At 37.4% G+C, this 144,179-nt stretch overlaps 4 protein-coding genes and 1 non-coding gene across 6 annotated transcripts; 4 read left to right on the top strand and 1 right to left on the bottom strand.

Moving 5' to 3' along the window:
* The first annotated feature begins 16,841 nt into the window (after positions 1-16,841).
* On the top strand, positions 16,842-24,600 carry LOC149812395 (putative 1-phosphatidylinositol-3-phosphate 5-kinase FAB1C). Its single transcript, XM_089993042.1, has 12 exons — positions 16,842-17,492; positions 17,727-18,539; positions 18,630-18,783; positions 18,881-19,222; positions 20,106-20,954; positions 21,052-21,383; positions 21,496-21,622; positions 21,710-21,880; positions 22,126-22,399; positions 22,556-23,733; positions 23,822-24,079; positions 24,166-24,600. The coding sequence occupies exons 1-12, from the start codon at positions 16,879-16,881 to the stop codon at positions 24,418-24,420; spliced, it is 5,367 nt and encodes a 1,788-aa protein (XP_089849168.1). The 5' UTR covers positions 16,842-16,878; the 3' UTR covers positions 24,421-24,600.
* A 47,503-nt stretch (positions 24,601-72,103) lies between these two features.
* On the top strand, positions 72,104-77,414 carry LOC149812394 (uncharacterized). The gene is made up of 3 exons (XM_089993657.1): positions 72,104-72,245; positions 76,251-76,658; positions 76,736-77,414. Exons 2-3 carry the CDS (start codon positions 76,290-76,292, stop codon positions 77,309-77,311), a joined length of 945 nt encoding a protein of 314 aa, XP_089849783.1. The 5' UTR covers positions 72,104-72,245; positions 76,251-76,289; the 3' UTR covers positions 77,312-77,414.
* A 3,665-nt stretch (positions 77,415-81,079) lies between these two features.
* On the top strand, positions 81,080-122,629 carry LOC149812393 (alanine--glyoxylate aminotransferase 2 homolog 1, mitochondrial-like). Its single transcript, XM_089993320.1, has 9 exons — positions 81,080-81,337; positions 82,236-82,466; positions 84,052-84,222; positions 117,380-117,523; positions 117,623-117,802; positions 117,967-118,192; positions 121,676-121,789; positions 121,910-121,996; positions 122,275-122,629. The coding sequence occupies exons 1-9, from the start codon at positions 81,116-81,118 to the stop codon at positions 122,316-122,318; spliced, it is 1,419 nt and encodes a 472-aa protein (XP_089849446.1). The 5' UTR covers positions 81,080-81,115; the 3' UTR covers positions 122,319-122,629.
* Positions 122,630-124,076: 1,447 nt separating this feature from the next.
* TRNAV-AAC (transfer RNA valine (anticodon AAC)) lies at positions 124,077-124,150 on the top strand. The gene has a single exon. It is a non-coding gene; the product is annotated as a tRNA-Val (tRNA).
* Positions 124,151-125,469: 1,319 nt separating this feature from the next.
* LOC149812391 (transcription factor TGA2.2-like) lies at positions 125,470-138,321 on the bottom strand. 2 transcript variants are annotated; one of them, XM_089993118.1, is made up of 9 exons: positions 138,047-138,321; positions 136,253-136,466; positions 136,068-136,142; positions 133,616-133,675; positions 133,444-133,521; positions 133,292-133,355; positions 129,384-129,655; positions 127,158-127,394; positions 125,470-125,900 (listed from the first exon to the last, which is right to left on the bottom strand). In XM_089993118.1, the coding sequence occupies exons 2-9, from the start codon at positions 136,352-136,354 to the stop codon at positions 125,748-125,750; spliced, it is 1,041 nt and encodes a 346-aa protein (XP_089849244.1). In that variant the 5' UTR covers positions 136,355-136,466; positions 138,047-138,321; the 3' UTR covers positions 125,470-125,747. The 2 variants fall into 2 exon arrangements, with proteins under 2 accessions (XP_089849244.1, XP_089849245.1); XM_089993119.1 differs by lacking the exons at positions 136,253-136,466; positions 138,047-138,321 and having other exon boundaries at positions 135,996-136,134.
* Between the last annotated feature and the right edge of the window lie 5,858 nt (positions 138,322-144,179).

The raw sequence follows: 144,179 nt of genomic DNA, 5'->3' as shown, positions 1-144,179 counted from the left end.
TTGATTCATTCTTACTTATCATGAAGGCATTTTTTTTTGTGCCTTAGAGATATCGGTATTGTCTTCTGAGTTCATTACACGCCTCCGAGCTTCTTCTCTCATAATTAATGAGCAAATTGTGTTTAACGACGGTAACGCTTGAATCATCCAAATTTGGCTTCTCAAATTTTCATACTCGGGTCCCAAGCAAGCCAACATTTAGAAGATTTGTTCCCGTTCTCTCTACTTTCGAGCATCTAATGTTGCATAGAATTCACTAAATGCGGTTGGGCTGATTTTTTTAAGGCTGCATAATTCTTGGATTATTTAAAACATTCTAGCAATATTGTATTGTTCTTTGAACATTCCTTTAGCAACCTCCCATATTTCTTCAGCCGTATTTAAGAACAAAAAACCATTTGCGATCTTAGGCTCCATGGAATTAAGTATCCATGATATTACAGGATGGTTATTTGATTCCCATTCTTCATATGTTGGGTCACTTACATCGGGCCTCGTTTTCTTTCCAGTCACATAACCCAATTTCATTTTGCTGCTTAGGAATAAAGTAGCAGCTTTGGACCATTGTAAGTAATTGAAACCATTTAGAGGCACATTCATGATTTTGAGATTTAGACTGACATGTTTTTGAATCATGATTTTTTGAGGATCGGTCTGGCTTTTACTGTTGCTTGCGTCTGTCATAGCGTCTCCCGATCTGCACCCTTAGAAACCTAGCTCTGATACCATGTTATGAAACGAAACAGAAAATATGAAGAAGGCGCAAATTTAACGTGGTTCAGTCTATATAGACCTACATCCACAAAGACGGCTAAGCCACTCTTAGAATGTTTATTGATAATCTTTATAGCCAGAGATACACAGTTTTTATAGAGGTGCAGAGAGGAGAAGATAGGCACGCACATAATGGTAAGGAGAGGATAGGATGCACACAAAGGTAAGGTATCCAGCAAGATAAATATATCTTGCTGGATTTATAAGGTTTATCATAACAACCACCGTGAATCATTAGATATCAGGCTCAATCGTTATAGAGCCGTATTTTAACACTTATCACCCACCACACGTTGACAGAAATCCCTTGTATATGCATCCAACTTCCATATCATCAACTACCCTTTCAAAATATTTTTGAAACCAGTTTTTTCTTTTTGAGTTTATAACTAGAAGAAACCACACCCGACATGAAGACCTGGTCGAGCTGGCTCAGCCAGCCATACCTACGGTCATCATGTCAGTGGCATAAAACTTTGGGACTAAGATCCTCGTTGGGGCTTTTGTTGGGCATCAACGTGTGCAAATGGGTGACACCCATGAAAATTGAACCTTTACGGTCCATCTAGCAGCCAAGGCCCCACCACACTACACCAACCCCCTTTGGGGCAATTTCTTTTATTACAAAGAATGTTTGTCGAGCAAGAAAAACCCTGGGTAGAGCTCAATGATCACTCTGCTTAGGGGAATTTTTGAAACTAGATAACATCTATTAGTTATAAATGGAAGAAACTTCAAGAATTTATGGACCTTTTTTTCATGCTTTACACAGAAAAACCACAGTCAGGGGTACGGAGACTTAGTCGCCATCCTCGAGGTTGTGGCTAGGATTCTCACCCCTAAGGCCTATGATGGGCTCCGGCTTATGCAAGGGGTAGCGCCAGCAGGATTCGAACCCCAACTGGTGGTGTTCTAGACAAGGATGGTATCGACCTTTAAAAAGGTCAAACTAAAAAAGCATTCTAACCACAAAAAGCTAACTGCCCTTCCATCGACCTACAAGCTTTTGGTGAAAAGCTCTACCAAGTGAAAGTTCAGTTTATATATATATCATGGCTTGTTTGGAATCTGGTACTTGGGATGGGCATTTATGCATTTGGTGTTCAGTAAAATCTTGGTCAAACTACCTTGATGGTACTGTTCAAAATATGGTGGCTAGCACTACAAGGATGAGGGTCAATAGTAGCGATAACAAAACTCTCTGCTATTAATAAAGCAATAACGATAAGATTGTTATCCTCGCTAATTGATATGTAATAGCAGAGACATAAATATATCATTGTTATTACTGTACTACATCCATGAATGTCACTGGTATAGCTTAATCAATAATAGTGATATTTATGTCCTCACAAATGCCTTGCACCTATACACATCTTGCCATTAAAGACTTATTTATAACGATAAGATTTTCTGACCGTTAGATATTGCGTTAAAACACATTAATAGATATATTTAACAACAAGAATATCTCACTGTATAAATCAATAACGGTGAGATCTAGATCAGGTTGTTATAGGGTTTTACTCTATAACGGCGATCGATATGTTGTTGTTATAGAGTCGTATTTAAAAAGGGTCTGACAAACCCTCTCTCTCTCTCTCTCTCTCTGCGATTTGTCCCTCTCCCTCTCCTTTCCTATGTCGGACCATCGTTGAAGCTCTATCATCACCGGAGACTAGAGCATCGCTGATCTCTCCCTCAAATCATGTGCTCCCTTTTCCCTCTCTTTGCATCCCTATCTCTCTCTATAACCCTATCTCCTCCTCCCTCTCTCTCGAGCATCAGGCGAGTAGGGCCTCCCTTTTTTTTTAAGAATCTTGTGATTTGAGAAGTTGATAGTAGAGGGTTCTTTTGAATTTTGCTAGTAATACTCTCACACATGATGAGTGTGATTAATTCCTACAAGAATACCATGTTTTTTTATGGTTTCTATTAAAGGTAGAAGGAAACTCTCTTGGACTCCTTAAAGGTAATACATACACAGAAAACAACTACATCCACACACTATCTTAGAAAATACTACTTTGTATCATAAGTTGGCTTCCAGAATCCAAAAGCATATTTTGGGGGCCTCATGGTGCACTGTGTATTGGGGCCTATAAACTTGTGTAATGTGTACAAAATTTAGGTTAAATATTTGTTAGTCTCAAATATGTGTTTTATTGGCACTCTCCTGGTTCCATTTGAAACCTTGGTGCAAACTTCTGATCCAAAGTAAAAAAATAAGGAATCATTATGAATTTAGATCTTGATTTCCTTCAGCTAGACTAATCTTCATTTAGAAAGGAAAATGAAAGTAATTATTGAGCCTCGATGGTGTGATACACTAATTACTGAGTTAAATGAAATTGATTCAAGTTTAACGTATATTTAGAATTTTTGTAGTTGTCTATAAAAAAATTTATTGGTTGTCATATGGTGCTAGTCCTTTTCCATTTGCTTGTGAGTTAACGACAATGGAAATATAATGTTCTCTTTATCCCCTTTGGTTATTGTTGTCCAATATTGTTTGGCTCTTCATGTGGTATATGTCAATCTTTTTTGACAATTTTTTTTATAAATCAAAATTATAGCATAATTGTGATGCAATGACACAAGTATGATTTGAAAAACTCATAACCTTGATTAAGTAAAAAGAAAATAATGTAAAAAAATGAAAAAAATGGGTGAAAACACTAACAAAAATTAAATCAAACAAGAGCCATAAAGGAGAGATTCCCCTCAACCTAACCAAATTTGTAAAAAATAAAATAAAAAATAGAAAGTCCTATAATCTAACACTCACAAATTGATATGGAACTACAGATCTGTTTGTTTGCTTTCTTTCCTAGTTAATAACTTAAGATACAATTCTTCTCAAAATAACTTAAGATACACTCACAACTTTGTAACAAAGTTCCGATGTTGAATGGTCGAAATCATTGGGCTTCCTTTTGAGAATCTTTGTTTGTGTCAAGTGGGATAATTGGATGAATCTAGTCTGACTCATCCAATGAGCTTGATTAATGTCAATAGATGATTATTGATATCAATGCTCTCTTTTGGTATATTTTTTTATATGAATGCTTATGTGCCTATATGATTAGGTTATGAAATATATTTTTTAAAATGAATGTTTGTGTATCTATGTACTTATGTTTTGAATAGGGATTAAACTTAGTTTAGAATTTTTATGATTTATTTTTCTTGGATGAATTTGGTCGATTTTTTTATATGTGGGCCTTAGTAGATCACGTCTGTTGTTTTGAGATTCGTAAACATTGCAGCATGTCTTCATTACAAGTGGAGAAGAAATCATGGCTAGACTCAAAATTTGATATAAGTGAAATTCAACATCTACCTATTAAAGAATTGACAAAGCATCTAGGGTCACAAAAGAAGTGTAATGTAAGTGCATTTGTTATTACTTTGGTTTGTCTTTATGTTCTTTTTTTCTCTTGAAAACGAATTCAAAAATGTATATGGCCCTTGTTTATATTTCATAATTGTATGCTATTTTAACTCCATGATATTGTTGTTATTGTTCAGTTAATATATTTACAATTTGTGAATTGATTCTTCATAATATATATCAAATTTAATATTGTTATTGTATGATAGTGAATATTTTTGCGATTTAATTATGTATAATTTAGTCTGATATAATATTATTTGCTATAGACGTCAACATATTCACGACTAGGATGTGTGTATTCTTTATCCCTTAGGATCAGTTCACCACCTGCCAGCTAAGGTAAACACCTAGTCGGGATCAATTTTAGATCACAGATGAGTGATACTTCAAGGGAGGAATAGGTGCCCCCCACACACCATAGGCCACTGCAGCTTCAAAGTCGTCCATGGTGGACTCAAGTAAATATTAATGTAGTATTTTTTATTATAATTAAAACTTTATTCTTGTCATTCCTATTAATATTTATTTATTTTCTTGCTACAAATTATCAATTGCATACCACCTCTCTTAATGATACCCTTGGTATATTTCGGCAAGGGTATCATTAAGAGAGGTGGTGATGGTCTTATGCAAGATAGTTGACCTCACTTGCTCAAACTTGGATCTTAACCCGAATAAGAATACAAACCAGTGTTCCTTCTCAAGTTGCTTTTGCCTTAACTCAATGGCAGGGCCTTCCCACTTAGGCTCAAGCAAATCCAATTAATCCCAAAGAGGTGTGAGAGTGCCATAATAATCTCTTACACTCTAATCACCTTGTTTTGTGGTTTGAATCTTCTCTCGAAGAAAATATTGTCGTGCCAAGTCTTTTTGAATGAACATATTTTTGAGGAAAATCCATGCATCACATGACTTCTTAAACTTGACTATGTTTGTAGCTATTTTGAGTTCCATACTATTTAGGAACCAAGAAAGAATTTGTGCATTTTCAGCTTCTCAATCTTCAACTTTGATGTAGTATTCTTTGAGCACCTTCTTTCTTTCATCATCATCTAAGGCTTTAACTTGATCTCCATCTTTTTTGGTGAGTATGAGTTGTGGTTCACATGTAGTACCACTTACATACCCCCATAATTTATTTTCATTTAAATGGTTCTTCGTAGCGGCGACCCACATTAAATAGTTGAAGTCATTTAATTTGAATGTGACCACCATCATGGTTTCCTTTTCACCCATAAGAACAAGATTTAGAAGAGAGAGGAACAAGAGATTGAAGAAGATTTGAACAAGTCTTTGCCGCAACCATGATCTTTGAAGAAGCTTTACGATCCCAAGAGCCTATGGCTCTGATACCATGTAATCAAGTGAGCGGAATAATAATAATAAAAAAACTCGGGTTTACAATAACAATTAACAACAAATACAATCATAAGACCATAAAATGGACAACACAAACCAAGGTTATAAGTATCATACCGTTATCCGTATTGGTCGGGCTCAAATTAAGCCTGTATCGTATCGTAAAATATCATAATTTTTTAATAATATTTTTTTAAAAAATCTAAAAAATCAAGAAAATCAGAAAAAAATAGCAAACATTCTAAAAAAACATATCACATGAAACAATGATGAATTACATGAATTCCAACTATAAAATCACATATAAAGCATTTATGTCTCTATGAGTTGCATAAGACATCATCAAACATCAATTAATATAGAATCATATAGATATTTTTTTATATAGTGCATTGATAAATATGTTTAATCTAATAGATTCTTAATTTGTTATTTGCAAGCTAAAATAGATGAGCAGAAACTAATAGTGAGTGCATTTTACAAATAGACACACACCCATTCAGATCGCACGACATTCATCTGTATCGAAGTAAAAGACACCTTTGTAAGTAACTCACACTTTGTAGCACTACATTCATTCATTCTATTTTATACATTATCATTAGTTATTGATAACCAATTATTAACGACGTGCAGACAAAGCTACAATCTATGAAGATTGAAAATTCAATATCTTCTTCAAAAGAAACCTTGTTTATGACAGTGAGACATCTTTGCTAAAATTTTCAGGGAGTGGTATGGATATATGGGGGGATGTGTATTTTTTCTTCCATCCAAACTATCTTACTCTAGTCAGACCCGAATTTTGCAGCTATGTACTCAGTTGGAAGTGATGCAGATAAAATGTTCAACAATTAAGAGATGAAATAGAGCAAGAGAGAGAAGCAACTAGGAAGTTCAAAGAGAAAATGCAAGCCTTCATAGATGTGCAAAGACAGAACCCCCATCCTAGATCTAAAATTTTTCTTTGCTTATATGAGAAGTGTATATGTTTTGATGAATTAAATCTTTACTACAATTGCTATAATTAAATTTTGATTTATGTAAATATTAATTAGAAGTGTATATATTTGTTGCATATTTGGAGATAATGAAATGAAGTGTAAAGGGTTTGTATTTGAAGTATGTTTGTTATATGCTTGAAGATTATGTAGTGAGTTTGTATTTGAAGTGTATTTATTGCAAGCTTGGAGAAGATGTATGCATGTTTATAGTTTTGAAATATATGTTTGTTTTTTGAAGTGTATTTGAAGTTTTTGTTGAATGTATGTTTGAAGTGTATGTCAATATTTTGAAGTTTGTTGAATGTTTGAGGATATATGTTTGATGATGTATGTTTGAAGTTGAATGTTTAAAGTGTAATGTTGTTTTTGTTGAATGTATGTTTCAGTTGTTAATTTTAGTATATTTGAAGTTTTTGTTGAAGTATATGTATTTGAATGTAATTTTTTTTAAAACTAATTGGTAGTTTTGAATTTGCAGGTTTATAACGTACAATGGTGAGTTAATGCTCGCTGCTATAGGCTATAGCGGCAACACAAGAATGGTGTAACCTATAATGGTAATATAGGGATCTCGCCGTTAAAACAATCTCATCGTTATAGCTTACCTTGTTGCTATTAGTGTTTTCAGTACTGATGAGTAATCTCACTGGTGTTGGGTCACCTTTAACGGTGACCTATAAATGTTAGCGTTATTGGTCAACATAAGTAATTTCTTTAAAATGATTTATCAGTGAGAATTTTTGCCATTATAAGCCAATCGCTTAGCGCAATAGTGGCGAGAAGAATCGCTGCTATTGACCCTCATCCGTGTAGTGTGGGATGCATTTATGCATTTGGGATGGAAAGTGAGGCCCTTTTTCCTTTGTATTTACACTAAAGAATGGATTTGGCAGCCGACACTTTGTATGCATAAACACACATGATTCTATCCCAGCTACCAGATTCCAAACAGGGCCCAAGGTACTTTTTAGTCTAGTCTTTACATAATAAACCTGCTATATATACAACAAATTGGCAGAATGTTAGGTAAGGAACAACTCCTTTAATTCTCACCGACGACTAGGACCAGTAAAAGAGCCCAATAACTGGAGCATGAGCTGTTCAAGCTTGACTCACGATTGTGGCAAGCAGTGCGGAGCTCGAGTTTATCATGATTAGTCTGAGCAAAATGGGTCTGAGTTAGACTTGATTTGTTCATGAAAAAACACATTGTTTCAAAGCTGAAACTAATAGAATTTGAACTTTAAGTCTATTGAGCTAGTAGAGATCGAGCTGTCTTGTTTATGAAAAAAAAAACATTATTTTAAAGCTTAGTAATAATATGCTTAAGCTCTAAACTTATTGCTTGCAAGCCAAACACTTCTACCATTATTTTTGCACTAGCTCGAGTACGTCTAAAACATAATGAATACTACTTAGTGAGCCGAAACATCTGTTGTTCGTGTTCAGTTTGTGGAGCTTTTTTTTTTTTAATAGCTGTGCTGGCTTTACCTGCCGTACTTAAGGTCGCTGTCCTGGCTTTACTCCTTGCTCTCAGGAAGCCGCCACCCTTCAGCTTGTGGAGCATACGCAGCTCGTCTCATTTCCCAGCCTACCACCAACACCAGCCATGATTATTTACAACTTTGTAAATAGGTTTCATTTGCATCAGATAACTGGAGGCTTGCTTGTCTGTGGCTCTCTGTTCTTGTGCTTGGAAGTAAAAGATGATGGTTCATCATTAATTGCTATTATCCATATAAATTTTCAACTTGCTAGTAAAGACAGGAATTGAAGACAAAATAACACAGAAAAGGTGCTAATATTTCATCTAAGCACGTTTCCTTTGTCTCCCTTTTGAAGCAAGTCTCTTTTTGTGCTTTTTGTGCCACCAGAAGACAAAATCCAGGAGGTTGCATCTCTTGGAGATGGGACATCTCAACTTTTTCTTTTGCTAAGATTTTCAGTATCATATCTTTTTTTATTATTATGAGTTAAAAAATATCCGGTCACATCACAAACCTTTCTACTTGAATGTATTTTTTTTTTGGCAAACAAGTTAGCTCGAGGTAAGCTCATTTAGCTTGAGCTGATTATATGCTCAAACTCTGGTTGGCTCACCACAATGAGCCAAGATTGAATGCTTAAAGCTCTGTTTGTTGGGCTCATTTACCAGCCGTACTAGAAGGAGATGAACTCCTAGTGTTATAATTGCATAGAAATATATCAACTTTGTTGCTGTAAAATTAAAATATATCATCAGCCGGTGTTGAATCGACAGCAGAGCTAAAAGATGAGGCCTCATTATTTTATTCCATATAGAACTGCTAGAAAAACATACAAACTCAAGATAAATTCTCCTATCCCTCCCCATTCTAACAGAAATATCCAACAAGTAATAAGAATCGAAAGAGAGCACATACAGCAAAATTCATCCATGAGGGCCGTTTCTATGTGTAATACTTGTTCAATGAAATTATACAGATTAGTAACAGCAATGTTTGTCAATCTCTGGAGAATGGTGGTTGTATATATGGCAAAAGTGATCTTATTATATGTTGATCTCAGCCATCCAACTGATGCATTTAGTTGACTGTGATCATTCCACATCCAGCTGAGAATGTGAACTAATCCTAACTGTTGGTTGGACCGCTAGGATTGAACATAGGACGGATCCCATCATATGTCAAATGATGGGATCCATGATCTATATATGGAGGTGCCCTTCCCAAGCAAAAGTTATTTTTAACTTACAGAAATCAAATGGTATAAAAATGGGTTTCGGATTAGGAGGTCTACTACCATAATACATGCTTAACACATGATCAACATGATCACCTAAACAAACTTATTCAATTTAGAATCCTTTGTTCTATCCTCATGCTTCTGTTAGTATGAGCAGATGTAAGGAAAGAACAATTATAGAAAATAACAGATTAACACCTGGAAACAATTCTGTCAAAATGTTCGTTTTCGTTGGGTGAACCCCTCTCTCAATCTGTGTATATATATATATATATATATATATATATATATATATATATATATATATAGCTTCCGGACCATTGATCTCTTAGTCCATTTGAGACCCCTTCAAAAAATGTACTTGCATACTTTTTTTATTTGTTTAATCCATACCTATAGATGTGTTTATCATTAATTATTCACTAAAAATCATGCATTGTAGATCGGTTCATTTTAACAAAAAATCTTGATTTTTTGTTAATCAGGCTGAGCCATTGTTTTTTTTTTAGCTTAAAACAAATCTAAACATATATAAAAATGTTCAAACTAATACATGTTTTCTACTAAATAAAGCACAAAGATCACATCTATAAGTTTAGAGCAAGCAAAAAACAAATTCAAATATGTTTTTTAAAAGGGTCTGGGATAATGGACTGGAAGATAAATGGTCTAAAACTACTCATCAAATATTTTCCTTATATATATAGTTCATAGATCACATCTTCTATCGTGTCACGTTTAAAAAAGATGGCTTTTAATATTAAACCACACCCCTTGTCAAAGTTGCCCGTTGGTTTGCAGTTTCCTCACAGTTGCAGAAAAGACTCAGCTTGTGTCATATAAATAGCCAAAACCACGCTCAAATTTTGAAGTTGGTAATTATTCAGGGTGGTTTTTGCGGTTTGATGACAGGTACATAAACAAGAGAGGACTTTTGCACTTAAAATAAGCTGGTTTGCGTGAGGGTTTGACTTAATTTTGCATTTTTAAGTATTTCAAAAAAGAAAACTCTCTCTAGTTCTTCCTATTAATTACTTTATGATTATTATATGTTTGGAGCATCTGATTTACTTCTAAGATTGGGGAGCCATATTGTTTTCTCTTGACGTGGGTAGATAAGGCTGTCCTTGTAAAGTAGGAAACACACAACCAAATTGCACCGACTGCAGTTTCTTTATACATGAACTGGGCTAGCCATTATACTAATTTTAGGTGATGGTCAATTGTACTAGTTGATTATTTTATTTTATTAAGTTATTTTTTTGATACCCAAGCTGGGGGGAGCCCATGTTGGGGATTCAAAGGCTAGACCAAGTCCTATCTTTTTAAAATAGTGCCACTACCAATCCGTCGAGCACATTTGATCAACTTAATTCAAGGGTTGACATCAAGTATTTTACTAAACCATGCTCAAGGTCAGAAATGACTCGTACCAAGATTAACATTAACTAGAGGTTAGAAGGCTCTACCAACAATCATACCAATACATTCCATGGTTTGAAGTAATTAACCTTGACCCGTAGCTCACATTATGCATAAAGGTCAATGCCCTAAGATTGGCTTATAAGTTTGGTATCATGTGAAGGCCTACCAACCTTCATAGGTGGTGGTCAATGCCCTAAGATTGGCTTATAAGTTTGGTATCATGTGAGCCCACATTCAGGCCTACCAACCTTCATAGGTGGTGGTCAATGCACATCAATGGAAGCAATGGAATGCATGAACTTGGTCAACCTGAACGTTGTCAACGTACCGTTTCTATATTTTGATTTTTTTTTCAATGCCCAATTGGGTCAGATTGGACAAGCTCAGTCAGGACCAGGCTGGTAAATGAGCCCAATGAACCAAAATTGACATACTTTAAGCTCAGATCTTTTTTGTGGCGAGTAGTAGCGCAGAGCTCGAGCTAATAAGATTAGAACGAAAAAAAAAAGAAAAAAAAATATTGTTTTAAAGCTGAAAGAAATAAGAGTTTTTTCGATGAGTACAACAATTGAGCCCTATCTAGAACCAACGATTAAAAGGAAGAGAATGGAGGGAATTTCAGCATTAAAAAAAAGAAATACCCTTGACTATTTTGAACCCGTGCAAGATTTCATCATCCCTAATGTCATAGGGGGCATAATGGAGTGAGGATCATACCTCCCCCTTATCTGACCCAAAAGCAGGGGCGGTCCAACTTTTTACGTGGATAAGGACCCCAAAGTTTCACATACAAAAGGTCCATAATTGTCATTGCAACCAACCAAATGGCCATTCTATCCTCTAACAACCCTAAGTTAGTCCACAATGTACATTGGATATGGAGCCCCATATGAATCCCCAAAGATCCGATTTGGTGGTCCGGTTTAAAAGGATCCAACATTTTTGGCTTAGGTGGTTAGGTCATGACGTGAAACTAACACAAGAGTGAATATGATAATGACCCACTTTTTACACTTTGGGTATGTTTGGTTGTGTTTTTCAAAAATGAAAATAAATTAATCACATGAGATTTGGAATCTCATGAGATTCAAAATAATGTGATTTGAAATCTCATGTGATTCCAATTCTCATATTTGATTGGGGTGAGAAAAAAAGAAGAAGAGGTGGTTCATGCCGAAACAGGGGCTTACCAGCATGAGCCCTTATTTTGATTGATTTTTTCGGCACTGTAAAGCTCACCGGTGGTGGTACTCCGACGTGCTCCCCTCTTGGCTACCCTTCCTCTTGATTGAAAGCCCGAAAAAAAAAAACACGAACAAGAAGGGGATGACCGAAACAGGGGCTCACCAACAACAACCCTTGTTCGATCGTATATGGGGCAGTGGAGCTCCCTCGAATCGAGATTCTGGTGAGCTCCACCATGCATCCAAGAAAAAAATAGAAGAAGAGGTGGTCCATGTCGTTCTCAAGATGGTAAGGGAATGGCTGCCGGAGAGGACCCCGGCGGCAGGTGGAGAAGGGGACAATGATTGGTTGTCGATGGTGGTTTTCGGGCTCTCAAAATCGGTCTCGAGCAAGTAGACGATGTCAGGGTTGTGTGTGTGTGTGTGTGAGAGAGAGAGAGAGAGAGACGTTGGGGGCTTTGAGAGCTCCATCATTAACATTCCATTTTGATATTGAATCACATGAACACATTTATATGTGAGATTTCAAATCTCATGGGTGGAGAGAAACAAAATCATATTTGATTCAGTTTCTCACACCAATTAACTGCCTTTTTTTGTTTGGTTGGGCATGAGATTTGGGGCCATATGAGAATCACTCTCTCATTCAAATGAGAATGATTTTCATACGATTGAACCAAACGTCAAGGAAAATTATTACGGAAGGAGGGGATCCTTAGAATGATGAACAAGTATCTAATAGATTCACTTAAAAAAAATGGGACCAATCCCCCCATTGCGTATTGGTACTTATTGGGTATAAAATAAATCTGCTTCTCTTTGTTCCTGCGAACAGAACGGAATCGTTCCATTATTACTATCACCAGCGTCACGTTTGGTTAAATCGTATGAAAATCACTCTCATTTGAATGAGAGAGTGATTCTCATATGGCCCCAAATCTCATGCCCAACCAAACAAAAAAAGGTAGTTAATTGCTGTGAGAAACTGAATCAAATATGATTTTGTTTCTCTCCACCCATGAGATTTGAAATCTCACATATAAATGTGTTCATGAAAGGGCCAGATAGGTTTTCTGCGTGTTTGACTCCAAACGCACCTGTGCAAGACCTGTCTACAAACTTAAACTTATTGCTTGATTGAGGCATGAAAGGGGAGTTGGAGACTGGAATCCCAATTCCCCTTTTTCCCATTTTGCGACTAGGACATTGTTTGGTTGGCCAGGACTAAGGTTCTATGGGAAAGGGATTCTTAGGAATTGTAGGTGGTGGAAAACTTTTTCCCTAATTTGAAAAGATTATGACAGACGCCTATCTTGAAACCCATTTAACTTTATCAATTTAGCGGTAATGTTGGGTGGTAGGCAAGTTCCTTGGAATTTGTTTTCCACTGATCCAAACATAGCTTTAGCAGTCTGTCTATCCCTATTTCTCGGTTTCCCTTTCAGTTTTAGTGCTCATGTGACTGGGTTGTTTTCCAGTTCTAGTTTTTTTACATGTAGAAGGGATATCTCAGCATCAGTGTATCCACTTTTAGTGATTTTTCTTGTCTTAAAGTTGAGATAACCAACTACAACTTTTCTTTTTGGTGCTGTGCTAAAAAAAAACAAAAATAATAATTTAAACCCCGATATCAGCACCAGATTCTAGGATAGGATTTCTAAAGTGTTCAATTTATTTTCTATAGATTTCAGTGCAGACTCCATAGCTCTCTCATTGGGGATTAGTTTTCCAAGAAGTTTTTTTGTTTGAAAGCTAAAATCTGGATCCAGATTTTTGCTTTTTACTGTTTTTTTTATTCTGCATCTTTGGCCTTGGGATCTGAGCCTTAATCATAGGAACACACCCTAAAACACACGAAAGACCCTGCTTCAAACAAGGATAGTGGTCAAGAGGATCGCTCCTGAACCTTAGAGATCGATATCAACACTAGAGAAAAACTTCAATCTATCAAAAGAAGTCGAGCAAAATAATAAAGAAAGTAACCAGGGTTGAAGAAGTAGATGTCCCAGCCCTTGACAATGAAAAAGAGTTGCCAAATTTGTGGAGCGAGTGTGAGACCTAATATTATTATAGGCAGGTCCTAAATCCTCAGCTCACGTTGGAGATTGAGCTTGTCTTTCCACCCTTGGATTCTCCAACCATAAAGGAACTAACTAACTTGGACGAGGAACCCAACTTAGATCATAAGGATGAACTCATTTATTTTTTCGCTTTAATGTTTCCTCCACATTTCATTGCATATCAACTTGATTCTTCAATTGTTTCTATTTTGCTATAATTAAATTCATTATGAAGTTTGCTAATCATCTACCTATATTTGTATCTACCTATATTTGTTGGCTATCTATATTTGAAGAATAACTATACCAAAGGCTCAATAACTCTTTTAAATATCTGATTTTACGAGAGATCAAAGCCATAAATTTTTTAAAGCTATCATTTTTTAAGACCAATGCAGATCTCAAATTAGGATAATCAATGCTACGACAATGTACTTTAACTTTTTGAGAAGTCATTTGCTTACACTAATTACACAATATATCATTTATCTAATAAAAATATATGCAACAAAAAGTCCTTCATACATTCAATTAACAAAATTACCTATAATAATCATTCTGAAAACTAAGTACCTACAAAAACTCTAACCTATTCAATGTGTGTGTATGGTAAACTCCAACCTCTTCACACTAATTGAATTCTTGTACACAAATTCTAACCTTGTTAACCAAAGACAAAATCATCAAATATTAAATAAAAGATAAAAAATAAATATAAATTATCTACAACACCAACAACTATATATATCTATAAAAAACCTTAAAAATAGTAAACCTTAAAAAAAATCAATGTCAAATATTAAATAAAACACAAACAGACGTACATAAATCTTCTACACCAACAGCCAAACACAAATACTACAAGACCGTATTAAATATATATTTATAAAAAAACTTAAGAATGCAACAAAACATACACATATATTTATATATATGAAACTCACTTTTTGACCTAACCAAAAAATGAAAAAACGCAATCTTGTCAAAATGTTGCAAGACAATTTTACAAGAATCACCGCAAAGATAAGAAGAAAAAAGGTTATTGTTTTAGTGGAAAAAGAGTTAGGTTTTGAACGAAAAACAAACAAACAAAAATAACCGCAATGACATTGAGCTCGTCTGGCTTTTTTTTTTTAAATGGTTTTTTAATACTTTTAACATTATTTTGATATATTTTTTACACACACCTTACTAGTTAAAAATTGGTCGATTCAACTCGATTTCTCAGAATCGGCCGATTCCCAAATCAATTTGAAAATGAATTTAGTTGTGATACGATTATGACAGCATCGGTCTGGACTATGGGCAAGCATCCAAACATCCCAATTCCTTCCAACATGAAAAATCCAAACCCCAAAATTCAATCAAGATCCAAGAAAAATGAAAACTAACTACCCAACATTGCCTTACAATTGAGAAGCCCACAACCGACCATACCCAAAGATTCTATAGGCAAACCAGGTAAACCCCATACAAGAAAGAGACGGTATGGGGTTGGGGGTTGGGACTCCCCCCCCCTACTTTGGGCACATCGCTACGTGCTGGCGCTCTGTTTTAATGCCCCTTTCCCCCACACCAATACAAACTGAAAGAAAAACTCCCTCCCTTCCACCCCCACCACTCTGCTGCTTCTGCAACAGCCAACGACCACCATTTTCCTCATTCATTAAAAAAATCTGAAAACCCATTGAAGAAAAGTAGAAACCAATGACCAGAAAAGGGGAGGAGAAAAAAGCGTCGAGAATTGTATTTTTTATATATTTTTTCGCTTTTTATTTTCGTTTTCTTTATTGCTGTGTCTCTTGTTATAAGGGTGACGAGGGAGATGGTGATGGGATTCCTGCATTTGGGTGTCATCAAGAGATGTCATTTGCAAGGTAGAAAGAGGAGAGAGGAGGGTATTTCGGTTTCCTTTGTTGCTGTTCTTTCTCGTGCTGCTGCTCCTGATCCTCACCATCATTTGATTTCGTCGGTGGGATTGGTTCTCTCTCGCTCAGATAAGTCTTCCCCTTGTTCGTCGATCCCTTTCTTTGTTCCTATAATCGTTTCTGCGATTTGGGGTCTTGGTTTTCTTTCTTTCCCTTCTTTTCTGCTCCTTTTGGTGTAGAATTTGCCTGTATTCTTCGGAATTCTGCCTAGTTGAGACATGGGTGATTGGTTTTTTGGCTCGTGTTCGATTGCGAAGTTCATTGTTCTTGTCTTCGGATTGCGTGGGGTTGTTCTTTTGAATTAGGGAGTTGTAGGGGTTTCCAGATTGGCTGATGCTCGAGGAGTTGTTCGGGCGATTTCTTGATGAGTCGGGTATCGGTTAGCATGGGTTTCTTTTGAGATTTAAACTGCTAATTTTGTTGGATTTTTCTTTTTTCTTTTTCTTTTGATTTGTGGAAGCAAGTGTAAATAGTTTAAGCATAAGATACTGTTACTTTTGGTGTTGGGAGAGGCGTTGGTCTTCTCCATTGAGAGTTGTTTTGGGTTTCTCAAGGAGGTTTATCTTATGCTAACTGGTGTATTGGAATTTAGGTAGTAGAGGAATTTTTGGGAGTTGGGAAGTGTTGGTTGTATTTGATGGTATTGTTTACTGAATGGAGTGGGTTAGTGTGACCGCATTTTTTGACATGATTCAAGAGGTGTAGCGTTTGTTGTAGGCATGGAAATTCATTTATACCCTGCATCAAATTTGGTTTTGGATCCTGTGATCACCCTCTTGATTTGAATTGAGGGTTGACTTACTGTATCTGCAAATCTTTTTCTTTCTTCTTCTGTTGAAGACATCAGCTTCGTTAAAAATTCCGTGTTTCCCCTTTTTGGGATCTAATAACCTAAATCCCCATCATTTTTCTAGGGAAGGTTGGGTTTGTTTGTTGTTTCATATCTTTTCTTTTTCTTCAATTTTAATTCACGGGAGAAAGGAGGGGCTTGCAGTAGTATGATTAACAGCAGTACATTTGTATATGGACATCTTGGATAGCTCACTTCTCCATCTTGTACAGAAAGTGAGAGCTTGGATACGTTTGAGTTTTGATTCATTTGATGGTTTTGGGGATATTTGCAATCGCGATTACTGCAATACGTGCTATGAGTGCAAGTCATCTTTCGATCTCTACAACCAAGGATGTCGATGTGGTATCTGTGGTAGGATGTTTTGCGTGAGATGCATTCAGAGCAACACTGTTTCTGTGACATCAAATTGTGAAGTAGGAGGCCCTTTGGGCAAGGGACAGGTCACTGGGTTGTGTAGGCATTGTTTTATTCTGGCTAGGCACGAAATGCTTTTGAAGCAATCTGAGGAGTACCCCCTTATGGATGTTGAAGGGAACTGTATACAGCCTTCTTTATCTTTCAGTAGTGATAAGGTTGGTAGTACTACCATGGATGGTGATTCAAAAGTGAATCCAGTGTGTGGTGGTGGAGAGTGTGGCAATGGGCTGGTCTGTGAACCAGATCATGCTAATGGTCTTGGCAATTTTCTCCAGGGGCAAAGTTGTTCCTTGAATACATCCATTGATGACAGAATTCCTTCTCCTGTAAATCTGCTGCGGCCACTCTACCTTCGATGTTCTACCAGGTATATTTTTCCTCCATATGCGGATAATTGTTCACGAATAGAAAATGATGTTCAATAGAATGACTGACACAAAATCACAAGATTTTATTGATAATTATTTTCTTTTTGGTCTCCTATCCAAAAGTTATTGTTTTAATCATGTGAAACTCATGGTGCCCAGTGACTTGTTTTTTTTGTTTTACTTTTCTGTTTTTTGGTTACTCTGGATGATAATTGGTTGTCGCATGCTTGTAGGAGTGATGGTGCAGAATCATGGGATTTTACAGACACTGATGATACTGCAATGAACTACTCAATTCCAACATGTGACTATGGTAGAAATATTTTTGATATAGATTCCAGTAGTAATTACAGTAGAAGTGAACTGTACAGTTTTAAGTCAGCTACTTCAAGTCCCTTTGGTAGTCCTACTGTTGCAGACTCTAATCCTGACAGACTTGGTTCACCTGTGCCTGACAGCCAACTGGAATTTCCAACATTCCAGGATTGTACTCAGGTACCACGAGAAAAAGTGGAGACGTTAAGGAGGTCTAGCGAAGATGCCGAGAGAATAGAAAGTTCCAGTTGTGTCTATGATGAATTGTCTGTACATCAGAACCAATGCCAAGAGGCCAGACTAATTTTGGATTTCGAAAAGGGTGAGAAATTTTGGTTGCCTCCACCAGCAGAAGATGAGAAGGATGAAGCCGAAAACACTGCTTTTGAATCTGATGACGAAGATGACGTTGGTACTTCTAGCTTGAAGTTCTCTGCTAGTAGCTTTGAAGATGATAGCACAAGAAACAAAGACAAATTAACTGAGATGCATAAGGAATCTCTGAGACCTGTGATTAATGGCCATTTCAGGTTTCTTGTCCCACAGTTGTTGAAGGGAGAAGGCATTGATGTAGGGAGTGATAGAACAGAGGATAGTTGGCTGGTGATAGTTACTTCCTTGGCATGGCAAGCTGCAAATTTTGTGAAACCTGATGCAAGTGGTGGTGGAAGCATGGATCCTTGTGATTATGTAAAGGTTAAGCGCTTAGCATGTGGATACCCAAGGGAAAGGTAAGATTTGGATGTTATTTTTGTTGTATATGTGCTTGGTTCTTACCTTTTACTGTTTTGTACTGAATGAAAGGGCTTTGCTTTTGGCAGTTCTCTAATTAAGGGGGTTGTTTGCACGAAAAAAATAAAACACAAACGTATGGCTTCACAGTACAGAAATCCCAGGTTGCTTTTGCTGGGAGGAGCACTGGAGTATGAAAGACTTCCGAACCAGCTTGCTTCAATTGGTACTTTGCTTGATCAGGTTATGTTTTGATTTCTCATACCCATTTAGTTGTTGACTTCATGTCACAATGATGTCCCCAAGTTGTTTCTGAAGTATCATGTTTTTCTTTAATCAGGAGATAAATTATATTAAAATGGCAGTTTCAAAGATAGAGGCCCATCGCCCAAATGTTCTGCTGGTAGAAAAAAGTGTATCACCTTATGCCCAAGAATATCTTCTCGCCAAGGACATATCATTGGTGTTGAATGTTAAAAGATCAGTTTTAGAGCGCATTGCTAGGTCCACAGGTGCTCAAATTATTCCTTCTATTGATAATCTTATTTCACCAAGGTTGGGGCAATGTGAAATTTTCCGGCTAGAAAAAGTTGTTGAGTGTCGAGCTACTTTCAATCCTAACAAGAAATCAGTTAAGACCTTGATGTTTTTTGAAGGTTGCCCGAGGCGTTTAGGGTGCACGGTAAGGTTATGCTCACAGATTCTTTCATGTACAATTTGAATTCTTGCTGAAATGACACTATGTCTTATTATCTATTATGACATCTCAATGTAAGATTAGATTGCAAATTGTAGTGATAGCTTGAAAACTCAGTGCATTGTCCCAAAGCCTGCTTCAGTCAAACCAAACTGGAGTCACTGGATGAAAATTGGGGTTCACATCAAAGTGACCATGCATGGATACGTTTAAATTTGGTTAAATTGAGCCAATACTCACCCACACATGCACACAGGCATACTTTAATGACTTTATTTTTTATTTGAAAACAATGAATGAAACAACAGTGTGTCTGACATGGTAAATTGCCTTTGACCAGGTCGGATTCTGTCATTTAAGTAAATTCAAAAATTGTATTCCTGTGGTATACCTATGCTTGGTGGGTCTCCTGAAAACCACTAGTCTGACAGTAAGGTTTTGACGAAAAGCTCATAACTTGCATTCTCTATCTTGATTTTTCTGTAAAAAAAAAGTTCTTTAACTTGATTGGATTTTAGACAACAATCACTCAAATGGTCAAGTTTTTGCAAGGTGGGTTCCTGAAAATTGTATTAAGTTTATTATCTATATGCTCATTCTAAAATGTGTACCTTTATTCACAATACATTAGGATAACCATTGTATCAGAAGAAGTTAATTATCCTTCAGAGAATATACATGTTCAGTATGTTGTGATCACTAGAATATACCATGCAAAATTTGCAAAAGCTGATGTTGCATTATGTACCTGGTGCTATCTGCAATAATATGCCTAAAGGGGGCTTAAACTTTGTCCTCCTGTGCTCTGATTACTCCCACACAGCAAATATGTTCTATTTATTGACTAACTTTGATATGTATTTTAAAGGTTCTATTGAGAGGAGCATCTCATGAAGAGCTGAAGAAGGTTAAACATGTAGTCCAATATGCAGTCTTTGCAGCTTATCATTTATCTCTGGAGATGTCCTTCCTTGCTGATGAGGGTGCAACTCTGCCAAAACTTCCTGTGGAACCTCCCATCACTTCTCCAGAAAACCCATTGAATTTTGACAAAGCCATTTCACTAATTTCTCAGGCAGACAACATCGACAGCAACATGGTTACAGGTGAAAATCAAACTTTCAGCCCACGTGATAAGCTGACAACTTCTCTCCCCAAGCTGGAAGTGCGAGTACGAAATAAGTGGAGATCAAGTTTTGGTTCAGAAAATGAAGCCAGCCAGTCACCACAGGAGCATGCTGATCCGAGCTTTCTGTTTGCTTTATCTGCTACTGCTTTGGATTCTGCAACAACTAGAGATATGGCTATGATTGCATCTCCTAAGGACCCTAAAGCTTTTGTCTCATATGTGACACCAACCTCCTGTCTTGAATCTCAGTGTGAGAACTTGAAGGGTTTGTCAATGCATTCTTCTGGGGATACAATTATGACAGGGATATGCAAGGAAATTCTGACAGAGGAAGGAGGAGCTTTAGACCTCCAGAGTAAGACTGATGGTACTTGCGAACAAACTAAACTCAATGCAATTGAAGGAAAAGAACACTCCAAAGAATTTATGTCTACAGTTGACACACATCAAGGCATCTTGGTTTTGCTGTATAACAGGTGTGTAAACAAAGGATCAGTATGTGAAGGTTCCCAGCTCTTACAGATCAAATTTTATGGTAGTTCTGACAAGCCACTTGGAAGGTTCCTTCAGGATGATCTGTTTAATCAGGTTGGTCTAATACCTTTGACATCTTAGTTGTTCATTTCTGCATCTGCTGATCTTACTGCCATGTTCTCTTGACTGATTGCACCTACTCGCTTATCAGGCTTCTACCTGCAGGTCGTATGATGAGCCAGCAGAAGCTGATGTTCGATGTTATATCCATCAGCAAGGTAGCCTAACTATATGCGTAAAGCGTATTCCTTCAGTGAAGCTTTCTGGGGAACGGGAAGGGAAAATATGGATGTGGCATCGATGTCTTAAATGTGCAGTTAAAGATGGAGTTTCACAGGCAACAAAAAGAGTCATTATGTCTGATGCTGCATGGGGACTGTCTTTTGGAAAGTTCTTGGAGCTTAGTTTCTCAAATAATGCAACTGCAAATCGTATTGCAAGCTGTGGCCATTCTCTTCCGAGAGACTGCCTTCGTTACTATGGGTATGCTGTGTGAACTTCTTTTGGCTTCTGGTAGTATGACGTGGTCTGGAACCTCTTCTTTTTTTGGTTTATATATGCTGGATATAGAATGCTTGACTTTTGGCTCTAACAGGTGTGGAAACATGGTCGCATTTTTCCGCTATGCTCCCATTGACATTCTCACAGTGTTATTGCCACCTTCAGTGCTGGAATACAAAAGCCTGGTTCAACAGGAGTGGATCAGAAAGGAGGCAGCTGATGTATGCTACCAAGGCTAATTCCATATATTTTGGGCGACAAGCACACTGTGTAGGTTTCTAACATTGTTTCCCTTGTTTGTTCTCCAGGTTTCTGAAAAAATGGAATTTCTTTATGCCGAGGTGTTTGATTCACTTCAGAAAATGGAACAGAAATATACTGCTACTGGACCTGGTTCTGAGCCTTTTAGATTAAATGACTTCCACAGTTACATGGCAGAGCTTAAAGGTTTGCACAGAACTGAAAAAAACGAATATGATGTAAGTCAGCATGTTATTAAATTTGATTGTAAACCACTATTGATTTTCAATTATCCCATCATGATTGACATGTGATGCTTTTAAATAATGGGATGAAGTGATTCAATATTAAGGTGTTTGGATGAACTTACCCAGATAAATGGACTCAGCCAGGATACTGCGTTGTGCTCCACAAAGCAATTTTTCTGCTTATTCCATTTATCTGGTTAAGTGTGGTGATGTATTTAGCATGCAAATTCTGATAATACAATCGGTTGTTTGATAATACCTGCCAGAGTTTGCTGCAAAGTGCTGCCATTGACACTCACCAACAAGGAATGCCAGGGGGAGACATCTTTGAGCTTAGTTACCTCAGGCGTTGTCTCCTAGTTGACTCATATCTTTGGGATCGTCGTCTGTGTATATTGGGCTCATTGGTTAAAACAAACAAATCTCCAACCAAGTTTGATCTTGGTATTGACTGCAACAATATGTCTACGTTTAAGCAGTGGACTGAAAATGATGCATCTTTTAGAGAAGGTACAATTGCTCCTGTATTGAATGTGAATGCTTCAAAGTGCTGTAGTTCCTTACAGAAGTCCATAAATTGTTCCGAGTCAAATCTGCCAGAAGAGCTGAACCTTCTCCATCTTCATTCAGCTAAGCCAGTCATGTTGAATTCTTTTGCATGTGCAGGTGAAGGCTATCCATACATTGAAGATCCTCCAGTAGCTTCTGATCATTTCACTGATGCAACTGGATCCATATCCTTGCAGAGTTCCAGTCTCTCTGACAAGATAGATATGGCATGGACGGACACTGTGGAGTCTCTGAATGCTTCAAAAATCCAGGTTTCATCATCAAAAACTATGGATGTTAGCTCTGTTTCTGCAGCAAATAAAAATGATACTAATTCTCGCAGGAATGTCATAGCTCTTGCGAGAGTTTATTCTTTTGATTCTATACAGAGGTTTCGAGATAGGAGTCAGAACAGCCTTTTCCATTCTTCTCCACATTTATCTCCAGTCAAGTCTTTCCATGTTTCAGGGGATTATGGTAGCTTGGTTAGGGTTCCAGTTCCAAATATTCGAAGGTTCTACTTTAGGGATTTCCCTGCAACATCTCACAGATTTGACTGCATCTTGAATTATATACCAATTTTTGTCTCATCTTCATATCCCATGTTAAGTGAAGGACCCAGGTTGTTGTTGTCGTCGACAGGTCGCAACAATATAGTGGTAGCTGTTTATGACAATGAGCCTACAAGCATCATTACATATGCCCTTTGTTCCAAGGAGTATGAAGCCTTTGTGTCAGATAAATCAATTGATATTGAAGGATCTAAATCCATCAAGAAGTTTTTAATGGATGAGTATAATATTGCCCCTCACATTGCTCATGCAACACAAATTCATCAGATCAAGTGCCAGCTAGATTCTGATGATATCCAGCTTAGAAGATATGAATCTGATGGCACTGTTTTATCTCACAAGCAACTTCTAATTTCTGACTCATCAAAGTCGGCACATTTCAGAATGATGTTTGGTGATGATTCATCATCCACTGGTGGCAAGATCAAATTTACTGTGACGTGTTATTTTGCAAAACATTTTGATGCTTTAAGGAGGAAATGCTGTCCAAATGGAATAGATTTTTTGCGATCTCTAAGCCGTTGCTGTAGGTGGAGCCCCCAAGGTGGAAAAAGCAATGTATCCTTTGCAAAGACTCTGGATGAGAGATTCATTGTCAAGCAGGTCACAAAGACAGAGATGGAATCATTCGAGGAGTTTGCTCCAAATTACTTCAAGTACCTATCAGATTCACTTAGTTCAGGTAGCCCGACGTGCCTTGCAAAGGTCCTTGGAATATATCAGGTTGGTTTCACATGAATCATCTTTTTCAAACATAAAAACTGCTTCTTTTAGTTGCATGTTAGTTAAAGCTCTTGCTGTGTATATGTAGGTCACCATAAAACATCTGAATAGCGGAAAAGAAGATAAGATGGACTTGATGGTGATGGAGAATCTCTTTTTTGGGAGAACGATATCTCGAAAATATGATCTCAAGGGGTCTGTCCGATCTCGTTATAATCCAGAGACTTCTGAAGTTTTGTTAGACGAGAATTTGTTGGAAGTGACGCGTACTAACCCAATATTTCTTGAGAGTGAGGCTAAGCGCTGCTTAGAAAGGGCTGTGTGGAATGATACATCTTTCTTGGCGGTAATTCTAGTTATTTGTGTTCAAATTGAGTACAGTTGCATTGTCTGTTTCAGTTTATTCATTTTTTTTTCTATTTTATCATTCAGTCAGTATATGTTATGGATTATTCATTGCTGGTTGGAGTTGATGAAGAGAGGAAGGAGCTAGTTTTGGGGATAATTGATTTCATGAGACAATATACTTGGGACAAGCATCTAGAGACATGGGTGAAGGCCACAGGCATTCTTGGCGGTCTGAAGAACGTTCCACCCACTGTCATTTCACCCAAACAGTATAAGAAGAGGTTCAGGAAAGCCATGTCTTCCTATTTTCTCATGGTCCCTGAGCAATGGTCTTCATGAACCGCTCTTCATCCTTCTCTCCAGCTTCTTTGATTTGTGTACAGCACAACTTTCACCATGTAAGTGAAGAGATGTCATTCCATCGATGATGCCTTTGTGATTTGTATAATTGATTGAATTTTTCATGGCAGCTTTTGGGCTCCATCATTTAATCAAATTCTTCAAGCAGTGATTTGATTATGTTCCTTCCATTGCATAATTGTGTAATCTTCATCAATTAACAAGGGCCGTTCATGGTGATAGCCGCAACATTTTCTTTATGATCCAAAGGAATGGTTCTGCAAAGCTCTGGTAACGATGAATTGGCCTCTCTCTCTCTCTCTCTCTCTCTCTCTCTCTCTCTCTCTCTGTGACCAATGGGCAGGTGATGATGGGGATGGATCCCACCCCACCTTCAATTTTCAGCATAAGAATCGTACTGCTCTTAGTTAGTTACGAGCTTCTTCTACACACTTCACAAGTTATGATGGTATTCCATGAGCCTACACATAGTTCTCATCAAGGCCTTAATTTCCCACACGAGAAACCCCATTTTGTTGGGTATTGAGAGTGAAAATGAATGTGTTGAAGCTAACACGTTTATATAAGATCTACTGTTGCATGCGTTGTGCTGATCGCATGAAACAATGAGCCTTGTGCTATGCACAGTGGATTACCCTGCTCCTAGACACATCAATCTTTTTGCAAACAAACACTGTGGCCCTACATCCCATACAGAGCCATGTCCCACAAAAAAGGAGAGCAGACCCAATGATAACAAAATATTCTTCATGCACACATTGCACGCAGAGACTTGCTGTTTTCATGCAGCAGTTTTCTGTATTTTTTGTGGTCGGGCTATATCAGGGCTGTCAATGGTCGGGTACCCAACCAATGAGGGTATTACCCAAACCTGCCCATATAACAAATTGCCAGGTTGAGGTTTTGCCGGGTCACGAAAATATAATCTCAAACCCGGACTCACATAATTTCAGAAATTTACTTTTACTGAAAATACATATAACACTAGGGTCAGTTGGGTACCTGGCAAAAAAGCCCAGTCGGGTCAGGTACCCGGCAGAAATCATAACGCAAACCTAGCCTGCATATTGCTCGGGTAGAGTTTGGGTCGGCCCAAATATTATTTGAGTCGGCAGTTTTCGTGCCCATACTCTAGAATTCAGGTTTGATTTGGATAGGGTACCCGATACAAACCCAACCAATTGACAGCCCTAAGCCCAACCACTGGATCTGCTCTCCATAAAATGGGTGTGAATCGTCCAAGGAACCTTAGACAGCATCCAAAGTCCTTGATAAGCTACTTTATCCTTATTCAGAACCCGGCTCACTTACTAATCGGGTCAGGTTAGGACCAACACTGGGTTTCGGGCTTCTTTGACAGCCGAAAACTGATCCATTTTGAGTAGGGTATCCGACTTAACATCATGCATTTATCCGATGTCCACCCCTAATAAGAAGGGTCAGTTTTTGCAAAATGACGTGGAGATCAAGGAAATATTTTCCAAAGAATCGCAGTCATGAGCCTAACACTTTGATGCTCACATTCAACTTTCATAAGAAAAATAATAAAGAAACCTGCAACCAAATCCCTTGGGCCAAGTCACCGAACTAGTAAGAAACGTAGGCATTGTTTCTAGTTGAGTTTCACAAGTTTATCCGAAGCACCTAACTTGTCATAGAAAGCACACCTCTCATAAATTCTCATCCAAAATGAGGAATACACTTCATTACATGGCATATTATGGGAAGTTTGGGATACTAGTATGGGTATCAACGGGTCGGTTTTACCAAGACCTGACCCGAACCAAACCCTAAAGGGTATAGTTTGTGAAATTTTAAGACCAGACCCAGGTCCGGGTCTGATTAATAGATGGACCCTGGTATAGTTTGCGAAATTTTATACCAGACCCGGACCCAACCCGAGTTCTGATTAAGACCTGCAAATTTTCAATGTAAAAATGATGAAAAATATGGTTTTACCCGGTATGGTTCATGTAGTTCTTATTGGGTCTCGGAATGGTTTTTCTTATAGTGGACCCGATTAGACCCAGGTCCAGACCCAATACCATACATGAAAACCAGGTCCAAGTCTGGTTCCACCTGAGTCCAAACCAAACCCGACCCGTTGACACCCCTAGATACTAGGCTGAAAGACACATTTCTAACCAAGTTCTATTCATGGTGCACCAATCAAAATACTCATATCTAGCTGCACTTTTTCTGCTCTCTAGGGCTCCACATACCTGACTAGGTGGGTTGGATTAAGGCGTTCAAGTTGAAGGATATCACGGGTTCGATACCAGGGTGGAGGTCCCTTGCAGGAATAAGGTCATGACCAATGACAAACTATCCCTAGTGAGCCGAGAGATAAACAATGGAGTTTTACACCGCGGAAACTGAAACAGGGCTACGGTCAATGTGACACCTCTTAACCCTCATTGGGATGTTCAAACCATAACTGTGGTTTCTCTAACCATTGGTTTCTCTCCATTTTCACCAAAAAGAAAAAGAAAAAACTACAGGTATCCTCCAACGTCATAACTTCTAAGTTATGACAGCACTCACACTGCTGTCATAATAGGCTTCATGAATTGATAATTACCACAAGAAAGAACTGTTCAGATTTTTTTTTTTAAAAAACTATCAATACCTTCTTTAAAGTATTATTTCTTTTACAAATGGACCTTCTGCAACTTACACTAATGAATTTGATCAGACACCAATGACAACTTTTGTATCAAAAGAATACCAACAAATTGAAGGAATTAAATCTTACAGCCTTACAAACTGAAAATATATTGCAGGTGAGCTAGGGTGCAGGCACATCACAAATTACGTCTGCTGGTTTGGAAGATTGGCTCAGAGCATTAGGATTCACATAGGTATGAATGGGAGAAGGGCCTGAAGGAGCCTCTGGTCCCTTTGGGAGCATGTTGTCTAACAAACTGGTATCAAAATTTCTAGCATCCAATGAACGAGTGATCAGGATTTTCCTGCACCAACAACTAGAAGCCATTGAGAGGATGACCAACAAGAGATATACAAGGGCCTCACTCCTTCTGCAGCCTGATCTCACCTCCATCTTCTCTTCCTTTCCCTCCTTAGATGGTATGTGGTAAGCCAGTTTGCCAACTCCCCCGTTTGGTTAGAAGCATATATATAGACTTGTACAACACCCCAAGGTGTGGCTTTTTCCTAGGAAGCTACCCTTGTGTGTTCCACGTTTGAACAGATGTTTGGCCGCATCATATGGGAGAAGATGACCCACAGTGTAGGACAAAACCATGAAGGTTGGCTGACATAATGATCGTTTAATATGGTTTAGAGTATGAAACTGGGTTTCCTGATGAGACCCGATATTTGAAACAATATTGGAGGCTTTGACATCCTATGGTTTTTGACATTCAAGAAAGTACACAGGCGCTGTGTGGCGTCAGGCAGTTCACACGAGCCTTTCGTGACCACATTGAATCATAAAGTCCTTACCAATGTTGTCAGTATCGGAATCGGACCTGTATCGTTTGGTGGTTAGATGATTCAGGTGAATCCGCCTGATACTGATTCTCATGTGAATCGTTCTGAATCAGAGCTGTTACATGTCAATCAGAGCTTGACACGTGTTAAAGCTATTAAAATAATGTTAAAAATTTAAATTTTAAGCTATTTTTTATATCTATTAAAAAATAGCCGATTCAGGTCAGTATCATGTCGATTTTCTGGGATACGATACATATCAGCCGACTCAGGCCGATACGCGGATACTGACAACTAGGGATGGCAGTGGACCGGGGCACGACGGGCCCCCGCCCCGGAGATGAAGGGCCTGAAACAGGGATGGAGGCAGGGATGAAGGTTAAAATCTATCCACGTGCGGGGATGGACTTACGCTTTCCCCCGCCCCGCCCCCGTCTCAATCCCCGCCTTTCCCCGCCCTGCCCCGTCCCCAATCCTTTAAGGGATGACTATAGACCGAGGGAAAATGGGGCCCCGGCCGCCCCGCCTCACCCGGCCCGTTTGGACCGGGGATGGAGGACATGAAATGGGGATCGATGGAGGCGGGGTGGAGCTTAAAATCCATCCCTGTATGGGGATGAAGGTTCAGATTTTGAAACGGGGCGGGGGTGGAGACCTTGTCCCCCGCCCTCGCCCCGGTCCACTGCCATCCCTACTGACAACACTGGTCTTGACTCTTTTGCAATGGAAGAACCTTTTTTTTTCTGAAATTTATCGAGGAGAAATCAGGTGGTGGGGCTCAAGATGAGAGATCGATGCTCTGTCATATGACCAGCCTCAAGCAGTTAAAACCCCTCGGCCACTCCACTTGCCCACCAGGTTCCATTCACACCGTGGGTATCGAACTCTTGACATCCTTTAACTTGGACGCCTCAAGTTGGCCCACCCAGCCAAGTGTGTATAGCCCTTGGGGGCATAATGGAAGAACCATAATGACAGAAGATTAAAATTAGCAAAATAAAGGCAGTAAAATGCCCGCGAAAAAATAAAATTTCCTTATTATTCTTGTATTTTTATGGGCAAAATATTTCTTTTTACTGAAATTTTTATGGGCAAAATATGAAAACACCAAAAAGTTAAGAAGAAAAATATGTAGCCCTATTTTCCATCTACCACAAGACTTGAGCCTAGTTTAACGATGGCCAATTTCTTTGTCCACAAGGAAATTAAAGAGTTGAACTTTGGAAAGGCAACAATAGACATAAGGATTTTTTTGGTTTTATTTTTCAACCATGGTTGTTAGAACAATGGAGGAGGCACAATGTTGTTTTTCTGGTAATGGCAGAGAGAAAAAGTTGGTGGTGTTGTGGATTTCAAACCCAATAGCAGCCATTTTTGAAAAGACAGGAAAAGTCTCCTAAAACTAAAAGGTAGCAAAACGTGATCACCAGCACCACCGGCCTTTTGAAGGGTCTGTTTGGGAGACAGGAGTCGGAGAGAGGCGATAGCAGATCAAAAATAAATATTACGTGTTAATTATCAGTAAAGACATTACATAATATTAAAAAATTAATTCTAAGCTATTTTTTACATTTATTAAAAAAGTATCTGATTCAGGTCAGTATCGTATCGTTTTTTTCTGGCGATATGATGCGCACCACCGATACTGACAACACTGATGTAAATCACAAGTGACGACGTGTTCAAAACCACAGGGCGGCGGCTCCCGCACAAGCTTAAGCAAGTAGGGGCTTTGAGGATTGGGGGTTCTGGCCAGTGGCGTAGCTAGGATTCATGTGAATTGGGGGGGGGGGGGGGGGGGGGCGTGGCAAACAGGGGTGTAGCAAAAAAAAAAAATTGGTGTGATAGTCGGGGGTTCGGGGGCAGCAGCCCCGGATTTTTTTTTGAGATAAAATAAAAAATGGCTACAATTATTAATAAAAATTTATTTCATATGGACAAATCAAACTATTTGCTGCAGTCAGGGCTGGGCTAGGACTTGGCTTTAAAAGAAAAACAAAAAAAATTAACTGTTTCGGGAGGCAGGACTGGGCAGCCCAGTCCTGCCCCCCCCCCCCCCCCCCCCCCCCCAGCTCCGCCTCTGGTTCTGGCCACAGAGTTTTATGCACCTGAGCATGCGATCATAAGCTCAACCGGCTAACCAAGTAGGGCTAGGTCTAGGTCTAGGTCTGGTTTTGCCATGTAAAATATCAAAGAGAGGGAGATTATGGATTTGAAAAAATGAAGGCTGCAGATTTCTAAAATTTGTGGGTTTAAAACTCGTTTGACTTGTCCCTCAGCTCGTCTTTGAGTGACCCATGACTAGGCTGGGTCAACTTGGTGACTCCGCCAGGTCATATTAACTTTATATTTTAATATATGTATACTATATATTTTATAATATATTATATATAATAGGCATTATATGATATTTTTTATAATATATTTAATGTATAATGTTATTAATATATGTATAATCATATTTTTATATAATATATATATATATATATATATATATATATATATATATATATGCATGACTCGGCTGATTCGGAGTCAGCCCGGTCAACTCGGTGACTCAACCAAGTTTTGTACGAAACTATTTTGTACTTATTTTTGACCTAGTGACTGAGCGAACCAAAGCTGAACCGAGTCACTTGGTTGACAGGGCCAGTGGTTTTATCTAGCCCTCATTGAGGGTTCCTTGTCATAAAATAAAAAAAAATACTTAGCTTTAGTGGGTAGGCTTCGAGCCGCCACTAAAGCTAATAAAGAGAAGTGGTATACGGACCCCTTTCTCGCAATTTTTGTTTTTTTGTTTTTATTAAATGAGAGAGAGAGAGAGAGTGTGTGTGCCAACCTGATTTGAACATGCTAAAGAGATTCACTGAACTATCTCACTGAATTAATACAAAACATTTTCTAAAATAAATGGAAATGGCAATTATCCTAAAATCAATTTATATATAAGGGAAGACAACTCTTGCATGCACTCTAATCGCATTGGCGCTGGAAGGTCTGTCAAACAAGTGACGCCTACTCAGAGCCTTTACAACTTTCACTTAACTTAACAAGGCCTTATAAGGAGCTAGACTCCACGGCTATGCCTATGGATTTTTGGAAGACCATAGTGAAGCAATATACATATACAGAGAGAGAATGAAAATTGTGCTGCCCTTTTTTTGTTAATTAGGTCACATTAAGGCCTTTAAAAAACCAGTGCTAGATCTTAATCATTAGATGTGTTTATCATTGTTTATTCAATATAAAACATGTTTTTGAATAAGCATCTCAATGCTATGTACAATTTAAAGAGGTAAAAAAATAAATAAATGGTTGATATTGTATTAAAATTTGATGATATAATATTCACGTTTTTACATCAAATCAATTCAAAAAATAGCTTGTTTCTTAATAAATAACCCATGATAAACGCATCTAATGGTTCAATACAAAACACCTCAAACTATAATTTTTGGAGACTCCTAACGTGACCTAACGGAAAACGGGACAGGACAATCCCCCCCCCTCTCTCTCTCTCTCTCTCTCTCTCTCTCTCTCTCTCTATATATATATATATATATATATATATATATATATATATATATATAGGGGTGGCAACAGGTCAGGTTTGGTTCGGACCTAGTTGAAACCAAATTGGACCCAATTTTCAGCTATGGTATCGGGTCCAGACCTGTGTCTAATCAGGTCCAGTATAAGAGAAACCATACTCAGACCCGATAAAAACTACATGAATCAGACCTGGACCATACCTGGTAAAATTATAAATTTTTTTTTATTTTTACATTGAAAATTTGTAAGTCTTAATCGGAACTCCGGTCGGGTTCGGGTCTGGTATAAAATTTCATGAACTATACCTGGATCTGTGTATTAATCGGACCTTCGGGTCCGAACCCGAGTCTTAATCGGGTCTTCTTATTTATCACCATACCTGAACCCTATAGGGTTTGGTCCCGGTAAACCCGACCCGTTGACACCCCTATATATATATCTCGGTGTGTGTGTGGGTGCTCGTGCACGCATGTGTATAACTGAATCCAAATCTTGTGAAGAGAGAAGCATCATATTAATAACCTGATTCGGATTCAATTTGAGGTTTCTCATCCAAATCCAAATATATGCAGAAAATGTATACGGTTAGCTAGCTTATGCTGAGCAGATCAAGATCCAGTACTATCCTTTTTTCGTATGAACCTGAAACCTGAATGTGAATTCGAGTCTGATTATGTCAGATTCAATAAAGGCTACATCGGAACTGGATCTGTCCTATTTACATCCGTATGTGTGAGTATATATTTATAGGGTAGGCTTGCAAACGGTATAGGGTCTGGGATGATCTGGTGCTGTTACCAATTTTAAGTAAGTGGGTCTAATTTTGCATGTGGATCTTACTTCAAACACATGACAAAATTATGAACCCAGGTGTGATCCAACCCTCTCTGATACAGGATTTGCAAAAAACGGGTCAAAGTATATTGGTTTCTTCGTAGACTATTTAAAATGGGTTGGATCAGGCCAAGTTCTGAAGATAGATATTTCCCCATTTCTAACTCAGATATGAGTAAATCCAATACTACTCAATCTGAATCTGACCCATTTGATAAATGAGCCTCATTTTAATGCATATATCTGCCCAAGTTTCTTCATGAGGCCCTAGTGGGATCTGGATCGAGCCTGGGGGCACGTGTTTTGGGCCAGGGTGCGCCACCCTGGCCCAAAACCTCTTGTGGGGAATTTTTGGGTCAAGGTGGGCACGTGGCCACCCTCTACTTGGCTCTACCCCTGCTCCGAGGCCTACATAGTAGTTTGACTGCAAAATTTAGACCCGAATCCTCAACTCTCATCCCCAGTACCAGCTGCCAAACAAAACCGGTTTTGTAGAGAACCCAGTTTGTTTTATATTGGCATCCACAAGGTTTTGTAATGAACTCAAGGGTCAAATTCTTGAATATCTTCAGGTAGGGCAGGGAAAGAAGCCCAGTCGCTTGCGGCTTGACTCATGTTTGGCTCGTAAAGAGCTTGTTCAAACTTATAAAATAGGCTCAGCAAGCTGAATATGAACAATGAGTAATGAGTAGAACAGTAAGTACTTGACTAGGCTCCACTCGTATAAACTCATTAAGTAGTGAGAAATACATTTTACATTATGTAATATAATGCAAAATATATTATTGAACTACCTGATAAGCAAAAAAAAATAGGTTTAGCAGAAAAATCTAGGGCTTCTAGCTCTAAAACAATGTTGTTTTTTTCAATCCTATTTCTTTCTTCTAGCTCTAAAACAACAAGCCAACTCAAGCTCGGCTGATTTAAATCAAGCTCATTATGAGCTTGAGCTTGGCTTGGATAACTATAAGAATAAGCCAAGCTTGAACACTTCAAGGCCAGCTGATTTAATTTGAGCTCATTCTGAACTCGAACTTGGCTCTGATCACCATAGGAATGAACCAACCTTGAACACTTCAAGCTTGGCTTGTTTGGCTCATTTACCAACCCTGGCTCAGCTATTTGTGTTACATTGACCCACATGACCATGTATGGGTATAGAATCAATAGACACACACAGACATAGTGGGCCTACATGACCATGCTAAGTTTAATGGAGTCCAGATCGGGTGCAATCACATGGCACAAATTTTGTGCATTAAGAACCTGATCGCCTTCCATCAGCCTTTGGGCCCCACAACCTGTCCCCAAGATAGAGGGTGATTTATGCGAGCTAGTGTTGTGTACATTTTCAAAAAGAGTTGCCTCATTCAAGAAAGGTGTCTCTTCCTATCCCATCACAGTTTCTTCATTCGAGAATTTTGTATGGTCGTCCCCGCTCAGGATAAGGGTTAAACCTAAATTTTTCTACAAAAGGTCATCTGTTTTAAAAAACTATTTCAGTCTCAGCAATGAGACGCCCAAGAACATCTCTTTTCCAAGCTTTAGAGAACCCCATTTTTATCCTTTTGTAAAAAAAAAAAATTGTCCAATCATATTGCGCCTGATCTCTTCAGCTAAGTTTGTGCATGGAACCAACTGAAGCCCACGACACCCAGACATAGTGGGATGATCGAGACAGTGATCAATACGATCTCATCTGAACCCATCTCCTAGACAATCTAAATATTTCAAAAAAAGAAGAAGAAGTTGCATGTACTTTTGCTCAATTTAAACTTGTAAAAGTGTATTATCACTATTTATTTACTAAAAACATGCTTTGCTTCAAATCAATTTAAATGAATATATTAATTCTATTATTATCAAATTTTAGTATGGTATGAGCCCTTAACTTTTTAATCTCCCTAACAACACATCTAAACATGAAAAGTATCTCATCTAAAATGAAACACCTATTCATATGCCTGTGTAAGCCATTTAGGATAGTTTAGGAGATAACACTAATTAGGGTCTCTTCATTAATAGTGACAAAAATTAAAAATGGCAAAATCTCGGGAGTCAAAAAACTCGAGAGATTTTGAAAATTTTCATAAATCTCGCTTTTTTGGCAAAATCTCGGCAATAAAAATAATTTTTATAAGAAAATATAAATAAAACACATTTAAAAATGAAAATCTCGGTGGTTTTCATGATAAGCATCTGTTCAAACCATAAATATTGTGATATTTGTCACGGTTTGAAAATCTTGCGAGAAATTGCCATTTTAAACTTTCAGGCAATTTCTGGCAATATTATAGCAAGATTTTTATAAATCTCCGCGATATTTGTTACAGACATCCACACACACACACACACAGATTACTTGGTTCCTCCTAATATTCATACAGTGTGGATGATGCTAATTTTTAATATTTCATGACATATTTTCAAATCACACCCGATAGATGTATTCAGCATGGTCGATTTGCTAAGAGCCAGCTCTTATGTTTGTGCTTTTGATGGAAAAACATGATTTTTTCGAGTCTTGAAAATATAAAAGTTATGGTTAAAGCCATTCAAAAGCTTACTTATATGTATCATAATTGTACAATCCAAAAGTAGATTCCTACTAAATAAACCATCTAGATCACATCTTAAAGATTACTTTAAAAAAAGTGATGCAATTGAGAAGAACAGTGAGCATCGTCTGCATTGTAAGGATGAGGTAGGAAGAACCAATTACTCTCTCTCTCTCTCTCTCTCTCTCTCTCTCTCTCTCTCTCTCTCTATATATATATATATATATATATATATATATATATATATATATATATATATATATATATATAATGTGTTCTAAAGAGTTTTTATCTCGTAAATTATCTTAAACAGGCTTAAGAAAATACAGGCATAGATGTTTGCTTAATCTGAACTTGCAAATGTATTCTATATATATAAATTACTCGGTAAACAACATTATTTAGATGAGGTACTTTCTATTTCTAGATGTATGCTTTAAGTGATAAAAAAGCAATGGCTCACAGCACAGTAAAACTTGATATGATCAGATTAGTAGAACGCTGCTGATCGTCCATCGTGCAAGTGATGGATGCTCAGCATTTTTCCGGCAAAAAATGTTGTTTCAGCATCAGTTTTGCACAAAATCAGGCTTTAGCGGCGGTTCGTGGCCACCTCTAAGAAGGCTTTTTAATAATGCCGTTCGCGTCTCCTGGGGGCGTTAGCGATGGCTTTGACCGCCACTGAAGGTCCCAGCAGAACCAAGTCCTTTAAAGAACAGAAAATTCGCAAAAACACGTTTTTCAGTGTGTTTTTGAACGTATCCGCGTGCAGGCCGTCTATCACGTGCGATGATGGACGGCCAGCATTGGAACTCGAACACCCTGAACATATTCTCGGTGTATTGAGAGAAAAATCCCAAGAAATTAAGCATGAAAAAAGAAAAACAGCAAACAGAAGTTCTTTTCCCTTACCGCACTGTGTTTGATGCTTGGTTTTATGTTCCAACTCGTTTGTTCCAGTACCAGAGGGTGTCGACTTCCATGTCCAGCTTTGGCACGTACACAATCCATGCTTTCGCTTCAATTTCGTCTACTGTCCGACCTACTCATGTTACGTTGAATCTTGCTCTTTTATTATTCTTTCCTTTTTCTCTATATGTTAATTAGAAGTTATTATTTAGTTGCATTAATTGTTGTAGACGATAATAATTGGAAATTATACTATAAAGCAAATATTCCCCTTCTATGCATATATATATGTGGTTAATATTGAGTACTAATGAAGGTACAAAATTAATGAGTAGAAATCACTTTTTTCTTCAAAAAATTTTTATTTTTTGTAAATCAAATTATACAGATGTGATTTACATGGTTTGTTTAGTAGGAAACTTGTTTTGAATCATGTAATTATGACAAGTAATTAGTTTTTTAAAGGAGTTCAAAAATCAATGGCCCACAATGTGCCAAATTTTCATAACTCAAAAGATCACATTTTTACATTGTGAATGCACGATCCAAGGCTTGATCCTTATCAAACAAACCATGCTGAACACATCTATGTGGTTAGATTGAGTAGATACTGTTAGGAAAGTTTTAAATTATTAATGGTTACTATCAAAAGTGTTTTGAAAAGTTTAGTCCCATATCTAAGAGAGAAAAGTTTTTCAAGAGGTTTAAATAGAGAGTTTGTAATCTATTCTTTACTTTGGTAAGCCTTGAGTATTTAGTTGGATTGCGGATGTTGCTGCGCATCGTGCAGCAACGGACGCGCCATTCGCGCACACGCGCGCGCGTGCGCAAGGGCGCTTGAGGCGCAATGTGGCGTTTTGATGGCGCACTTTGCACTTTCGGTTTTGAGACATCTGGCCGTTTGAAAGGTTTTAATAGCATTTATATTGAGTTTAAGGCGCTTTGTGACTGTTGGACGGTTTTGGAGGCCTTTGATTGACAGTCAAAGGTGGGTGACCGTTCAGGTACCTTTCATCCTATTTTCAAACTGTCAGATTTATGGCCTTTAATCTCATTTATCGCAAAACGTTTTGGCCTCTCTAAAAGGTTATAAATATCTTCTATCTTCGTCTTTTGGATATCAGAATTTCTGACTCTCCAGTTTTCTCCTTTCTTTCTTCTCGGTTTGGCTTGCAGAGTTCATGTGTGGGAGAGGTCATCTGTTCTTGCGAAGCAGTGACTCTCTTGAGGTTCAAACCTAGTTGTATCCTGGGAACTCAGTCGTAACAAAACCCTTTTTCGCATCTTCGGAATTTCCAGAGTGGGGCGATTGAAGTTCTAAAGATAGCGATCTTAAGAACGTGCCTCTAGGCTTGAATTCTCTTTTCTGAAATCCTGTTTTCACTAGGTTGGTATAACAGATACAACTAGAACCTATGGTTTCTAACTCATTAGTTACGCACCTTCATTAGTAGCCAATATGTATATACACACACACGTTTTGAGCCAACCGACCAGTCTATCATCAGTAAGTAAGGGGTTTCTGGTTATTTTTTGCAAATCTGACCCTGTAGATGTATTTGACATGGTCGATTTGTTATAAAATGACACTTGAATCATGTTTTATGATAAAAAAATTGTTTTTTAAGCATTGAATATTTTTTAAAATTGTATATCGGTGATTTTTAAATCTTATAAACCTAACTGCGTGTCGGAATCGGACAATCTAAGAATCGATTCCTATAAAATCAAGCATGTAGATCACATTTTTATGATCAGATTTAAAATTAAAAAAAAAATCCAAAAGCCTGGTAGGCTGGGGGTAGGCTCAAAAAGTATTGTTCAACACCTAGAACGCGTGCACTTGGGATGTAGAAAAGGTGCATCCAGATTCCAATCAAAAGGTGACTATAAATCATCACGCGACCAAATCCACATGGTTCCTTTCCTGAAAGAATGATAATCATAATTTAGATTGTTAGGAGTTGGTGTTTCCTAAGTATAAAATGAACTTATGAAACCCTAACTCGTTAGATCTTAAGGTGTTGCACTACGCTAAACCAAAAAAGGCAGCATCTGAAGAGTCCAAATCTCCATATGGACAGCAATACATTTACCATATGGATCGGTGATTATAAAGTATTGATCAGAAGCTTTCTCTCTTAATTATTATTTACTTTCCAGTGCAATAATGCTTAGAAACTATTTTTCTGTTGAGAAATAATGATATCAAAGGCAGTAACCACATTATCTACATTTGACTTGGGTGGCTACGTACATTAGGTTCCATTTAATACATAGTGACTAACCATCCTACTTAATTATTTAATTGGTGAACTCTACCCTAAGATAGAATTTTATTTCATGGGTTAGAGAAATCTTTTTTAATTATTCTTTGCTTAAAATTGAAGTATTCTAGTTGAAAGACCTGTACGTGATCAGTTCCTATAAATATTAATAGAACTAGCACTATCATTAGATCTTCTTTTTGTCTCACCTAACATAAGCCCGTGAGATCATGCAGTTCAATCTACCTAACACATACTTGAGTCCATCAAGCTGATCGCATTTGAGCACCTACAGGTCTGGTGGTGAAGCAAAAGCTACCAACTAATCAATACCTTTTGTCAGTACATCACTGCAGTAATGTCCATTAATTTCGCCGTGATATGTGACATGTGATGCTTAAACTGCCTTGGGTTTTCTCACGATTCCTGGTTTTTTTTTTCCAACCATGTGCACAACTAGGCCTGTTATAATCACCAATGCCAAGTTGATCTTAATCTAATATTTTCCCTTCTGTTTTAGATTTTCAGTTAGACTGTTAGAGTATCCACACTTATTTCAACACTAACATGCTTCTTAAGATCAATATCACCAAGATCGTTTTAACTCTTTAAATTCTCCAAAACTTTGATCGAGAGGACGGATCCCATCATCTGAAATAGGATGGGAGCCATCATACATTCTCCAACCAATGGCTACGATTAGTGCACATTCTCACGATGTGGACTAATCTTATAGCTATCCGGATCATGCATCAGTTGGATGGGTAGGATCGATGTAGATCATGTGACATCATATGTTAGAGGACAGGATTCTTTTTGTTTTCTTTTGATCACCCTTTCAAAACATCGAACCTCTTCTTTTTAATGTTTTGAGTCCATTCGCATGGCAATCCATGCAAATTCTATCTTTAAAAAAACTACCCAAGTGCTTCTAGAAAATAACCACCACTCCCATTTTTTGCAGTAAAGCATCATTCATTAAATTAGATTCCTTATTCCTGGATCGCTTGAAAACTTTGGGACTTGTGATAACAGACAACTTACTCATTTTTTACCAAGTACCATTCCATACCATCTCTTTTCCAAAAGAATGATTTGAAAACACGAAAATCTTTGGATATATATAGGGTTAATATTGGCTACTAATGAAGGTACAAAACTAATGAGCTAGGAATCATAGGTGCAAGTTGTATCAACTCAATCTAACCACATAGATGTGTTCAGCATGGTTTGTTTGCTAAGGATCAAGCCTTGGATTGTGCTTTTCAGGTGTAAAAATGTGATCTTCTGTGTTATGAAAGTTTGGCACATTGTGGGCTACTGATTTTTGAACCCCTTTAAAAACCTAATTACTTGTCATAATTGCATGATTCAAACAAGTTTCTTACTCAACAAACTATGTAGATCACATTAGATCTACAAAAAAGTTAGAATTTTTTGAAGAAAAAAGTGATCTATACTGATTAGTTGCAAACCTTCATTAGTAGCCAATATTTTTACCCATATATATATATCAAATGATGGCCTTTGGATACATGCATGCATTCATGCATACGTTCGTACACAACTATACATAAATACATGCACATATGTAAGAGCATGCCTAAGGCTAAAATGAAGATTCGCGCACATAGACACACATGCACACACAAAATAGGTGACTCCTTAATTAAAGAGGAGGCTCCAGCTCCAGTGTACTGCCCTAAAAGGGCCGAACACTTATAGAGTACTCTGGCCCGAACACAGAACCACGCCTCATGTAATGGTGACCTACTCTCTCTCTCTCTCTCTCTCTCTCTCTCTCTCTCTCTCTCTCTCTCTCTCTGCACGCTTCTATTCACATTGTTACATAAAATAAAGTTGGTGGTTCTGAAAATTTATTGACTGTCTCAATATAAAATAAGATTTTTTTTGTTTTCTTCGGAAGAAAAGAGAAAATAAGATCAAGGAGCTTAATTTTGTCATCATTGTACAAAATCACCACCCGTATTATTCCACTTCTTCTCCCTTAAAACCTCAATATAACACGTAATAAAACCACCACAGATGACTGTAATTCCAGCCGTAAAACTTCGTGTCGAGTAATTTTCGAAGGTTTAAATCATAACCTCCTATTTACTACCCTAAGGCACCCACCCTCTTTCAGACCCTAAATTTCTTGAAAGGTCTCCCCTTTGCACAATCTAGTTATCTAGACATTAAGGTGGAAATCGTGACTCTCAAGAACCTATCTTCCATCTCAATACATTGTAATCTAAAGGACATAGTACATACCAAAACTATGTTGGTCTCTTAAAAAATAAATAAACAGACATGTACATATAGTCACTAGAGATGTTTATTGGAAATATGTTTACAGGAGTGTAAACTATGTATTTCTGACACTTTTTCACAAATCTGACCCTGCCGATGCATTCGGTATGGTCCATTTGATAGGAATCAGCTGTCGGATCATATATTTTCGATGAAAAAAATATGATTTATGGATGCTTGAATATTTAAGAGAATTCTGAACCATCGATTTTGAAACCTTAAAAAATCTTGATTATGCATCGTAATCTGCTGATCCGAGCCAGTCTCAGTAAAACCAAGCATGTAGATTGCATCCGTAATCGGTTTTTCCAATGTTTCTCTTCTTTTTTTTTGCAAATTCAATCATGTAGATGTGTTTGGTGAATTTGCTAAGAATCGACTGTTGGACCGTGTATTTTCTTTTACAAAAAAATACGAAAGCCAAATCTTCATCCGTAGGCCTTAATCACTCGATCAATTGTTAAAGATCCTAAACCAATACGTCAAATTTCTTCTTGAAGCGAAAATCAATTCTCAAATATTGTTCTTGTTTTTGCTCTTGTTTCTTTTTTCCTCCTTATTGGGTTTTTACCAATGGTAAAGATCCAAGTTCATATTCAAGGTCGAACAGACAACGAAAGCGAGGCCCAAAAGCATAGGAGTGTTCACGTGACAAGCATAACATGGAGATCACTCACCATAAAAAACCAATCTCTGAAACACCAAAACTTGAAAGATCGAGTCCTTTTAAGCTCACGCCTTCACTTCAACCCCTTGCATACCTACAAATTCATGGCACCAACAAGAATAAGAGGAAAGATAAACAAGCTAGAGCTTAGACCAACAAGTAATAACAAGGAATTTGCTTATGAATCTTATCAAAACCTTGCCTACGTAATTACCATGAAGGAACCGATAGACGAATCCTCAAACCCTAATTTCCTTGTTCTCTTTCTTTCTCACTTCAATCAATGTTTCTCAAAGCCTTGAGACTTACAGGCTTTTATACAGATCAGATCAGAGTAACCAAACACATCTCTCTCTCTCTCTCTCTCTCTCTCTCTCTCTCTCTCTCTCTCTCTCTCTCACGGATGTCACCATAACGTCATCACTTCATCAGCAGACACGTGCCAGTCAATCGAACCACTTTATCTCTTACAACTCTTTTTACTTTCTAACTAACAGTTTTGGAAGGGCCAACGGTTCGTTGATCGGCAGTTATGGAATTGTTGTAAAGTATTGGTACGGTAATAACTAATATCACAGACCTTAATGGGGTCAAACCGTGTGGTCCACTCGCCCTTAAATGCTTCTCCCTCCCTTCAAGCACCCTACCTTCAGTGGGCCCTTGATTCTATCATTTTTGACCTATATGCCCTTCAAAACAAATCTCTCTCTCTCTCTCTCTCTCTCTCTCTCTCTCTCTCTAGGGATGGCAGTGGACCGGGACACGACGGAGCCCCGCCCCGCCTTGTCCCGTTTGGACCGGAGATGAAGGGCATGAAACGGGGATGGAGGCAGGGATGAAGGTTAAAATCTATCCCCGTGTCGGGATGGAGGCGGGGATGGACTTACCCTTTCCCCTGCCCCAACCCGTCCCCGTCACTTTTCCCCGCAATATCCCCGTCTGGCCTCATTCCCGTTTGAACCGGGGATGGAGGACATGAAACGGGGATGAAGGCAGGGGTGGAGGTTAAAATCCATCCCCGCCGGGGATGGAGGTTCTAATCTTGAGGCAGGGAAGGGGTGGAGACCTTGTCCCCCGCCCCGCCCCACTGCCATCCCTAACAGAGATGGACCGGGGATGGAGGTCAATATTTTGAGACCGGGGTGGGGATGGAGGAGACCTTGCTCCCTGCACCCACCTCGGTCCACTGGTATCTCCTAGCCACCAGTAGAACCAGCCTTTCTGTGGGCCCCAAAGCTTTAGCCGTGGATGGAAGTCCTGAAGTAAATGGAGAGTACGTACATCATGTCAGGAGTACCCTTAACGGTAATTGACAGGAACAGGAGTCCCTTGATGCGGTTTCCATGGGAAGAGCAGCAGCCCAAAGGAGGTGGGACTCAGTGCAATGTGATTGCTTGCTGCACCTAATCGGCCACCATCTTTGGGATGGTGGGTGGTGATCCTTAAAGTGTGCAATCACATTGCACCTAATCTCAATTCATCCCAAACACCATGACTGTAGTCTGTATCATTTATCTCTTAAATGCGTCCAACGATTTTTTTAATGCTGTCGATTCTTTAAAATGAACAAGTTTCCTAAAATGTGCGCTTCACGTTTCCAATTCTTAAGAAACAAGTTTCCCACATGCAAGTTTCTAAAATGTGTGCTTCACGTTTCCAATTCTTAAGAAACAAGTTTCCCACATGCAAGTGGAGTTTTCAAAATTCCCTGAATTAATGCACTTGTGTACGGGATGCCATTCATCACAAGGACGAACGGCATCAGATGAACCACTGAATGTCACCTGTCAAAGGCACACCTGACCTGATCCGAGCTCAAAAGAATGGCACGGTGGAAATGTCACTAATTCGAAGAACAGATTAGGTGATCTGCTCAAGTCATCGCTTCTTTTCATTGCCATCCATGTCCTCCGGCCCAATGTTATCAGTATCTGTGCGAATAGCCACGCATCGTATCCGCAGAAAATAGATAAGCTGCAAGCGTGAATTGGCTATTTTTTAAATAGATATAAAAAAATATCTTTTAATATTATTTTTAAATTATTTTAATGGTTTTAGCACGTCACGTTATGATTGACACTATTATTTTTTAGCCTAAAGAAAACGATTAACTTGAGTGTCGTATCAGCACGGCCGATACCGATACTGACAACATTGCTCCGGCCAGTTTAGGCTGTGGGTCCACCATAAAGGCGCGTGCATCGTCATCAGCAGCAGCTCCAATGATTCCTTTTGAAGGATTGCTTAGCTTCTACTCAAACCATCACATGGCAACGTTCAGTAATTAGGCCGGATTTTTAATTTTGTTTTACCTTCACCAGTTATTATTCAACTTACCATTAGGTTTTGAACCAGCAACGCCCCCACCACAACGAGACGTGCACGTACAGCTCCTACCAACCAGGCATGCAGAGCCCCTGTTGGTACGTTCAAGAGAAGTATTTAAACAAGAAATCTTTATGGGTGGCCCTGAGTATCAACCTTTAAACAGTGTTGATTAAAGGCCAACACCCAACAGCACATTGTTTGTGATCAGCGGTGCAAAAATATTTGCATTAAAAATGATCTTTAATGGCAGTAACTACATCTAAAAGGGAACATGCAGGGCACAACTGTTTTCATCCATTAAGGACAAGAGAGAGATAGAGAGAGAGAGATATCATTCATGCATACAGCCATATTTCTTCATGCATTACAAAAGATCCAACGGCATAATAAAAGGGAGTAGGTACTCTCGAGGTACCTACTCCCACCTACTAGAAATCATAGTTGTAAGTTGCATATTACCAATCATACTTATAGATATAATTAGAAATCATGTTTTGGATAATGACTTTTGGACATAAAAAAATAAGACTTTTTAAGTCATGAAATTTTCGTACATTGTGAGCTGTTTGATTTTTTAATATCATAAAAAACCTGCTTGCCTATCATAATCACTTGTTTTTCACTAAATAATTATTGTAGATCATATTTGTACGGTCTGATCAACAAAAAAATACTCACAATTTTTAAAATTTTAAAGCTTTTATTAGGTGGGAGCAGGTGCTCCGGGAGCACTATATATATATATATATATATATATATATATATATATATATATATATATATATATATATATATATATATACACTTAAGTCGTTTGATTGCTTTTGTGCCACAAATCGTGTGTTCGATCATCGGTGCAAAAGTTATTGCGTGAAAAACGGTTTTAGTGGCGGTCTTGACTGGCGTTAAAGACCTGAGTGAAAAAGGGTCTTTAGCAGCGGTCAACAAATACCACTAAAAAGCCTTTTTCTAAATGTGCGGCCTACAACCACGTGTTCGAGTGTCGTTCGATGATACTGTGTTTTCAATATATAGATATCCTTTATTTTTTCTTTTTCTTTTTTGAGATGATTGAAATCTTTCTCTATCAGAAAAGAAAAAAAAAAGGAAGAACAAAACAAGAGAGGTTGTAAGATCTACGAAAGGATGATGAACCCAAATCAAAGGGTTATGCAGTTACGCAATAAATCGCTAATAGCACTGACTTTAAATCACAATATCTTCCTTAGATTGTGCATTTCTTTTTTATTTTCTTTTTTACAGAAAATTGGCCTTTGAAGTCATATTATATTCCTCAAAAGGTGCTGGATGGGGTGTGCTCAAAGGAAAAATATCCCTTCAACTCAAGAGTTGCATCTTTAACATAAAATTGTATTTGTTTGAGAGGGTGCCTTCTCAATGGTTGTATTTTGGTCACAAGCTTACATCTCCAACTTTGCCATAAGGATGATTCTACCATCAAGATTACTCTCACTTTTAGCTTTTATGTTGGTAAACTTTGTATGTTATACACTACAAGAAAAATGCTAATTAGCGACGGAAATTTGCGACGGATTTTTTTCGTCGCAAATTTGCGATGGATCAGCGAGCGAAAACTATTTATCGCTAACATTTGAAATATTTGCAAAATTAGCGACGAAAATATTTCTGTCGCTAAATCTGTCGCTAATTAGCGATAGATTAGCGATACATTTTTTTCGTCACCAAAACACTACAAAAAAATGCTAATTAGCGAGGGAATTAGCGAGGGAAATATTTTTGTCCCTAATCCGTCACTAATTAGCGACAGATTAGGGACGAAAAATTCCCTCACTAATTCTGTCACTAATTTTCGATTTAAACCGTCCCGCCTGAGGCACAAAATTTTCCCTCCCCCCCCCCCCCCCCGTTCGAAATTTTTCCTCCCTCTGTTTTTTCCTCCTCCCATTCAATTTAAACCATCACCACCTTCCTCTGACGACGCGCAATGACCTTTCTCACCACGGAGGTCGACCTTCTCAGGCACCTCTCGCACCACACGCAGCTTCTGCAGTCGCTCTGCAGCGATCCCTTCGTCCTCGTCTCGTCGTCCAACTCGACGACACCTCCATCCTTCATTCTCAGGCACCTCTCGGTGGAGACTGCTCGGGCACCAATGGCACCTCCATCCTCCGCGTCGACGTCCAGCCCGACGCCTCTTGTAAGTTCTCCCCCGTCAACCCTGGCTACGTCGCCTGCCTTGACCGCTCCTCCCAGTGGTGCCCCTCGGCAGTCTCTACCGCCTATCCCGCCTCTCCCTCGTCGGATCCCGTCTCCACTACGACCCCTTCTCCCGTCGTGACTGGCTCGCTGCGGAAGAGCGTCCCGACGCCGGAACGCGCCGGTTCTGTGCAAAAAATTGCTCCCTGCCGGAAAACGCGCCGGCAGCGAGCAAATTTTTTTAAATTTTTTTTAAATTTAACGACAGATTAGCGACGGATATTATCCATCGCTAATTTAAAATAGCGAAGGACTCGCGATGGATCATATTCGTCGCTAATCCGTCCTAAATTAGTGACAGAATTAGCGGTGGATAAGTTCTGGCACTACTTAGCGTCGAAAAAATCGCGATGAAAGTTATCCGTCGCTAATTCGACGTTAATCTATTGCTAAACTGTTTAGCGACTGATTAACATCGGATTAGCGACGAATTTAGGTTGTCGCTAATCCACAAGTTTCTTGTAGTGTTAGTTATGCATTCTGTGAATTTTTCATACATACCTCATAGGGCTTTTATTATTGCGTGTTAGTCACGCGTTATGTGGATCTTTCATATGTTCCTAGTAAGACTTTTATTTATAGATAATTGAGTCTTCTCTGACTCACCTGCCTTAAAGGTCATTTACTTTCAATCGTACTCAATCATCTTGCATATCACATGGAAGTAAACAATTCATGTGCTATCTATTTTTTATTTTCATATCATATACCAAACAAAAAAAGGTTAATTATCTAATTATGGGATATAACTCATATGTCATAGTATTATAATATTAGTTATACTAATCATCATCAATGTACCACTTATGAACATGTGGAATTTTATATTCATCTAAAACTTGGCATCTTATGCATAAAACAGATTTTTTTATAATATCTTGAGAATAACGATCTTCAAGATAAATGATTTTTTATGTTAGCATGTATAGTAAATATTAAAATTTATTCACATATACTATAAATTTTTCATGACATTATGAGGTCTTTTTGCTAGCATTTCACCATCATGATCTAAGTCATATCTATCTCACGTAGATATATAAAACTTTTCAATCATCCTTTTATTATAACTCTTATTGCAAATAATGCATCAAACTTATGCATTTTTAATAGAGCAAATACACATATATTAGAGTACCACCATAGTGAAGTTTTATCATGTTTTTGTTCATACATCACATATTAATAATGTTGTTTTATCTCATATAATAAATTTTTTATGAGCTCATATGTATAAATTGGTCAATTTATCTTATGACGTCCATGACCTTTAGACATCTTGTGCCAACATTGCACATAGTCTATACTAAGTCAGTATAACATACATGACTTACATATAGCAGTTACATGTACATTAGTAAAAAATATTCATCACTTGTATAGATTCATGACAAATACACATACCTTTTTTACTGGTAAACCAAACTCCTATTATCCATGTGCATCAACAAGAAATTAACATTGTGTGCATTTTCAAACCTCTCTAGGTACTTAGAATCAACCATCAAGTTAATATGCACATCTTATTTATCTCATATATACAAAATATATGATCTAATCAGGTCATTCACTTTTTTATTATTTTGGATTGTTATATATCTAGATCCAAATCATCATGAATAAAACTATCCAATTCATGTTGCACAACATTCATTAGCCTTATGATATTCAATTAGCTTTTCATATAATAAATCATTTAAGGAGTTTTAATCAATGATGATTATTTATCATTATTATTAACATGAAAAAACAAAACTTAATTGTGCTCTCACCTTTTTTCATGCATATTACTTTATCAATGCAAAGCATTACATGTCAAACATATGTATTATTTCTTAGGACAAAATACAAATCCTCTAAACAAAATTATATATAAATTATATCCAAATATTTTAAATCTTTAGTTGAGCACCATTACCAATTTTAATATGATCATGACTCTGGTATTTTGTCTACAACGACAAATTTTTGAGATCTGCAGTAACATGGTGAGTGACACCAGAGTCCGAAAACCATGCTCCATCATCAATGTGATTCATTGTTGTAGCATTACATTCTTCTAGAGAGACATTGTTTTTCTAGAACTTATAAACCTTGCACTATAAAGCACCATATCCTTGTTTTCTTCATGCTTGACATGTAGTTCAACATTGGAAACAATATGACCTCGATTTTCACATGAATAACAAATTATAGGGTTTCCTTGATTATTGAAGTTTTCTCTATTTGGGCCAGATCTGTTGGATTGTCATCCACCTCCTCTTCCTCTCAAGGAATTAAAAAGGTTTTGGAGAGCATAATTTTCCTGGCCCTCATTTTGTTGTCTTAGGTGCAAGTTGGCCATTGATATTTTTGGATTATCAATTTCATTCAACTGGGCTTCATGAACCAATAACATCCCCATTAAATCTTTTAGAAATATAGGATCATCTCTTGTATTTAACACAGTTCTCAAATAGCCATATTTGCTCATAGGAAGGCCAGAAAGAATATGCATAATTAGATTTTCACTAGATATTGGCTTTCCTGCCATACTCAATTCATGTGATATACTTTTAGCTTTATGAAAATATTTTGTGATATTGTCAGCTCTCTTTCTCAAATATTGTATTTAAGATTTGAGTTGTTGCACTATGGCCCTAGTGTGAGCAGCATAGATTCTTTTTAACATGTTCCACATGTTATATGAGGTTGTCAAACCCACAACTTGACAGTGTACCACAAGATCCAGCTTAATAACAATTGATCAATTCTTTTTCATTTCTCAAATACAGGGCTTTTCCTGGCCTCTTTATTTAGCTTCATAATAAACATATTGGGTCAGGGTTTTGTTTCATCCACAAACCTCATCAAATTATATGTTTTTAACATTAGGATAAATTGATATTCCCACAATAAGAAATTGCTTATAGAAAATTTTACAGACACAAAGTGTTGCAGGCTTGAAGGAGAATGTATAAATAGAAAAAGGTTGTTTGTTGATTTCAGCCATTTTGAATAATGTAGCAAAGAATGGAGATTATCAACTTACATAGCACCACCAACATTGAAGCATAAGGATCTCATGCCACTAGCAGATGGAGGGAGCTCCGATACCATAAAAGATCACACAATCACACACAAAATATATTTTTTAAAGTGGTCTGATCCAGAATAGTTCTATGTCCATGGTGAATAATATTTTCTCTCTATCTCACCTTCACACTAAGATTAAAGGTTCCATTGAATTTATAGATGTAGTACACAATTTTCTAGAGGAGTCCCAGACGTCTCCTTATACTTAACATCTTTAACTCAATACAACTTGATTACATGTTGGATTCTTCAGTTTATTTGAGTCTGGTTTATCTTCATGACTCTTATCTTCTGCAGAAGTCCCAAATGAAACGTTTTCCTCTTTGAGCTAGTGTAGGACTCTGAGCTGGACGTCCCTCCTGGTATTTAGTGTCAATAGGTCTCTTGAGATTCTCAACTGGTCTGACTACCCTTTCTTGATGTGGATATGGATCTTGATAGGGTTGATCCAACGGTTCCTTAATAGTGCGAAAGAACTTAATGGGGGTCATAGGAGTGGAAATTAGTAGGGATAGGGACTCACTTCCTTTTTTTTGGATTTATAACCCGAAGAAACCACTCCCAACACAGAGATCTGGTCACGTTGGCTCAGCTTGCCATACCTACGTACAGTCGTTGTGCCGACAACGTAAAACTCTAAGACTAAGACCCATGCCCTTAGGTCCTATGCTACGCATTGTCATGCAGAGAAGGGCGATGCCCATGGGAATCGAACCTTGACTGTCGGTCTAGCACACTACAAGAAAAAAGCTAATTAATGAAAGAAATTTGCGATGGATTTTTTTCGTCGCAAATTTGCGACGGATTAGCTAGAGAAAACTATCTGTCGCTAACATTCGAATGATTTATGGAATTAGCGACGAAAAAAATTTTGTCATGAATATGTCGCTAATTAGCGACGAATTCATAATGAAAAAACTTTCATCGCTAATCGGTTGCTACTTTGCGATGGATTCGCGACAGAAAAATTATGTTTCAACCTCTGTCGTAATTTAGCGACGGAATGGTATCTATCACGAATCTGTCGCTAATCAATGATGGATTAGCGATGATATTTTTTTGTCACTAATTCTCAATACAAGATAAACATTAATTAGCGATAAAAATTTATGACGAATAAATTTTGTCGTAAAGTAGCGACGGAATTAGTGAAGGAATTTTTTTCTTGCTAATTTGTCCCTAATTAGCGACAGATTAGTGATGAAAAAAATCTGTCACTACTTTTCAATTTAAACCGACCCATCTAGGGAGCAAAATTTTTCCTCTCTCCCTGTGCAAAATTTAAACTGATGTCTCTGTCGTTTGATTTAAATTGACTTCTTCGTGGAGGGCCTCCTTGACTTCTCGAATGAGGATGACTTCATGGTGGAGGAACGTGAGGAAGAAGAGGAATTAGAGTCACCAGTGCTGGAGGACCAGGCCGGCCTGACCTCTCCGGTCTCGAACGACTCTTCTTTTGTCGGTTTCGTCGATGTTCATAATAGCAGTGAGCTTTTCGTTCCGATAAGTGGGTTTTTTTTGGCATGGCTTTCCGTTTCGGGCCTAACGATTCTGTTGGGGGTTCTGGTTTCAGGTTGACGGACAAGCGAGGGAACCAGGTCAGAAGGGCGTCAGAGAGCGCGTCGATTCAGAGGTGCAGCCACTGCCTTGTGCATAAGACCTCGCAGTGGCGGGTTGGCCGCTCAGATGTAAGACCCTGTGCAATGCCTGTGGGGTGCGGTACAAGTCCGGCCTATTGCTGTCGGAATACCGATCGACAGGGAGCAAAAAAAAATTTAATTTGGCGACGGATAATATATGTCGCTAACTTAGCGAAGATACTATTAATCGTTAATCCATTGCTAAAATAGCGACGGACAATGTTCATCGCAAAACCAAATCTGTGCCAACGGACTCGCGACAGATCATGTCTGTCGCTACTTTTCGATTTAAACCAACCCATCTAGGGCACAAAATTTTCCCTCTTTCCCCGTGCAAAATTTAAATCGACCTCTCTGTCGTTCAATTTAAACTGACTTCTTCATGGAGGGCCTCCTTGACTTCTCGAACGAGGATGACTTCGTGGCAAAGGAACACGAGGAAGAAGAGGAGTCAGAGTCGCCAGTGCTGAAGAACCTGTCCGGCCCGACCTCTCCGGTCTCGAACGACTCTTCTTTCGTCGGTTTTGCCGACGCTCTTAACGATAGCGAGCTTTCCGTCTCGGTAAGTGGGTTTTTTTTCGAGCGTGGCTTTTTGTTCCTGGCCTAACGATTTTGTTGGGGGTTCTGGATTTAGGTCGACGGACAAGCGAGGGAAATAGGTCAGGAGGGCATCGGAGAGTGCGCCGGTTCAGAGGTGCAGCCACTGCCTATTGCAGAAGACCCCACAGTGGTGGGTTGGGCCGCTCAAGTCTAATACTCTGTGCAACGCCTGTGGGGTGCGGTACAAGTCTGGCCTAGTGCTGCCAGAATACCGCTCGACAGGGAGCAAAAAAAAATTTTATTTTTTTTAAAATTTAGCGACGGATAATGTCTGTCGTAAAACCAAATATGTGCTTATTTAGCAACGAACTCTCAATGAATCATGTTCGTCGCTAATCTATCACAAATTAGGGACAGATAAGTTATGTCGCTAATTAATGACCAAAAATTTGTGATGGATGCTATCCATCGCTAATCCATTATCAATCAGTCGCTAAACAATTTAGCGATGAATAGCATTCATCGCTAATCCACGGTTTTCTTGTAGTGGCAGCCAAGGCCCCACCGCACTAAGCCAACCCCCCTTGGGGCAGGACTCATTTCCTTTCTATTTGCTTTTCAAAAAGATAAAATCTGGAAGTTTTCATTTTCATTTCCATTTTATACCCCTAATGTCCTGAAATAGATAACAGCCCCCTTTGCCTCATTTACACCAACTCAAACAAGAGTGCTAGGGGTGCAAAGGGGTTAGATTCAGGACGGATATTGCCAGATCCGAATCTGATTTTTAAACAGTAGACTCCCTATCTGAATCTGGATCTGAGTCAGATCCTAAGAGGTAAGTTTAAATCTGAATCCAAAATACATGTGGTAATACTTGTTCCATAAAAAATAGAACAAAAACAAGTTATTTACATGTAAAAAATTAAACCCAGCCAGATTTTGATTTAGATCAACTCCAGATCTGAATTAAAATGCTGGTCCAAAATGCGACCCAAATCTGAAAGTAATCCAATTGAACATATCTGAATCCGATCCGAATGCACATTCAATGTTAAAATCAGTTGAGATGCCTTTAAAGTATATAATTTAATAGAATAAATACCCACATGGTGGATAAATCTAGAGACGAGAACAAAATCCAAGATATAACAGAATCAAAGAATTAAAAATCAAAATTGATGATATCTCAACTTATCCCATTTTTTCTGGATGAGTGGGTGCATCCATTCGACTATTAATGGTTAAACAAACTGTCATTAAGTTTGCAGCCACCAAAATTTGCACTAACAACCAATCCAATGAAATTTTAGATCAAAACCACAACGACAGACCTTTCAACAAAACAATTCTTGCTCGAACATCCATAGAAAAGACTGATACAATTCACATTAGAATCATAGTTGAATTTCTCAATTGCGTAATAGGTCCACCCAAACACACAAAAATTAGGATCTTTAGGGAATGTTTTGCAAAGCCTAGTGATTCTTGGATTTTCTTAAGATCTTCCCAACATTTTTTCAAGGTTAGGGAAACATGAAAAAGTACAAGTTGTGATTGTGATTACCAGCTATGATTTTCGCTTTAAATCTTGTGAAAGTTGACCAACAATCATAGCTTTTACTTTCTCAGCTGTGATTGTTTATCCCCACCTATGACCAAGACAAACATGCCCTTGGTGTAACACCAAAGGCCCCCAAAAATTTTCACTCTGAATGGCTGGATTCCTTGTTATATCAGAAAGGGATGGGAAAACCTTTACTGTTTTGAAAGCTCAGCTCTAAAGATGAAGCCTTTATATGAGGGCTATGTCACAAAGATTCGTGGACACGAGGACAGAAAACATGAGTTTGACTCGCAAGTTCGATTTTTTTTTGGAAAACCCAACACGCTGAAACCGATTTTTTTTTTTGTAATCAATAACAAACGAATTGTTTTGACATTTAATAGTAAAAATGCATTTTTATTGAAAATTATTAAAAGTATCAAAATATTATTAAAAATTTATGAAACAATAGCCATACATATAAGTGTCTGTGCCAAAGTGTCTGAACGTGTCTGCTCACGTCACTAAGGACACACACCCCAAATGTCGTGTCCTGTTACAAAGCATGAGGGGTTTTTAGGGTGCCCCTTTTCTTGCATTTCATTTTCCCAGGTTTTGAAAACTTTGGTGCGGACAAATTTAATCATGCGCTCGTAACAGGAGACGTATCTGACCCAGTGGGTCCTGATCCAGATCCGAACAAGTCAATCTTCTTGAGAGGAGGATTAGGCTGTCAACTGGCCGTGGTGCCCAGTCCTTTTGAGTGCGTTAGAATGTCACGGATCTCCGGGTCTATGAGGAAATCAGAGATCCACCGGACACGGAAATCAAGGTGTGTGGCTCATGATCTGAGTCCTGCTTCAACGAGGGATCTCAAGTCTAAGGTTCCTGAATTTTGTTTTTTGTGTGATGATAGTCAGGGTTGCTTTAGATGCCGTTCATCTATGAGATTAAAGGCAACATATATACCACCATTTTTCCTTGTTTTCCAGTCGTTCATTATTTGTGCTTAGGGATGGCAGTCGACGGGGGCGGGTACTCCGCCCCGTCTCAAAATCCTACCCTCCATCCCCGCATGGGTTTTGATTTTAACCTCCATCCTCGGTCCAAACGGGCGAGGTGGGGTGGGGCCCTATTTTCTTTCGGTCCATTGCCATCCCTAAATAAGGATTGGGGACGGGGTGGGGATCGGGATCGGGGCGGGGTGGGGATCGGGATCGGGATCGGGATGGGGATGGGGATGGGGCGGGCGGAGGAAGCGTAAGTCCATTCTCGCCTCCATCCCTGCACCGGTTTTGATTTTAACCTCCATCCCCGCCTTCATCCCCGTTTCATGTCCTCCCTACCTGGTCTAAACGGGGTGGGCCCCATTTCCCCCAGGTCTACAGTCATCCCTATTTGTGCTTTAGATATCGTTCGTCTACAAGCTGAATAGCTCTGAAATTTTTATGGGACCCATTTGAAAGGTAAACTATAATTAAAACCGGTGTCAACGGGTTGGGTTTACCGGAACCAAACTCTATAGGGTCCGGGTATGGTGACAAATAAGAAGACCCAATTAAGATCTGGGTCCGGACCCAAAGGTTTGATTAATACATGGATCTGGGTATAGTTTGTGAAAGTTTATACCAGACCTGGGCCCAACACGAGTTCTGATTAAGACCCACAATTTTTCATTGTAAAAATAATAAAAATTATTATTTTACCGGGTATGGTCTGGGTCTAGTTCATGTAGTTCTTATCGGGTCCAGGTATGGTTTCTTTTATAGTAAACCCGATTAAACTTGGGTCTGGACCAGATACCATACCCGGAAATCTGGTCCAAGTCTGGTTCCACCTGGAACCCAACCAAACCCGACTGGTTGACACCCCTACAACCATGGTGTTTGGTTAGTAATTCGAAGCGGATCAAGCTGAATTGGTCTTTTTTAATTTTTTTAATTCAAAAAATTGTTAAAAAATAAATATTATAAAATTGAAAAAACAGCTGCTTCAACCCCGATTCTGCCCGATTCGAGGTGAATCGGGTTTGAAACGTATAATTCTATAAGAGGGCTGAATCGGCCCCCTTATACAATGGATTTGGGGCCAATTTGATGCGAATTGAATGATTCAAGCCGGGTTGAGACGTGTCTTCCAACATTGATCCAACAAACAAATATCACTAGCCGATTGACAAAGTTGGTTCTTTTCTTTCCCTTCGGTTGTGTTTTATGGCCCCGACAAATAGTCATTTACTATTTTTTCTTGGAGGAAAAAGGCGGGGGAATATAGTCTCCACGCTTACGAGAAAAGACGGGCGGAAAAACTTTTACCCTTTTTTTGTTGGCAGTATGGCTGGGCCCACAAAAATGAGACAAATAGTCCGGCGAGACTATTTTTCATTTTCGGATATTATATTATTACCTGATCCGTTCTCTGACCAATAATATCGCAAACTTGGAGTTGACTCAGACACCTATTGGCAACTAACTATTAAGACTGGGCTACAAGTGACTGTCTTTGGTCATGGGTAAGACCAGTTTGTCAGTATCGGTTCGTTTCGGTCTGAGGCATGAATCGTCCGATACATATAATAACGCCAGAAAATCGATATGATACTGACCTGAATCAGCTATTTTTTAATAAATATAAAAAATAACTTTAAATTACTTTTTAAATATTATTTTAATGGCATTAACATGTGTCACGTTATGATTGACGTGTAATCTTTTTAAGTATTTTTTGGCAGATTTAGAACGATTCACTTGAGAATCGGTGCCATTCACCTGAATCTTTGGTGGCCAAACGATACAGGTCCGATTCTGATACTTTGTCTGGATCATGGCTTGGAACGCGAAGAACAGATACGTACCTTAACAAAAAAGAGCGCTAACACGTATTCGGAAACCCTGGATATAGATATGATGAACTCGCTTAAACAAAGCTAAAAAAGAGAGCAGATCCAAGTGATCGGGCTCGAGTACTCATGCCACACAAAAATCACTGCATGTGTAGCGATCCTCTGTGTTTTGTTTCCGCCGGCCCGGGTACTTTGCAAAGTGCTCGGACAGATCACTTAACTACGTCTTGCGAAGAAGGGCCTTACTTTAGACCCTTGCCAAACGATTCGAGTAGAATCACAGATTTTGCAAGAAAGGAGGAAAGGAGAAACTTCCAAAACTCAATTGAAAGGACAAACAAGCACCCCATTTTTATATTTTAGAAAACACGTGTGAAGGCCAAATCTCACACTCGCCAATTTCTTCTTGTCGACATTATTAACACGAAAAAGCTATCATTATTCCTTTTTTACTAGTAATTCAAACCATATTTTTTTCTAAAAAAAAAACATATTCTTTCTTATCCAAACGAAAACAAACTCTCATAGCAATATAGAACAAGCTTACTCAATGTAATATATATATATATATATATATATATATATATATATATATATATATATATATATATATATATATATATATAGGGTAACTAAAATATGCTTACCAACCAAAGATGCTTACTGGTATTAACCAAGATTGGGTCAGGTTAGGGTGTCAACAGGACTTCTACCAAAATTGGACCCAGATCCAAATAAAATTTACGGTTAGTAGGCTTGGACCCATGTCGAATCAGATATTCGTAGGAAAAACATACCTGGGCCCAAAACATGGCCACAACATAACCTAAATTGCAGAAAAGTACAAATACCAAACTGTAATCAACAAAGTTTGGTGGTGGCAATTTCAGGTTGATAGGTATCTTATGTCCGAGGAGAATGAGGAGGGTTGTTATACCTGAATGTGGAATACCATGCATGTCACTCTTCTTCCCATTATATATAAAGAGGCATGGTTGCTTGATGAGGGCAACCAAGATGCTCTCTCACTAACATTGGGTTCAAGGGTCCTGCTCACCTTTCGACCTGACGGCCTGGGCTCATCGAAGATGTCGATAGGCTGAGAAGAACGCTGACCACCCACGTTTTCACGAGCTTCGACCGGACCCATAATGGCTATCGGCGTTCTCTTTCGTTTTCGCCAACATCTTAAACTCATAAGAATCAAGTAACCTCATGACATTTGAAAAGTTCAGAAATCCTGATACAAGAGTTGGGTGCATATCAGCGTGATCAGCTTGCAGAGATAGAGGTAGAGACAAAGGGCATCGACAATCAGCGTTGATTGGGTTGCTCGGCTCGACAGAGGGAGGAGCTCCGGTGTGCTCAACAATGCATGGCTCTGGCAATGCTGGGTGGTGCACAGCCGCCGCCGACACTCAAAGTAGCGAGAGCGAAAGGAGAGGGTCTACGTGTTTTTGGATTAAAAGGGGTATTTAAATACACTTACTGCTGGCCATTGAATATGCATAATGTGTAGGCTCTCAAAACCATTAAGCAGCTACCAGTTATATATATATATATATATATATATATATATATATAGAGAGAGAGAGAGAGAGAGAGAGAGAGAGAGTGAGTGAGTGGTGCTTCGGGTTGTAGGTTACATCTTCTCATCAGACCTTAAAGATGTACTTAACACAGTCTATTTGATAGTTAAAAGGAAGAACTTTCCTGGCTTCCACTTGGTAAAGCCCTCCATTTCCTCTTTGCATGCTGGAGAACACCCAACATCGACCTTGTGGCAAGGAACATCCTTCATTGGTTTCAAACTCATAACCTTTTATTACCACCATGGTTCACCCGTGTGGCCAGCGGGGTGGTTGTGAAGGTGTTGAGTTGAAGGCCCCAGATCTAACCCTGCTGGTGGACGGGTGTGCCAGTAGCTTTCAGATGTGGGCCACATAAGGCATGTTGGTTGTGGAACCCCACCTGGCGTTTTTCCTAGCTTCAGCGAGGGTTCCTTGTCATTAAAAAAAAAAAAGAAAATTTTGATGACATTCAGAAGTTCTCTACAGATGAACGGACCCCTTGTGGGCATGTAGAATAGTAATTAAATTATGTTAAACGAATGCAAAGATTTAAGTTAAAAGAGGTTGGGGTAGGCCTAGGAAGACATGGATGGAGGTGATAGGAAAGGATATGAATGCTTTGAACCTCACCGAGGACATGGCATTGGATAAAAATGAATGGAGGAGAAGGATTCATGTGGAAGACCCAGAATGATTTTCTTTGTTGGTTCATATCGCCGACCCCAATTGTTTTGGGATGAAGGCGTAGTTGTTGTTGTTTGTTGTTTGAATGCAAAGATTTAAGTGCAACTTTTGTTGATTGTGTGTGTGCAAACGGGCTAACCGAGAGGTTCCCAAGAAAGATATTTGTGAGTATTCTGCAAACTTGGAAGAAAAAAAAATGCACCTTCAATTTATTTCATTTAAGCTAAATGCTGCTACAATTTCCATGAATCTTCTTCTGAGGCATAGCGACAACAAAAGCAATAGAAAATTAATAAGAATCTTTTTCATAATTTCCTTCCTTAATAAAGCAAACTCAAAACCATCCTTATCTTATTTTTCAAAATCATCCCCTCCCTTTTTTTGCCAACCATGGCAAAACCATCCTTAAGGTAACTAAGCATCATAGGACAGAAGAGTGCATTTGTCCTAACATTCTGAAATATAAAGATAATTTTTTTTTTTAAAAGATAGGGATGTTTTCGGGTCTGAACCATAAGGTAGGGATGATTATGAAAAAAACACTAATTAGTATGGCAAGGGTAAGTACAGAAGCACTTGCGAGCAGCAAGACACTGCCCATACCCATCGGCGTGTTTGGCTTGACAAACATCCATACACGTGGGCTCTGTGCAATCTTCGCCGCCGGTAAGGTCAATAATGTCTACACATGTATCCCTGTCTGGTTTCTTGGCGCCTGCAGAGACTCCCCAATTGCCTGCACAATGTATACCAACAACACACACTATAACTAAAACAAATTAAAAAGTTGGTTCTCTTTTTCTTTTCCTTCATTCTGTTTGAGGCTATGTTTGGGAGCCTTGAATCCGCCGCATTGTGTTGCGGTTTTCGCCATGCTCTCATACTCTCTTGCTGTTTGAGTGCAGTGGCGTTGCTGAAATAATGAGTTGAGACTACTGGTGTTAGAAGGCCCAACACCACATTTCAACACCTTTCACGAGAAGATGTTTTTGGCATTCCATCTCTCAACATCACATATTGGCAAAATGATATTCAGGCAACACACTGAAACTGTGTTTCCGTCCCATTGCAAGGCTCCCAAACATAGGCAAAATGTTACCAAGATATTGTAGAATTCTTTTTCTCAAGTGTTAGAAGGTACGTGGCTTGGATGATCATAGTGATCTACCTTAGCCCTAAGGCATGCACAGAGATTTTTAAGACCATATAGAAAAAAATTATAGTCAGGGCAGATTGAATTATAAATGAAGAAAGATATATGGAGAAAATGATCCAGTGTTCACATTATATGCAGCGCCAATACATCATTTAGTGCAGCTGATAGCCACTCATCTTGGCATTTCTCAAGATGGGCATGTCCTCTATCTCAAGAAATGTCGAGACAGGTGAGTGTCACCGGCGGTGGCGCCGCTGCATACAAAATGCCTTCAAAGATGTATTTTCTATAAAATTTCACGCTGCATAAAAAAATGCCTTCAATGATATATTTTCTATAAAATTTCAAATTAGTTGAAAAAGTACTTGAACGAAAACAAGTGAAAAATAAGGGATGCTTTACCATCAAAAGAAGAAAGCAGGAGCACAATAACAAGTAAAGAGAGAAGTGCTTGATTCATGTTTGCCATTGCTTTTGGGTTCACTCTTGGGTAGGTCTAAGGGAAATACTTATTTATAGCCCTCTTTTTTCCTATTTTTTATAATTTTAAATTAATGAAAATTGTGAAATGCATTTAGTGGAAAATTGGCATGAAGATTTTCTAGTTGGTAACCAGCTGGCCAGACTCAAACTCTGATTTGGTCCTGGGTCTAAACATAGAGATGATTTGACCATCTTCTAAATATCTCTATGTATAGAATACTCGTTGTGGGATCTTCATATGTATCTAATGCATTGGTGTGAATAGTAAATGCTAGGTGATTCTACTGTCTTCTAGAAGGATACCAATTATCAAGTGATTTGCTCATTGCTTGAAAATGAAAAAAAAAAAAAGGATTCGTTAGCAAAAACGAGCTCTAGCACCTTTTCTTTACTTTTACATAGGATCAAACCACTGGATTTTGAACATGCAACGACCCACCACACAAGGAGACCTGCACTGACAGCTCCTACCAACCAAGCGGAGCCCTGTAAGTTGTGGGGTTCAACAGCAGATGTGCGGAACCCAGGTGCAGCGGTATGTCTAATGTGTGCAATGTGATTTTACCTGATTCAGCCTCACCCAAAGCGGAACCAGTATATATGTGGTTTAAGTTTTAGGTCCACATCACCTATCATGTCAAACCCTTGCATTGATCCATCTGGTTCGGGTTTACGTCAGGCAGGCATCCAAACCAGTTAAGCAATTCATCTTTATGAGGCAGGATTGTGTAATCTATTTTCCACCTCTCTTTTTTTTTTTTGTAAAAACCACAAATCTTTATTTTGGTCCATCCTTTGGAGAGCAGTTTATCATCATATTTGTATACATCACCACCGCACATCTCACTTAGATGGAGGTCTGTGTGAGCCCCTCTCTCACATATCTTCTAGTTGGGCAGGTAGCCTATCGTGGCATTTGTCCCGCTTATTAAACGCACCCTTAGGGGGTGTTTGACTCCCTGTTCAGGTTAGGAAAGAACAACTAGCATAGGATGAACAGGAAGTACAGTGTTACTGTCCAGGACACACTGTCCAGTTTTTCGTGGAAAGGTTTTTTTATTTATTTTTTTTATAAGTGTACCATTCCCACCATTCCAGGAGAGGGTGGTGTGTGTTCTCCCCGAAACACAAATTCGCGTGTTCTTGTGTGTACGAAGGAATATCTTCGGACCCGCAATAATTCATATGCCAATGTTGCCCACAATGACTTTATAATAAAATAACATATAAAAAAGGTAGATATGCTTTTGACGAAAATGTCCTCCCGTAAGATAGATATATGTTGGATGAAAATGTCCTCCCACTCAGTGTAAATAGATCTGAATGTTTCGCCTTTGTTTTTAGCTTGTGTTACAACACATGGCCGCCTTCTTGTTCCTGCCTGATGAGTTGTGGAGCCTGATTCATAGTTTTTTCTCTTACATAAAGGAGGGTCTGGGGGTTCCCCCGGCGCGGGTCACGCTGCGCGGTCAGCGAGCGGGGGTCAGAGAAGACACCCCTGGCGGGGGTTTCTAATGGATCAGACCCAACTTGTTTAGGTTTAGGGTTGTCGCCCTTGCCTTGTATAAATTTTTTCTTCTCTTTCTCTCTTGTAATTATTGAAAAGAGCAATAAGATCTCTTTCTGAGCGGCCGTGGCTTTTTTTATTCTCTCTTTGTTGAAAAAAATGATTTACAGTAGAAATCAAATTAGAGAGTAGCGATTTACAATAAAAATCAAATCAGAGAGTAGCGATTTACAGTAGAAATCAGATAAGTGAGTAACAATTTATAATAGAAATCAGACCAGAAAGTAGCGATTTACAGTAGAAATCAGATAAGAAAGTAGCGATTTACAGTAGAAATCAAATAAGAGAGTAGCGATTTACAGTGAAAATCAAATTGGAGAGTAGCAATTTACAGTAGAAATCAGATAAGAGAGTAGCGATTTACAGTAGAAATCAAATCAGAGAGTCACGATTTACAATAGAAATCAGATAAGAGAGTAGCGATTTACAGTAGAAAATCTGATTTGTACTGTAAATTGCTACTCTCTAATTTGATTTTCACTGTAAATCGCTACTCTCTTATTTGATTTCTACTGTGAATCACTACTCTCTTATCTGATTTCTACTGTAAATCACTACTTTCTGATCTGATTTCTACTGTAAATCGTTACTCTCTTATCTGATTTCTACTGTAAATTGCTACTCACTTATCTAATTTCTACTGTAAATCGCTACTCTCTTATCTAATTTCTACTGTAAATTGCTACTCACTTATCTGATTTCTACTGTAAATTGCTACTCTCTAATTTGATTTTTACTGTAAATCGGTACTCTCTGATTTGATTTCTATTATAAATTGCTACTCTACTCAGTTTGACGTTGCCACCATTATCTCTGTTGTAAATCGTTATTCTCTGTCTACTCAGTTTGACGCTTGCACCCTGGTATCATGATGAACAATAGATAGAATGCTGATTTTTCTGATAGTTCAACTATTTCTCACGAACAGACAATGACAAAGGGTGCTTCACCGATATTAGATAACGATGACGGCAAAGGGTGCTCCGACGACAGCAGACGACGATAAAATGTGCTCCGATGACAACAGAAAGTGACAAAGGGTGTTTTGACGACAGTAGACAATGGCAAATGTTGCATCGTCAATCGGAGCTCCTGTTACAGCAGATGGTTCATTGTCAAAGAGTGATCCAGAATGTTTAGGGTGACATATTGCGATGAGCTCCTGTTAAAGCAGAAGAGTTTACTCCTTAGGGAAAAAATGATGATGATTTTAACCCTTTCTGGTGGGAGGACATTTTTGTCATTTCCTCGAAACATCATTTTATGATGCTAATGGCGATAAAAAGTACTTAAGTCTTTGCAAACGCACCAGACTCCAATGCTAAGTTATGACAACAAACACAGGGAAACACCATAACAAAGCAGTGGATTAGCGACGACCGCATTCCGTCGCTAATCCGTCGCTAACAGACTTAACGACGGATTAGCGACGACGAGGCGACGGTATGCTTACGTCGCGAATTTTTTGACGCTAACTGACGATGGAATAAATTCGTCGCTCGGTCCGTCGCTAATTGCGATGGAATAACGAGCGACGTATTTCATTGGCAATCCGTCGGTACTAAACGGCGGCCTCGGTTGGCGACAGATTTACATCTGTCGCTAAGCCGTCGCTAGATTATATGCATAGCGACGGAAATGTCCGTCGCAAACACGAAAAAAAAACAAAAAAATTTATTTGAAAATTAAATACCGAGAACGGTACAATTTATATTTCCTGTACAATTTATATTTCTTGTAAATAAAAAATAAACTACACATAGAATTTTATATAAAAGGAATCTACAACAATTACTCATTCCACCTTAAAATTAACAAGTTTAATTATTTACAATTCAACAATTATAATTTGGAAACAAAAAAAATAAAACTTCTTCAACACAGTTCTCTAATCATCGCCAAGATTTTGTGTGTCTTCTTGTTCATTGCCTTTATCTGTGATCCATTCAGCTCTGCTACGCTGATTATCGCTAGCAGCCTACACAAGAAAAGAACAGTCAGTATTGATAAACAAAATATAATGAAATAAATTACACACTATATGTGATTCTATCATGTGCTTATATGTGTTCTAAGGCAATAAAAAAACTTTATATGTGATTCTATCATGCTCATATGTGCTCTAAGGCAGGCAAAAAACTCTATATGTGATTCTATCATGAATTATATGTGTTTTAAGGCATTAAAAATTTTTTATATGCGATTATATCATGCTCAGATGAGTTCTAAGGTAGCTAGAAAAACTCTATATGTGATTCTACCATGCTCATATGTGCTCTCAGGCAGGCAAAAAGCTATATATGTGATTCGATTATGCTCATATGTGTACTAAGGCAGTCAAAAAATTGAATATGTGATTATAGCATGCTCATATGTGTTCTAAGGCAGACAGAAAAACTCTATATGTAATTCTATCATGCTCATATGTGCTCTAAGGCAGGCAAAGCAAAAAACTTTATATGTGATTCTATCATGAATGATATATGTTCTAAGGCAGTAAAAAAACTCTATATGTGATTTTGGCATGCTCATATATGTTTTAAGGTAGTCAAAAAACTGAATATGTGATTATAACATGCTCATATGTGTTATAAGGCAGTCAAAAAACTGAATATGTGATTATAGCATGCTCATATGTGTTCTAAGGCAGTCAAAAAAACTTTATATGTGATTCTATCATGCTCATATGTGCTCTAAGGCAGGCAAAAAACTTTATATGTGATTATAGCATGCTAATATATGCTCTAAGGCAGGCAAAAAACTCTATATGTGATTCTATCATGCTCATATGTGCTCTAAGGCAGGCAAAAAGTTATATATGTGATTCAATTATGCTCATATGTGTTCTAAGGCAGACAAAAAACTGAATATGTGATTATACCTGAGAGGGACCTGCAATCGAAGATCCCCTGTTCAGCACAAAACTGTTGAACTCATCTCGGAGAAAGGGGGCGACGGTGTCATGGAAGTAGTCATTCAGTGTTTCCTTAATGATCCGGCGTACATCATCACCGGAAAGAATAGACTGTTGCTTGAAGCTTATGTCGGCGGAAGAAGTCTGTGAGTCGTAACTGGAAGAAGCAATAACTGGTGAAGTGTTCATATTACTCCCAAACACGAACACGCGACCTTTTTTGGGTTCACCTGCTACAGTCACCCATGTTGCAGGATCAAATGATGGATGCTGAGTAGCGTCATCGTCATATCGCTCTACCATCTGTTGCTCATATGCCTCCTACAAAATAATGTTTAAAGTATGCATTAATAATTAATGATAACATTATGATAACTTGCATATTGTAATTATTATTAATAGAATAAATACATACCATTGTCGTTCTTGCCTTCTCTGATATGAAGACTCCTGTGGTCTTCCGTTTATGTGTTTCAACAAACACATCCTTATATGATACCATGCCTCCTTTTTCTGCTTCCTGCGAAGTTAAAGGACAAAAGATTTAGTTCACAAGTTTGCAACAATACTTATAAAATTAATATTATATATTAATGAGTTATCATTTTCTTCAAATGGCTCCCAAATGTCTTAGATCCACCTGTGTGTAGATAGGCTTCGGCCATTTTCGCTCGATTTTGTGCAGCTTTCGCAGAACGATTTTGAAATGCATCTCCCGCCCACTTATCACACATTTCATCCCAATAATCTCTCCTGATAGTAATAGAGCCATGGCCTTTCCACTATAGTGGATCATCTATTATGCCAGATGTTTTTTTTATACAGTCTTCCTATTGTGCAGCATGCCTGCAAATCGATTGGCAGTCACCTTCTGCCACACCTTTCTTGCATCATTTTCTTCCATCGTAGTTGCGAAGCGATTCGAAGCCTACAAATATTTTCAGAAAGTTAGTAGACATGACTTAAAAAAATTAAATATGAAATACATTAACTATGAGAAACAACTGTATACCGTGAATGAGGACCACAATCTGTCTAACACCTCCTTTGGGTACTCTTTTCATTGAGCAACCGGTCCTGGTAGATGTTGAAGAAGTGAATTCTTAATCTCCCGTACTACTTCTTGTGGCTCAAACCTCGTGATGCACATGAATTGGTACACAGTAAATATCAATATAAAATATTTATAAGATATACAATAATTGAAAATGAAATACTTACGGTCGATTATCGATATACACTATTCGAATGAGTCTTCTTGTGCCAGACTGAGAAGACCCTGCTTCCTGTGTTGGCTCCTGACTTGTGTGATCAACTGATGTAGGTGGGTCGTGTATAGGCGAAACATCAACTGTAAAAAAATACGTTAGAAATTCTCAGAATGCGCATTTGAACTAATCAAGCGTCCAATTAGTTAAATGATATACCTATCACAGGAGCCCGTGAAGATGAAGGTTGGGCCTGGCTACTACTGGATGAGCGAACACTGTAACCTCCACGAACCATATTCTAAGAAATAACATATGTCATACAATACATTCAAATAATTCACATCAAGTATTACAATACATTCAAGTCATTCGCATCAAGTATTACAATAATTCAAATCATTCACATCAAGTATTGCAATACATTCAAATGATTCACAACAAGTATTACAATACATTCAAATCATTCATATCAGGTACTGCAATGCATTCAAGTCATTCACATCAAGCATTGCAATGCATTCAAATCATTCACATCAAGTATTACAATGCATTCAATTAATTCAAATTATTTACATCAAGTATTGCAATAATTCAAATCATTCGTATCAAGTATTACAATACATTCAAATAATTCAAATCATTCACATCAAGTATTGCAATGCATTCGAATCATTTGTATCAAGTATTACAATACATTCAAATAATTCAAATCATTTACATCAAGTATTGCAATACAACTCATTCATTCGCATCAAGTATTACAATACATTCAAATAATTCAAATCATTCACATCAAGTATTATAATGCATTCGAATAATTCGTATCAAGTATTACAATATATTCAAATAAAATTTTTAATCATTCACATCAAGTATTGCAATACAACTCATTCATTTGCATCAAGTATTACAATACATTCAAATCATTCACATCAAGTATTGCAATGCATTTAAATAGAGGTTTGTATTACAAGATTTTGCTCACTAGCTTGAGAATTCTTCCTCGTCACTTGTTTGACTTTTTTCTTCTTCTTCTTTATTGTTTACCTATCCACTTGGTACATCATTTGGATCACAATCCTCTATGAATGTTTCATCGGCCAATGGAGATATGGCATGCATATCATGCGCAACATTGTGACTATAAGCGAAGTCATAGATATCATCTGATTGATAGTAATCGTTGTCTTCAGCTAACTTATCTTAATGTAACTAATCATACTCAGGGTATAGTTTGGACTTCACCTTGCAAACTGCCCACCATTCATTTCTATCTGATTTTTTTATACGCGGATATGAAGTATAATAAACTTGTTGAGCTTGCGATGCTAATATGAATGGTTCATATGTTTCAAACCTGAATTTATGATTCACCTCCATAATGCCTGAAGCTTTGTCGAGTCTTGTTGCAGTTGGATCAAACCAATGACACTTGAATAAAGTTACCCTGTTATTTATGCTTAAGTAAGTCAACTCCATTATTTCCTCTATAACATCGTAGTAATCATGTTTATTTTCACCGTAGCTGCTACCATTGATACACACGCACTATTCATCGTTGATTTGTTTATACCGTAATCTTTTGTATGGAATCGATAGCCATTTAAGATGTGCCCGTTGTAACATTGCACAACTTTGGTCTGACCATTTTCTAAATCACATATTCCTTGATCTTTAACATCACCATGGTGGACCTACGCACAGACAAAAACAATGATTGTGACCACGACCAATTAAGTAACTTAGTGTTGTTTACAAGTACAAAATTTATGTTAGCTTTTTTACCAACTGTTTCAACCACTCCACAAACTTAGTTTCATATTCTTTTTGTACTTCTACATCAGTGAGATGTGAAACTTCTCTTTGCAACTCCAGATCAAATCGTCTGCAAAGCACAAATACTTATATTACCGAGCCATGTATCCACGTATAGAACATAAAAGGATTTATAATTGTGTTGCGTCTATATATACTTACTCGATGTATGGGTCGATCGTTGAGCAATTAAAAAGAATATAGATGTGTGTTGCGTCTTGCTCTCGATCTGTTAAGAGCCTTGATCAGCAACTACCAAATGCATGCCCAAGTGGTTGAAATATCGACAGTGTGTCAGCTATAGTTACTTGTTCTCCATCATCGTTACGGGGCGGGCATGTGTAACGTGTTGGAATATAAGGTTCGAAATACATAGATGAGAAATTTGAAATCTCTTCTAAAGAGTACGCCTCACAAATAAAGCCTTCTACTCTTGCTTTATTACAAACCTTTTTTTTGAGGTCGAACATGCATCTGGCAAAAATATACATTTCAAATTTTAAATATCTGTCATTAAAGAGACAAATATAAAAAAACATATACCTTTCAAATGGGTACATCCATCGATATTGCACAGGGCCACCAACCCTTAGTTCATATGGCAAATGTATGATCAAATGTTCCATAACATCGAAAAATGCTGGCGGAAATATCTTTTCTAGCAGACAAACAATGGTAATGACAGAGTCCTCGAGATTCTTTATATCTAATACTACGACCTCCGATGCGCACAATGTTCTGAAAAATCTGCTCAACTGAGACAATACCCCCATATAGGTTTGTCTAACATATCTACTAGCTGCATCGTTTGGTGATTTTTCATCTAAGGCAGTTCTTACATCCCTAGAACTCATAGAAGAATCCAGTTCTGTTCCTGCGACATCAAATATCAAATCCGTATATGGATTATCGTGCACCACATTCACCCATGCATCAAAATCGTTTCTAAATTCTTCTCTATGAAACATCCAGTTCTGATAATCACTCACAAAACCCTTCCTGTATAGGTGATGTCTAACGCTATGAGGTTCTACAAATCGATTATTCTTACAAATCTTGCAGGGACACCTAATCTGACATGTGGGATCCACTGTACTGACAATTGCCGTTGCAAATTCAATAAAACTTTCAACACCATCCATATATTCATGCGATAACTCATTATCCACTATCCTATGGTACATTCATTCACGATTTGCAGTCATTTTCTTATGATGTTACGAATAATAACCTAATGAATTAAAAGAGAACAATCAGAATACTACGATAAAGAAAATATAAAATTTATCATGCAATATATGATGTCATACAATAACAAAATTTTTGATGCATGCATTGATAACTTAATATTTTTATATGCAAACTATTAATGACACGATACAATCATTTGAAGCATGCTTTCATTATACAATTTCACAAGGAAGTCATAATCAAATTGAAAGTAACTACATGCAAGCATGGATACAATTACATCAAACATTGCAATACATCGTAATCATTCATATCAAACAAATGACAAACATGTACCTGCAGCAAACACACTTCAATATTTCACTAACTACTACTATGCCTAGCATGGACTCCGTACTCCAAAAATAAGAACACTTCCATATTCATACATTAAAATCATGCTCAGCATGATCTCCGAACTCCAACAAAGCAACCCTAAATATCAACAACTAAGTGAGTGTGTGAACAATAAAGTGTTACATATAATAAATTAAATAACATGTGATATGCTTGCATCACCTACTCACCATGGGTATTTACCCGATTTGCATTATTTTTGTTACTTACTTACTACAGGTGGTTGAGCACAAGCTGATTTCGTTGAAAAATCTGCACAAAAAAACGTTGTTTTAAAATGAAGTCACCACATAAAAAAGGGGTTGTTCCGGCAGGGGGTCGCCCCCCTTACGAAACATAGGGGTTAACTGACCCCTTGTTCTGGCAGGGGGTCGACCCCCAGCCTTTCCGGCAGTAAGTCCACCCCCTGCCAGAACAGCAGGGGGTCGCCCCCTGCCTGAGCAGGCAGGGGGTCGACCCCCTGCCAGAACAGGCAGAGGGTTAACCCCCTGCTGTTCTGGCAGGGGGTTAACCCCTTGCATGTTCCGGTTAGGGGTTAAGCCCCTGCAGGAAAGGCAGGGGGTTAACCCCCTGTCGGGGTCGCCCCCCTGCCGGAAAGGCAGGGGCTTAACCCCCTGCCGAGGTCGACCCCCTGTCGGAACAGCAGGGGGTCGACCCCCTGCCGGAAAAAGTAGGGGGTCGACCCCCTGCCAGAAAAAGCAGGGGGTCGACCCCCTGCCAGAAAACGCGGGGGGGCCGACCCCCTCGTTTACCTGTCTTCGAGCGGCGGGGCCTGCGGACGGTGGGGACCGACAAACGGCGGGAGTGGGCGAACCGCCGGAACGGGCGAACGACAGGAGCGGGAGCAGCGAAAGAAGAAAAGAAAAAGTTGTATGGGATTAGGGTTATTCGAAAATTAGCGACGGATTAATTCCGTCTCTAAGCTAATGTAAATCAAATTTACGAAACTAGCGACAGAATATAGTCCGTCGCTAATTAGCGACGGAAAATCTTTTGTCGCAAACGTCGTCGTCAAATGTTGTGGCCGTTACGACAAAACAATATGTCGCGAAATCCATCGCTAATTAACGACGGATGTTGCGACAGAATATATTCCGTCGCTATTTTCGTAAACTTCATTCATTATAGCGACGATTTTTTTTTTGCTCGTTAATCCGTCGCTAACTAGCGACGGAAGTATTTCGTCGCTAAAGTCCGTCGCTAACAACATATTTTCTTGTAGTGAAATAAGCCCCACGTGATTACATACGTGGCGCTCATTCAAACCCAAGAACACGCACCTACTTGTTCCAGGGGGAACATATAACCTACTTCACCATTCCAGGGGGAGTCTGTACAAAAAACAGTTATCGCACATCAGTCGTTTGATAGTGGGCGCTTGACCAGCGTCCCACGCGATGCACGGGACGTGCAATGAAACGCACCCACAAGGACCCCTGATGTTTTTTCGCCATCAACCCCTCTTGGATGTACTGCAGTTTCCTAATGCATCGTTACTCTCCTGTCTCTCAGATGTATCTCCTCACCAATGCTTCTTCAGCATTCGGGTATGTTTTGATGGTTTGTTCAGTATTTTTATGAAATGAACGTAAAAGATGAAACAAAATATTGATTCTCTTTTTTTTAGTAACTACTGTACCAAATTCAACATTTGTTTGGATTATACTCGGATGTTGTGCTGCAAAATATATATATATATATATATATATATATATATATATATATATATATATATATATATATATATATATATATATATATATATATATAAAGCAGTGTAGTGATTGAAGTATTTGTTTTCCAAGCAATATGTTTAGGGATAAAATCATACTGCTTTCAGTTATGAAATAATCATTTTTTAAAGCTTATTACTTCTAATTCAAACAATGTATACATACATATATGGCTGATTTAGGTTGAGCTCACTATAAGTTCCAACTCACCATGGCTTGTCACATAAATGAGCCTCAGCTCGTTCAGCTTGTTTACCAGCCCTACTAACAGCCACAACATGGCGTTTAAGAAGGCTCTAACTAGGATACAGATCAGGTTATGCTGAAAATGAGCGTTTTTGCTCATGCTGACATCGTGGCCATCCGATTTGCATTTTAAAAAATTCAAAAGTCAACAAAACCACATGGCATTCATCCAAAATGCAAACAAACGGCCAAGATGCCCGCATGAGCAAAAACGCTCATTTTCAGCATCACCTGATCTGCTTCCCTCTAACTAAAGGGCTTGCATGTTTCAACACCGAAATCTTCTGCGAGATCAGGATCTATGATCTCTTAACTCATCTCTTATATTGGCATGCCCAATCACATGGCGGCATTATATATATAAGTGCCCCCACAGCGGCACGATGCAGGGCCCACTCAAAATTATGACATGTGATTGGTTGCGAGCACATACGAGATGCGTTAATAGATCATTGGATCTTGTCAAATCTTGTTCGTACTAATTAGTCTGGACTGTCATGATGGGTCCATTATCGTAAGCCACTCTATCAAAATTCAACGGTCTACAATGTGTAAAAATTTGAAAAAAATCATGTTTTCATGTTAAAACCACTCTATCAAAAAATGTAGGGGGTGTCAACCGTTCTTGGTTTACCGGACCCGACCTGAACCAAACCTTTTAGGGTTCGGGTATGGTGATAAATAAAAAAAAAAACAATTAAGACCCTGGTCCGCACCCAAAGGTCCGATTAATACATGGACCCGGGTATAGTTTGTGAAATTTGATACCAGACCCAACCCAAGTTTTGATTAAGACCCACAAATTTTCATTGTAAAAATTATAAAATATATGGTTTTACCGGGTTTGATTCATGTAGTTCTTATCGAGTTGAGGCATGTTTTTTCTTATATTGGACCCGATTAGACTTGGGTGCAGACCTCATACCATACCCAAAAATATGAACCAAGTCTGGTTCCACCTGTGTCCGAACCAAACCAGAAAAGTGCATTTTCCTATTAAATGAACCATGTTGAAGTCAAATTGATCAAATAAAACCTGCACCTATGAGTTTAAAATATCGTACTCTAACGGTAGCCAATATTTTCCCAATTCAGAATTCCTTGAATGTCTCCATAGTATGAGGTGATTAGGGTGGGTAAAAGTTGGGCATAAGGTTAGGTGGGGCAGTTGGGGAATTGGGGGAGGGCATTCAATTCCCCCACCTTCTCTGATGACTGGTTGGAGGGAAAGAGGGGTTGGGTAGAGAATTGGAATCCAATTCCCCTGTTACTTTCCTAAATCGGTGTTCATTGCTGATCTTTTTTTTCCATAGGACAGGGATACTATGCTATATTGGAGCCCAACCCACTAAGAGGGTTTAGTGGGTCCATTATAGGGGTATCAATGGGTTGGGTTTGACCCAGACCCGACCCATACCCTATGGAGTCAGAGTTTGGTGATAAACAAAGAGGTTCGATTAGAATTGGGGTCCGACTCAAAGGGTTAGATTGATATATGGAGCTGGGTATGGTTTATGAAATTTCATACCGAACCCGGGCTCGACCTGAGTTCTGACTAAGATACATAATTTTTCAATGTACAAAAAGAATAAATTTTTTTATTTTACTGGGTATGATCCTGGTTCATGCAATCCTTTTAGGAATCGGTATGGTTTTTTTTGGTGGGTTTGATTGGACCCGAGTCCTGACCCTCGAATCAGATCTAGGTTTGGTTTCACCTGGATCGTAACCAAACCTAACCCGTTGACACCCTTAGTCGAATACCTCAAGATTCACCCGTAGACATAGCAACATAAGATCCGATTGAATTCGGGCATGACCCGTTCTACTGAATAGGAAATTAGAATCTCTCTCTCTCTCTCTCTCTCTCTCTCTCTCTCCTGTCCCCGTTAACCCTCTTGGCCCTCTCTCTCTGGCACTCTGCCGTCTGTATCCATCTCCCTCCCGAACCCTTCTTCTGCACTGTGTGAACCTACTTTGGATGGCTGGACCTTGACAAACCCCCAAGATCATTGCTGACTATCTGGTTTTCAGGGGGAAAATCGGAAACCAACCTTCAAATTTTGGGGGAAAAGGTAAGTTTCTGCCCTTGTCAAGCGCTTTTCTCATGGATTATCATGTGCAAACTCATCTGTCTCTTGAAATTTCTTAGGGAATTTGTGCCTTTGTGTTTCTCTGTTTAAACCTTTTTTACTTCGTTTCCTTGACGATGTTGGTGTTTGCTAAATCTTCTAATGGGGATGAAATGTTGGCAAGAATCGCCCAAACGGGTTGTTTTCCACCCTTTTCTTGAAAAAATAGGTGTAATTTATGATGTTGATTTGTGCTCCCATCCACCCATGTGCCTAGATGAATGGTGTATGTTGTGTTAATGGCATTGGGTGTAAAGGCCAATATCCCGTTTTATCTAGTGTCTAGAAACCTTCTTAGAGTGTGATCTCTGCTCATAGTGGAAAAGTGAGTGAATCAATGTTGTCATGAGTATGGTTTCTGAGAGAACCCAACGAGGGTTTTGATTCTGTAACAACAAGCATCAATCTGGAAGATCTTTTTTTTTCGATAGAGAAAACTGAGATTAGGCAGACCCCTACCAGTTATACAACCATGCCATTTGGGGTTTGAACTTGCAACGTCCCAACACAAGGTGACGTGCACTAACTGCTCCTGCCAGACAAGCGGAGCCCCCGTTGGTTCAATCTGGAAGATCTTATTGTCAAGCAAAGACTTGAATTGAACACATTCAGTTTTATTTATTTATTTGTAGTCCTTAGGGAGTCCCTTGTTCTTGATCATAAATGTCTGTTTTTTTGGGTGTCTGGGGAGGTATATTATTGTCAGACTATGATTTTGAGACTGTTAATTGCATTTGCCCAAGGACTTTATATAGCACAGGACACTTGATAGGTAATGTGTTTAGTATTGTAATCAACTACCAGTCTCCCCTTCTTTACGATCTTGTTTGTTGTCAAGTATCAGCTAAGAAGTCAAATAATTTGTTATTTGTTTGTGTCACTGTGGGTGTCCACTCATTTGTTTGAAGTGGCGATCCTTATTATAACATTCAACGATGAAACCTGCAAGCTTCTATCTACTTTCTTGAACAAAAATATGAATCACAAGCTCGAGATTCTTTTTTCATGTATGAGTAGTTATGACCATGCAAATCTCGTATGACAGTTACAATCACTAAAATTCTAAAAGCTTTTTCCCAATCTTTAGTTTAACTGTTACTTCACATTAATTCATTGTATAATGGGAAAAAATCACCTATTTTGTTATCTTAGGGGCATCATATGTTAGTTTATATATGCTTTTCTGTCCAATTGATATGATGCACCTAGCATTTGTTCTTGGGCACTATTAAGGTAAGTGGTTCAAGCAAGAGAAACATAACAGCATGTTCTTGATCGTATTGATATAGACTAGTGTATCCTAGCTAGTTAGGAAGGTTATGCAAACAATGCTGTGGAGAGGAGAAAGGGACTCAATGTCCCCTGTCACATGAACCTATATACAAGAAGAAGTTATTCACATAGACTCTTTGCCAGAGTTACCAGAAGCTTCTTAGATAGGTGGGATGCCCGCTTCGGAAGCTTGATACTCTTCTCTTCCGAAACTTGATGAGAATCTTGATTCTCCCACGCTTGTCCTATGCTTTCCACACGCTTCATCTATTCTTCTTATATGTTCTCTTACTCAACTTTTCATGTTTTTATGTGTTTTCTCTCTCTTCTCACTCACTTCCATGTGCTTTCTCTAAATTGATAGTCATTATTTTTAGATTTTGTTAAAAATTTAATTCTTATACTAAAAAATCATGAAATTTAATATTAGTCACTTTTATTTTAGTTTTTTTTTTGTGTTTCATTTTGATTCTCATTCAATTCTTATATATATATATATATATATATATATATATATATATATATATATATATATATATATATATATATATATTTATTCCTCGCTTCTTGTACATTTTAAAATGCACCGCTTCTCGCTTCCGCTTCCCATATCGTTTCTCGCTTTCGCTTCCTAGTATGGCAACCTTGCTCTTTCCATGTAGTGATGATGTGGGTCTCTATTAACTGTTGACGTGTTCAACAATTCATGAAAACAACATGTAGTAACTATTATTTATGCTAGTAGCCAAGCTTTTAATTTTTACCCTAGTTTGTGCCATAGCCACAAATATCAGTGAGAAATCGAATTTCTCGCAAAAAAACATGAAAAATATTCTTTCCAAAAATTTCCCGTTTTATACGCAACATATTTGAAATATCACCTCTTTTTATTATCTTGCGATTAAAGCACATTTTTTCAATAAAACGCTATATAAACATACTTTTATACCAATAGGCGAAACGAAGCCTATCGGATTTTGCTGGAAGCTGAACAATTCGAGGGTTTTTTATAAGTGTGGAGAGAGGACTCCTCTTCACAAGCCCATCAATATGGAACTATTTTACATGGCCCCATTCAAAACCAGTGGCAAATGAGCATGACAAATTAATGCATATACACTAAATGATAAGGATACGAGGGTGGTTAATAAACTTCAACATCTCTCTCTCTCTCTCTCCATGTGGGGCCTGTAGTCTCTCTTCAAACGATGGCCATTGCCATCTCTTACAATGCCTGTATACCTAATTTCCCCTTATTCCTCTCCCTAACCCCTTCCCTAATACCCTACCACCTTCCCACCATCTCTATATCCCTCCATACAAAAAAAAACACAACCAAACACTCCTCCCAATGGAGAGGAGGCCGATTGTGGTGATGTTCACGGAGGCCAGGATTAGGGTTGGATGCATAATTTTAATGTGGATGGCTTACTTGATCGGTTTTTGTTTATTATTGTCATTTTCATTTTTCTGAAGAACATTTTTCTTTATCTCTGTCAAAAAATGAAAAAAAAAAGAGTTATAAGCTGTTACTTATTTGTGTTATTAGTTATTAACGATTTTTAAATTATTTGTTATATACTCAAGTAAATTTTAGGAAGTGTGAATAATATATTTTCATGTTTTATTGTTTCTTCTTCTTTTATCATTTTTTATATTTTTCATTCAACATTTTTTTAAATCTCCCAAATTTTTCCCTTACCGAGAAATTCCCAAGAACGATATTTGTGACTATGGTTTGTGCCACTTAAGCATATTCAGATCGGGAAGAGTGGTGGAGAAACCTGAATATAATTTAATGATTACTACCTTCAGCTTTGCATTAACATTTTTTGTGGTTTTTCTGTGATTTTGTTGGTATCTTAACATCTTGGAAGTTGTACAGGAATTGAGGGAAAATGCAAGTAAAAATTGTTTTGGTTTGTTGCATCTTACACTTGCACTGTGGGAGTCTTTAGCTAAGGACATGAATGAGGGAACACACGCTGCACAATTTGGGAGAATGCCTGGAATACCTTCAGGGATATTACCAGTAGGATGTGGAACAATTAATGATTTACTAGTCAAAAGGGTTATACCGTTTTTTATGCCAGTCATGTTCTATGGATTGCAGCTGGCTCATCAAGCATGCAATTTCATATAATTTGGAAAGAACCGAAAGGCACTTGTTTTAATCATAACTCTTTGTCATCCATATTCCTTTCATTCTCTTAATATGGCTTTCCTTTTGTGTTCCATGCTTCTTTTTTTTGGTGAATACTCTAAAAGCTTCCCCTATTCATCATTTTTAAGTATCTAAAAGGAATTAGCTAAGTTGCTGTTCGAATTGGCTCATATATATATATATATATATGTGACAAATCATTGTATTTGTTGTTGTTTGTAGCACTTCTTACTCTCTTTGTTCTACAACTAACAGATGGATTTTATTGTTTGTAGTATATTCCGCATGTGATTTGCAAGTTGCATTGCCTTTTCTATGTTTATTAATGTCATTTTTATCTGTGTGTGTGTGCTTGCGTGTGTGTCATAGTCATGATCAAAGGCGACAGAAATTTTCAAGATATTGTCAGAGCCTGAAAAATCTTCAAAAATGAACATCAATGCGCACTTGTCACAGAATGTATTAATGCATTGAGACATGGTATTTTATGTTTAATCATCTACTCCAAGCAGGTTAAGTGCCTGCTCCAAGCAAGCATAATACAGGCAGCCATGGCTGCTGGTTCCTCCAAAGGCAAGGTGCAAGCTATAACCTCCAATTCTCCCAAGGGCAGGGGGAATTTCCGTTGGCAAGATCATGCTAACGCAGATGCACTCCTCTTGAAGCTCTGTCTTGATGCTGTCCTACAAGGAAGGAAGCCCAATAAGACCTTCAAAACTTCAACCACTAGGCAAATGGCTGACGAGGTCAGGAAGAAGCTAGGGTATAATGTTACAGAGGATAATGTGAAATCTCGACTGAAAACCTGGAGGAGAACTTACCTCCTAGTAAAAGAATTATGCAAAACCAATGGATTTCGATTTGATCCCATCACCCACCAAGTGATTGCATCATCTGAAGTATGGGAGGAGTATTTGAAGGTAGTCACAGCTAACCAGCTTTGATTAACAATTTGATTCTATAGCTATTTATGTTTGTTGAATTGTTTCATGCACAGGCAAAGCCTGAAATGAAGCATCTGCGTGGAAAGACTATTGAAAACTTGAAACAGCTCGGCATCATTGTTGGGAATGACCGAGAAGGCCAATATGCAGAACCTCTTGCTGATGTTGTGCTCTCCAAATCCGATAGTCTAGTTTGCCCAGTTTCTCATGAGTGTGTCCCAGTTCCTCAAGAAGATGTAGAGGATAACATGTGCTTTAACGACTTGCGACCACCATCTAATCCTGAAGCAGAGGGTGCATCTAATTCAACAAAGGGTGAACCTAGGCAAGATCTTGACAGGCCCTGGAGTAAAAGATGCAGGGTCGCTGATATTCTTAAAGAGGCACTAGCTCCCCTGTCTGCTGCAATACAAAACCTTTCTGAGAGTATGATCCAAGATAGAGAACTTGTTGCACAACAGAATATGGCCAAGGAGTTGGATGCACTAGGCCTTAGTGTCAAAGAGTATCTCTCAGCTATCACTATCCTTTGTCAGCAGAAGAGCATGGCTAACTGCTTCTTATCTTTGAAGCCAGAGTGGAGAAAGGAGTGGGTTCTGAAAATACTGGGGGACAAGGAGAGCTCTTGAGCAGTTTAGTTAGACTTGTTTGTGTTTTTTTCTTTTTCATCTAATTTGAGACTCTTTTATGTAATAGATGATAATGAGAAAGTGGATAATGAATATAGGATGTTATTAGGATGGATAATGAATATATATATATATATATGAGCCTGATACTTTTTGTGCCTACCACGTGCCTACCGAGCTTTAGAAAGATTATATTTTTCCTAAAATCTGACCATACAGATGTGATCTACATGCTTGATTTTATGGGAATCTATTTTTGGATAGTCAGATTCCAACACCAAGTTAGGTTTTTATAAGATTCAAAAATCAATGGTCTACAATTTAAAAAAATATACAATGCCTAAAAGTCATCTTTTTCTAAAAAAAACATGATTCAAGTATGATTTCTTAGCAAAGCGTCAGCCACCTACCCATTACTCTATATATATAAAATAGAGAATTCACTGTTATATACCGAACAGATCAGCCTTTTTGTTTTGATGTTATTCTTAGTTTTTTTTTTTAAAGGCAGGTTTGGCAGACCCTTACCAGTTATACAACAATACCATTGGGATTTGAACTTGCAACGTCCCAACACAAGGTGACGTTCCCTAGCTGCTCATAGGAGCCCCTGTTGGTATGTTATTCTTAATTATTGTTATGGATGTGCTTATTGTTATGCCTGCACTTAATTACGATTCTTTTTTGTGTATTTTATTAAGGGAAAATATACATGGCCATATTTCAGGTGTCCAGTTGATGTGCCCAATGCCAATTGAATTCCAGTTTGATATTTGGTAAAGAAAAAAAATTCCAGGAGGGATGAGTCGTTTTCTCAGTTTGAAAAGTATCTTCTGCTGACTTCAGGCCCAAAGACACCAAGTCATAAATAAGAATTACATCAGTGAATGTTTCACCTACCAGCCGCAGTAGGGAACTGTTTGGCTGCCGGATAAGAGAGGGGACATGGTATTTAATGAGGATTTAATAAATATCACCAACCCCACATGTGCTTCGAAACCCTGTCTTGGGATAAGAGAATGGTGAAGGGAATGGAGATGGGTTATTTTTAGCCGCACATCACAAGGATGTTGTTGACAACTCTAGCTTACCATTTTCTTCTCCACTCTCATCACCCCTCTCATCTCCTCTCTAACACTACTCTCAAACGGAGCACCTGGTTGGTAAAACCAATGTTGTCAGTATCGGTATCGGTCCTGAATTGTTTGGCCAACGATTCAGGTGAACCGGCCCCATACCGATTCTCAACTGAATCATTCTGAATCGGCTAAAAGATAATTAAAACATATTTTGTGCCAATCAGAACGTGACACATGTTAAAACCATAAAAAAAATATTCAAAAAAATAATTATAAGTATTTTTTACATTTATTAAAAATACCTGATTCAGGTTAGTATCGTATCGATTTTCTGTCAATACAAAGGGAAAAAGGTTGAATATGGATTCGGTGATGGAGGGTTTCTCCTTCGGGTTGAACATGGATTCGGTAAAGTGTAAACCTTGTCTAGTTGTTGGATTTGGATTTCAGTGAGTTCGATTGTGGATTCCAATCTGATTGGACTTCGAGAAGGCTCTGTTTGAGAGAAGTCACTTGGAGGGATTTTCAAGGAGTTAAAAAAATTACAAATACTGGTTTTCAAAGGAGTTTGAAACTATTATTGTTTACACTAGTAAATCATTGAAGGTTTCAGGCTTTTAACTCCTAATTCCTTAACATGTTTGGAGAGCAATGTAATGTAAAATGGGATTTGATTAGAGTTCCATCAGATTTCATTCATAGAAGATTTATATTTGATTAAAATCTACGAGGTTTTATTGGAGCATTCACCTTCAATAAAAAAAATAAAATGCCCAAAAAAATTACTCTAAATGCATAAGTGCAATTAAAAGTTGAATTGAAAATTTAATTAAATCCATTGAAATAACAAATTAAGCATCATAAAACAATCAACCAAAAAATAGGAATATAATAAAGTTAATGAAAGACTACCATTGGTGAGTTTTGCCACCTATTTCAACAAAAGATAAAATTCATCAAGGTGTTGAAAAAAAAGAGTCAAAATATCATGATAACACACAGTATTTTTGGTAGTTTAAAATAATGATATTCTAAAAAATATTGCTACATTTCACGTGTAATACCTCCACTTGCACAATCATATATATATATATATCGTCCAAATTTTCTTGGAGCGGTCCAACTCAGATAACTGTCTTGGACACCATCTCATTTCCACAAACACCCTCCTCCCAAACACAGCCTACTCTAGTTTTAGTTCTTGTAATTGTATGAGGCGCTTGGATTCATTGAATTCTGTAAGATATATTGTTTTTCTAATTAAAATGTAAAACGGGTCAGATTAGTATCCAGATCCAAACCTCAATAAAAGACGTATGTTTAACTTGATATGGATAAACCTGACTACATCTGTTCCGAATCTGACCCAGCTTCAGATATATGCGATCTGCATCCAACAATAATGGCCAATTCGGTACGGACTCGGGTCTGAACTCTGATATCCGATCGTGAACCAACCCGGGAAATGCCCTGGCTAAAGCAAAAGTTACTGCCGTTACTATGGGCCCACTTTTTTTCTTCTCCTCAATCCGTTCCACGTCAGCCTCTTTAAAAAATACTTTTTACAGGCTTTACATAAAAGAAATTTCAAAAGAAACCTAAACTTTTATTTATAATTTAGTACACACCAAAAGTATTCAATTATTAAAAAACACCTAACTTCTGATAAATTATAAAAGTGTCTTTCTTTAATGATGCAGTTAAGTATGTCACTATTACCATTTACTCCAATAAAAGGACCTCTCTCTCTCTCATGGGTGTGGCTTATCGAACTCTCCTATCTTAATCCTTATCAATTTTGCTAGGTAAGATGGGTTTGGCGCAGGGATCAAAGAATATTAATAAGAGAGAGCATAGTTACCAAAAAACAAAATGAATACGAGGAAGAATCCATGAAGCGGAAGTGAGTGTTAAAAAGTAGTATGAAGCAGAAAGCAAAGCATAAATACTATTATGAAACAATTATACAAGTGAATGAAAAATACAAAAAAGGCGGGAGCAAAAGTAAATAAGAAATGAAAAGGACATAAATATAATATGATATAAAACCAAAATGCAAGCTTGTGATAAAAAGATATAATTTTTTAATATGAAAAACTTAAGAAGTGAGAAAATGTTGAGTTAAAAGTGACAAAAAAGCGAGAACAAAACTTTAAGAAAGTGAAACAAAATCAATTTAGAAAATGAAGAGAGCGAACCTCCCACTAAAGGAAATCAATTTAGAAAACTAAGAGGAAGCAGGCTTCACACTAAAGGAAATCGAGTTTCCCATATTTTGGAAGTGAATTTCTAAAAGCTTCCTTTTTTTTCCGAGAAGAAGAGTTTTTTGCTTATGAAGTGAGTTTTCACATGTAGCAAGAAGCTTCTGTGTGTGTGTGTGTGTGTGAGAGAGAGAGAGAGAGAGAGAGAGAGAGAGAGAGAGAGAGAGAGATATGTTAAAATTGTAAATCCAATCCTTTAATTCAACTTGTGTTAACGAAAACTTTAATAGGACGCCCATTTTGCTTAACGAACGAAGGTTTTTGCTGTTTGGTGCATTTTTGACAAATTGAATGACTACGGTGCAATTATCGGAAGACAATGAGGTGCTCTTCTGAAATTTTTTGCTTCAACAATCCCCGCCACCCCGTATCCGACTTGGCTGCTTCATTGTTTTTTGAATTGGGCATCTCTCTCTCTCTCTCTCTCTCTCTCTGGTTCTTGAGCAGAACCCTAGAATAGCAGCATGACGATGCAGCTGAGGCTCTTGAGGAGATCCCTGAGGCCACAGGAGGATCGGTGGTGCTCCGCCCTCTGCCGCCTCTTCTCGGCGATCTCAGCCCCTCCTCCTCAGATCCCTTCTTTCGACTACGAGCCCCGGCCTTACCGTGGCCCCAGGGCGGAGGAAATCTTCGACAAGAGGAAGAAATTCCTTGGGCCTTCCCTCTTCCATTACTACCTGAAGCCCGTAAGTTTTCAGCTCCCCTCCCCCCTTTCTTTCTTTCTTTCTTTCTTTCTTGGCCTGATCGATTGTTAGAACTCGGGAGATCTCTCGTCTTAGAGTTGCAAACAGAATTGTAGATATACGGTTTGATGATCTAGAAGCCCATAAGTTTTTTCTCCATTTCTTTCCTGGCCTTATCGATGATTAGAATTCGAGAGATCTCTCGTTCTAGAGGTGCGAAAAAGATCTTAATTAGACACGTGAATGAAGAATTCTTCGGGGAATGGCTTGGTGGCGTAAGTGGTAAGGCAGGGACCAAACTATTTGGCTGTGCCAGACGCGCCATTTTCCAGCGAACGCGGTGCCCACATGGTGCCCATCGGGGGAGGAATTGTGGTGTCAAAATCAGGCCTGAAATCGACCGCTCCTTGTATGTTTAACACACCCAACAAGACTGGAATTTTCTATTTGTGGCCATGGGAAGGCCGGAGATTGGTGGATGACGAGCCATCATTGCTTTACAGGAAAAGCATTGCCAATTCTCGCCTTGCCATGGTAGAGTTTTTTGGTGGGTGCCCACACACCCAATTGTGCATGCTTATGGCTGCCATATTTTCGTAAAAGCAGTGCCTAGCTGATGCCCATCAAGGGAGAATTGTTGTGTCGGAGCCAAAATCTGAATTTCGACCATTCCCTTTAACGTTAAGTGTGGGGACATTTCCTATTTGTGGCGACAGAAAGTCCAGACAGTGGTAGATAAGGATTGTCGCTAACTCTCGCATTGCCATGGTAGAGTGTATTTTTGATGCCCACACAACCGATTGTGCATGTGTATGACAATATTTTATGCATTCCATCGTTGGGTTATCCTATACAGGATGAATGAACTAAATTATTATTTTTTAATTCCCTTTTTATGCAGCTCAATATTGTGGAGGGCAAGATGCAGTACTTATTTGATGAGGATGGAAGACGTTATCTTGATGCATTTGCTGGAATTGTTACTGTATCATGTGGCCATTGCCATCCAGATGTTGTCAATGCCATCATGGAGCAGACTAAGCTGCTCCAGCACGCTACAACTATATACCTACACCATGCCATCGCAGAGTATGCAGAAGCTCTGGCATCAAAGATGCCTGGAAACCTAAAGGTTTTGTTCCTCATGACCTGGAAAGCCTTTATCTGCTTTAAGTTTGTAAATGTTGAATGTGCATAAAGGTACATTTGCTTTTATAACTGGGAATTAAGTTTTGTGAAAACTTTTATGACAAATTGAAAGTTATAGCTCCATGTGTAATCTGTTTCTAGCCATGCTGAAGAGGAAGGAGAATCTGGTTCACAACGAGTTGTTCATGCTATGAATAAATCCAGAATATGATTTATTTAATAAAATGGCTACTTAAATATAAAAGTAAGAATATAATAGTTGTTAAAGTCTATTTTGAACTTGTTAATAATGGATTTCATCATTTCGTGTTAGCAAGAAAAGAGGAAGGAAACAAAGGTGGGATGTCAAATATAGATGATACATTGATACTTGTTATTGAAATGAATGGAAATCTGATCGATGTTGCAGGTAAATAAAAAAAAAAGAAAAGAAATGTTACATTAAACAACTCAATGCTTGAAATGGTCTCTGCTATGCGGGTTAATGTCACAGAAGCATTATACATTAAAAGTATTGTATAGTCATTTCTCATATTGATGCTTTTTCTCCTTTTCCTTTTAGGCACAAACTGTTGCTGTCATTGTGTACCCATGGAGGATCTATGATACTTCTATTAAATGTTAAACCATTCCCAGATTGTATTTATTTTGATCTAATGCATGCTCTTATATTTGAAAATGGTTTCACCAGGTATCCGCTTTGTGGTTCTTGTGTTGGTTTAAAAGATTAGGCATAATTTTTTATTTAATCACTCCTAAGTTGTGTTCGGTGTGAAAGATCTGAATGCCTTCTTGTAACTTGCTTTATTGAGGACCTCACTTTTTCTGTATGATGTGGTTACTGGTCAAGATCCATATATTTATCTTTTAGATGAACTTATTAGGTCAACTGTTTCCATTTTCCGATTTTTGACATGTGGAGATAATCTCTTAAGTTATAAAACATGACAGGGATCAGCTGAGGCCAAATATGATTTTTGTCATGCTGTTTTTAAGTGCTCTTGTCCTCCCCATGAAACACTTTAGTCCATAAGCTGAGCACTAAACACTGGCACACAAAAATTTGCAATAGGAGGTGTTTCTTTTCTATAACATATCCAAATACTAATATTGAAGAATTCAATTATATGGGAGTTTGGATAGGGAGAAAATGACAACAGAATCAAGTAACTTTTTAAGAATGCCTATTTTGCTACAAAACAATCCCCTTCAAGATGACTGGAGAAGCACACTGTGTGAAGTGTGAACTCTCAAGATTCATCATTCACTCAGAAAAGGCAGAATAGAGTCAATAAAAAGATGTGAACATACTGGAAGTAATTCATGTCTGAAGTTCGTATGAGTGTTACTTCTTTGTATCCGTCTTTTTTCTCTATTCATGGTTCAAGATTTGCCACTGAGCTTCATTTTCAGGTGGAATTTGATCATTATTTTAGGTGCTGTACTTGACTATTTTTCTTATAGTCTAAAGAGTAGTGTGCTGGATTATACTTTAGGATTTGACTGTATCAGTTGACTCCTAATACAATATGACTGATTAAGGTTTTATTGTTATGGACAAAGCATAGGTTGTATATTTTGTCAATTCCGGTACTGAAGCAAATGAACTGGCAATGCTTATGGCTCGGCTTTACAGTGGTAATGTCAGCATGGTTGCCTTGAGAAATGCATATCATGGTGGGAGTTCAGGTACGCTGGGATTGACAGCTCTAAAAACATGGAAATACAACATACCTCAGGTTGGTATTTGGTCCAGGTTCCAATATCTGCTTGTGGTTGCAAGCTATAGATGTTTTGTCATTTGCTTCTTTAGATGGAGATACTCCATGTGACTTGTAGATTCATTCTCATGTGCTATTTTTCCTTTCTCTTTTTCCAATGTCTTTCTTCTTGAGAGGCATGCTATTTCTCCTTTTATCTTTTTCCAATGCTTTTCTCTCTTCTTTATGATGGTTGTGAGAGGTGGCTTGCTCTTGCAAAATAAAATTTTACTGTCAACAAGGTTCCAGACACTACTTGATATAATTGACCATTTTATCAGGTTGTCAGTTTTGATATTGTCGAACAGTATATGATGACTATGTATATATCATTTGCTTGTTCTCTTTAAAACCTGTGTTTTTTTTTTGTTTCAGCCATTCGATTGTTGGTTTACATTTGTTTTTTATTCTTCTGAATATTGCAAATATAAAAATTATTATCCATTAACATGAACAAGAAGATAAGGCATCCTGGGTTGGAAATAAAAAGAATAGTTCTGTTATTTATGGGGCCTGTTCTGTTGAGAGCAAGAATGGCATTAGGTCCATATTTTAGATTGGAATCTATAACTTTAGTTTCTATGTTCTCAAATTTCTCCCCTAGTCCATCTGCATACAGCAAGCAATTTTTTTCTTATTTTCACTTTAACTAAAAAGTTCATTAATTTTCCAATCTCCATTGATTGGAAATATCCATAAAAAGATAATAGAAACTGTGTTTTATGAAGAAAAAAGTCCATATTTGTAATTGTACTCACTGTATATGACTGAGAAACAGGTAGTCTTTGTAATTATTTCATGATGTTTATTTCTTGCTTGCCCATATGTGCAGAAATAGTTGGTAGGCTGGTAGCTTCTGTAACTGTTCTCTACTCTGTCTTGTTCACTCTGTGTCCGAAGAGAAAATTGTTCGTTTCTGTAATTGTTTTCCTTTTGGCTCTTAATTTAGTCTTACGGGATCTTCTTGTTAAAATATATGTAACACTATATATATATATATATATATATATATATATATATATATATATATATATATATATATATATATATATATATATATATAAAATACCCGATAGGGGTATTATCGTCTTTTTACATAGTTGTTTTAGCAAACAACTATTTTCTTTTCTTTCCATTTTTTATTTTCTTTTTCTTTTTTTTTTCTTCTCAAAATCCAACCCAAAAGGGGGCCCACATAGAGTCGTTGGGGGCTCCCAACGACTCTATGGGAGCCCCCTTTTGGGGTGTATAAATAGGGGTGAACCCCTTTGTATTCTACATGCTTGAGAGCTCTCTCTTTTAATAAAGAGTATTTTTTTTTTAGTTCGTGCCTTTCTCAAGGCTTGTTTATGTTGTCCCATAGTGGACTTGGCTATTATCTCTCTTATGTATTGGACCATTGTTGGTCATTGTGAATGCTTTTAGCATTCTTTATTTTTCTGCATACTTCATTACATGGTATCAGGGCTATTCGGTTCTTAGAGGAAGAAACATGATATTCATTTTCACATTCTTTGTCTCTATCCTTCACTTTTTTTGGTGACATCATGGAATCCAAAATCGACCTATCCTTCAAGCTCAATGGAAATAACTACATGATGTGGGCATCGACAAAGGACAACAACCTCAAAGGTAAGAAACTTTGGGGTTATGTTATGGGTTTTATTCCGGAACCCCAATTGGAGCTCACTAAGATGGAAGGAGGTCATGAAAAAGCTCTTGAGGGAGATGCTCGCCTCAAAGCCATTGAAGACCACCAAAAGAAAGTTGAAGATTGGGAGAACAACCACGCCAAAATCCTTGCTTGGTTCATGAACAATGTCAAACTCAAGGTATGCGCTAATATAACTAAATTTCGCCGAGCTAATGAGGCTTGGTTCTTTATGAAGGGTATGTATACCCAAAAAGACCTTGCAAGTGCATATTTTTTGCAAGAGAAAATTAGAACCACCAAACAAGGTGATTCAAGTATACAAGATTACTATAATGCTTTAAATCCACTATGGGATGAGTTGGCTCTTTTAGAACCAAAATGGGTAGCTATGGAGGATATTGAACTAAGGCAAAAAAAAAATGGAACAAGATCGATTGTTCCAATTTTTGTTTGGGCTACGTCCCAAATTTGAGCAAGTAAGGTCATCACTCCTCCATAGATCTATTTTTTCATCAATTGAAGATGTCATTGCTGAAATCACACAAGAAGAGGCTAGGCTTAGCATGAGTAAGAACATTGATGAAGTGATTGTCGTATCCAAACCCGGTAATAATGTTAAAACCTATAAACCACCTCATTTTGGAAAACATGGAAACAATAGTGGAGGAAGAAAGATGATTATATGTCATTATTGTTATGAGCCGGGTCACATTAAACCCGCTTGCCCAAAGCTAAATGGAACATTCGAGACTAAGGTGGCGTCTCTTGAAGAATCCTCTATCACCAAAGAAGATTGTAAGTTTTTCTCTTGTACCTGTCTTGTGAGAAAGAGAAGAGAAGAAGAAAAGAGAGGCTGCGGCTGTCACAATTTCAATTAAAGAAATCGTGACCTAAACATGTATTTAAGCTTATATTACACTATGGGTCGGGTCTGGTATATATATCCAGACCCGATAACTAAAATACATCTTTACATACATGGACGGTGACATGGATCGGGTCGGATCCTGCACCTTTTTTAGAGGGCAAGAATGATGACCTCAAAGAAACACTTGGTCAATTATCTATGGCTTTACAACAAATTCTCAAAGCTACTTCCTCTACATCGGGTGCGGCCATTGCGTCTACATCATCACCCGGTACATATTTTTGGATTTTAGACTTTGGAGCATCCTTTCATGTGACCCCACATGAAAATGCATTAACCAATGTATGCACCAATTCAAAAAGTTCATGTGTTTCTACGATCGATGGAACTTTTTTAAAAATCACAAGTATTGGAACACTTAATTCTCAAAACCTTTTTGTTTCAAAAGTAAGAGTTGTTCCAAAGTTAAATTTGAATCTCTTTTTGGTTTCTTAAATTGCCGACCATGGATGTGAAATATCTTTCTCATCTAATGGTTGCTTTATGCAGGATCTCTAGTCTGGGAAGCGGATTGGGCAAGGCCATAGGAGGGGAACCTCTATTATATGGATGATCTAAACCTTCCTACAATTTTTTTTTGTACTTATGTCCAAGACAAAAGCATGGAAACTTGGCGTAAAAGACTTGAACATCCAAGTTATTAAAAAATGTATCCTTTTTCATTTGGAAACAAATTTTGTAAATAAAATGACATTAATTGCAAAGATTGCATTTTTATAAAAATGAAGTTTATTCCATTTTCAACTAGAACATTTCTTTCTACAAGACCTTTTGAATTGGTGCACTCAGATGTTTGGGGTCTATCTCCAGTCATGTCTAGAGGTGGTTACTCATACTATGTCACTTTTATTGATGACTTTACTCGTTATGTTTGGATTTATTTCCTCAATCATAAATCACAAGTATTTTCTTTTTTTAAAGACTTTCATATGAAAATATAAAATCAATTTCAAAGTAATATATCCATTCTTAGATCTGATTTCGGTGGAGAATATTTGTCTAATGAATTTCAAAATTATTTAAAACAAAATGGAATTTGCCATCAAAGATCATGCCCTAGAACTCCACAACAAAATGGACTAACGGAAAGAAAACATCGACATATTATAGAAACCGCTAGAACATTGCTTATTTCTAAAAACATTTCAATTTTTTTTTGTGCCGAAGCCGTCTTAACTTCAATATACTTAATCAATCAAATGCCTTCTAAATTAAAAAATGTTTCTCCTTATGAAAAACTTTTTAAAATTCCCCCCAACTTTAATCGCCTTTGCATCTTTGGTTGTAAATGCTTTGTTCTCTCACGTAAGATAGATAAGTTGTCTCCAAAGGCAATTGAATGTGTTTTTCTAGGTTATGGGGAAAATAAAAAAGCTTATAGGTGTTTTGATTTTAAGAATAACAAACCATATGTTTCAAAAGACGTAACTTTTTTGAAAGATGAAAATGGATTTGAAAAGCTAGATAAACCAAATGAAATTGACTACATGTTCTTACATGATCTTATAGATGATATATGTGATGATTCTATGAATCATCTTGAAAGTATAGATGATACTTGTGTTAAATATGTATATGTAAATGAATATATTTCTGTACTGTATTGTACCACTTGTACAGCATACTGTACTATATTGTACTACTGTACTGTATTGTATTGTACAACATACTGTATTGTATTGTACTACTGTACTGTATTGTACTGTATTGTACAGCATACTGTACTGTATTGTACTATTGTACTGTATTGTACCACTCGTACAACATATAAATATCAATGGAAAGGGGAGAAGACATCACGCCCAACATTTTTTTCTCTCTTCCCTCTTACCTCTCTCTCTATCTCTTGCTACGATAGTAAGGTGACTCCCACATCTGATTTCTCACATGGTATCAGAGCCAAGGGCGTGGTAATCACGATCATCTGGAAGGCCCCTAAGGACCTTGACGTGCGTTTTTGGGCGTTCTCAAGGAAAGTGTTTCATCTTTTCTCTGTTGTTTCTCCGTTGAATCACTATATTTCGACGTCGTTTCTTCATTTCCTCATATCGTGCATCTTTTCCTTCTTACATATTCTGTTATCCCCAATTTTATCAACCCTAATTTCTGTTTTCCCCAAATTTGGGAACCCTCATTTCTCAAAAGTGCCTCTTTTCTCAAACTTCTTGTGATTTCTTATCTATTTCTTGCAATATAGTTGATAAATCGTATATTCTGCACGATTAACTAAAAAAAATCGTGATTTCCAAAACTCAAAAATTTCTGTCCGTACGGTTCTGTCCGTACAACCTACGAATTTCTGTCGTGCTGTTTGATTCATCTTTGATCTTCTTCCTTATGGATTCTAAAATCAGCCCCGGATTTCTTTCTCAACTTGTTTCTCACAAATTAACTCATGATAACTACTTACTTTGGAAACGCCAAATTCTGCCGTTTATCCGAAGTCATGGTCTTTCCGGGCATCTGGATGGGGGATCACCCGCCCCACCTATGACTATTACGCAAGAGGTAACTGGTAATGATGGGAAGGTGAGTTGCATTGCTATTCCAAATCCTGCGTATGATGTTTGGTTTCAGAAGGACCAATCTGTGGTTGCCTATTTGACTGCCACGTTATCTGATCGTATATTACAAACTATCTCTGACCATTTTACTGCTGCAGAACTATGGAGACATCTTGCTCACTCTTATTCACAGGTTTCTGAATCACGTGCACTTCAACTGAAATGGCAGTTCCAATCTATGCGAAAGGGAACTAAGACCATTACTGAATTTCTAGGGGATATCAAAATTATCATTGATCAGTTGGCCGCTATTGGATATCCTGTTTCTGACAGAGATGTTGTTCAGCAGGTATTGGGAAGCCTTGGGCCCCAATATCGTATGTTTTGCACTGCATTACAGGTTGCCTCTACACTTCCATGCTTTGAGGATTTACAGGCCAAACTTCTACAGTATGAAGTTAGTTTGACTCAAGATCATCTTATTGATGATCCTCATCCTGTCATGTTTACATCTGGGTTTACCTCATTTCGTCCACCTGCTGCTCATATGGGCCGTGGAGGACTCCTTCCTACTCCTACTGCTCCACCTGCCACTAGAGGTACCCGTGTCCCTACTTGCTTCCATTGCAACAAGCGTGGCCATGTGAAAGCAGATTGTTGGCACAACCCACAGAATCGCAACAAGGCAGGGAGGCCAGGACCAAGAGCTGGACAGATGAATGTTAGACAGTTTCAGGGGCAGCCGCAGGGAAATTTTCGAGCACATCAGGGTACTGATCAGGGACAGAGTGCAGGGTTGCCACATGATGTGCAACAAATTCTGATGACTGCATTTAACAACATGAATTTGCGTCAGAATGATGATGGAGTTTGGTATATTGATTCTGGAGCAGCCGCACATGTTACTTCTGATGCAGGTAAACTTTCCAACATGGTTCCTTATATTGGCATTGGCACTATTGTCACGGGAGATGGTTCCCACCACCCTATTTCTCATACTGGAAATGCATCTCTCTCTTTGTCACAATCTACACTACCATTGAAAAATGTCTTACTCACTCCTGCCATTGAGAAAAACATTTTATCTGTTTCTAAATTGGTTGATGAAACAAATTCATCCATGGAATTTACTCCGTCTTCTGTTTGTCTTAAGGACCTTCGAACCAAGAAGATGCTCGCTAAGGGTGAACGACGCGGAAACATGTACGTCTTCGAAGCAGCCCCCGGGACTTTGAAGACGTCATCTACCGTGTCTCCATCTTTTCCTGCTTATTTGAGTCAGTCTTCTTCTGTTATGCAATGTAATAAGCCAGTTTCTTGGCATCGTCGGTTAGGTCATTGTAGTCAAGAGTTCCTTGACAAATTGTCTTCTCAGGGTTTTATTCTCAAAGTCAAATTAGATCATAAGTGTCCTAGTTGTAATGTCTGCAAGAGTCATGTACTTCCCTTTCAAAGTATCAATAAAAGAGCTTCCAAGCCATTTGAAATTATTCACTCTGATGTTTGGGGCCCAGCTCCTGTTTCATCTCTATCTGGCTCTCGTTATTATGTGTTATTTCTTGACTCTTTCACTCGTTACACTTGGATTTACTTTATGAAATCTAAATTTGAAGTGTTCAAACTTTTCAAACAATTCCATGCTCTTGTTCAGAACCTTTTCAATTCAAATATCACTTATTTCCAGTGTGATGGTGGTGGAGAATACATATCTCATGATTTTAGTGAATATTTAAAGGACCATGGCATCACACGTAACTCCTCTTGTCCTTACACTCCACAACAGAATGGAGTAGCAGAACGTAAGCATCGGCATATTGTTGAAACCGCGTTAAGTATGATGCACAATATTGATATTTCTTTCTCTCTTTGGACTGAGGCCTTTCACACTGCAGTGCATATCATTAACAGGTTGCCTATGGAATTATTAGAAGATCAGTCTCCTTATTATTTGCTTCACGGTTCTCACCCTTCTTATGATGATTTGCATGCTTTCGGATGCATTTGTTATGTCCATGTGGATCATTCTTTACGTAACAAGTTTCAGGACAGAGCAGTTCAGTGCAGATTTCTGGGATATGCCGATGGGTATAAAGGATATAGATGTTATGATCCTATTTTGGGTAAGATTAAGGTGTCTAGAAATGTTGTTTTTGATGATGACCATTTCAGCACTTGTGATACTTCTCAGGTATATGAGCAAACTACTTATGATCCATGGCTTTGTGATACTTTGCTATATGACTCTATCAGAGATCCTGTTGTTGATGAACCAATTCAGTTTGAAGCAGACAACTCCATCATCCAGGATGCACCTTCACGGTTTTCAGGTTTGGTTTATGCCCGTCGAGGAGCCCCTTCAACTCCATCTCACGAGGTTCCCCCTCTTCGACGATCCACACGTGAAAGGCATCCTATCCATCGTTGGGTTAGTTACAACAATTTTTCTCTTGACTTTCAGTTGTTTCTAACCAATGTGGCCAAAGAGAAAGAGCCGTCTACTTTCCATCAGGCAGCCCATTCTCGAGCTTGGGTTGAAGCTATGAACGAAGAAATGGCAGCACTTCATGAATGTCATACATGGGATATTGTTCCTCGACCTGTTGATAAAAATGTTGTTGGTTCCAAATGGGTTTACAAGATCAAGCGTAAACCAGATGGTAGCATTGAAAGATATAAAGCTCGCCTTGTTGCACGCGGATTCACACAACAATATGGGCAAGATTATGAGGAAACTTTTAGCCCTGTTGTCAAAATTGGCACCATTCGTGTGATCCTCACTTTGGCACTTCAGCATGGTTGGTCTCTTAGCCAGTTGGATGTCAAGAATGCGTTCCTACATGGGGACTTGAAGGAAGAGGTGTATATGGAGCAACCTCCTGGATATAGTGAACATGATGCGGCTACATGGGTTTGTAAATTGAGAAGGTCTCTTTATGGTTTAAAACAGGCATCTCGGTCTTGGTTTGAGAGTTTCTCCATGGAAATTCAGCAGCATGGCTTTTCTAAGAGTATACTTGATCATTCTTTATTTATGTATAAGAATGATCATGTTACTACTTGGGTTCTTATATATGTTGATGACATCATTATCACTGGGAGTGATGATGCACATATTGCCTTGGTCAAGTCTTTACTCATGGCCAAATTCAAGATGAAGGACTTAGGCCCATTGCGATACTTCTTGGGAGTTGAAGTCGATAGACAAGATGATCGACTCACTCTAAGTCAACACAAGTATACTCTTGACATTCTTCACACCACTGGTATGATTAATTGTAAACCTCTCAGCACCCCATCTGTCTTAAATCATAAGTTTAGTGCAAAAGAAGGCCAATTATATCATGATTCCACTTTATATCGCCGCATTGTTGGTATGTTGCAATATCTTACATTTATAAGACCTGACATTGCTTATGCTGTAAATCAAGCATCTCAGTTTATGCATGCTCCCACTGATTGTCATATGGAATGTATTAAGCGTATTCTCAGATATCTGAAAGGGACTATTGGAGATGGATTGCTCTATCACAAAGATGAAAGCTTCACTACAGGACACCGTTTACTTACATATTGTGATGCAGATTGGGGTGGGGACCCTGATGAGCGTAGGTCGGTTTCAGGATATTGTGTTTTTATTGGCCCAAATATTGTCACTTGGAGTAGTAAGAAACAAAAGGCCATTGCTAAATCCAGCACTGAGGCAGAGTACAGGGCAATGGCAGCAGGGACAGCTGATGTCACTTGGGTACGGCATCTTCTTCAAGAGTTGAATGAACCTATCTCTTCCTCTCTGCTTTTATGTGATAATCAAAGTGCCATTAATATTTCTTTTAACCCTATTCATCATTGTCGCACGAAGCACATTGAGATTGATCAGCATTTTGTTAGACAAAAGATTGAAACAGAAGAAATTGAGGCTTCGTATGTCAGATCAGAAGACCAAGTAGCAGACATCTTCACCAAAGGATTGGTTAGTCATCAATTTTGGTTACTTAAGGGCAAGTTGAGCATGATTGAAGATCATCCTCAACTTGAGGGAGGCTGTTAAATATGTATATGTAAATGAATATATTTTTGTACTGTATTGTACCACTTGTACAGCATACTGTACTGTATTGTACTACTGTACTGTATTGTACAGCATACTGTACTGTATTGTACTACTGTATTGTACTGTATTGTACTATTGTACTGTATTGTACTGTATTGTACAGCATACTGTACTGTATTGTACTATTATACTGTATTGTACCACTCGTACAACATATAAATATCAATGGAAAGGAGAGAAGACATCACGCCCAACATTTTTTTCTCTCTTCCCTCTTACCTCTCTCTCTATCTCTTGCTACGATAGTAAGGTGACTCCCACATCTGATTTCTCACAACTTGTGAAGTATTCAATATTGAAATACCACCACATAATGGTGATACTAATAATGAAAATATTCATGTTTATACTCGAAGAGAACAAGAAAGGCCTATTAGTGCCTTGGAGAAAAATTTTCAACTTACCGAATCCGTGGAAGAAACCCTCGTTAGGCGATCTTCTAGAGAATCCATTTCACCCAATAGGTTTGTGTCATATGAGTCTCTTGCACCCAATTATCGGGCATGCCTAATAGCCTTACACTCATACTATGAACCCACTCATTATAATCAAGCCAAAACTCTACCTCACTGGATTGAAGCAATAAAGATAGAATTAGATGCTCTAAAAAAGGCTAATACTTGGGAAATAGTCAAGCTTCCTCCACATAAAAAACCTATTGGATGCCGTTGGGTTTTTAAAGTTAAAACCAAAAGCGATGGATCCTTAGAAAGATATAAAACCAGATTAGTAGCTAAGGGTTATTCGCAAGAATATGGAATTGACTACGAGGAAACATTTGCCTCTGTAGCTAGAATGACGAGTGTTAGAACCTTAATAGCTGTCGCATCAACCAAAAAATGGCCTATATATCAACTCGATGTGAAAAATGCATTCCTAAATAGAAATCTAAATGAAGTATACATAGATCCACCGCCCGGAGTTAATATTGGACAATGTCAAACTCTTAAACTTTTAAAAGCCTTATATGGTCTTAAACAAGCCCCCAAGGCTTGGTATGATCGTTTTAGTGATATCATGATTAAATTAAGATTTCGTTCATGTTATACTGACACTGCTCTGTTTGTCAAAAGTGCAGGTAATAGTGTTGTTATCTTATTGTTTTATGTTGATGACATGATTATCACAGGAAATGATCAAATTAGTATTCTTAATGTTAAAAATATGTTAAAAGATAGGTATGACATGTCTGATTTATGTTTCCTTAGATATTTTCTCGGCATTGAAGTTGCATATTCTCCCCGAGGATATATACTGTCACAGATGAAGCTTGCTGCAGATATATGTACTAAATCTGAAATTTTAGATGATAAAAAGGTGGAGACTCCAGAAGTAATTAACGCAAAATTAAGGTATGAGGATGGGGTTCTTCTAGAAGATCCTACACCTTACAGACAACTCATTGAATCTCTCGCATATCTGACTATCACCAGACTTGACATCGCTCATGTTGTTCACTCTGCTAGCTAATTTCAGCATGCTCCTACAACTGTGCACATGAGTGTCGTGCTCTGGGTTGTTCGATACATCAAAAACACCGTAACTAAAGGGCTATTTCTATCCTCATCTTCTTCTTTGGATTTGCTTGCTTATACTGATGCAGATTGGGGAGGTAATCCTAATGATAGAATCTCAACTACTGGCTTTTGTGTCTTCTTAGGAGATTTCTTAATTGCTTGGAGATGCAAGAAGCAACAAAAAGTCTCGCTATCCTCTACTGAAGCTGAATACCAGGCTATGACAACTAATACAATGAAACTTGTTTGGCTTCGAAGCCTTCTTAAAGATATGGGCGTTGACATTACAGGGGCTTCAAAGCTATGTTGTGACAACAAAAGTGCTATTTACATTGCCAGTAATCACATCTTCCATGAGCGTACCAAACATATAGAGATGGACTGTCATTATGTTCGTGATGAGTACCTACGAGGAACAGTTACTATGCCATATGTCACATCAGAGTATCAGTTAGCGAATTTTTTCTCTAAAGCTCTTCTTGCTCCCTGCTTCATGTTTCTTCTTGGCAAACTTTCGGTCATCTCCCCGTAATGTTTGAGGGGGGGTGTTAAAATATATGTAACTATACATATATATAATACTCGATAGGGGTATTATCATCTTTTCACATAGTTAATTTAGGAAACAACTATTTTCTTTTCTTTCCATTTTTTATTTTCTTTTTATTTTTCTTTTTTTATTTTCTTCTCAAAATCCAACCCAAAAGGGGCCCCACATAGAGTCGTTCGGGCCCCCAACGGTCACAAATGTGACCGTTGGGGGCTCCCAACGACTCTATCGGAGCCCCCTTTTGGCTCTCCTTTTGAGACCCCTTTTGGGGTGTATAAATAGGGGTAAACCCCTTTGTATTCTTCATGCCTGAGAGCTCTCTCTTTCAATAAAGAGTATTCTTTTTTTAGTTTGTGCCTTTCTCAAGGCTTGTTTATATTGTCCCATAGTGGACTTGGCTATTATCTCTCTTGTGTATTGGACCATTGTCGGTCATTGTGAATGCTTTTAGCATTCTTTGTTTTTTTGCATACTTCATTACACTTCTTCTGTGTAAATCCCTGAAGATATCATTATTTTTGTGTTTAGTATTTTGCATGCTTTCTTAAAAGCACATCGCCTTTCTCACAGGTACAGTTCTTTTTTTTTCTTTCGATACTTCATTTATTTTTTGTTTAATTTCTTATGTCTGTGCATGTTTATGTGGAGTATCCTGAACTAATTGTCTATGTAGTCAGTAGACCCCTAAAAGGACTAGTGGAGAACTAGGCGGGACTAGTTGGTACCTCAATTAAAAAATAAAAAAGTATACAAAATATACATAAAAATATGTTTAATTCTTTTAGTAATAAGATGTTTTTCATCACACCAAGTACAAAATTACACATGCTTTCACAATATATATATATATATATATATATATATATATATATATATATTCAATTATTCATAACATATTTGGTATAACAAAAAAAATTGTAATGAAATAAAAAAACCACAAGTACTCTTATTGGCTTACAAACACACAAGAACAAGCACAAACAAGTACCACTTATGGGTCACTACAATAACACAAGCACAAGAGCCACTTAAGGGGGCTAAAACACAGTTACACAACATAAAAGATATAAACTTTATAGAAGAAGAATTGCTTGAGATAAGCATATTACAAAGAGGGGAGTAATCCCCTTTATATAGAGGAGAAGGGCCACAAAGAGCTGTTGGGAGCATCCCAACGGTTCTTAGGACAAATGTCCTAAGTACCCTTAGCTGGAACTAAAAAGACAAAAACAAAAAAATAAAAAATAAAAATACAAAAAGACTAACATGCTCCTATTGGGGATAGTCTATTACATAATAGTGAAGTGACAAAAATACCCCTAATGGGTATTACCTATTACAACAATAAACAAATATATATATATATACATATTTATATGTATATATATACATACGTATTATGTAGGTATATATAACTAAGTATATACACCTAAATGTACAACTTTAACACTTCCCCTCAAACTTACGGTGTCATCACCGAAAGTTTGTTAAGTAAGAAGTGGAACCGAGGAGAAGAAAGCGCTTTTGTGAAGAAGTTAGCTAACTAAAATTCGGATAGCATATAGGCAGTGATATGGTCTTCTTTAGATATTCTTCATGAACATAATAACAATCCATCTCAATATGCTTGGTGCGTTCATGAAACATGTGATTGTCAGCTATGTAGATGATGTTTTTGTTATTACAATACAACTTGAAGGGTGAGTGCATATACACCCCCATATCTTTCAATAATCTTCTCAACTACACAATTTCTGATGTCATGGTAGCCATGACATGGAACTCAACTTTTATTGATGATAATGACACTTTTTATTGCTTCTTACACTTCCAGGATACTAACGAATCACCTATAAAACACAAAAAACAGTAGTTGAGTGTATCATTGAGATCGCCTTCTCAATCAAAATCAAAATATGCAATTAACTCAAGTGGAGAGGGAAAAGATAATAAAAGTCATTTACAAACAAAATTTTGCAAATATCTAATAATCCTCATAACATTCATATGCATGGTCGTAGGAGTGCTAGAATTGGCTTATTGTATGCATTGTATAAGAAATGCCAGGTCGGGTGATCGTTAAATAAGTCCGGCCCCAAATCATCTGTTGGTAAGGTGTAGGGTCATCCAAGGGTGTTCCATAATCTATTTTCATCTTTTCATTTATTATTTTAGGAGTGTCCACCATCTTCTCATCAGTAATTCCAAACTTGTCAATAATTTCAGTAGCAAACTTGGATTGAGTCAATATAACCACAAGGATAATAAGCTACTTCTATAAAAAAAATCTAAGAAACCTTAGATCATTCATTTCAAAATTCAATTTAAGAACATTTTTAATGTAATTAATTCTCTGTTTGTCTCCTTCAGTAATGATCATGTTATCAACATAGAGAAGTAAAATGACAATACCTGCATTAGACTTAAGTTGTCAAAGGCGCTAGGCAGAGCCTAGGTGGTGAGCCCCAAAAAGATTAGGCAAAGCTTGGCGGGGCCTAGGCGGTACCCCAAATAAAAAAATTAAAAAACATATAAAATATGTAAACAAACTACTAAAATTAATAACAAACATGTATACAACATATAATCAATCAGCAATAAACAATAAACAAATAATAACATGTCGTTGAACACTGTAAAGCAATTATATTATATAACTTGCTCAAACAACAACAACAACAACAACAACAACAACTACGCCTTCATCCCAAAACAATTGGGGTCAGCGATATGAACCAAAAAAGAAATTCATTTTGGGTCTTCCACATGAATCCTTTTCCTCCAATCATTTCTATCCAACGCCATGTCCTCGGTGAGGTTCAAAGCATTCATATCCTTTCCTATCATCTCCATCCAAGTCTTCCTAGGCCTACCCCTACCTCTTTTAACTAATATATTTTCCCATTTCTCCAACCTTCTAACTGGAGCATCATTAGGCCTTCGCCGAATATGTCCAAACCACCGTAAACGATTCTCTCGCATCTTATTCTCAATGGGTGCAACACCTACCTTCTTACGTATCTCTTCGTTCCGAATCTTATCTTTTATTGTATTTCCACACATCCATCTAAGCATCCGCATCTCAGCTACACTCACTTTTTTAATATGATGTCTCTTGGCAGCCCAACATTCCGTACCATATAGTAAAGCAGGTCTAATAGTCGTCCTATAAAACTTTCCCTTCAACCGCAATGGCATTCTACGATCGCACAACACTCCAGTAGCACTTTTCCATTTCATCCACCCAACCTTTATCCTATGATTTACATCTCCATCAATTTCTCCATACTTTTGAATGATGGATCCTAAATATTTGAAATAATCATTCACCGGTATATCTTGCTCACCAAGCTTCACTACACTCCCATCACTACTTCGTTGCTTACTAAACCGACATTCCATATATTCAGTCTTACTCTTACTCAACTTAAAACCTCTAGCTTCCAATGTCTGTCTCCATAATTCTAACTTAGCATTAACCCCAGCTCTAGACTCATCAATCAAAACAATATCATCAGCAAACAACATACACCACGGTACATTTTCTTGAATTGATCTCGTAAGCTCATCCATCACTATCGCAAATAGGAAAGGGCTTAAAGCAGATCCTTGATGTAACCCAACCGTTATCGGAAAATTGGTTGTCACCCCTCCACAAGTGCGGACATTGGTTACTACTCCTTCATACATATCTTTAATTATACTAATGTACTTGAGAGAAACACCTTTCTTCATCATTGTCCACCAGAGAACGTCCCTAGGTACTCTATCGTATGCCTTCTCTAAATCAATAAAAACCATATGCAAATCTTTGTTCCTCTCTCTATATCTTTCAATAAGTTGTCTAAGAAGATGTATAGCTTCCATAGTTGATCTTTCAGGCATAAAACCAAATTGATTCTCCGATATCATGACAACCTTCCTCAACCTAGACTCAATCACCCTCTCCCAAAGTTTCATAGTATGACTCATGAGTTTTATACCACGATAGTTTGTGCAATCTTGTATATCACCCTTATTCTTATATAAAGGCACCAAAGTACTCTTCCTCCACTCATTAGGCATCTTATTTGTTCGCCAAATCAAGTTAAAAAGATTTGTCAACCATTCTAAACCTTTCTCTCCCAAGCATTTCCAAGCCTCGATAGGTATACCATCTGGGCCAACTGCCCTTCTTGATTTCATTTTCTTCAAAGCCTCTGCAATTTCTTTCTTTTGAATCTTGCGCATGAAGTCACGATTTATCTCATGAAAAGGAATGGAGAAGTCTCCAAGATCTTGAGCATGACTATCATTAAATAGCTTATCAAAATAATCTTTCCATCTCTCCTTAATCTCCTCATCTTTGACTAAAACCCTTTGCGTTTCATTTTTGATACATCTAACCATACCCAAATCCTTCGATTTCCTATCTCTCATCTTTGCAAGCCTATAAATATCCTTCTCGCCTTCTTTGGTATCCAACTTGTCATAAACCTCCTTATATACCTTAGCCCTCGCGTTTCGAACAACTTTTTTAGCTTCCTTCTTTGCTATCATATACTTCTCCAAATTCTCATTATCACGACTCTTACTTAGATTTCTATAACACTCTCTTTTAACCTTAATAGCTAATTTGACATCCTCGTTCCACCATGATGTATCCTTACCTAGTGGTGCACCGCCTTTAGACTCACCCAATACCTCCTTAGCTACTTTTCTCATACCACCCGCTATCTTATTCCACATTGATTCTGAATCCTCCTCGAGACACCAATCAACTTCCTTAACTACCTGCTCTACAAACATTCCTTGTTTAGCTCCTTTCAGTGCCCACCACTTAATTCTAGGATCTATCCTATGTCTAACCCTTTTGCGGCATTGTCTAATTCTAAGATCTAAAATTAAGACTCTATGTTGTGTAGCTACACTTTCTCCTGGTATAACCTTACAATCGATGCAACAACCCCTATCTCTCTTTCTAAGTAGGAAAAAATCTATCTGACTCGTATTAACCCCACTTTTAAATGTTACTAGGTGAGACTCCCTCTTCCTAAACCAAGTGTTTGCTAAGATCATATCATAGGACAAACAAAAATCTAAAATCCTTTCTCCACTTTCATTTCTTTCTCCTATACCATAGCCTCCATGGATATTCTCAAATCCATCCCTACTAATGCCTACATGTCCATTAAGGTCACCGCCGATGAAAAGCTTTTCTCCATAAGATGTCTCTTGTACTACTCCATCTAAATCTTCCCAAAATTGATGCTTAATGGAATAAGAATAAATTAACAATTGAATAAACAAACTATACAACTAACAATGTGAACGAACAACATACAAAAAATAAAATCATGTATACAAAAAAATTAACAATAATAGACATAATACAAGCAATAGACAAATAAGAAGAAATGAATAATTAAATAAACAAACCATGATGCAACTGATAACCTGCTCAAAAAATTTAAGAATAAATGAGCAATTGAATAACTAAACCATACAACTAACAATGTGAATAAACAATATACAAAAAATAAAATCATGTATACAAAAAAATTAACAACAGATAAGAAGAAGAAACCATTCAACTGATAACTTGCTCAATGCAACTAAAAGGCAATAGGCAACTACATAATTTAAACACAATTAGAGCCTTAACAATATTAAATTCACATCCAAGTCATACTAAAATGTCACAAGTCAATAACTAAAGTATTGAGAGTTCATGACAACTAAAAACATTACATTTAACCAATATCTTATCTGCTAATCTTCATCTCTAAACTATAAAGATCCTAAAACTAAACTATCTTCTAGAGTCTATTTGCCAAACATTAGGACACTATTTCCTCAGTGTTGCATCCAACTGCCGTGTAATGATCTCTTTATCTTGGGCCATTTTTTTTGGTAAGTGGGTCATTGTGATCATCTTCTTCAAAATCTAGAACAATGGTTGGAAGTCCTCTGCATTTCTGCAAAATTCTTCTTCTTTGAATTTCTTCAAGTTCCACAATAACATCAACATGAAAGGTGACAGAAATAGATGGAGGACACAAATGTATATTTTACCGAAGACCCGCAATATGTTCCTTAAATCTATATAGTCCACCACCTCCAATAATAGAACCACAAAACACACATCTCATTCTTAACCCTCTATTATCAATGCTTGTGCAGTATTGCCATGCAAGATCATCTTGTGAAGGGGACATCGAAAAATCTTAAAATAAAACACAACAAAAAATTAAAGCATAACCAATTATATAACTCAAAAAAACAGTCAAATAGATAACTCATACGCTTATATATATATATATAATTTTTTTTTACACAGAAAACATATATATGTGTGTGCAACCGCGCATCAAAATCAAAGGCCCAAGCCATCGAGAGCTAACAGTAAATGCAAATAAGACAATGCAAAAATCATTGTATAAATATATCTTTATATATACAATGCATATTCGTTTTCACAAAAAAATAGCCAACAGTAAATTCATAAGCAGCAAAACATAGCTAACTGATAGTTCTAAGCGTGTAAGAGCAACTAAAAATAAAAAAAATCAAATAAGACATAAAACACATCTAAGAACTATAATACAAGAATAAATCATCTACATAGTACATACAAACAATAAATGAAAGTATGAAATAAACTAATACAGTCAAATAAAACTATAAAAATCTAGCACGATTTCTTGAACCAATTAAAATATATATTGAATGTATTGTACTCATTTAAATGAAAATGTCATGTTTTTACTATGATATACGAGTTCTAGAGGAGTCTTAAAAGCATTTATTTTATTTTTATTAACATTTTTAGATTTGTTTATTTTTTCAATATTTCTTAATAAAACACAAGAAAAGCATAAAATTTGAGAATCTAAAAAAAATCACAGTCAAGTAATTGTCATTAAACATTTTTCACCATGGGTTTAACCTCTTACCTTAATATTTCACATCTTTTCTTAAATCTACATATCTAGATCCCTATGTCAAACCTTGAGCAAAATCAATAAAGATCTCCAAACTTTGGAAAGTTGAGAAACCTATAATGGGAAGAGAAACTCTCTCCTTTTGTTTTTAGTATGAAAACATGGTTAGTTCTCACCTCTTCCGCCCTTAAATTTGTAGATTTGGTAACTTTACACACATATAACCTCCAAATGGTCAGCTTTGGCCACACCCTTGGACATTTCTTACAAATCAAGCCTCCTAAAGGCTAGATTAGTCGACAATATCATAAACACAATCTTTTCTTCAATTTTTGACATTTTCCCAATTTTCTCCTACCCTTGTTTCTTCATTTTTTGTGTTTCTTTTATCATCACCACCAACAACAAAGTCATTAACATTTTTTCAAGAAATCGGCATCAAGTGTCCCACCTTGAGCCTTACATTTCACCAGAGACTGAGAAAGAGAGAGGTACATGTTATCTTCTTCTTCTTCTTCTGCCCTAGCGAGAGGGAGGAGAGAGAACCGAGCGAGAGAGAGAGGAGAGAAAAAAGGGGATAAGGTTTTCCCCTTTCCCCCCTTTTATAATTCAACGTAAAAAAAAAATGGACCAACCTAGGCTTAAGCCTAGGCAGTCCAAGCCTAGCCACTGCCTAAGCGCTAAAATAGGGCCCCACCGCACCGGTGGTGGGGTTGTGCCTACCTTGCCTAGGCTCCGCCTTTGACAACTAAGCATCAAACTTCTTAACAAAAAAGGCAATGTTAATATAACATGATTTATAGCTAAGCTTTATCATAACAAAACTAAATATATCATACCAAGCTTTAGGAGTCTGTTTAAGACCATACAAAACTTTTCTTAAGTGAAGCACTTTTCCCATAGAAACCTTATATCCAGATAGTTGATCCATATAAACTTCTTCCTTCAATTCACCATTTAATAAGACATTCTTAACATCCTTGATAAATTGGCCAATTTTTAACAACAAATACAATTATAAGGGTTCTGATTGAGGTCATCCTAGCTACAAGTCTGAATGTTTCATCATAATTTATGTCATATTCTTGAGAATAACCTTTGACCACTAGCCTAGCTTTGTATCTTTCTAAGATACTATCACTTTTGATTTTTACTTTGAATACCCATCTACAACCTATAGTTTTCTTTTCTTTAGGAAGATCTTCTAGTTCTCAGGTTTTAGATTTTTCTAAGGCCTCTCATTCGTCATTCATAGTACTTATCCATTCAGGATAATTTTTGTTTGATTGTAGGAGGAAGGTTTAAAGTGAAAAAATATCTTAGTTAAGTAGGCTCTATATCGGGAAGAAAATGACTCATAGGACACAAATCTATTTGGTGGTCTAGGTATTATGTTTGACCTTCTATTCTTGATTTTCAATACTAGATTATTTTTCTAGAGCACTAGAATGCCTATCATCTCCTCTTCTCCTGTATTGGATAACTAGAGGTTTACTTTCTTCTATGTCATGATGCTCACCACCTTAGATATTGGATTGAGGTTCATTATCAACATCAACATTATCATTTAAAGATTCATCATTATCAACATCAACATTATCAAGTGATCTGCCAAATCACTTTTAGAAAAGTGATTTGGCATCCTCACCGTTCACAATGTACACAAGGACCATAATGTCCTTGTGGGATGAAGCAATAGATGGTGAAGATGTCAAATCACTTTGATTTGACAGATCTCTTGATCTGCTCTCTATAGTAGTCATTTTCTTTCTTAGGCACATTTAAGTCAAAGAAACTTTCTTGTTCTATAGAAGTGACATTCCTTGAAATATAGAGTTTATTATTTTTTAAATCATAGCATCTAAATCCTTTTTGGTTTTCACCATAACCAAGGAAAACACAAGGAATCACTCTAGGGGAGAGTTTTGCATTTTTATTTGTAAGAACAAAACATTTGCATCCAAAAGTTCTTAATATGAAATAATTAGGAAAAACTTTATAAAGTTTTTCATAAGGAAAACTATTTTGAAGTTTAGTAGAAGGAATCCTATTTATGAGATAAACAATAGTAAGCACAACTTCGGCCCAAAATTCTTTTGGAATATGATTAGAAATAAGGTTCTAGTGGTTTATACCATGTGTCTATGTTTTCTTTCGGCCAAACCATTTTGTTGGGGTGTATTGGTACAAGATTTTTGGTGTAAGATATTGTTTGTTTCTAAATATTTTTTAAAGTCATTTGACATAATTTCTCCCCCTGAGTTAGAGTGAAAAATATAAATATTTGTTTTAAATAAGTTTTTGACAAAACTGTGAAGGGTTTTGAAAGTTTCGAATACTTCATATTTGTGCCTAAGAAAATAAATCCAAGTGTATTGGATGTAATCATCCAGAAAAATCACATAATAAGTATAACCACTCTTTGAAGTAATAGGCATTAGACCCCATACATCCGAGTGTACTAATTCAAGAGGTTTGGAAGCGAAAAAAGGTTCTTTCTTTAAAAGGAATGACTTTTATTTTTTCAATAATACAATAAGTACAATAAAAATTTTCATTACAAACATTTCTCAAATGAGATACATTGGATAGTTTAGATATATTAGGATGTCCTAGCCTTTGGTGCCATAAAAGAATATTCAATTTTTGTAGATTGAAACAAAAAATATCCTTAAAAATAATCAATCGATCCATGCAATAGAGATCTCCTTCTCTATGACCTTCCCCAATATGCTTCTCAGACTGGAGATCCTACACCAAACATCGGTCTAATGAGAAGGAGATACTATAACCATGGTCAATTATTTGAGAAACAGAAAGAAGATTTAAATTGAGTTTTGGAACATGGTCAGCTATTTGAGAGACAGAAAGAAGATTTAAATTGAGTTGTGGAATGATTTTGACTTTTGAAATAGAAAAATTTGAAAGATTTTAAAAAAAATAATTTTTTTTATGTCAAGAGAGAAACCATTTGTGGTAAAAACATTAGATCTACTTGAATTAGTCCCATAATCGGATAACATAGAACCATTAAGAGTCATGAAAAGAAGCACCTGAATCTAAGAGCCAAAAAATCGTAGTGGGAGGTTAAGAAAAAGAAACGACACTCGTGATTGAAGGGGACGAGCCTTTGAAAAGCGGTTGTAGATCCTCCACCAATTGGGACAATGACATATTCCCAATAGATTTGGAATCCTTATTGGTTGCATTTTTGTTCACTTGAGAAGCTTCTAGTATGGCCACTCTTATCCTTTCCTTTGAATTTAGGGCAATACAACTTGATGTGCGTGGGTTCTCCACAATTATGACAAATAATTTTCTTTCTCCCATCATTACTTCGTGGCCTCCCAAAGTTATTTTTTGTAAAATGAGGAGGCTTGCATAAATTTGTGTTGGCACCGAGTTTAGAAACGGCCAACACGTTGTCTTTGGTCTCCTTAGATTCGGACATGATTTTCAATCTAGTTTCTTCCATACATACTTTGGCCAAAACTTCATGCAAAGGTGCACCCTTCTTTCATTGGAAATGGCCAATAATTTTCTTTCTCCCATGATAGTGATCCAAACTTGTTCAAATTCAGGTCTAAACCCCTTCATGAATTGGAAGAATTGCTCTTCAAGGATTTGATTTCTCCTTAGAAGAAATCAAATAGGCTCTATTTGGCCCCAAAACCTTTTGAAAGTTCCATAGTGCTCTCTAACACTTTTATCAACGTGTTTACAATTATAGATTCTATCATGCAAATCTCATTTATGAGCGACATCCTTTTGCGTGTTGGTTTGCTTGATGAAGACCAATGCTTTATAGCTCTTTCGAATTCTAGTATATTCTCACATGGCTCTTCACACATACTTCCCATAAAAAGGGATAGCATTAATCTTTTCAAGGTTTAGCCAAGGCTTACTGGGAGACAGACAAAGCGCTTGATCCTTTGCCCCAACCTTTGATGAGATGCTTGTAATGAAGTGCCGGATGAAGTCTCCAAGAGCAAAACAAGAGAGCACGCACATACACAAATAGCCACTAATGGGCAAAAGAACAACACAACCACTTAAAGTGGTAAGGCACCCAAAAGAAGAGGAAAAATATATATTCCACTCAAAAGGCTTCAAAGAAGCATGCTTTACAATGGGGAGAAACCCCTTTATTTATAGACAAAAGAGGAGGCCTTGGAAGGGCTCCTAGAGGGACGTTGGAGCCCTTCCAACGGTCATAAATATGACCGTTGGATGCTCCAACGTCCCCCTAGGTGGGGCCCATTCCAAGGAGGAAAAGGAAAAGAATAAAGAAAATAAAAAAGAAAGAAAAAAAAGAAATAAAAGAAAAGGAGAGAAAAAATACAATATGCGATAAGAAGTAAAAAGACTGTTTTACCCCTATATGGGTCTATTTACAAAAGATATAAATATATATATATTTATATATGTAGATAGACACATAGACATATATATAATTAATATATATATGTGTATGTGTCGTGATCTATATATATAAATATATATATGTACAACATATTTTAACACCCCCCCTCAAACACACGGTGAGATCACCGAGAGTTTGCTAAGGAGAAAGAAGAAACGAGGCGATGGCAAAGCTTTGGTGAAGAAGTCCGCCAACTGGTACTCGGTTGGAACATAAGGCAATTGAATGGTGCCTCGTAGGAACTCATCACGAACATAATGGCAATCCATCTCAATGTGCTTTGTTCTTTCATGAAAGGTGTGATTGCTGGCAATGTAGATAGAGCTCTTGTTGTCGCAGCACAACTTTGAGGGAGTTGAGAATGAGACTCCCATATCTTTAAGCAAACTTCTTAACCATACGATCTCCGTGGTGGTAGTGGCCATCGCACGATACTCTGCTTCAGTAGAAGAGAGTGAAACTTTCTGTTGCTTCTTACACCTCCAAGAGATAAGTGACTCTCCAAGAAACACACAATACCCTGTGGTAGAAATACGATCATCGGGGTTACCACCCCAATCAGAGTCAGTATAAGCAAGTAAAGTAAGAGGTGAAGAAGAGGGTAAGAATAATCCTTTTGTTATGGTGCCTTTCAGATATCTGATAATTCTCATGACAGCAGCCATGTGAATGGTGGAGGGAGCAGTCTGAAATTGACTTGCACTATGAACTGCATGAGAAATATCGGGCCTAGTGATGGATAAGTATGTGAGCGACCCAATCAATTGACGATAAGGTGTGGGATCAGCTAAAGGAGTGCCATCACTAGCTCTCATCTTGGCATTGATTATTTCTGGCGTCTCCACCTTCTTGTCATCAGTCAGTCCAGATCTGTCAATAATGTCGGAGGCAAGCTTCATCTGAGAGAGGACATACCCTTTGGGAGAGTATGCAACTTCAATTCCTAAAAAATATCTTAGATAACCAAGATCAGACATATCAAAATTTTCTTTGAGAATATTCTTAATAAGGTTAATACCTCTCTTATCATTACCTGTGATAATCATGTCATCATCATATAATAACAGAATTGTAATGTGATCATTAGAATTTTTAACAAACAAAGCAGTATCAGTATAACATGAGGAGAAACCATTATCAAGAACTACTTTGCTAAAAAGATCATACCAAGCTTTAGGTGCTTGTTTAAGACCATAGAGAGCTTTATTTAACTTTAGAATATTTCCTTTACCAATTTCAAGACCTGGCGGAGGATCCATAAGCACTTCTTCATATAAATTTCCATTTAAAAAAGCGTTTTTAACGTCAAGTTGATATATAGGCCATTGTTTAATGGAGGCTAAGGCAATTAAAGTTCTCACACTAGTCATCCTAGCTACGGGAGCAAAGGTTTCCTCATAATCAATTCCATATTCTTGGGCATAGCCTTTTGCAACCAAACGAGCCTTGTATCTCTCAAGAGATCCATCACACTTGATTTTAACTTTATATACCCATCTACACCCAATTGCCTTTTTTCCTGATGGTTGGGGAATAATACTCCAAGTTTGAGCTTTGTTAAGAGCCTCTAATTCAACTTTCATTGCTTCAATCCAATGTGGATGATCTTTAGCTTCTTTAAAGGAAGTAGGCTCATGATATGAATGAATTAACATGAGACAAACCCTATAATTAGGTGAGAAAGATTCATAAGATACAAATTTTTGTGGAGGTCTACTATTACGAGAAGATCTCCTAGGTGCATTAATAGGTTCTTCTAATGAGAGATCTTGAGAATATCTTTCAAGAGCAGGTTGATGTTCAATTCCTGACCGCCGGGTATATACATTCATTTCATTAAGATTCTCAACTTGAGAATCATTACCATGCTGAAGTATATCATTATGATGGGAGATGCCATCACAAGTATCATCGCAAGTACTTGCATCTGGTGTTTCAATTCTAGGAGCAAGATCAAATAGGAAGGAATAGTCAAGGTTTTCTCTAGATGTGTGAACATCAAATCCATTTTGTTCTTCAAGAAAATTTACATTTCTTGATATATAGAGTTTATTATTTCGAGTGTCATAGCATCTATAACCTTTTTTATTTTCACCATATCCAATGAATGCACATTCAATAGCTTTAGGTGATAGTTTATCTTGTCCTTGAACAAGCACAAAACATTTACATCCAAATATCCTTAATCTATTAAAATCTGGAGTAATTTTGAATAATTTTTCAAAAGGTGATACATTTTTTAAAGAAGCAGAGGGCATACGATTGATTAAATATGTTGCGGTAAGAAGAGCTTCGGCCCAAAAGTTTTTAGGAACATTTTTAGAAACAAGAAGTGTTCTTGTAGTTTCAATTAAATGTCTATGTTTTCTTTCCGCAAGACCATTTTGTTGTGGGGTTTTAGGACAAGATCGTTGATGTAAAATTCCATTTGTTTTGAAATAATTTTGAAAATCTTTAGACATGTATTCTCCTCCAGAGTCGGATCTAAATATAGCTATATTGTTTTGAAATTGGTTTTGAATAAGAATATGAAATTCTTTAAAATTATTAAAGACATCGGATTTATTTTTAATAATGTATACCCATGTATATCTAGTAAAGTCATCAACAAAACTAACATAGTAAGAGTAGCCTCCCTTGGACAGAACGGGTGCCGGTCCCCATACATCGGAATGCACAAGTTCAAAAGGTCTTTTTGACACAAAATTACTATGAGAATACGGAAGCGAATGAATTTTTCCAAGGATACAATCATTGCATGTGAATGTATTTGTATTACAAAATTTTTCCAAAAAAGGAAAGAGATACAATTTAGAAACACTAGGATGTCCAAGTCTTTTATGCTAAGTCTCAATATCTTTGGATTGAACATGATTACAAAATGATTTGGTTGGCAATGACAAAAAATCCATATAATAAAGATCCCCTCTTCTATGGCCTTGCCCAATCCGCTTCCCGGACCGGAGATCCTGCACATAGCAATGGGTAGGTGAAAAAGTGACAACAACAACAACAACAACAACAACAACTACGCCTTCATCCCAAAACAATTGGGGTCAGCGATATGAACCAAAAAAGAAATTCATTTTGGGTCTTCCACATGAATCCTTTTCCTCCAATCATTTCTATCCAACGCCATGTCCTCGGTGAGGTTCAACGCATTCATATCCTTTCCTATCATCTCCATCCAAGTCTTCCTAGGCCTACCCCGACCTCTTTTAACTAATATATTTTTCCATTTCTCCAACCTTCTAACTGGAGCATCATTAGGCCTTCGCCGAATATGTCCAAACCACCGTAAACGATTCTCTCGCATCTTATTTTCAATTGGTGCAACACCTACCTTCTTACGTATCTCTTCGTTCCGAATCTTATCTTTTATTGTATTTCCACACATCCATCTAAGCATCCGCATCTCAGCTACACTCATTTTTTGAATATGATGTCTCTTGGCAGCCCAACATTCCGTACCATATAGTAAAGCGGGTCTAATAGTCGTCCTATAAAACTTTCCCTTCAACCGCAATGGCATTCTACGATCGCACAGCACTCCAGTAGCACTTTTCCATTTCATCCACCCAACCTTTATCCTATGATTTACATCTCCATCAATTTCTCCATACTTTTGAATGATGGATCCCAAATATTTGAAATAATCATTCACCGGTATATCTTGCTCACCAAGCTTCACTACACTCCCATCACTACTTCGTTGCTTACTAAACCGACATTCCATATATTCAGTCTTACTCTTACTCAACTTAAAACCTCTAGCTTCCAATGTCTGTCTCCATAATTCTAACTTAGCATTAACCCCAGTTCTAGACTCATCAATCAAAACAATATCATCAGCAAACAACATACACCACGGTACATTTTCTTGGATTGATCTCGTAAGCTCATCCATCACTATCGCAAATAGGAAAGGGCTTAAAGCAGATCCTTGATGTAACCCAACCGTTATCGGAAAATTGGTTGTCACCCCTCCACAAGTGCGGACATTGGTTACTACTCCTTCATACATATCTTTAATTATACTAATGTACTTGAGAGAAACACCTTTCTTCATCATTGTCCACCAGAGAACGTCCCTAGGTACTCTATCGTATGCCTTCTCTAAATCAATAAAAACCATATGCAAATCTTTGTTCCTCTCTCTATATCTTTCAATAAGTTGTCTAAGAAGATGTATAGCTTCCATAGTTGATCTTCCAGGCATAAAACCAAATTGATTCTCCGATATCATGACAACCTTCCTCAACCTAGACTCAATCACCCTCTCCCAAAGTTTCATAGTATGACTCATGAGTTTTATACCACGATAGTTTGTGCAATCTTGTATATCACCCTTATTCTTATATAAAGGCACCAAAGTACTCTTCCTCCACTCATTAGGCATCTTATTTGTTCGCCAAATCAAGTTAAAAAGATTTGTCAACCATTCTAAACCTTTCTCTCCCAAGCATTTCCAAGCCTCGATAGGTATACCATCTGGGCCAACTGCCCTTCTTGATTTCATTTTCTTCAAAGCCTCTGCAATTTCTTTCTTTTGAATCTTGCGCATGAAGTCACGATTTATCTCATGAAAAGGAATGAAGAAGTCTCCAAGATCTTGAGCATGACTATCATTAAATAGCTTATCAAAAAAATCTTTCCATCTTTCCTTAATCTCCTCATCTTTGACTAAAACCCTTTGCGTTTCATCTTTGATACATCTAACCATACCCAAATCCTTCGATTTCCTATCTCTCATCTTTGCAAGCCTATAAATATCCTTCTCGCCTTCTTTGGTATCCAACTTGTCATAAACCTCCTTATATACCTTAGCCCTCGCGTTTCGAACAACTTTTTTAGCTTCCTTCTTTGCTATCATATACTTCTCCAAATTCTCATTATCACGACTCTTACTTAGATTTCTATAACACTCTCTTTTAACCTTAATAGCTAATTTGACATCCTCGTTCCACCATGATGTATCCTTACCTAGTGGTGCACCGCCTTTAGACTCACCCAATACCTCCTTAGCTACTTTTCTCATACCACCCGCTATCTTATTCCACATTGATTCTGAATCCTCCTCGAGACACCAATCAACTTCCTTAACTACCTGCTCTACAAACATTCCTTGTTTAGCTCCTTTCAGTGCCCACCACTTAATTCTAGGATCTATCCTATGTCTATCCCTTTTGCGGCATTGTCTAATTCTAAGATCTAAAATTAAGACTCTATGTTGTGTAGCTACACTTTCTCCTGGTATAACCTTACAATCGATGCAACAACCCCTATCTCTCTTTCTAAGTAGGAAAAAATCTATTTGACTCGTATTAACCCCACTTTTAAATGTTACTAGGTGAGACTCCCTCTTCCTAAACCAAGTGTTTGCTAAGATCATATCATAGGACAAACAAAAATCTAAAATCCTTTCTCCACTTTCATTTCTTTCTCCTATACCATAGCCTCCATGGATATTCTCAAATCCATCCCTACTAATGCCTACATGTCCATTAAGGTCACCGCCGATGAAAAGCTTTTCTCCATAAGATGTCTCTTGTACTACTCCATCTAAATCGTCCCAAAATTGATGCTTAATGGAATCATCTAAACCTACTTGAGGTGCATAAACACTAATAATATTAATAATATCCGTACCTAATACTAATTTAATAAGTAAAATTCTATCACCCTTCCTACGGACCTCAACTACATTATCTATAAACTGACGACTCATAACAATCCCTACTCCATTCCTATTCCTATTTATTCCTGTATACCAAATCTTATATCCCCAAGGTTCTATCACTTTAGCTTTCTCACCTACCCATTTGGTCTCTTGAAGACATAAAATATCAATCTTTCTCCTACACATAACATCTACTAACTCTACCAACTTACCAGTTAAAGACCCTATGTTCCAAGTGGCTAACCTAATTTTATGGTCTTGGACTAACTTCTTTACCCCCACCCGTCCAACAAAGTGAGGGAACCCTTGCCTATTTGACACCACACCCGGGCGCCGGTGTGACGCGTCGCTTCTGGGCGACGACCTAGCAACCCTTGCACATTTATCACTGCCTCCGGGCCTAGAGAGTACAGCGCGTCGCTCAGTAGGGAACGCCCCAACGAAATTCTCATATTGGTTCATTTTCATAGGATATGACAAAGTTTTTATGCTGGCTGTCACAGGCCTACCGCAACCCTCCTCCTTTATCCGGGCTTGGGACCGGCAGTGTATAACTACACAGGCGGAGTTGTAGGTGAAAAAGTGACATTACATTCAAAATCGGTAATTTGGGAAACGGAAAATAGATTTAAATTAAGTTTTGGAATAATTCGAATTTTTGGAACAAAAAATTCTTTGTTTTCATTATAAATTTTCTCAAGATTCCCAATGCCTTCAACATCCAAGGATGTTCCATCGGCAGTGGAGACAAAAGATTTAAATTTGTTGAGACTTGTTTTTGATAAGAGTGATGCATTCGGAGTCATATGAAAGGAGGCACCCGAATCAAGAATCCAAGAGGTCATACCTGGGAAGGAGGAGATAGCGGCGCCGGAAGTGGATGGTGTAGAAGAAAACTGAGAGGAGCTCATCTTCATGAATTGTTGAAGAGTTTCGGTAAGATGAGCAAGAGACTCTTTTATGTCACCATCTTTCTTTGAGTCTTCATTTGGAGGAACTTCACCAACGGAGGCCACCTTCTTTTTAAATCTTGGGCAATCCGGACGAATATGGCCCGGTTCATTACAATTATGGCAAATGATTTTCCTTCCTCCACCACCATTATTTTTGAAGAAATGAGGTGGTTTGTATGGCCTTACATTGTTGTCGGGTCTAGATACGGCATGAACTTCATCAACATCTCGTTTTAATGCCAAACGAGTCTCTTCTTGACATAAGTCGGCCAAAATATCACTTAGAGGAGTAGAGGCCCTATGGAGAAGGGATCCTCTAAGTTGCTCAAATTCGGGGCGAAGCCCATGAATAAATTGGAAAAATCTTTCTTTTTCCATTTGCTCTTGCCTCATAGCAATAGCACTACCCTCCCATTGGGGTTCGAGAAGGACAAGTTCATCCCATAAAGAGGATAGGGCACTATAGTAGTCCCTAATACTCATATCACCTTGTTTAGTAGCTCTTACCTTTTCTTGTAGGAAGAAATGCCTAGCAAGGTCTCTTTGAGTGTACATGCCTTTCATAAAGAACCAAGCTTCATTAGCCTTCTTGAATTTGACGAGATTTGCACAAATCTTTAATTCAACATTGTTCATGAACCATGCTAAAATTTTAGCATGCTCACTTTCCCAATCTTCTAATTTAGAAGAGTAATCAAGAATAGCCTTCTCTTTTTCCTCTTCGTTCAAAGCTTTTTCCTCATTACCTTCAAACTTAGTCAACTTCAATTGTGGTTCCGGAATGGTTCCACATACATAACCCCAAAGTTTTTTACCTTTGAGATTGTTTTCCATGGCGGCCGCCCACATGCGATAATTGGTCCCATCCAATTTGAATGAGAGGTCGATTTTTGCATCCTTGTTGGCCATTTGTAGAAGAGGAATATAAATGCACGAAAGAGAAGGATATTACTTGTCAAAAGAAGATCCGATGAAGCTTTATCAACCAAGGCTCTGATACCATGTAATGAAGTGCCGGATGAAGTCTCCAAGAGCAAAACAAGAGAGCACACACATACACAAATAGCCACTAATGGGCAAAAGAACAACACAACCACTTAAAGTGGTAAGGCACCCAAAAGAAGAGGAAAAATATATATTCCACTCAAAAGGCTTCAAAGAAGCATGCTTTACAATGGGGAGAAACCCCTTTATTTATAGACAAAAGAGGAGGCCTTGGAAGGGCTCCTAGAGGGACGTTGGAGCCCTTCCAACGGTCATAAATATGACCGTTGGATGCTCCAACGTCCCCCTAGGTGGGGCCCATTCCAAGGAGGAAAAGGAAAAGAATAAAGAAAATAAAAAAGAAAGAAAAAAAAGAAATAAAAGAAAAGGAGAGAAAAAATACAATATGCGATAAGAAGTAAAAAGACTGTTTTACCCCTATATGGGTCTATTTACAAAAGATATAAATATATATATATTTATATATGTAGATAGACACATAGACATATATATAATTAATATATATATGTGTATGTGTCGTGATATATATATATAAATATATATATGTACAACATATTTTAACAATGCTCCTCCCCGCCGATCAAGCAGCGATGCAACTCGTGATAGGCTTCTTAGCTTAAGTCGCTAACGTTTGGTTCGGCAGGGAAATCGATGAGGCCAGCTACTTGAACCATGGGTGATGGAAAACGAATCACGGAATCTTGCCCACGAGGAATGAACCTTTTTCTCACCGATCCGCCAATGACTGAGATGTTCAGTCGACCCCCTCCCCCTTTGTAGGGGTCTGGATCCCTACGAGTGAGCAAAAAAGGGAGGAGGAAAGAGGCCCTGGTGAACCGTCATAATAAGTGAACAAGTGTAAGCTTCGCTGCCCAACAGTATTCAGTACTGACTGCAGAGGTGAAAGTTCTACCTTTTTTGAAGCAAAGACCATTTTCTTAGTCCTTTAGAACTATCTAATAGGGCATCTTTACGTCATTAAGATAGCTGCAATCCACTTTCATAGGTATACTTTGATGCATCTCTGAACAAGCAAATCTCAATGTTAAAACTTTGGCATGGCCAACTTCCTACTCTTTGAAGGCTTTCTTATATTTTGAAAGCGCCTTCTCTGTCACCATCCTTAAGGGTTTCTTCTTTGGTCTCCCCATTTTCACCCAAAATAATTTTTGTGAGAATAGGTTAAGGTTCCAATAAAGAATCATCAACATGTTGCCATAAATCCTTTTCAACCAATATTCTTTTTATTGTTGTAACCCACATATTGTAGTTGGTCCCATCGAATTTAACGGGAACAACCGTTACAATTTCTTTATCCGCCATAGAAAAGAAGAGAGGAGTAGAAGAATGTTAATGGTGAGCTTTCTGAAGCAAGAGAGTCCACGATCACTCAATCTACCTTCACACAATCTTTTTCACTGTATTCATCTAGTTCAAGAGCACCAATGATCTTATACCATGTAATGAAATAAAAAAAACATAAGTAGATGCCTCTTATGGGCATACAAACACACAATAATGAGCACAAACAAAGACCACTTATGGGAATACAATAACACAAGCACAAGAGTCACTTAGGGACTACTACACAACATAAAAAATATAAACTTTACAGAAGAATAATTGCTTGAGAGAAGCATATTACAAAGAGGGGAGTAATCCCCTTTATATAGAGAAGGGCCACGAAGAGCTGTTGGGAGCATCCCAACAGCTCTTAGGACAAATGTCCTAACTCCTAAGTACCCTTAGCTAGAATTAAAAAGACAAAAACAGAAAAATAAAAATACAAAAAGACTAACATGCCCCTATTGGGCACAGTCTATTACATAACAATGAAATGACAAAAATACCCCTAACAGGTATTACCTATTACAACAATAAATATATATATATATATACATACATACATATTATATAGGTATATATAACTAAGTATATACACCTAAATGTACAACTTTAACACAAGATATGCTTTTAGCCTTCCGCAGAAGAATTGATTTTAACACACATACACACACATATTATATTCATTGCATAATCAGTACACACACACACACAGATATATATATATATATATATATATATATATATATATATATATATATATATATATAATTTATTTATTTATATATACAAATCATACTTTCAGGCTTTCATAGAAAAAATCTCAGAAGCACAATAACACATATATAACATTTCATAATCAGTAATATTAAACATGCTTTCAGGTTTTTATAGAAAAATTCACAGAAACTCACACATATATACAAATAAAAATCACACATATATATCTCACTTTTAGCCTTTAACAAAAATAAAAAAATCATCAGAAACAAAGTAACACTCACATATATAAAAAAATAATCAATTAAAATCAATTGTGCATGCTTTCAATGTTTCACAGAAAAAATCCCAAAAGTAAAGTGACACACACACACACACACACACACACACACACACACACACACACACACACATATATATATATATATATAAACATAGTCAATAGTATACATATAACTAACTAAGCATTCATTATTTCACAGAATAAATTCCAAATCACACACATATAATTATATATGCAAAAAAAAAACTGAATACATATAATAATAATAATAATAATAATAATAATAATAATAATAATAATAAATGACTAAATTGCCCTCACACCTAGGCAAGGATAGCTTAATCACCAATTAAGCACTCTAGTCGGTGCCTAGTCAGCAAAATTGTACACTTTAAGTTTCCCACCTAGTAATTGCAAAGCCTAGGCATTTTACCTACGCCCAGGCCGACTAAGCGGGCTAGTCTGTGCCTAGTCGGCGCTTTTGATTACATAGCTAGTTGTATGTTATTCTCTAAAAATGAAAATTTGTAAACTTGCACAGGGTGAAATTCACCATGTTATGAATCCAGATCCATATCATGGTGTATTCGAATCTGATAGTGCCCGTTATGCAAAAGAGGTGCAAGATCATATCGACTATGGTACCTCTGGTCGAGTTGCAGGTTTCATTGCAGAAACATTCCAGGTTTACAATTGCTATAACCCAATGATATTATATGATTATTGTTTATGTGGTTTGTTTAATTACATTGTCTGGAGCAAAACTAGTATTTGTTATGTTTAGGGTGTTGGAGGAGCAGTTGAGCTGGCCCCTGGGTATCTACAACTGGTATATGACATTGTTCGTAAAGCTGGAGGTGTTTGCATAGCAGATGAAGTACAAAGTGGATTTGGTCGAACTGGAAGCCATTATTGGGGATTTGAAACACAGGGTGTTATTCCTGATATTGTCACCATGGCAAAGGTCTCAACTTTTTCCTCAGATTTTGCAAATAGCGTTCTGTTTTATCTTATGATCGTTGCTTTCTGCTTCATGTCTAATTAGTCAAACCGTGCATCAAATGTGCACAATGAACAATCAACTATAAGTATTCCCTGCTTTGAGTTTGTTTCATTTGGCACCAACAGGGCATTGGCAATGGCTTACCTTTAGGAGCAGTGGTCACAACACCAGAAATTGCACATGTATTGTCAGAGAAAATTCAATTCAACACATTTGGTGGGAACCCTGTCTGTTCTGTTGGTGGACTTGAAGTACTGAAGGTTCTCGACAAGGAGAACCGTCAAAAGCATTGTGCTGATGTTGGTTCCCACCTGCTTGAGCGTTTGAGGCACCTTCAACAGAAACATGAAAGTAGCCATCACTTTTGGTCTTTGGTGTTTCCTATGTCATGATTGGATATGGTTTGGAAATTAATATTGTTGATACTTTATAAATCTACATTACATGCACCAATTCACACCTTGTGTTTGTTGTCAAGTTACAGCTTGGACGGGCATAGAAGATGCCACTTTTGATATTGTAGATGTGCTATTGAGTGCTAATTTGCAATAATACTCTGTTTTACATGTCAGTTACATACCCTACCTAGGATACCTTATGTAATTTGTCCAATTTGTTGGAATGTCAACACATTTCTCACTCTTTATACAAATATACTAGCACGTGAGATCTGAGATTGCAAATTTGGGATCCAAGGTTCTCTCAATCCTTTCTTCTGTTCTCTCTCATTGTCTCATATTTCAATTCTTAGACCACAATGACCTACGTTTGAAGACCAAAGGTTGCAGAACATTGAGTTGGGACCAAGGTTCTCTTAAACGGTTAAATCTTTCTTCTGCGTTATCTATCGTTTCCTTCCTGTTAGAATATAAAGGGTCACACCAATAACAACAGCCTGCCTCCTTATAGAGGACAATAAAATAGTTTTCACCTAGTCAAAAGTCCACCGTGGATATTGTTAAAAGGATAAGCAAATGGCTATGACACATGGTGTTTTGTACCCCCAAAGTGCCCACGTCGACATAGTGACGTGTACAATTGCGGATATGGCACCTAACACGGCTGGTTTGGGGTCAATGTGTCAGATGAAGTCAACCCGCACCTGATCACTTTTGTCCAATTTTGGACTTGGTTAACTTTGGCAAAGTTAACCAAAAAAGAACTTAAAAACTTTATAATTGTATAATTGTAAATGCATTATATATATATATATATAAGAGAGAGAGAGAGAGGGGATTATCCTGCCCCCTTTTTTGTTAGGTCACTGTTAAGCCCTCCAAAAATCATAGTTTTAGGTGTTTTATATTCAATCTGAACCGTTAGATGTGCTTATCATTGTTTACTCAATAGAGAACATGTATTTGATTAAGCATCTTTATGCTCGGATGTCTATTTTAAAGAGTTCAAAAAACCAATGGTTGATATTGTACTAAAATTTCATGATAAAATATTCACATTTTTACATCAAAGCTTGTTTGTTAATAAATAAATAATGATAAATACATCTACTGGTTCAGATCAAGGATAAAACACCTAAAAGTATGATTTTTAAAGGGTCCTCCTAATGGTGACCTAATGAAAAAGGGGGCAGGATGATCCTCGTTATCATACATACATACATACATACATATGTGTGTCAGTATTACCAAAAGCTTCTTAGATAGGTGGAAAGTGTGGTTCTTAAAAACTTGCTTTAGAAGCATGGTATTCCTTCCAAAATTTCATGGGAATCTTGGTTTTCCCATGCTTCTCTTATGCTTCTCACATGCTTCATCCATGTGCTTCCTCTCACGCTTACAGTCACTTGCCATGTACTTTCTCTAAATTGGTAACCATCATTTTTAAGCCTTGAGAAAATTTATTTTGTTGCTAAAAAATCATGAAATTTAAGAATAGCAATTTGTATTGTAGTCTTTATTTGCTTCTCGTTCAATTTCCATTTTTGCTTTCCATTCGATTACCACATTGCTTCCTTTCTAATTCCTATTTTTCTTTCAAGTTGATCCCTTGCTTCCTGCTTTCTATAAATTTTAAATTGTTCTAATTCACCCTTCCACTTTCTGTATTGTTTCTGGCTTTCGCTTCCTAGTCTGGCAATATATATCCCTACATTCAAGTTTTTTTTTTAAATTGTCATGTCGCATCCTTCACACCTGCACACACACCTGCTTCCAAACCCGCACCTATGTGACATAACCAAATGGTCATTGCTTCAATTATCCACCTTTGATTAGCAAATTCAGAAAAATCCAAACCCCTTAACACTCCAGTACCGATGTAAACATTAGTCCCAAAAAACTGATGCATCTTTTCTAAAGTAACACCAAGAGTTTCAATGCTGCAAATAAGGCAATGAAGTCATAATGCCATTACTAAACTTGAACACTACAAGAATAATGTTCTATTGGCACCTTGTGATTTAGAAGTGGTGCAATATACTTATTGGCTCTCTTCAAAACAATAGACAATTTCCCTATAATCTTCAGATTCATTCTGTACAATTTTGCTAAATTCTCAGTGAACACAATCATAATTCCCTGCAGTATTTCCATCTATTTCTGCATTCGTTCCAGCAACAAAGTCCTTGTCAATCCCCTCATTCAACACTCAGCGCGAAGCATCTCCATCCTTCTATAACATGGGGATGTCTTGTTCAGATGAAATAGGGGCTGCATGTACTGGAGCCACCAATCATGTGGTCATTGATAAACTTCCTTCTACATAACCATACAGAGGCAAAGGAGCTGCCATCATGGGTGATGGCAAGTAAAGTTCACTACCAATATGAGACAACAGCTGGTTCTATCAAATCCCAAATCAATCTCCCCAAGCATTTTTCTTTTCTGAAGGCCATATCGATCAATTTTATATCTCAATTATGGAAAACATATTTATATTGTGTGTCCGTATCAAGGATCATTTTATGTAGGGGTCAACCGCCAACCCTTAGGAGAGAAAGGAAAGATGGTCTCCGTCATCTTTCTACTGTTAGAGCTTATCTGCTTACCCTTATTTCGATTTTACATGTCCTCAGAAGAGGCAAGTACCACCATGTGACATTGCCTCCTAGGACGTTTCAGTTTTACAATCATGGAGATATTTTTTTTCAGTTGCTTTAATAGAAGACTGTTCAGCTTGACAGTTGGCAGTTCAAACAAAGCCAGAAAGTTTTTTCTTTTCATTGCGCACATGACCTCTTCTATTCACATAATACAGACAAACATATGGGGTCTTAAACCAAAGAACCCATTTCATATTTCAAATACTATGCCATCTTTATGGATGAATGCTGTTGTTTTGTAGGGATATCTTTTCTGTAGAACATAAATAGGTGATGATGAATGTTACTCATTTTGTCATATTTTATCCTATGTTCTGTATAGCAAATTGTGAATTGTTTGATGACCTTGCCTCTCTAGCATCTCATCTGGTAATTTTTATCTGATCATTTATTTCTGATTATCATCCTTCCCATATTTGGACATTCATGAATGAAAACTAATTACCATTTTGACTGGCAATAGGTTGGAAGGACCAAGATAATCATGAAATTTGGTAGGATTTGTATGATGAATGGATTTGTCAATGTCATCCATATGGCAAAGGGATCAAAGAGATTATGATAGTCGGTATTATTTTTATGAGTTTTAGTTTCTTTGGTCCCATGCCTTTATATGATTGTTCACCTAGTTTAGTTTAACAAACGGGTTAAATAGAAGGAATTACAGGCATGGTAAAGAGGCTATTGCAATGTGCAGCTACTGTACTAATACTTCATGGTTTTTATTATGAAGAGCATTAACAATTTAGTTAAAATTATTAAATTCGTTGCAGTTATTGGAGATGTGAGAGGAAGAGGCTTAATGGTGGGGGTCGAACTTGTGACTGATAGAAAACTGAAGACACCAGCCAAAACAGAAACTGCTATAATATTTGAAAAAATAAAAGGTGATATGTGCAATGCTTATAAAAAAAAAGAACACATAGCTAAAGCTATATGGTGGACCTATTATCTTTTCTGATTATTTTCCTTCTAAAAGTGTTTGTGGATAACTGGCTATATCTTAGATTTGGGAGTGTTAGTTGGAAAAGGTGGACTTCATGGCAATGTGTTCAGAATAAAGCCACCAATGTGTTTCACAAAGGATGATGCAGGTCTCTCTCTCTCTCTCTCTCTCTCTCTCTCTCTCTCTCTCTCTCTGTGTGTGTGTGTGTGTGTGTGTGTGTGTGTGTGTGTGTGTGTTGGCTTACTATACTGCTTAATTCTAAAAGAAAAGCTTCTAATTGTTAAGGAGACACCGCTGCTGCTTTAAGTGGATTTTGTATTCATATATTTAGTTTTTCCCTTTTGGTCGTATCACTTGTTGGTAATTTGGAACTTGGCTTCACTCGTAGGAAATGTTAAATCTTGATTCTTTTTGTGTTATTTGCAGATTTCCTTGTAGATGCCTTGGACTACTCGATCTCAGGGATTTGAAATAGAATCTTGATGAAGAAACTGATTCAAGTTCCCAGCCTTTCTATGCCCCATGGAACATGAACCTGTGCATTCTCTATTTTTCCTGCGAATGGAAATAATAAATGAGAATTCGTCAGATCAGTGAGCAGTGGGTGCCAAAGCACTGGGAACTTAGGAAGCCTTTGCTGTCCTCTTCTATTGCCATAGCATCATGTGTCGAAGTGCTGTAATTTTGTGAAAAGGCTGGAAAGGAACGCATTTAGTCCTTGTTTTAGACGACTGTTGATGGCAAGACGAATAAATTCTCTTTTTTCGATTTCTTTCTAGAATATGGAGTCCAGGGGGGCATCACAATGATGTAACCTAAGGGAAATTTTCTCTATAGCCTTCTATAATCCTGTGCTTGGACCGCTGATAAACATCGTTTGGGATTCGTTTACCAGCAAAATCATTTGGCACAGAGACCATATGACAATCCTCTGTTTGAATTAGTAAGCATTCTGGTTCAACTCAGTTACTACCAAAGAACGCCCTGCTGCTGGTTGTTCAGGAATTGTGGAACGGTGGCATTGAGTTTTTTGGACAGAACTTAGGAAGCTTGATATTGTTATTCCCCGATTGCTTCTCTGCCACAAGGATACTCCAATGGACTCTCATGTTGTGTCCTTGTATACTATCTTAATGCAAAATCATACAAAAGTGGCATGTCTTGTTTTCTTTTTGCTGTGTCCTTGTAGCATAGTTACTTATCAAAAAAGAAAAAAAAGAGAGGAAACTGGCAGTATTGTAACCGGAAAACTAGTGTCATGGAAAAAAGGTCCATAACTATGGATTATACGAATTTCATTTTGCATACCCAATTCTAGGCTTGACGAGGAATAGCATAAGAAATAGAGCTCTTCAAAGCCCCCTCACCGACCTCACATCGGCTAGCCGACAGTTTCGAACTTGTGACGTCCCGTCCAAAAACACCATCGATGCATCATTATGGCCAGATAGGAAGTGGTGCAAAAAGCAGTGCACGAAGAAGGAAGGGGCAAGTGTGTAAGCATGTAAAACATGTTATAACGTGTGAAACGTAAAGCACTTAAGCAGCATTAGATAAAATAAGAACTACAATGGGAACGAGAGGGGAATGGGATCAAAACTGTGTTTTTTTAATATTTACACGAAGAAACCGTCCTCAGGATCAGAGACCTGACCTAATCGTGCTGGCTCTGTCTGCCATACTTACGATCACTGTCCTGGCAGCATAAAACTCTGTGGGCTTACTCCTTGCCCTCAGGGACGCTTTGGCTTGCGCAAGGAGTGACACCCATGATAAAATACCATGGTTGAAACCTAAAAATATATTGATGCATTTTTTTTATAGGGTAATCTACTAAAAACTGCGTAACTTGTCAGCTATTTACTGAGAGTTGCCCAACGTTTCCGTTGTTATACTTAGCTGCTTCCCCTATTCAAAATTTAGAATGCATTTCAAATGTCCACCTGAAATGTAAAATGGTGATTTTGCCCTGTTTCTGATCAAATAACGCAGCATATAACCTTTCATTAAAGAAATCAACAGTGATGGGATTTTAACCAATTTTTTGAAAGTGTAACTGTTTAACGTGTCAAAGATCTGCTGTTTCATGCTTTGAGGGGAGCTTTCTGGGGAAGAGACACTCGAATTTATTCCCGTGTCGTGTTTGCACAACAATAGCGTGTCATCCATAGATTGTACCGGCCTTTTAAACACTCTTAAACCCTTATTTAAGAGTTTTAGCAGCAAGAGGTGTCGTGGTGTAGTTGGTTATCACGTCAGTCTAACACACTGAAGGTCTCCGGTTCGAGTCCGGGCGACGCCATCTTTTTCAGACTTTTTTTTTTATTATTATCTGACACTCGATGCTGCCGCTTTTCGTTTTCGTCTGAGCTAAGAGGGAATGAAAAGGGACAATCACAAGAAGTTGGCCAAACAAATACCTGCTGACCTTTTTTACTGTGAGCGTCTGCCATCTAAACGATAGCAGTATTGTTGATGCTTGGCTGAATTTGAGCAATGGACTTGATTCAAGGGAGGCAAGATCATGATTCTAGAATAAGTTCAAGCTTAATGCAGTTGCCGGAATAGCAGTTAAATCATCAGCGGTTTAAAAAAAGGACTTTTTTTTTTATTTATCACCTAAAGAAACAGCGTCTGGGCTCAAAAACCTGGTCGCGCTGGCTCAAGCCTGCCATACCTACCGTCCCTGACCCAGAGGCATAAAACTCCGAGGCTAGGACCCTCAACCCCAGATCCTATGCTGGAAGTCAGCTTGCGCAAGGGAGTGGTGCACACAGGAATCAAATTTAAGCATTATGAACAGTAAAACATACACAGGGAACGAACTTTCGATCCATGAAAAATAAATAGGCGATTCTGCAATCCATGAAAAATGGGCGATTCTGAGACATTGCGTGTCTTTCTAAGTATGGATTCCATGTTCCATGCAATTCACCAAGCAAAATAAGTCGTGGAATGAGCTTTCGATCATACAAACCAAAAATGCTGTAAGTGGTATCTCAGAGCTTTCATAATGCTGATCTAAAGACTTCTGCAGCAGCAGCAAGCTTATACTGAAATCCTTTTCATTTAGGCAAAATGTAAGGATAGACGAACCTCAGTAGGCGTGTGTGGGTGCAGTAGTTTGCTTGCATGGGATCCACTTCAGATCAGGAAGCAGTTACTGGATTATCACGATTCTCGGAGAATGGCTGCATGATTCAGCTCAAAGAACAGAGTGGACACCCAAACACATTTCTGTAGTTCATGGATGAATCAATATCAACAGGCACATTTACTTTGGTCACAGGTGGGACAAGCCATCACGCTTGATAAAGTTTAAGCTGTGATTGTGGGTCACAGGGTCAGTCTAGACACCAATTTCCCGAGTTTCAAGGGAGGCGCATTATCAAGTGAGAATCACAATCATAACTTGCATTGTCTCACGTTTCACTAAACTTGAGAAAGTGCTGCAATTATAGGAACTTGTGAAAATTCAACTTTCACAAGGCGTTGCAAACATGCCCGTATTGCAAGATGATCCCAGTGAATGAAAACTAAAAGCTTACTTGCAATCATGAAACGTTCAAATGTGCACTCCACATGTGTACACTGATACAGAGCTTTTTACAATGCCTCCACTTAAAATAATGACACAGCTGTAACATTATAATATACAATTTTATGCCATACAGAGAACCAATGCAACAAAGATGGAGCATCTAAAAAGTGTACAATTTCCTTTAAATAAAGATGCCACATGAAAAATGGCAGCCACTGTTTCATATAATTTCCTTGAATAAAAATCATTTAACGAACATTAGATAGCAGCTTCTTGCCTTATTCAGTTCATTCGATGCTTCATAGGAGTTCTAGCTGGAAGGCACACCCAAGAAATGACAGCAGACCACGTTGTTGGTTTAGGCAGGCTCGCGTGGACGAGCTGTCCAAAGGGAACTTAGAGCACGGAGGCGCTGAAAATAATCACCCAAAATGAGAAGGCCTCGTGCAGCTTGTCGGATTGTCAGGATTTGGTACATCCGCTGCAAAGTTTGTTGCCGAAGGTTGTCTGCCTGTTGGGAGAAAGAGGGTGGAATGAGTCAGCTCCAACACACATGCCAATGTTGTAATTATCACATCGGTATCAGAAGGGCTGGTGATATGGGTCTATTGTACCGTATTGTACCGTAGAGTAAGATACGGAAACACCATTTGTAAAAATCGCAATAAATATTTATAACAATGACATGCTATCAATATTATGGAAGAGTTGAATCCCCTTAAATAAGGGAAAATATTTTTTTCATTATAAATTTGATAAAATTGCCCGTGATATGAGAGAGAGAGAGAGAGAGAGAGATTCCCTTTATCTAGGATCTACCATTGCATGATTTGATCAAGATAATTCGTTAGACAAAAATTACTCCATGTGAAACAGGTCCTAAGGCCTGGGCATGCAATATGCACATGTGAACCCATGCATGTGTGCATGGACAGACAAGCTCACAGGCAAACACATACATATGAAGCTCTTCTCAATGCTTAAACAACGCCTAGCAACCCCAAATAAATACATTATACTGTAAATAAAAGTTGAAAATTTAGCAAAAATAATGACAATATGTTCAATGTACAAACAATTGTTAAATGATATTCTTTTTTCTTCTAATGCTAAGTAAAAAAATTCTAAGTAAAAAATCTTATTACTTTCTAAGAACCCCCCATGTCTTTGTCTACCATGGCCTAGCATTCAGCAGGCACTAGCAAGGTGCGCCCAGGTTGTCTGGGCCATGTTTTGAATACACGATGTGTAGACAAACCATATTTCCTAGTAATCTCAATAAGCCTGTCTGATCAGCCTGAACTCATGGACAGACAGGTCAGAACCATATTCAAGATATTGAACTTTTGCTCGCATAGCAATTTGCCTGAGTAATTGAATACTGTACTAACCGGATGGTGATTTGCTTAAATGTACATCTTAGGACCATGGCAAAGCTATACTTCTGATGCAAATCTAAATTGATCTTTTATACTTTTTGCCAAGCATAAACTCAGCATCATATCATATCAATAATACAGCTGTGACAATGCATTATCAATGATGAGCACTGCATCTTCCAAAATGAAATTCATACCTTCTTTCCTAAAAAAACAAGCAAAATGAATTTCTATAATTTAAAGTTTGGTCTACCTTATAATATAACAAGTTAATATGGATTTGCATGGTAAGCCATCTAAGAAAATCCCAACTGACTTAAAGGAAAACATAGAAAAAAAAACCTCTTCAAAGCAAATCAACTCCACTGAACAAAATGAAGAAAAGTCACCTGCAGCACAAAGTTTGCAAGTGCCTCCAACTTATCCATTGCTGTAGCCATTTGTCCCATATAGTCTGCAACATTTGATGCACCTAGAGGAGTAGATACCAATGTCTCAGCCAGAGTTTGCTGCAGTTTTTCCATCCCCTGAGATAGAGCGTCTTCAGCCTGCTGAGATGATTGCTGCAAATTATAGACAGCCATTACTTGTTGCTCTGTGAGAGGCTCAAGTTGTGGACTAAGAATCTGCAGACAAGAAAATGAAGATAGCAAATCCATAAGCCCATGTCATATGTAAACAAGATTAAAGACTACTATACCAAAAGATGCACAATAAGAAATTTAAAATCAGAGGTACTTAGATATGTGTTAGAGCCAGATCTTTTAGAAAATAATAATTCCCCCCCTGGTTTATGCTCAATCTTTACATTCACAATACGTGAAAGCATCAAACTACTAAATAGTTGATCCTACCGTTCCTACGTCACATGGTCCATTTCAACTCCTGTTCCCTGCCCCCCTTATATGTTAGTCATATTGGAAATTTCATAAAAATGGCTGTATCCCTGTATCCACATCTGAATCCATGTGACGGACAAATACGAAAAACAAATTATGCATGTTGATGTCTAGGTCAACTAATCAGGATACATAACAGGCAAGAAAATAAAAACTTCCCAAGTCAATCTTCTCATTAATATCACAGCTTTTCCTTGTATCCTGGATTTTCATTTCGCACTTTAAAAACAGTACCTTGTATGTGTTTAGGTTCTAAATACCTGTACACAGTTTGCCTATGAAATGGGATTGTCCAAGATTTCTAATCATTATAACATCATTAAGTTTTCAGCTATACCTGAAATAGCAAGACACTATCCTCCTTCCTGAAGTAGCATGATATGATGAAGATTTCACCCATAAAATGGACACAAATCAATTACCATATACTCATATATAATGATGAATAAAGTGCACACAAGCAGCATGAGCACAAATGAATAAACAGAGAGGCAAAATGCCCAAAATGATTCCTATAAGGGGGAGGGGATGAACTAAAGGTGTTTAATAAAAGATGCCATGACAACTAAAAACATCCAAAAGACATTATGATTGCGCATGCAGATAAATAAAAGAATATTGTCAGATTTATATCAGCTTTCGAGTTTATATTTTTTGCTGATGAATAATTCTGATTTTCTAATTACGGACAAACATGCAATTTCAACCTGGGAATACCAAATACTAACAAAAGCACCCTAAAATAAGGACCAAGTTTCATTATTATCATAATCAGTTTAAGGTGTACAAAATGTACAACAAGACGGAGATGAAAATAGACCTAGCAAAAAAGGAAAAGGATTGTTGGAATGGACAGAAAGATCTTGAAAAAAAGAGTGATAGCTGGACTGATTAAAATCACACTATCCTAAACAAGGGGTCTTGGGTTCAAATCCCATCAGGGGCTATCCCGCAGGTTGACTATTAAAAAAAGAGGTGATAGACAAAGGTTTCAAGGAATTCTAGGAACAAACTGCATCATTGCAAAAGTACAGAATATAGTCTTGAATCAGCAAAATAGAGTTAGAATGATCATTAAGCACAAAAGTATCAGTAGTAAACCAGCATAAAGATTCAATAGGGAAAATGCATTAAATGGTCATTAAACATGTTGAGTTTCCAACTTCAATAGCAAGATAGCCCTCGACCCTTTCTCAATTCTAGCAGTTACATATTTGGTTGTGAAAATTCAACACACAAACTTTTTTATGAACTACCTAGCTACCTAATACCTATTAAAAAGGCTCAATTATAAGGAGAGACACAGAAGAACACAATTGGATATTTGGTTATGAACATCCATCAACTCAAACAAGCTTTTTATGAACTACCTAGCTAGCAAACATCTATCAAAAGGAGAGAACAAAGAAGGATCATCAAGACCAGGTCGGCCTGTATCCAGTAAATATTATGTATTACTGATGGAAAAATATGATAATATGGTAAAATTAAAACCCAGAAGCATATTATAATAAGGATCAACAAATTCTTAGATTGGCATATAAAATCTTTCATAATCAATATTGGGCATACGAGTTGCAAGTAATACATAAACCATTAACAAAATGCTATATTAGAAGTGACATAAATATAAGGTTCTTTACTAGCCAAGCTAAAGCTGAACATGAGCAACAAAACTAATGTACATAAAAATGTCAAAATCGCAAAACAAAAGACCTTGAGAAGTTCTGAAGGGCGAAATCCACCAATCCAAAGGAAGAAACGCTCAGCAGCAGTCTTCCACATGCCCGACAATAGGTGAAAGGCATCAGATTTTGCAGCTAATGCTTTCATACGGAAAAGATCATCATAAAGTGCAAGACAACTTTCGACAAGCATCTGAAGCTCTAGGTCAGTTACATGTGCCTGCAAAGCAGCTCTAAGTTCACAAGTTTGCCGATTTTGCTCTTCAACCCAGTGGCTGTACTCCATCTCAAACATTGTAACACCTATAGTTTCCCATGCCATTGAGAATCAGAAACTAAAAAAGTGACTAAACGATATTAAAGTATAATGTATTAGAGTGTGTGCATGGAGAGAGAGAGAGAGAGAGAGAGAGAGAGAGAGAGAGAGAGAGAGAGAGAGAGAACATGTTGAATACATCTATAAGGTCAGATTGAGTGGATACAACTTGCACCTATGATTTTCCAACTATATCGTACATACAGTACAACGAATTTATCTGTGAGCATGGTGTGCACTCCAATTTTCACCATATTTTTCATTTTTTTTTAATTCTAACAGTACATATGTGTTCTACATTGTCAAATTAGTAGGGATTGGCTTTTGGAAAATAAAAAACCCACAAATTTTCAATTTCAAACATCATAAGTTTGTGTTTTTTCATCAAAAAGACACAAACCAAGGGTCATTTCATTTCCTAGCAAATGAACCATCCATACAGTTAGATCACCCGACACTTAGCAACTGGATCATGCAGAACACATCTGTAGGGCTATGTCACATGGACACTCCATTTTGCCCTCCATACCTGTGTCGACACGTGTGTCCCCCTGTAGACACACGTCGACACCTGGACATGCCATTTTACCCCCTGTACATACAAGTTTGTATTCAATTTATAATTTATAACTATATTTTCAGTTTATAACTTTATATTTTTAGTATATAATATATATTTTAGATATAGCATATATATTTAGATTATATTCAGTTTATTTTGTATTTATGAGATATTTAATATATATAGCTGTGTCCCTGTACCCACATTTTTTGGTATTGCCATGTTGTACCCCATACCCGTACCCCAGGTGACATAGCTGTGGGGTCAGTTTTGACAAACATGAATCAGAACTGTCCACACTGTATGGACAGTTAGGAGGAACCAATTTCCCTCTCTCTCTCTCTCTCTCTCTCTCTCTCTCTCTCTATATATATATATATATATATATATATATATATATATATATATATATATATATAGGGATTATTATGTTGTCCATCTCACTAATATATTAGACTTCTTGATTTGTTTCTCCCTTCAGCTCTTCCTTTTCTCTTTTGATTCTTAGTATTGCTACAGCTTTACAGAATGTGCTCTACAGTTTCGGTTCATAATCACCCACATAACAAGAAAAAACTTTGCTCTAACTGTAATCCATCAAGTTTGAAAGACCATGGGCCTAAAATGAACAAATACAAATACAATAAAATGCCTCTAAGGGCTACAAGAGAGCACAAATACAAAAAGGGCCACTAATGAACCAATTACAATTTCACAAAGGAGATAATCACGAAATACAAATCACAAAGAAACCATAATGTAAAAATATAATATTTATTGAACCATAAAAATGCTTAGAAAATCATGAACCCTATTTATAAGCAACAAAGGAGAGCAAAGGGGGCAGCCCAACTAGAGGTTGGGCTAGCCCCAAACGGTCATAAATATGACCGTTGGGACTAGCCCAAAGTCTAGTTGGGCTGTTCCAACAGTCATATTTCAAATAAAATATAAAAAACAAAAAAAAAACAGAAAATGTATATTCATCCCCTGATGGGCCGACCCCTACTATAATGTGAACTGACTGAAATACCCCTGATGGGAATTTCAGTTTACAACTTTACATACACAGAAATAAATATATATATATATATATATATATATATATATATATATATATATATATATATATATATATACATATATATCCATACAACATATTTAAACAGCCATCTCCTATCCTAGGTTTGCATGCACCAAGACTCAAAAAAAAAAATTACATACTGGTGATTGTGAATGAAGCTAAATAATGCTATGAAGAGTGAAGCTACATACTGAAGTAAAGATAAAACAGCAAAGAATTAATAAGCACAATTATAAATAACTACAACACAATCTTAACATTCAAGCCGATCTGAAATTAATCTGAAAAATCATAGTTCATGATACAGTTCATCTACTATCCTAATATTCTAGCTTTTAATTCCAACTCTAAACATCCTAAGACTACACTACTTTCAAAATTTTGAAACATAAATTTTCAATATTTAATTTGCATATCACTCCATTATTTGTACACAAGATTGGGAGCTTTCTCTGATTTTGAAGGTTTTTTGGACGTGGGGTGGTTGTGGTGATGGGTCATTTTCATCTAATATTTCATCCTTGAAATCTGGAATAACCTCCAGCAATAATCTCGGCACAAGCACTATTTGGAATATAATAAGAGCAACATTGTTGTATACTGTTGCCTCACCTTGCAACATGGCATTTAAAATTATAGAGCCCACTATTAGTCATTATACCACAAACCAGACACTTCGGTAACTTTCCAGAATCAATTGCTCCACTATTTCTATGTTGAGTCCTTTATGTTTCTGCAGTTTCTTCCTCCCTCTATCGATAAACTCTAATAAACAATGGATATTTACATAAGCATGGAAAAACAATGAGTAATTTAGATGAACATGCCAATTTACAATCACCACACATACACGGGACAATATTGTTATCTTTCTGTCTAAATGATATTTTAGTCAAAACAAATCCATGGCAATGGCCCTTAATGTCATCTCATTGCTACTCCAAATCTTGTAGGTATAAGCAAAAGGGAAGGATTTTTTATCTCAACCTCGAGGACAGTGGACGGGAATGCTAGAGATCTCCTTCCCCAGATTCAATCACCAAAAATCCATGGTGCAAAATCTAACTCTAAAGTGAACTAAAAAAAACCCAAAATCTCCATCCTTGAAAATACAAGATCACACATGCAAAGCGCCCAAAATGACTTAGGGTATGTTTGAGGATAAAAAAATGACACCTATAAGTGAAAAAAATATAATCAAAATGGTCAAAACTCTTAAAATTTGCAAAAATATTACCAGAAAAGGTTAAGCTTCAGTAGTATCAGCATAAGGATGTATTATACAATATGGTACTGCACCATACAATGCAATACAATACCAATATACCCCTGAAACTAGTTTCAAAGATGTATCATGTCGCTTTTTGTTGATTGAATTTTAAAGGTCTGCTCATTAAATTGGCAAATATGAAGAACATAACTATCTCATTATTGTACTAGGGAAGATACCCCTTCCATCAAGAACACCCAAAATAGAACTTATGGACATAGAACATCAAATAGAAAAACTAGCACAGCAGAAATAAGTTATCTGTCTTCCAAGGAGGATTGCAACCTTGTATGAAAAATCTATTTAAATACATATAGTTTCCAACAAGATAAAAATTGTTATCCATGAATTGTGAAAATCAAATATTGAACCCCAAAAAGCAAGGCAATACTTTACCAGCCCTTTAACATACTACACTGACCAGACTAGGCATCACAGCTTCCAAAAACAAATCAACTACTTGATACATATCACCCATAAACTGATTGAGATGTAGACTGATTCCAGGATATGGTGTGTTCATGGCTGCTCATTTGGTTTCATAGAGGGGTAACAAGCAAATACTCATGTTCAGATTCATTTTACTTCAACTTGAAGTCATACAATTTGAAATGTGTGTAGAGAAGTTTCCCAGTAATTAATTTCATTTGCATTTATTTACTATTTTAGAAAAAATACTTTCCTTTTCTGGATTGGAAGCAACAAACCTGTACTGACATCTCCATGGACACCACAAATGGAATCTCCTGAATTTCCACAAACGTATACACCCTGTATTAGGTACAACATCAACTAGGTTGACAAAATATTGAAAGGATAAAGAGAACAAGAACAGAGCCATGCATAGGACCCCACACACCTGCTGTCTTGCCCGTTCAAGTTCTTGCTCTAATTGTGTCAACTTCAAACGACTCGACTCTAGCTGCTGAACATATGCCTATTACAAGAGTATCAAATTAGACATAAATCATAATGATACCATTCTATCTTGCAGCAGTAACTTTTTACCAAGGTACTCTTATGCCACTTACCTTTTTCCGCACACGGCATTTTCGAGCAGCCTCTCGATTTTGTGCCAAACGCCTTAACAGCTGTAGATATGGTCATGACATGAGTATGGCATGAACAACCAAACACTATATATACAGCACATATTTTGCAAAATGGAACTATGTTTATATTCCTAAATATCAAATTGGATCACAACTTCAATTCACATACAATGAACCACCAAATTTGCTTGCTTAACAAGGGCAGCTACTGCAAATTGCAATGCAAAGGCCATGAAGATAAGAATAACATGCACAATGAATGCAGTGGATGACACATCAAAGCTTGAAATGAAACAATAATAAATACAAGAAAATGCCACTAAGGGCTACAAGAGAGCACAAATACAAAAAGGTCACTAATGGGCCAAACACAATCTCACAATGGAGATAACCACCAAACACAAATCACAAGAGAGTCACAATGTAAAAATATAAATTGTATTGAACCACCAAAATGCTTAGAAGACCCGTATTTATAAGCACAAGATCAAAATACCCCTGATATATATATATATATATATATATATATATATATATATATATATATATATATATATATATATATATATATATATATATATATATATACAACCATGTTTTAACAAAGCTTTCATGCCTAAATGAACAAATAAAGTGAAGAATCACTCATTCAAAATGTTACCTGCTAAACACAGTTCAAAATAGCAGAAAAATGACACTTGACAAGTGCATATGCAACCAAGAATTTAGCAAATTTACCTTGTTCATTTGTCCACGAATTATTGGAATATGATGGTGCCTTACATTGAGGAGGCATCAGCAAGGGTACGTTAGCAACTCTAGAAAATATATAATCTCTTTCATTTTGAAAAGACATTCATTCACTTGTTAAGAAAAAGAAATAGGAATTGACACAAGAATCAAGATTCAGAATTTTTCTTTTTGGTTAAAAAAGTAACTTTTTGAAAAGTATCTACATTCTGAGAAATATTTACCATCCGCTTGAGTACCCTTAGCAATGCATGACAATAAATGGACCATGGCAAGTCAACAAAAATCATGGACCAATCTAATAAAAGAATAGACTATCCGTGAGCATGAATTTGAAAACTATTGAACTGGAAGGACAAAACCTTGCATTGTTCAGCATTGCACATTTAGCTTCCACATTTGAAAAGCAAAGATTGGGGGTGCATAGCTACTCCCAATTTCTCTGAAAGATTTAATGTTTGATTGTAAAGTCAGAACCCTCCGGCATAAAGTAACATAGGAAAGAAAACAATAGCCAAGAATTTGACTACCCGAGAACCAAACTGATCATCGCAAATTATTCTAGCAGAAACTATAGAAGCGTCTGTAGGCATATGATGCCTCATGCATTTCATTAAACAACTTTAATTGCAAATCTTTGAAACAAAATATCATGATCCTGGGAAGTTTGACAGGAAATCTGATGCCAAGGGAAAAGCTCTGTCCTTTTTGGTAAGACAAAAGAAAAAAAATTGATACAATCATATAGAAACATCTTTGCAACAAGTAAATATGATCAAATACAAACAGACAATGATGGACACCGTCCTTTCAACAAAGGAATTTAGTAACTGATTATTCATGAAAATATATTAGTTAAAAGAGGTCGGGGTAGTCCTAGGAAGACATGGATGGAGGTGATAAGAAAGGATATGAATGCTTTGAACCTCACCGAGGACATGGCATTGGATAGAAATGAATGGAGGAGAAGGATTCATGTGGAAGACCCATAATGACTTTCTTTGTTGGTTGATATCGCCGACCCCAATTGTTTTGGGATGAAGGCGTAGTTGTTGTTGTTGTTGTTGTTGTTATTATTCATCTCAATTGCGTCCAACAAATAGAACATAAAGATAAAAACTATTCACATCCAACAAGCACCAAAAAGAAAAATATATATATATATATATATATTATGTACAAACATTTAGAAGAAAAGAAACTGACACAGTGTAAAGATTCCAGGAAAGAAAAAAAATGAAGAATTTAATATGATGTTACTTGAACAACAAACACATCAACTTCTTTTAAAATGTGCCTTCCCATGTATTGGACTGGAAACAATTCGCCCATATAAAACATAAATTTGTAATTTCATATAACCAGCCTAGTTCTGGAAGAACCATGCCTTACTGTACAGAAAGTTCTAAAGGAAAAACAGAGAAGAAGAAAAAGGTTGACAAAGAAAAGTGGCAACATAATCACAAGGTAATTGGGTACAAAGAATAGCACTCTCAAAATGATACAGTTTAGCCAAATGAAAGTTAGTTGGATCAGGTGTGGAACAGTATCATGCTAAACCAGGAAGAAGAAGTCGGCTTTTAAAGGAAAAAAGCTAATCAATGTTTACATATGCTGGAAGGAGGCCCATAAACAATTATTTTGGAAAAAAGGAACAAATCTTCAACAGTGATAAGCTCGCCTTCTCGCTAGGTTTATTTGCCTCTTGATCAGAACCTTTTGAAGTTTCCAGTGTCCCATGTAGTGCATCTTCCCCCTAGAAAATCACTCACATAAATAAGATTTAGTGCAGCAACAATGAAAACCAACATTAGTTAGCATAACCAAGGAAAATTGGATTTCGATCACACCCTAACTGATGTCTACCTTTGGATCTGGTTCTGTAATGATAGATGTGCCGGAATTAAGGCTGCTTTCAGCTTTAAATGATTCTCCCCATTTGTTGTGCCTCACTTCATATAAGCCCATCCTTCCTGAGATGGCAAACTGTGCTATTGGAGAGTTCGTGAAATTTGAAATTGTTTTCCCCCAGTTCAGTGGATAAAAACGAGTGAACTAACAAATAGCTGCAGTCCAGCACCTGCCACAAGAATAGTAATGAGGAAATGTATGAATGCAAACAATGAGAATATTAGGGACCATCCAAAAATGACTCCCATAAGAAGGAAAGAAATACAGGTTAGCGTTATCAGAAGCCATGGAAATAAGAAAATCCATTTATTTAAAAAAAAAAGAATAGATTGACCAAGGATTGGAGTAACAGAAAGAGAAAACAAAGAATAAATGCATCTGGCATACTGTTAAAATTTGCAGTACTTCATTCATTGGTTTAGCATATTTGGTAAAACCCTCTGTCTCTTTTTTGCCAAAAACCTTTTTTGGTTCATAAATCTAAACATTTAGGTTAGAAAGAGGCAGGTCCTTGACTTGTAGCCTCCCCTGGATGTCTAATAATCCGTGAACCCAAAATTGAAGGAATACAAATCTGATGATTAGACGTTCAGATTCCTATTAATATCATATTTTGGTAGAAAAGAGTGTCAAAAGATTTTTTTCTGAAATGTTAATCATGATATGATGGATAAAAAGAGGAAAAAGAAACAAGTAGAACTGCGTTAAGAAGGGAACTTCTCTGCTTGACTGACCTTGAAGTATCTAAGCCTTTTGATCATCAATGTGATCAAACTGCATAAGCTTCAAAAAATGACCCCAAATGCAAAACCAGTCAAAAGAATAAGCATTCAAACCAAAAAACAGAAAAATTTCTAAAGCATGTAATCGCAGTATTTTATGCATATGAATATCAGAAAATCACAACAGTGAGAAAGAGATAATTGAGCAATATCCCTCTTTTTCTCATTTTGAGAAAATCCATTACTCAATTGAAAATGGTAATAAACACTAAATGATATGAAGTCGAAGCTGATCCAAAGTTTAGTTTCTCACTTCCTAGTCATCTTCTTCCCGAATTACCTCCCAGCCATCATTACGATACTAACCAGATATCACCATACTTCCAACAATCAAAACAAACCAAGCTATTGAAGCCCAGCTACTCATCCATGTACCAAAGCTACAATTTAGCATAAAATTAGAAAACAGAACATCTACACGCAGATTGATGTACAAGCCAAACAAGAATGCAACGTCTACACAGATACTTTCTCAATACGAGAAGCAAAGCATCAAAACGAAACGCACAGAACATCTAAACCACAAGCCGCTACAAATACTCGATTCCAGTAAGCAATCTACCGCGTCAAAATGAATCAATTCAGCAAGAACAGACAACAACTTCAACAAGATGCAAACCTCAAAGTTTTTATTGGCCATCCACCAAAAAAATAAACCTGAAACTTCCAAAATAAACTCGAAAGTGATTCCACTTGTACACTGATTAAGATATATGAAGAAGCCAGTGCACTCATGCAAGCTTCCCTTAAACAAAATTAGGTTTTCCAAGAAAACGATAGTTAAACACGGTATTCCAGGTGAAATACCCCCAAGAATCAACAAAAAGAACAATTTTGTCCCCAAAAAATGCTTTTTCAAAGAAAGCATCCACAAACCCCCCACAATATCATCCTTTTCTTCCCTGGTCGTTTCTGAACTACCATGAGAGAGAGAGGGAGGTTTTAAAGGAGCAACACGAAATCTCACCCGAAGGCGAAGTCATCATGGAAAACGAATCACTGCTTCATGCCGGATTCTGGTGGCCGGAAAATCACCTAACCGTCCACGAACGCACGGTAAACTGGCCGGAAATACAGAGGTAGAAGTTGAGGAGCTCCGCGACAACAAATTTCGTACACGCCTCCTTTTTGCCTTCGAGTGTGTGCCAGGTGCCACCACATTGCACACCTCACCAGTCACCACCCTCTCTATCTCACTGAGTCTGGTTCGGGTGCAATCAAATGCACAAAATTTGTGCATTAAGCAAGTGATTGCCCTCCATGAGGCCTTGAGCCCCACAACTCACAGAACTGTCCTCAAGATGGAGAGTGAGCAGGTGCATAATGCACAAATATTTGTGCAATCATATTGCACCTGATCTATTCACCTCACTATTGGTCCCCACAGCTGACAGGATGTACTCACCAAAAGTATGCCCGTGCACCTGACCGCTAAGGCTGGGAAACGAGCCTAACGAACCCAACAGGCAAGTTCGGTCTCGGCTCGTTTTACTAGTGGATTGAGCTCGTGGATAGGCTAATGTTTAGCTGAGCTCGGCTCATCCCTGAATGAGACGAGCACGAGTTGGCTCGTGTAAAAATATTTGATGTTATTTATACATAGTACATATATATTTTTTATATATTATACTTAAAAATATATATAACTTTTTATAAATTATACTTAATAATCTATATTTTATGTATATATTTTTCATTCATCCCTTTTATATATATATATATATTGCATTCTTCTTTTTATATATTACATAAAAAATATAAAATTTATCTATACAAAGGCTATCAAGCCGAGCTGTGTTCAGGCTCGACTCGTTTAAGCTAAACGAGCTGCTCATGAATCAAACTCGCCAACTATACTAACCGATCGCAAATGAGTTTGTGATGAGCCTAACCAAGCTGAGTCACGAGCTGCTCTGTTCGTTTACCAGCCCTAATGACCGCCCTTCATCTCATTATTGGGCACCACAATTAACAGGCTATAGTCAGAGATGAAGGGCAGTCAGGTGAAGTAGCACACTTTTTGGTGTGCAATGTGATTGCACCTGATCTGTCAGCTTTGTGGTCTAATAATGGTTTTTTGGCCAGCACTCTTCAAAAACCACCAAGTTGAAGGGGATGTCATCAGTTCCAAATCTACACGGTTGCGCATTTCTTAACCATAAGACCGAAGCTGAGTATCCTAGTGACAAACGTTAAAAACGGCAAAATCTTGTTTTTCAAAAACTTGCAAGAATTTTAAAAAAATTCATAAATCTCGCATTTTTTTGGCAAAATGCCAGCAATAAAAAATACAAAAAATATTTTTTATGATAAAATATTAATAAAAACTATTTAAAAATAAAAATACACAGTTTTTTAATGATAAATAGCTGTTTAAAAAAGGTTGTTAAATGCGATGAGGCGAAGCGAGGCGTTGAGCCTGCGCTTCGCCTCTCACAACATGAGACTCTCAAGTATCCGTGGTATTATCTAAAATATCGTAAAAATATGTGGCATCATACTCAACGCCTCGCACTAGTGAAACATTTCATCATTATTATGGTGAACATGGATGCTTCTAACCCAGAAATCCCAGATTTGGGTTAGAAACTTTTTGTATTTACTTTAAGCGCATCACAGCAACGCCTCAGTACCTTGAGTGTGCGCCTCGCCTCTGAGGTGTACACTTCAAGTAATGAGGCGTACGCCTCTCACAACACTGGTTTAAAATACAAATATTGCATTTAAATCACGGTATTTATGTTTTTACATAAATCTCACGATATTTTGAAAATCGTGCCTAGAAATTGCCGTTTTAAACTTTCAAGAGTATATACTTTGGCGAGCAACAAGAGGTTTTTACACCAAACGGGCCCCAAACACTTCTGAAACTATCTTGTGGATATTGTGACAAATGATTTCGCAGCACTTTTTTTCCCTCTTGGCATTCTTGTATCAACAAACATCAAGGTCTCTCTCTCTCTCTCTACATTAAACAAATATTATATGATCTGAAGTTCTGAAAAATGTACTGATGGCCTAAAATCCAATTCGTGTGCATTGTTACATTGATTGGGCAAAAAGATTGAACCTATAGTTTGTTCCAATATTTAATAAATTTGTGGAAGCAAAGGCCAATTGTGTTAAACATATATAGTTACTGAAACCTTCATAAAATATACACAAAAACTTAGTTGGAAAATGCCAAAGCACATATAGGACTTAATTTGTGTGATTAGTTGGTATTGAAGCCAAAATAAATGGCCACCGGAAAACTTATTATTAAAAAAAAAAGGAAAAAGATTAAAGTAAATGATATGCGAGAGACTCGACACTTCGCCATGTAGACAACATGAGAACATAATCTTATCTAATTATGATAGGTAATGCAATGGTTTAAAAACTGTCCGGGTTGACCGGGTGACTGAGTTCGGGTTAAAAACCAGGTGTGACCCGGCTTTAACAAAACTCGGCCGAGTCATGAGCAAGTCATGCTTATATATACATATATAATATATTTTATATATAATTACAAATATTATATGAAATATAATATAAATATTATGTATATTATATATAAAAATATAATTATACATATGTATCAATATAATTATATATTAAATATATTGTAAAAAATATCTTATAATGTATATTATATATAATATAATGGTAAAATACTATAAATTATAGATAATATATACATATATTTATATATTTTGTATAAAATAAAAGTTAACATGACCTGGCCGATCGAGTCACCGAGTTGACCCGGCCAAGTCAAGAGTCACTCGAGGAGCTGAGCGACCAAGTTTTAAGGGTAATGCAATAAACAATCATACTTTTGATTAATTAATCACACTTGTACATTTTTTTTCCTATTCAAGAGGATGGATTAATTAAACCGCTTGGAGTACAAACCTTAGACCTGTAGACAAAAAAAAATATCAGCTTATATCCAATTATCAAGAGCTGCGATTTTCCTAGGAAAACTGCAAAAAGGAAATTGCAACTTTAAGTGTATGATATAATTAACAAGCAAGTAAACAAATCATAAACCCCACATAAAAGTAAAAATAGGCAAGGAGAGAGATGATACAAAAGCAGACAATGGACGTGTAATTTTAAGTAAAGAACATTACCATTCATACTTTTGATTAGTTTATTGCCAATAGTAGCTGTACTTGTGCCATCTTTCTAATGTTTAGATAAGTTCTCCAATTCAAGTGACCAAAGTCTCTTTTCTATGTTGATATGCTTTCAGTTGGGAACTAGTACACACACACATACATAGTGATGAAGACATGGCCAATGAAATATGTTAAATAAAACATGCCAAATGGGTTTTTCGTGTTTTATTTTTAAATTTTGACCATACAATTGTGGTCAGCACGCTTGATTTTATAGTGATCAGCTCTTGGAGCGTTTGATTCTGGATAGGTTTTCATAAGGTTCAAAAAATCAAATGCCCAAAATCTTCATAAATTTTTATAGCTCCAAATACCCTTTTTTTCTTAGATAATATATAATCCATGTGTCAATTCCTAGTAAATAGACCATGCTGAACACATCTATGGAGTCAGAATTGCCAAAAAAGCATCAGAAAACCCGAGAAACATTTAGCATGTTTTCATCACTCATGCATATAATGTGAAGGATTAAGCTTGCTTGAAAGTCCTCACCCATCAGCAGATGGGTGTAGGATGCACACGAGCCGGGTTTGATCCGAGCTTGGGCTGGCTCGGCTCAAGAAGAAGAAGTGGCTGTTCAAGCTTGGCTCGACTCAAGCTGAACACATTTATAAAATTTAAAATTATGTGTTTTCTTTTGAAAGAAACAGGTGCAGTAGGATTTGAACCCAGGACACTTTCCAAAGAGACTAAATACTCGTCCATTACATTAACACCTCTTTTTGTTATAAGTATAGAAAAATAATATACATTTATAAACTCTATTTTCTTTATATAACTATGTGAACCAAGTCTAATCGGGTTTATCGAGCCTAACCGAGCTGCACTACCTGTTCAAGGTCGATCGGCTTGTTTACATGTACCAAGCCTAAACCTTTGTTCAAGCTTGATTCATTCATTTTTCGAACGAGCTCGAGCCAAACTTAAACGGGTCGCCCGAGCTAGCTCGGCTTCTTGTGCATCCCTAGATGGGTGTATGATAAAAATTTAGGAGGAAGTGTCTTAAGGTTTTTTTGGGGGGAATGAGAAAAGTGGTCAGATTTATCTTGTTACATTTTATATATATATATATATATATATATATATATATATATATATATATATATATATATATATATAACCACAATCGTTTCCTTGTTTATTTATCTTATTGTGGTTAACAAAACAGAGAGGGGATCAGAGGATATCAAATCTTTTGATATTTTTATCAACCTTTGGCTAAAATCAAACCCCTAGTACTGTATGGTTGTTTCTCTTTACTGATTTTTATCTTTTGGCCTTAGGTATAGCATTGATTGTTATCAATGCAAAGACATCAACCTTTCTTTCCTTTTTTTTTTTTTTAAGATATCAACCTTTCATTACTTAATCGAAAAGTAATAAAAACAGAAGCAATTTTTTTAGACAGAAATGTGTAATGTTGAGTGCAATAACTACCTGCACTTTATGGGCAGTGTATGTAATGGTAATAAAAGCTGAAGTAATTCTTCTAGACAGAAATGTTTGATGTTGGAGTGCAATAAGTACCTGCACTTTATGGGCAGTGTATGAAACGCAATGATGCCTTTGGATGGAGTTTCCAAATCCAAATTTTTGTTGCTTGTGTGAGCTAAGACTTGGAGACAGCCGTTCACTTATATTTTTTGGTCTTGTCCTTTCTTTCAATTTGATTTTTAAGACAGCATGGGGGATTTATTCATCTTGGTTCATCCAATCTCAACCCTCAGGGATCTGGTTTTGAGACCCACTTTGTCAAGTTCTCTAAGAAATGGCGCTGGGTTTGAAAATGTTGGATTTCTTCAGCATGGTGGCAGACTTGGAAGGAAAAAAATGGCAAGCTGTTCTTGGGAAGAAAACATGATGTGGATCGCGAATCCTGGCCATTCAATCGGACATGTTTCACTCGGCCCACGCAGCTTGGCAGAACCCGGTCCATTCGTGGATTGAAACTCGGTTTTTTGGGACCATTTTTTCGATGGACTGCCTTTCTTTTGTAAGTATTCCATCTGTATGACGATCATCGTCTTCTGTGTTTAATCTAATATAAATTTTCTTCTTCCCCCCCCACCCCCACCAAAAAAAAGAAGAAGAAGAAATGCCATGATGCTGCTTTTAAAAATTCAAAGCATAGAACAACATGGAATGCTCTGTGGGATTATAAAAATGCTATCATGCTATGCACGAGCAGTTTTAAGGCTGTAACCCTAAGTTACTTTAGTGGTAACCCTCTGAGTTGATATTTTATGAATTTCAGCTGTACTCGGGAGTATCCAACTGTGTCTGTGTGTAGCACTTTACCTAGCAAAAAAGATATCAAGGCTGTCATTATTTAATGGTAATGCTTGTTTTAGTATGTTCAATTATGTCTTTTAACGATAGGCTGTGGTAAAGGGACGGGGTCGTGGAAAAATGGATCATATCCAATGGCATATATGGTGCTGTGTATGATGTGTTAATTCTAGCCATCCAATGGAATGCATCTGAACATTTAGGATCAGTCACATTCTAACTTTTTATGATAGAATACAATTCTTCTTGGTGGAGTTGGGGGTGGTGGTTATTACTTTGCCAATTGGAACTAGGGCTGTCAACTGGTTGGGTTTGTACCTGCTACCCAACCCAACCCAACCCAAATGCAAATTCTTGAGTATGGACATAAAAAATGCTCCCAAAACCTGAATTATAATATTCGGGTTGACCTGAATCATACCCAAGCAATATTCAGGCCAGGTTTGGGTTATGATTTTTACCACGTACATGACATGACGCGGGTGTTTTATGTGTATTTTAAGTAAAAGTAAACTTCTGAGATTATATGGATCCAGGTTTGAGATTTTATTTTCGTGACCCAAAAAACTGAATCCAAAACTTTGTTATTTGAGGGGGTTCGAGTATACCCTGATGGGTCAGGTGCCCAACCCGTTGACAGACCTA

Source organism: Nuphar pumila, chromosome 17 (assembly GCF_984573655.1).
Source record: "Nuphar pumila chromosome 17, dmNupPumi1.hap1.1, whole genome shotgun sequence".
Classification (NCBI taxonomy): domain Eukaryota; kingdom Viridiplantae; phylum Streptophyta; class Magnoliopsida; order Nymphaeales; family Nymphaeaceae; genus Nuphar; species Nuphar pumila.
Note: the sequence above shows the minus strand (reverse complement) of the source record. Positions and strands in the feature narration are given on the sequence as shown.

Excerpts from the sequence above, each read along its gene's own strand:
- LOC149812395 (XM_089993042.1), top strand. The coding sequence starts at position 16,879 with ATGGACATCTTGGATAGCTCACTTCTCCATCTTGTACAGAAAGTGAGA. Across the intron at positions 19,223-20,105 it reads CGAGGCGTTTAGGGTGCACG|GTTCTATTGAGAGGAGCATC; the intron begins GTAAGGTTATGC and ends TGTATTTTAAAG. Across the intron at positions 21,881-22,125 it reads CTGAAAAAAACGAATATGAT|TACAATCGGTTGTTTGATAA; the intron begins GTAAGTCAGCAT and ends AAATTCTGATAA.
- LOC149812394 (XM_089993657.1), top strand. The coding sequence starts at position 76,290 with ATGGCTGCTGGTTCCTCCAAAGGCAAGGTGCAAGCTATAACCTCCAAT. Across the intron at positions 76,659-76,735 it reads TATGGGAGGAGTATTTGAAG|GCAAAGCCTGAAATGAAGCA; the intron begins GTAGTCACAGCT and ends TTTCATGCACAG.
- LOC149812393 (XM_089993320.1), top strand. The coding sequence starts at position 81,116 with ATGACGATGCAGCTGAGGCTCTTGAGGAGATCCCTGAGGCCACAGGAG. Across the intron at positions 81,338-82,235 it reads TCCATTACTACCTGAAGCCC|CTCAATATTGTGGAGGGCAA; the intron begins GTAAGTTTTCAG and ends CTTTTTATGCAG. Across the intron at positions 117,803-117,966 it reads ATATTGTCACCATGGCAAAG|GGCATTGGCAATGGCTTACC; the intron begins GTCTCAACTTTT and ends TGGCACCAACAG.
- LOC149812391 (XM_089993118.1), bottom strand. The coding sequence starts at position 136,354 with ATGGGCTTATATGAAGTGAGGCACAACAAATGGGGAGAATCATTTAAA. Across the intron at positions 133,676-136,067 it reads CAAATAAACCTAGCGAGAAG|CTGTTAAGGCGTTTGGCACA; the intron begins GCGAGCTTATCA and ends CCATATCTACAG. Across the intron at positions 127,395-129,383 it reads GCCCTTCAGAACTTCTCAAG|ATTCTTAGTCCACAACTTGA; the intron begins GTCTTTTGTTTT and ends TCTTGTCTGCAG.